Source organism: Lycorma delicatula, chromosome 7 (assembly GCF_047948215.1).
Source record: "Lycorma delicatula isolate Av1 chromosome 7, ASM4794821v1, whole genome shotgun sequence".
Taxonomy (NCBI): Eukaryota; Metazoa; Arthropoda; class Insecta; order Hemiptera; family Fulgoridae; genus Lycorma; species Lycorma delicatula.
In genome coordinates, this window is record NC_134461.1 from 82,575,593 (window position 1) to 82,719,771 (window position 144,179).

Below are 144,179 nucleotides of genomic sequence, written 5' to 3' on the forward strand. Positions count from 1 at the left end.
GAAAGTATTTCCTTTAAATTTAGATAGAAAATGTTGGGTAGTTAAAAACGGCAAAAATATTAAATAAGATAACATTAAATATGAATTTTGATAAAAATTTTTATTTTTAATCATGTGTATTATAATACATCTACAGAATAACTGTCAATCACAAATTTAAGCACTTCAAAACTAGAAAAAGAATCAAGATTTCCATTAATAAATGCATTTATTTATGTACTAATGTATACTTATAGATTTATTATATAAAAGATGCATTTTAAGATATATTGTTTGAGTAAATAATTTTTAAAACCTTATTAGCTAAGGCTGATAGTATTTACCCACTTTAAAATGAAAAAAACTTGCTTGAAATTATGTCAATATCACCTTTCTCAATTTGTTTCAATGAAGCAGTAAACAATTCTAGTCAAATTTATGAGAGAATGATGAAACTAGAAATAATTATTGAAATGTCTGCTTTCAAAATATAATGAAATCATATTTAACAATGACCAATTGTTGAACTGGGAAAAAAATAATCAAGATAACTAGAATACTATTTACTATGCTCAAATGAAATTATTGTATAATAGTGTCAAATATGATTAAATTAGTTGTGTTTTTAATTTTTTTAGCTTTCTCTCTCATTTTTATGAAATTCATTAGCATGAGTGTTGTGTGACATACCGCCTTTTGTGAAAAATTGAACAATGTAATTTCATTTATATTATTACTGATATTTCTATTTCATTGCTAATAATAGCCATATCAGTGTTGTTTGTATATTGTAAAAGTAAGAAAGACACAAGTAAGAACAAGAAACAAGAAAGTAAGAACAAGACACAATAAAAAGAGAAATTATATTATACAACTCCCTTGGTGTGGCCCTCAGTTCTCCTTAGATTAATTTATAACCAATTACAGGCGGAAGATCTTGTACGTTGTCTATAAGGACATTATTCAAACAATAGAACCTCAATATTCAAGTAATTATGGCATATAATCTAATAAATGCAGTAGAAATGATAATATGTTGTAAATATTTTTTATTAATATCTTAAGCAGACGAAGGTTTATTTATACTGTAATAATATTTATTGAATTATTTGCTTAATCAAGTGGAAAGGTGCTGTAATTATTTACCAATTCAAACAGGCATATTTTTAAAAATTTTGTCCCCTTCTGGAGTGCCTGTCCAAATTTTTTTGGGAGAACACGAATTAGACCTTAAAAACATGGTGGGAGGGTGAATAGTCTAGATGCATCATTCACCTGAATTGAATAGTCTCACTCTCTCTTTCTCTTCTTCTATTTAGCCTCTGAAACCACCGAAAGGTATTACTTCAGAGGATGATAAGTATGAATGTAAATGAAGCGTAGTCTTGTATAATCTCAAGTCAACTATTCCTGAGATATGTGTTTAATTGAAACCCAACAACTAAAGAACAATGCCGGTGTTCCACAATCTAGTATTCATATTCGCATAAAAGTTAATTGTTTTTACTAGGATTTGAACCCTACAACTCTCGACTTCAAAATCAGCTGATTTAGTCAACTAATTTAGAATTGAATAGTCTGATTCATCTTAACTGAATTACTCGGCATTAATCAATAATTAGATGTACGTGTAAGGAACCTGATAGGTCATATAAACTGATGGTTGATTCAGCCAATGTGTATCTCATAACTTCAGACCTCTGTACTGGATTATTGGTTTTAAAAATATATGTATAATTTTTGCTTCTGAGTACATGATTAACACAACCTATGGATCAAAATGTAAGTATTTACTTAAAGCCTACTTTCAGAAAACATTTAAAAAACTGACTGATGATGTGAAACATAATAAAACAAATTTAGAGTTATGGGTCAGTTTTGCAATATTGATATCACTTTGAACATAAAACAAGTTTAGATGAATCGCATCCAAACTATTAAATAATTGTTAGAAAAACTACGGTCACAAGTATTTACAAATAAAAATTTGCCTAAATGAGGAAAAAAACAGCTGAAATAGGAAGGTTGATAACCAGAAATTTTTTTTGTGATTCATAAGCAGGAGAGAAAATTGTGAGATAATAAATAAGTTTTAGAACTGATGGAAAGGAAATGTGACAAAGAAAATGACATTAGGTTATCTAATGAACTATCCTTAGAAAAGATCTTTTGAAATGGTTAAGAAAATTCTTTTCAAATTAAGATCCAAAAAGTGATCAGAGTTAACAATTTGGAAGAAAAGCATATTTTATAAATAGAGACCGGATTATTTGCGTTTGCTTATTTGCATATAAAGCCCATTCTCACTGGTTATTGGATATTTTCCTTAAAATCTAGTACATATTTTCGCTACATTTACAATATTTTTCGGTAGAGTACCTAGTTAATAAATGAAATGTTACATTGTAGCCGGCCAAACCTATTAGCTGCACGGCTCTTAGAGCGCACTTAGCAGCTACGTGTCGATGGGTTTGGTAGGATAATATTATCATGAGGTCAAATAAAACAGACTCACACAAGACAAAGATGGGCAATACCGTTCTGGCAATACGCCTCCCAGTAGGCAATTAAATTACACAAGTTATTGTTGATGCGCTCATTGCATTAGTTTAGTTTTTTATTTATTTGAGCAAGGTTTAATGTGTACTATGCCTCCTGAAAAAAAAGTGCCTCTTTGTAGATAGCTGACTATCCTGGAACATTTACATATGACAAAAATGTTTTATATTGTTGAGTTTGCGAGAAAAATATTTCGTGTACACAAAAGCTTCAAATAGACCAGCATGTCAAGACAAGTCTACATATCACAGGATTGAAAAAGAAAGGCCCATGAGAACAACTTATAAAAGCGGCAAGTAGCAGTGATTCCACTTCCAAAGGTAAACAAAAAACACTTTAGCATGTTTTTATGTGAAGCATTACTTACAAGTAATATTCCTCTTTATAAATCTTTGAAAATCTTCAAAGATTTTCTTTGAAGGTATTTGAAACCAGATCACAAACCAGCACAAAAAGACCAACATTTGTCAGCAATGGTTTTTTTCGGTAGTCATGTTTTTTGTTTATAATTACATAAAAACAAAATGTGTATTACACAATATGTCTTTCATGTATTTTATTCCCAGCATAATATTTTAGTGTCAATATCAGTGACACTAAAGAGCACTACACAGTTATACCAAAGATCTCAAAGAAAGACTAAAGGAATTAAAATATTAAAGTAAATTACATGGGGTTTAAAATTCAGAAATAGTAGTTTTGTTTAATTTTCATTGCTGACATCATAGAACCAGATTTTTAAAAGAAACAATGAATTTTTTCCCCCAGATTCAATTATTATTTAAGAATTATTACTTCTAAAATTTATGAATTACATGTGAAATTATAAGATATATATATATATAAAAGATATTTACTTAAAAGAATGCAGAGCGTGTAATGTTCGCTGTGAACATTACACATTTCCTTTTCATCAGTTCTAAAACTTATTTATTATCTCACACAATTTTCTCTCCTGCTAATGAATCACAAAAGAATTTTTCTAGTTATCAACTTTCCTATTACAGCTGTTTTTTTCCTCATTTAGGCAAATTTTTATTTTTAAATACTTGGGACCATAGTTTTTATAACAATTATCTAATAGTTTGGATGCAATTCATCTAAACTTGTTTTATGTTCAAAGTAATAAAAATCACTTCACAACAAATTTTTTTTTCAAAATCTGTTTTTTTTTTCTTTTTAGAAACTCATTATATTATGTACGATTATTTTTAATCGCACTGAAAAATCTAAATAATATTTAATGGTAGATCATATATTTTTCTGAAATACATAAAAATGTTATCATTTTTTGTACATACTGGATACTTGGAAGAAATATTAAACTACTGTGTCATTGATTTTTACAATTCCCCCATACTTAATTATTCCTCAACTAAAATAACTGAAAATAAAACGTGAAATAAAAATAAAAACAAAAAAATTGAAAAACAAAAAAAAATATATATTAAAAAAACAACACATAACAAATTACTTTTTTTTACAAATACATAATGAACACGAACTATTTTAAAGAAAAATGAATAAATTACAAAAAAAAAAAATTGCTAATCAGCACAAAATCAAATATAATGAAAATGCAATATAATATTTTATATGCTGCAATTTATGTTATTAAACACAATCGGATTAAATAATGAAGTTTTATTACATTTTTTAGTTTTTAAGAGAGAAAACCAAACTTCTTATCAGTTTTTATTACTATCACATTATTTTAAATATATTACAAATGTAAAATGAATTACTAATACAGTATTCTAAATTCTACAATACACACCTTGGATATCCCAAAATTAACGCAGCATTTAAATTGTGCGAATTTTTTTTCCGCAGGGTTGGTAGCGTTCTGCGAGGTCACAAGCTGTACTTCAACAGAACGCGGTTTGTCAACATGGGGCGCTATACGACGAAGCACCGAATGACGATCGTTAAAATTAATTAAAGATAATATTTCGCTGAGAACATGGGTAAATTAGTGACATTTTTGGTATAACGTTTCAAATAAAACAACTATGAAAAGACTACATGGAAAATTTTTAAATCGGATTCATTTTGAAGCAATAAACCTCTTACAACCGAAATACGGACGTTAAATATGGATTTTAACGAACAATTTGCAATTGCACTATTTACAAGATTCAACTAACCTAGGAACTGAAGCCAGCCAGACTGAACACTTGAAACGTCGGATATTCACCGATCGCATTTGACGCTATCGAATTTCTTTGACAAAATTCTAGATAATTTTTTTGTAGAACTACAGCTGTAGATCCAATTAGTGAAATGCGCTTTTAAGAAAATCATCGACCCAAACGCATTTCTACCTAAATGGGTATGTCAACAAGCAAAATTGACTCATTTAGAACAGAAAATTCTCGGATTATTAAAAAACGGCGTAAACATACTCAACCAGTGACAGTTTAAAGCGAATTTCATAATAGTGGAATGCGGCCGGTAAAACAGTGACTCGATAATGAACGTTCTCGTGAGATGATGATATTGGACTTTTTGTGATCTCATTTGGAAAGAATGGTTTTAGATGACATATGGTTCCAGCTGGATGGCGCGACCTACCATACGGCGCGTGTATCAATCTATTTTTGTTGTAGAAATTAATGGGCCACTCATCGCGTGCAACAGCCACCAAGAAACTCGCGTGCAAAGAAACTCAGCCACCGACATCGTGCGAACTCGTATAGGACGAGTTTTTCCTCTAGGGTTCATCAGGTCCTAAGTTTAAAGTGTAAAAGTAAGTGTAATTGCTGAATTTAAAGTAGAAATTCTTAGGGTTGGCAATGAAATACAGTTATGCAAAAAAGTGATCCAGAATTTTATCAAAAGAATTTGAAAGCGTCAAATGGATTGTGAAGGATTTTCGTGGGATATCCTATACCAATTTTAATGACAGTATTTACCTTTGCAAATAATTTCCTGACTTTGTCAACTAATAATAAAATAAAGATTGTATTCTTTTTCTGATATTAAATTCTGAGTTTATTTTGAGACACCTTTATGTATTATATAAGAAAAAATCTTTTAACATTAGTACAATTATAATAATAATAATAATAATGATTAAAAAATATATATATTAATTATAAAATTACCTATACATACATTGGAATGAGAAACATAGTCAATTAAAAGTTTCTTTTAATGAATTTTGTAAATAAATATGGAAAACACAAAATGAATATGTAAAAAAAAATCACACTCACAAATAGTATAGGAGATTATTTACAGCAGCAACCCAAAATTCTGAAAAATGACTGACTATAAAATCCTAAAAATCAGTGATGGCGAATCTGAAAATTAAAAACGGACAAAACTTTGGTCCGTTTTTAATATAATTTTTTTAAATAATTTTTTTTAAAAATCTTTTTTAATATAAATTTTTGAATTCGCTTTTTATATGTAACCTTACGAATACAATTTAAAAAATATATATTTCAGTTTTTAAGAACAATAGGTTAATAAATACTATACGGTATTACAATATCGGTCCACTGTAAGTATTTATAAAATGTATATTAAAATATACTTAGGGAATTACTTACTCTGATGTTAGAAATTAATCGTACACCAGAATGTGTGAACTCAAAAAGCTTTCACAATCTGAGGTAAAAATAAAAGTATTAATAACATTTTTATAAAAATGTTAGTACTACAGTTGTGACCAAAGACGACATCTATTGACAAAGACCATATTTTCTATTGTATGAGGCAAAGTATGAAAATTACAAAGAAATCAATAAATAAAGTAAGATCAGGTATGGTAAGGTTAGGTTAGATTAAACCGATTATATTGGACTGTAAGAGAATAATACAGTTGAAGATGATTAAAACCATATATTTGAAACCAAATGGTTAATATTAAACACATTCATTATATACATAAGCATCCCTAATTTTTAATAATCTATTATATATGAAGACACATTTTAAAATATTTTTTGAAGAATTTGTCCGGACGGTTCAGAAATCAGCCACATTTTCTGATTCACAATTTCCTGTAATTAATTTTTCAGAATGAGTTGCTGCTTCAAATCATCATCTTACTATTTTACACTTTACACACTCACAACTAAATATCTAGGTATATCGTAGAAAAAACTATTAAAATAACTTTTAGGTTCATCCCATCCTATTCTTGCTATAAACAAATTCCTTATAATATTTTGCAAAACTCGGAATATAAAAAAATATCACAAAAGCTTCTCATCTGATCCGTTATACAAAGTTTTTAAATTTTCTTTGACCAAAATTTTACAGTTTTCTTTCAAGTAGAAAAAAGAGGATGAACGTAAAAGAATAATTAATAACTTTATTCCTAGTATACAAATATTATACATATACTCAAATTAAAATATTTTAAAATTTATTCAAAAATTAATATCAGTCCATTTAGATAATATAAATAAATTGTTTTATAAATAGTGGTTGTGGAATTATGAACGAAGGAAATAGAAAAAAATTTAATTGTAGAAAATTATTTCTTTAAATTGTTAAAAAATAATATTTCATAGAATTATTAATTCTAGGAAATATTTTATAAAATTCAATTTTGCAATATCTATTAATATATAATCAAGACTTTTTTTTTAAATACGTAAAAATATATTACAAAAAATCAATATTTTTTATTTTTAAATTCAGTTCTGGTTTTATGTAAACCATTATTCTAACTTTACACATCAATTTATAAACATAAAATATTTTTAAATTAATTAATCAAAGTATAATAATATATATTAAGTATAATAAATGACAAGTAAATTTTTTTAAAGAAATTAACTCCTGTTTTTAAAGTACATAGATATCCATATTTATAACAGAATTTTTGTATGAATAAATAACTGGTATAACGAAATTAAATCGGTATTTGCTTTTAACATTTTTAGATTGAAATTTTTTTATAGATTTAAAAAACCGTGTTCTTTTAAAAGTTTACAATAAAAAATATATCTAACATAAAAAAAACAAAAAAAGAAAGAAACAAAAAGAAAGATCTTTAATAAAAAAAACCTTCCACTACCACAGATTCATAAAAAAAGTATATATATAAATATAAAAAAATATACAAGAGGTTTATTGCAATTTTTATATAAGAAAAAATACGCTAGAGAAATAACTATATGTAACATGAAAAAAAAAACAACAAATTGTTTTCAGTCTGCTTTGCAATGCATGTAAAAGAAAGTGGATATAAAAATATTTATATAAACCACTGGCAAAAGCATCGATACAAAATAAATAATATCATTTATGATGTAATATTTTTATTTATTTATTTATTCTATAAATTAATATTATTTAGTCTTGTATGGCAGTTAATAATAATAATAATAATAATAATAATAATAATAATAATAATAATAATAATAATAATAATTTAATTAAATAAATATAAGACATAATATCATCGATTCATAATATGGTGACAATGCTGGCACCACTGATCCTTACATATTTATATATATATATAATCATTGAAGTCTAGATATAATTCTTTTTAAATACCGTAACTATGCATCCGATATGGCTATAGATACACTAGGTATTTCTTGTCGAAATCTTTCCTTATATCATTGATTACTAGCAGCCGTTTCAATCTTTTTAGCCAACTCCATAATAACTTCTCTATATATCAAAGGATCCATATTACGTCCTAACATATATAATATCCACCAGTCACCCATATCGGTTTTTCTAGTGATAGCTTCGGCGATTTCAATCGGTACCATTCTATTTCTAAATCTTAATAGACGGGGTCTGATTGACGGACAAGATAAAATAAGAATTCTATAAACGACGAGCATCGTTAATAAAGTAGCAAGAATTATAAACCAAAACCAAATAAATATATATGTTTTTTCATTAACGATATTTAATGGAAGTATACAAAGCGAATCGTGTTTTTGTATCGAACCAGAAGCACCATATTTATGGAATGTACATTTAGTTACACGTGGAAATACATATACCATCGGATCGACTCTATCTTCTTGCGCTTGTTCAGAAAATGCCATTACTCTTAAACCGTAACTTAAAAATTCACCGTCAAAAAACTTATTCATAAAATATAATTGCAGGATGATATTAACGAGACATAATGCTTCACATATCCAGTAACGTATTGCGTACATGTTATGCCTCTGTAACAAAAACAGAAAAAAAAATTATTAGAACCATATTATATTAATAAAAATAGATAAAATAAAATTTACTTTTAAACCGGTAAATAATACGCAGGGCTTGGAATTACCAAAACTAATTTTAGTTATTTTATTATTAACTATTTTTACTATTCTAAAAATTTGACAAAAACTGGATAGACGTTTAGGCCCTTCGGGCCTTTGGGAGAGAGAATGACCTTCTCTCTCCCATCATGCCCCCCTGGATCTGGCCCTGTCAAAATGTAAACAGATAAAATAATATCTTCTTTTAAACCGGTAAATAGCCGGAATTACCAAAACTAATTTTAGTTATTTTATTATTCTAAAAATTCGATAAAAAACTGGATAAACGTTTTACATTTTCACAGGGCCAGATTCCGGGGGGCATGGAGGTCATGCTGTCACCCAAAGGCCCGAAGGCCTTGCAGTTTTCAAACTGCAAAGACTTAAAACATTTTACAAAGTTCTCAAAATTATATATTAGTAAATATATATTTTTTCTTAATAGGCAATTAAGAAAAGCTGACGTCAACTGCTCTAATGCATATTCATAACGACATGCAAATTGATACAAATCGCGTTATCGATCAGTATGCTAAGATGCATAATCATCGAGATGAATTTATTTTATAAATAAATTATTGTATGAAATAAAATGTGTAAAATTTTGAATTATAATGGTTTAATTATAAATATTGAAATAAATGAACAAATAAAAATCAATTTGATTTAAATCTTCATCTTATTATTTTTTATCCCATCTTATATTATTATATAATTTTGATTGTTTGCATGACAATTTTGATTAAAGTTGTAAGGATATACAGTCCGTGCTTAAAGTTAATTCAGATTCTGGATTTCCCGTGAGGGTCATTTCGAATAACACACAGCTTAATTTTTATAAACAGAAATAAAATTGAAGAAACTTAAGCACTTTTTTGATTTTGCCAAAGCCGTCCCTTTTTATTAATAATTGGTTAAATATAATACACTAATGATTGGTTAAAAGATTTTTCGTGTTTAAAAGTAGTTCAAAAAATATTATGTATCCAAAAGTGTATGAAATATTATATAACCAACTCAATTAGAAGGGAGTAGGAAAATGTGATTCCTTACCTCCAATGCCCCCCCCCCCGAAATTCAATGGAAATTAAGTTTGGATCCACCCTTGCACTTTGACCGTCATTTTAGACATCTTCCCGATAACATATCAAAAAACGAAAGATACGATTTTCCTACTTTTTAATATCCCATATGAATCTGAACTCAAAATTTTGAAATTTTATGAAAAGTGCGTACGAACGGAAATAATGATTCCAGTAATGAATCAACTAAGATGATAAAAGAGGTAACGAATTGGTTCGAAAAGTCTACAAAGATATTTTATTTTCAAAAAAGTTAGACTTTTATTTTCAATTTAGTGAATTTATAAGTACAATTTTTTTAGTTATAAATTTACAAAATAAGTTATATAAAATGATTGTCTTTAAAATGAACTGAACCAAATTAAAAATGTGAGGTTTTATTATGTTCTGGGTAGGTTCATATATTGCATCCTTTAAAATCTGAGTGGTAAAATACACAGAGAATGGATCGGCGGTGTACGCAGTACCACGTTATATTCGTTGCCATGTTGTCCAAAAAGAAAGAATTGTACCCATAATATTATACTACACATAAATAATATATACAAAATTTCTCACCCGCACGCTCTTTAATTATCCTACATTAAAGAGCAATGATTTTTTTTGGCAGAAGTGTTTTTTTTTTATTTTTAATATTTGTCTCTTATAATAAAATAATCCTTAATAACTTTCCTTTTATTTTACAAATTATTAATACATTTATTTACAAATAGACCGATCGAAATAACTCATTTAGAGGAAAAAAAATTGTTACCTGGACTTTTGTAGGTGGAAATTTTAAAGCGACTTATATAACAAAAAAAAAAAAAAAATAACAAATGCGTGAGCGGGGGTGGTGGAGATTGATTTGAGGGGGGTGTTGAAAAGGGGTGAAAAATGGTATTTTTGCGATTTCCGGTGAAAGTTGTCAAAAAAATTTGTGATTATTGAAGATAGAAAGGTATACTTTCACCAAGTTTCGTCAAAATATTAAATTATTTTTGTGGAAATGAAAAATAAAAAACGAAAAAAAAGAAAGATTTTTCTCGTAAATTTTGAGGTTATGTTAAAAAGTGACCTCTACATTTATTGGAAATTTTTTCAACCCCCCCCCCCCACCACAAATCACCCCTCTATCACCTCCGCTCAGGCATTTATTTTATTTAAATTTATTATAAGCCCCTTTACCATTTCCACATATTAAAGCCCAAGTAACAATTTTATTTTTTCTAAGTGTATTTTGGTTGGACTAATTAAACGTAGAGTAGGTACAATTTTTGATTGACATATATATATATAAATTTAGAATATGGGTGTTGTAACGGAAAAAAATGATTTGAAAGAAAGGGTTTTCCACGAAAATGGGTTAGGTTTATTGTGCAAGTGTTAGAAGAATAACATCAAAGCCTTTTTGTAGAAATATTAAATCATTATTATACTGTTTCTTCTTAAAAAGAATTCTCAGAACATAGACACACACGCGCGCACACGTGAAAATATTTCTGGTATCCATAAATTCATATCAAATCGGACTGAATGTACATAACATCGATGTACTTTACAGAAGAGTACAGATCAAGTATTTTGATGATTATTTAAGATTATAACTAATTTTGGAAAAGTTTTCTGTCTGTAATAATATAATATAAATGTAACATATAAATAATCCAATAATTATCTTAAACACGGATACTACTACTATTTGGAAAACCCTTTTTCACAATGCCCGTACGAGGGAGGCTTCTATGAAATTATTTAAGTACGTATTTATAAAAGTTTATGAAAATAAGTCGCCGGTAGGTCATAGCATAAATTTTAATAACAAGACTCGGTACCTACATTACTGCTTATAATAGCTGAATAGCATACTTGTATCTAATGGTATAACTACCTCTATCTCTTTTTATCAAATGAATTTAACAGGCGGTCATGGTCATACATAATTTATATATATATATATATATATATATATACTTTCTTGTTCTACTGATTGGAGACGTAGATGGACATAGGAGTACATGAAACTGGCGCACAGTGAAATAAACAAGTCGCTTGTCCCGTTAACTCTCCCCTCTACAACTAAGGAATGAGAAATATTTTACCATTTGTAAGTATTACACATCATAAACTTAAATTATAATATTCATCATAAGCATGTTGTCTAGTGATTAATAAAATCCTAGATAAAAAATTCAAAAAATTGTTTTTTTTTTAGAGGTCCTAATGGTTAGAAATACAACAAAAATTGTATCAGTTTCAATTACAAAATGTCTTCAAATTTTTATTTTGGAAATTCATTTTCAAGAAACAGAAACAAAATTATACTTCTGGATTTAGGTACGATTAATTCAATTTGCCGTAAAATAAACAACATAAATCAGCTTTTACTGTTTCCATTTTATTTTCCTATAAAGTGGTAATTTTATTTTCCTATAAAGTGGAAAATAAAATTACACTCAAAAACAGTCTTAAATTTTATTTAATATTTTTATTTTATTTTATTTTTTATGGTTAAATTTTATTTAAAATCTAAAACTGAACATTTGTAACAGTCGACCATGATTATCAACTTCTTTTTTTTTATTAGATGCATAGTAAAAACGTACTCTCGATTCAGTTTTGCTAAATAGACAAGATAAAAAGTATGTAAAAAAAAATAAGTAAATTAAGAAACGTAAATAAGTAATAAGCTTATTTGTCAATTAATATTTTTTATAAATTTTTTTATGTATACTTTTTCCTTAGTGTTTACTGATGATGATGATGATGATAATTTAATAATCAAAATTTTATCCTAGATTTCAAGTCAAATTTTAGTAAAACGGATTTTGAATATAATTTTTTGTTTTCCAATAAATATCAATAAATGTTCTCTATTTGTGTGCTTGTTTATATTCCAATGTTTCAAAAAAATTAATGCACAAATTTTAAGAAAAAAAACAAATCTAAGTTATTTATATATATATATATATATATATATATATATATAAACCACCTGAGTCATTTATAATCAACGTCCAGCAAAAACTACAGAAGATAAATTGATAAAAATTTCTACACACGTTCTTCTAACGCGGTATGCACACTAAGAAAGGATTTTTTGAGATTCCGAGTCTAAAGGGTTAAAATGAGGATAATATTAAATTTTACTATTTTTTCTAATTTCTCTGTAACGAATAAAGATATCAACTTGAGTTTTGTTTTGCAGTTGACCTTGTTAAGTTAGTTGCTTCTCGCGTGATGCTGTTGCAAACAAAAAAACAGATCCACAAATTTTCGCATTTATTTTTAAGATAATAAGTCTTTACCGATGATATATTAAGTGTTTCGCCCGCGCTATATGGGTACTTGGGGTTTCCCGTCATGGTCAGGGGATATTTAGCCGATCATGGCTCGTCCTTTCACTCGTCCTTTCCGTCTAGTCAGAGGACTCTGCCCCTTGAACCCCGCTGTGTTCATTAAAATCATGCTTATTAGAATAATAATGATAAATACAAATTAAAGCCTATTCAATTTATAAAAACTATCATCGTATTGTAATTTCTTCAGAGCAACAGTTTGGTAAGTACCAGATCTGAAACTTTGGTGATCTAAGATTGTGGATTTCAAAACAGTCTGCCTCCATTTTAAAAATGTTAGTTATAAGTGGTTACCCCTATCTTCGTACGGGTAAAAATGTACTTTCCCCGGTTCTTATTGTTACCCGATAAACATCACTAGGATGTTACCGTACTTCGTATGTCATTTTTAAAACATTTTTTAATTACTTTTAATTAAAAAATACTTTAATTACTATTTTTAATTACCATTTTATATTTTTTAGTCAAGTAAATGGAGTCAGGTGCAGCCAGTCGCGTTCCACATCACAGTAATAATAGCAGTGGAATGTTTTGGTTAAGCCGTCGCGCCGTACATCGTCCCAACTCTTAAAAAATCAAAATTATAAAAAACCCGAAGACAGTTTTCAAATATTATCTAAAGAGCATTTGTAAGCCAAAATCGAGGGAATATATTGTTTAGTATATTCGGAAACCGGGAAATTTTGCAATCACTGTTCAAATTTTTTTACCTTTCTTCACCACTCTCAAGATCGAATTTCGAAAAATCTAGAAATTTGTTTTTAGGTATTTACATGAAAATTACACACACCAAAAATGATGTTGACCTCCATTTCTTACCGAAAAATTAAAAAAAAAAAAAAAAACAGTAAATTTCATTGTTACTCCATTTTAACCCTTTAAACTTGGAATTTCAAAAAATCATTTCTTAGTGTGCACATATACTCTGTACACACTAAGAAATGAAGTGCATACACAAATTTTCATCAACTTTAGTAATTTTTGCTGGGCGTCGATGAATCTATTAGTCTGGAGAAATTGCTTTATAGGTACATATGTATAAACGCTTATAATTATATCTTAAAGAGCACATGTAAGAATGAATATTTATTTTGACTGTTAGAATTAACAGAATTAACATGTATTATCAATAAATAATAAAGGATTAATAAGTATAATTATAAATGCATAACTAATAATTAAGAAGCGATATAAAATAAGTTACTAGGATTTATAAAAATAAAAAATCTCGTTATGAGCAGTTCAAGTGGAAAGTTATACTTACACTGCTCATTACAATTATTTACCAAAGAAAATACACATTTAATTATAGATTTTAATTTTATATAAACGGTTCTTGAGTTTTCTTTTAGCTATTTTACCTCATTATTCGTTTAACATAGTTCATAATTTTTGATTTTTCAAATTCTATTTCATAAATAAAATGTTAATCAACAGATGACTAACTGGGCGTCATATAATTAAACAAAGTTCTGGGTCGGTTGGTTTACTTATTAAGTTTTTTTTTTTGTAGTATAACTAATTAGAAAATAAGATTCAGCTCTGTGGCACAGTACACTGACGTTATCAAAACTGTAATAATAATTAATCAGTATTTAAATAAATTATATTACGTATTACAACGATCTTCAACTTAATAAAAATAATAAAACTATTTTTTTCTGATATTAAATTCTATACGTTTATGTAATATGTTTCCATTTCTATTTATAAATAGTATAAATTATCATTGTATTTAATTAATTAATAAAAAAAGAGATAAGATAAGAAAATGAGAGTAATTAAAAAAAAAAAAAAAAAAAAAAACATTTTACATAATTACAGTATTCTGTATAACAATTTATTTAGTTAATAAATTATATTTTATAAATTTCAGAATAATTATTTTAGTGCTGTTTTCATGTCATAATTTAAGAACCACTGAAACTCATAGACCCACGAAAAATTAGCTCAACAAGCCGGAACCTGGCTATTGGGTGTTTTTTTTTTTTACATATTCAACGGGAAAATAACACCACAAGACTTCAAGTTAGCGAGGTAAACTTGATGTTATGTGGTTGTCGGCTTTGCCAGCCGAGATTTTTCCTTACCACGTAAAGCATAACCAGCTATTATTTTATCATAACTAAAAAACAAAATGAAAAGCTTTTTTAAGATTAAGCTTCAAGTGTCCCATGTGTATCATCTTATTTTGAAAATTGAACAAAAGAATTTTAAGGATAGGGATAATGACCGTCGGATAGGTGCCTCCCCATCTCCTTTGTTTTATTTCAAGTCTGTTACAGTTACTAAAGATACAATACCGACAAGGACACCATTCTGGCCTCGCCAACCCCCAATCCCTTCCTAGAAACACGTATATCTAGAAGAAAATGATGAAATTTTATGCTATTTTCTGTCGAAATTCACCAACATGCGATCGCTGCCACCTTCTCGTACGTGAATAAATTAATTTAATATTTAATTGTAAATCCTCCCTACACTCCTACATCCTAAAAACGGGGAATAAAAAGAACCCTGCCGGAAGAAAGCAGAAGAAGAATGGAGAAGAAATCCAGCAGCCGTCTGACGGGGAGAAAGAAGAGGCCAGCACTCTCCACTGTGACGCCCTTGTTAGGGCTGATAGAACTTTCAAAGATTACGGTTGCAAATATTTACAATCAAAAAACACGGAGGGAGAGGCAAAAAAAGAAAGGAGATATGAAAAAAGCAAAAAGGCCGTTCTTCCTACGATAGCGAATTCAGCCCAGCCTAGAAGAATAATTTCCACAACCTAGATTCCATATCCTTCCTTCATCTTACAACAAATGACTATTTGCGGTTGCCTGACTAGGCAACCGCCAACAGAACAAATACGACTAGAACGAATATAGAACAAATGCGACTAGACACTATATGCGACTCCTTTCACTATGCATTGGACCATCCACTAAACTAGCGTCTCATCAGGTGCATTTCTGCTAAACCGAAAAGCCTTCAGTGAGCGGAATGAAGGGGAATTGCGTCGTTAGAAGTACGCAAACGTCTTTCAAATCTCTCTAGTAAATATACTTTTCACAAACACGATCGGAACACAATCCCAAAGTCCGTCCATCTTAAAAACCAACTAAAAAATAAATGTATAATCTTCATAAAAAATTAAATACCAGCAAGATAAATAGAAAAACCCAGCAGAAAAGACTGATATCCAGGCTCTGCAATGGATAGGGAGATAAGCATTCCCGATATCCTTTTGTTCCATTCCGTACAGTTTCTTTGCCCGCGTACTTAAGTTAGAGAACTTAACAACCCTTTTAAAGCGTTCCACCCTTCTCAATTTTAAAGTAAATATAAATGAGAATATTCATCAGTTCATTTCTTAAAGTAATTTCCCGGATCTTGCTTATAACAATAAAAATGCATTACAGTTAGTAAAAGTTATAATTTCCATATTTTCCACCATATAAATAAAGGAACTGTACGGAAATGAGGTAAAGTAGTTTAGTATGAATCAGAGCATAAAAGAAAATTCTTCGCTTTTGAAAAGTTAAATTATAGATATACGAACAGATAAAATTCGGCGCTGGATCTTAAATAATTAAAGTCACAAGTTGATGTTATTATCAATTCTTTATTATATTTGAATATAATTTTGTATGTATATAATGAATGTTTAATATACTTGAAATATTAAATGAATTATTTATATATTATTTAATGTTTATTATAATATAATTATGAACTGGATCCGTTATTGAATGCGATTATACAAGAATAATGCGATTGCCATTTGTAGGCGGACTGACTGGAACTAAACAAGAGTGACGACTGAAGAATGAATAATGAAAACCACCACAAGAATGACTATAGACTTGCTTAAATAATGTTGTTGGAGCCGCTGTTTCGTCAGGAGCCGAGTGTACTGTAAATATCCGAATGAATCCGACCCAAGCCGAAAATATTTAAATTTAAAAATCCTACCTAAGTCTGAACAATAGAAAAAATAATTTAGTTTTATACAAGTGGAATAAACAGAAAGTTTATTACCGCCAGAAAAAAGCGATAAAATACAAAACTGTTTTCAAATTATAAATTTCTCATAAAATTTAATACACAAAGTAAAATAGTATAAAAATAAAGTAAATATATTACTCATAAAAGTTTAGAAAGCTCAGTTGACGCGGAGAATGGGGGGCAGATTTCTTGATCAGCTTCTTGCGGTATATTATTACCTCTAATGTATTTAGCAGTGCCAACATTAATTACTGCAGACACGCCAGATAAAACTACTGCGCATCTATGTGTATATGCTTTTTAAGCTTTGACAATCGTTGTTACATATAATGTACGGATTGCATTGCAAGTAAGTGTTGAAAAGGGACGCCAAACCAAGAAAATTTTAAAAGGTAAACCGATAAAATTACCTAAAATAATAATTCCATAATCTACAGTCTGAAAAAAATAAATGAATAACACAAATTATATATATGAAACGTCAGTATATTAGGATTCAACGCAAATATGAAAAGTAATAAAAAAAAAGAATTAAAAAAGTTAGGTATAAGTTGAACTAAAGCCAGTTATTTTTACACGGATTTGAATACTAGATCGTGGATACCGGTGTTCTTTGGTGGTTGGGTTTCAATTAACCACACATCTCAGGATGGTCGAACTACACTTCATTTACACTCATACATATCATCCTCATTCATCCTCTGAAGAATTATCTAAACGGTAGTTACCGGAGGCTAAACAGGAAAAAGAAGAAGAAGTTGAACTGATATCAAAAATCTGAAAAACTTTTCTTTAATTTCAGCAATATCATTTCGCAAAACAATGCTAATTCTGTATGATAGTTTACAGAGAAATCGTTAAAATAGGCAACTTAATGTCGCATTACATATATTAATTCAATAAATCTAAACTTACATTAAATATTTATACTAAGTTAAACGTTGCCCTTTTACTTCCTTGTACGAAGTAAAGGAAGTATTATGATCGCGAAAAATTTCAGTTTTCAGATTTCAACGGAAATATCCAATTTAACTAGTTTCGGCGTGACGTCTGTACGTACGTTTGTATCTCGAATAATTCAAAAACGATTAGCCGTAGGATGTTGAAATTTTGGATTTAGGATTGTTGTAACATCTAGTTATGCACCTACCTTTTTGATTGCAATCGACTGAACCAAAAGTGTCCAAAAAAGCTCAAAATCCAAAAAATTTGCATTTTTAATTTTTTATTAACTGCAGCAATAAGCCCTTTTTGGGACCTTTCAACGATATATCATAACTGGTACTTATTTTCATTGGTTCCAGAGTTATACCAAATAAAATTTTAATTAATGAAATCTTTGGATCTTAGTTAGGGGAACGCACATCGGTGCGTTCCCCTAATATCCCCTAATAATATGATCTTTATTGAATCAGACTTAATCTCCTGTTTTTCCCTAATAATATGATCTTTATTGAATCAGACTTCATCTCCTGTTTTTCTTTTAACTTTTTTTTTTAAATTTAAATATATTAATTTATTAATAGTTATTATCCTCTGATTGTAAAAAAACTTTTACGATGAATAATAATAATAATAATAACAAAATATGAAAAAATATCAGAAGTTATTAGTGAAATAAAATTGTATGTACTTTTAATATTTAAAAAAAAATTGTAAATGTAATTTAATAGGCGTACAAGAAAATCATGTGGTGCCCACAACAGATTTTTAGTTATATTATTTGTAATTTTCTATTAACTTAAATAAAACTTGTAGGAATTAACATTAAATTACGAATAAAAATAGCTTTTCATAATTTACGAACTGTAATTTTAACGTTGAGTGACTTCATTGTAATTTCTTTGTATTAATTCAAATAATTAGTGTTTTTAGCATATTTAAGAATAAAATAAAATTTTAGTTTCTGTTTAAGGATTACAAAAAAATTCATTACTATTCTAAGCTATTAAATTTTTCTTTAAAAAAAAATAATAAAAGTCTTTTTTTTGACTAAAACGTTATCCTACCTCAAAAAAAAACTGAATAAAAAATATATAAGTAATGACAAAATTAACGTTATTATATTACGGAGAAAATATGAATAGAAAGCTACTTTTTAATAAATTTTAGTAATGTAATGAAATTGTTTGTTTAGCAGAGAGAAAAAAATTAGGGAACGTAGTAAAAGTATCCTCGAGTTTTTGTGGTTATTATCAAGAGAGTTATTAAGATTCACAACAGAGTTATTAACACAACTAATTATGTGTATATATATAAAACTAATTCTTTTTTTTTCTGGCTACATGAATTCGCCACTAAGCTCGAAGCTTGGGCGTGGGATATGGAAATGGAACTTTTTATCAATGAAAATTTCTATGCTTGACCTGGATTAAAACCCAGGATCTCCGGATTGAAGGCCGAGACGATATCACTCCGCCACGGAGAGTTATATATTAAAAATATATAACTCAATAAGGCATAATATTAAAAACGATCATTCTCATTTAACTACTCATAAGACAAAATAAATAAATAAAATTAAAAATCAGTGTAATTTTTACAGTTATTTCAAAAGTTAACACATCGAAATTAGTTTACACGATTCCATTAATTTTTTTATTTACCAGTTACAGTTATTGAAAAATTAATTTTCGAGTCGTAATTTACATTTTGTGTCAAGGTAAACATTCTGTAGGCGGTATCACTATATATTTATCGAAGTCCATTATTTAAAACATATTAGGTTAAGATTTTTTTTCAGATAGAACCGGTTAATAGTATATCTATAGCGTAGGATTATCTCAATGTTATTTAAAATAAAAAATAATGACTAACCTTCCACAGTTATATTGTTGGTTTATTCTATATGTACTGGCGCTTTCATAGGCGCTTATGTCATATTCTCTCTGCACAGAAACAAATTGCCTTATGCACCATAAATGGTAAAAAAGAAACACATTAAGTTTGATTAATGGATGGCTTTATTGTTGGATGAGTGATGGAATTCGTTTATCGATTAATTAGGGACTGATTAATTAATAATTATATATGAGTACAGGTTCCTGAATTATTCAGAATAATACCGGGTGATTCATAAAGGACTTATAGATTCAGTTGAGGTCATATTTCATAGAAAAACACACTAAGTTTTTCACCCAATATTCACTTTGTAGTCGATTTCTTTCGAGATTGTAGCCAGGAAGTAGGGCGTTACCTCTGCAATAGCGGCGTTAATTCGAAGTCTTAGTTCAACAACATCAGTAGGAAGAGGTGGTACATAAACCCGATCTTTAATGAAACCCCACAAGAAAAAAATTTAGCGGGGTCAAAAAAAATTGGTTCTTCACAACCAATCCACCGACCTGGGAATCGAGTATAAGAAAATCTCGGACTTCAAGGCGGTAGTGAGGTGGTGCTCTGTCTCGTTGATAGTAATGACGTCTAACTGTGGAATTAGAAAATTTTGAAATATGGCCGGATAAACGATACCATTTACAGTTGCTTCCTGGAAGATGAACGGACCGTAAAGTGTTTGTTTGCTTAGGGGGAAAAAAACATTGACCTTAGGGTTATCACGAATGTGCTGCCAAGTTTCATGAGGGATTTTCGCTACCCCATATTCGGCAGTTATGGGTGTTCATCTAGCCACTGGTGAAACTTTGACTCATCACCAAAAATTACATTATCTAAAGACGTATCGTCCGCAATTCTATCCATCATTTCCACACAAAATTGCAGTCCAGCACCTTTGTCGTCATTTATCATGTGTTAAACCACTGTTAGTTTACATGGCTTTCGTAAGTGCAATAGTTTACGCAATACGCGCCAAACAGTCGTTTGTGGAATGCCAATCTCACGTGAGGCACGTCGAGTTGATTTCTTCGGACTACGTGCAAAGCTTTCTCTGAGTTATTTCACAGCAGCTTCAGGGATGCGTGAGCGTCCTGGTGATTTTGTATGTTCAACAGAATAATCTGTCTCAACGAAGGTTTGGTGCCAAGAGTAATTGCATACCTACTAGGAGGCTCCCTACCGTACTCTCTACAAAAAGTACGTTGAACTGCTGTTGTTGACTGCAAATCGTGCAACCTAACACACAGCAAGCACGTTACGCACCAGTAAATGTATCCATTTTTAACAACACTGATGACCGAATTAGGTACTAATGAACTAAGTGAGTCATAACTTGTGTTTTGCTTTGAAATGAGACCTTTACCGAATATGCAAATTATCTAAATAAATTTTTTATGTGTTTTTAAAGTTGTGAAGTCCTCTGAATTATGCCTGAAGTCATAAATTCTGCCTTTTCTTTAATACCGATCGATATTAAAGATTTATTCCTCAAAATCCGAAATAATTAAAAAAAAGATAAACAATGTAATATAGAAACTTAGTAACATAACGGTGTACTTTCAAATTAACTTCCGCTTGCTAACTACTAAATCGGATTAAAATCGAGATAAAAAATAGCTGATACATTAAAAAATACCCGCTTCTGATTGGTCAGTGGTTGAAAATAGTAAGTTTTTGATTGGTTGAACACTTATATCGTAATGAAAATTTGTTTCACAATGACCCTCATTATTATACAGGTTTCAGACACGTAATTCAGATTATTCAACGTTATATATTACAGCTGTAGAAAATATAATTTCATACATGCTACTTCGAAATAATGTACAATACTTAAGGAATTTGAAAACAAAAAACTAATATAAAAAAATGTACATATCTAAGCCGTACCCAATTTTTTTATATTAAAGAGAGGCAAAAAGGTGATGCTTACATTCAAGCAAATACCGAAATGTACTGTTATATTAACAAGAAACCTTAAGAATAAAAAGAACCATAAAATAGGAATGGTTTTGGTTAAATAGATAATTTAGAATTTTGTTACAGAAAATTAATATAGATAAACTAATAAAGTATGAAAAAAAGAAATTAAAAAAATACATGGGAAAGATTCACACAAGTATTTTATGTAATCAAAAGTTTAATGAATCATAAAGTAAAACTTTTCAAGGTCATACAATTAATTAATGAAAGGAAATATACAACGTAAAATATAAAAGGAGAGAAGATGAAATTAAGTTAAGCAAATAATTCAGAATAGCAAATGTGTTAATGATAAAAGAAAAGACAAAAAGAATAGAAAGGAATGGCTAAAAAATAACATTTGTTTTTCAAATGATATTACAGTAGAAAGAAAAACAAAACAATAGGAAAATGAATAAGAAATTAATCGTTCATATTCAGGTAGAAGAAAATTGCTCACTATCTAAAAAAACTCCCTTTCGGCACGCCGGAAGGCGGAGGGAGATTTCACCGGTGCTAAGTAGGGGGATAAAAAAGTTTCAAAAAGCCCCATCTTCTTACAATGCCAGAAAAATTTTGATCATCCCTTGCCGTAAGGGTTGATCATATCAAAACTTGTTTCAGACAAAGGTTTTAGATAATGTTTAGAGGACTAATAACCACTTTAAACCGATTCGATACTGTGCCTATTATCTCTTCCAATAAGAGAATAATCTTTGAATAACATAATAAAATTTTAATACAGGAAAATAGCTTTATGATTTGTATTATGAAACAGCTTTATCCATTTTAGACTGAAATGAGCATCAAAGTGAATTGGATAACGGACTATTGTGTGAATTTTTTATGAATTTTGGACACGGACAACAGAATTATTAGCGTTTTTTCTCAATTGAAAAATTTAGAGGTTAGTTTGGATTTCTTCGTGACCCTGAAGGGTATTAAGTGACCAAGAGTGTTGAAAACTGTGTTTAGAGATCAAAAAAAACTTTCTGCAGTACCTAAGTGAGTAAAAAACATTGTTTGACTAAGCTTTTTTGAATTTATAGGTTATACTAATATAATAGAATATTGTAAAATTTTCAAAGTCAATAGACAGGCCTAGGCCTGTCAATACGTCATAGTTCATTGAAGTAAACAAGGACTTAGTTAAATTTTCGAAGAAAATTTTATAAGACTGAAATATTTCAAAGTCCTACAGACACTCTACTAGGGGAAATCCTTTCCTTACATAACACCTACAGTTTTCATCCTATCCCAAAATTTTTTCCATATTTTTCCGAATCACAACTTTCTCCATCCGTTGACCCCCAAAAGTTTTTTAACATTTTTTCGAACACATACATTTTACCTACCTCCACAACCCCCAATTTTTTTTTTTTGGGGGGGGGGGTTGTGTTTACTGGTGGCGGCCAATTTTTTTGGGGGGTAAAGACCGAGACCCGGTTCTCTGCGTGTGGGGGGGGGACGGCATACCCGGACCTTCCCTTACGTGCGGAGGATTAGAGGCGGGCAGCAATAAGAAAAGATCCGGAACCGGGTGGGCTGATCTACCGTGCCGGACGTACAGCCGGTGGGTGGGGAGGCCCCCTTAGAGTCACAAGGACACATCCCTGGGCCGTGTATACTTGAGTGGATGTCCTGCCCAGGGATGTAGTGGGGGGAAAAAAAATAAATAAAAAAAAGAATAAAAAAGACTGAAATGAAATATTTAGTAACTACGTTACAAGGCAACCGAAGTTTACACTATTAAAAAAGTAGTTAAAAAACTATAATAATCATACTTCCTATGATTCATGGCCAAATTCTATTTACACGCATTTCAATAAAAAACTGCAATATCCATTATAGTTTCATCACATGTTTCTGTGAATGTAGAAAAATATTTTACCCTTTTCCAATTAATCTGAGTTCCTAACTTCAGTATTTTTCTGAACACTAAGACAGCCGTTTCAATTTTACAGTTGCAAATTTTTTCCTAATTCTACAAAATTTTTATTACTAACGATTTAAAAATTATTGATGAATAATAAGATTTTTTCCTATGTTTATGTTGCAATCTCTAAACTAGTGGACAATCAGCCACTCCCCTACTACCCAATGATACCAGGTTCATAAGTATGACATATAAATTAGGTCTTGTACAAATTCACGCCGACCATTCCTGAGAAGTATGGTTCTATATATCTTCATCGCATAATCCTATTATAATGAAGCATATCATTCTGAATCGATAAGATACTCTTTTAAATAATGTTCTGTTTTACCAGTTGTCTGTCTCTTGTAAAAAGGAAAGGTAACACTGATAGACAAAAAACATTTTTTTTTTATGTTTCTCTAATTGTGATACGATTTCTTGAATTGATTTTTTGCGTACATTACAGATCTGTAAATAAAATTTTTCTATCACCCCTTAGTTTTAAATAAATAATTACTCTTCAAAAAAGATTAAGGGAAAATATAGTTAAAATCTGCAAAATTTATAATTTTGCATGGCCATACCTGTGTTAGAATTATTTCGCTGATGGTTTTCTTTTAGCTTCAGGCACATCCCAAATTAATGTCAAACAGTAATCGGCTAGCATGTTAGTATACCATTTCCCTTTATAGCGGCTTTTCATCACCAAAATGTATTGGTGGAAACGTTCACCATGTTTGTCACTTAAGTCTCCGAGGTTTTCCAGGAAAAAATCCAGATGTGAGTGGAGGAAATGTATTTTCAAAGACATATTACATCCCATAGGTCTGTATGAAGTAAGAAGTTGATTAACAATATCGTGGTAATTGTCGGATTTTTGTTTGCCGAGAAAAATTTTTGCAAACGTCTTTAAATGAAGCCCAAGCTTCACTTTCTACCTTATTTACATTGAGTTAAATACATCATCTTTAACCAACTCTCTTATTTGAGGACCAACAAATATTCCTTTTCTTTAATTTTTCCTTCACGGAAATTTCAGCCTGATGTACAAAAATCCAGGACTACCTTCTTCATTGCTTTTACAAAATTTTTCATTAGTCTTAACTTGATATGGAGAGGGGTAAAAGTATTTTTTTGGGGTTCAACTAAGGACTCATGAATAATATTTTTTCCATTTGGAGCTAAGTAGTCTCGTTTCTTCCACTCTTTGGTAACATAATGTTTATCCCGAGCTCAGATGTCCCATTAGCAAAGAAAACACATGTACTTAGTATAGCCTAACTGCATGCCTAACAAAATAGCTATAACTTTCAAATCAACACATAGGTTTTTTATAATTTATTTTTACAAGAACCTCTTTCATCACATCGTATGTCTCTTTAAAATTAATACCATATGCGGTTAGTATCGAAGGATATTTGTTTCCCTTGTGCAATAAACCGAATTATTTTCATCAATAATGTACTGAGAAAGTTCTTTTTGCCGGCTTCGAAAGCCAGAAATTTTTGTATTTTTTGAAGTAAATTCCAACCTTGCAGTCTTCATCCTAACAGTTTTCTGTTGAAATTTATCACCTACTTCTTATGTTTCAATACCTACTTTACGAAGCTTCTTCGTTGTTGATGGTCTTTAGGAACAAGATCTCATGTGTCAATTGAATATTGTATGCATAAAGAGAGAAGGTCTTTTGACTAAATTCGTTGTATTGTAACCCGTGATGTTTAATTGTTATTCTTAATTGTTTATGATGTTTTAGGATTAATTATTACACTCTCCTCTATGTTTCGTGCAGAACGACCGAAACTCTCGACGAACATGTGGTATATCATCTTTGAAGGAATACATATTTTCAAATGTTTAAATCAACTCTTCACAGTTGACCGAGAGGAGGAATTTTGTCTACGTAAATTACGTAATTTTTCATTGTTTCCGCCTTACACTCCCCGTTTTTGTAATGAGTTTTTACAATAAATAGACGTTTCTCTAACGTCTAACATAGCATTTCTAATAACCTCATTACGACAGATATCAAATATGGCGGTTTAGAATTTTGTAGGTCGAAAATGGGGGGGGGGGGGTTTCAAATACCAGTTCTTATTGAGACACCTATTTGTTTGTCATTATTATTAAAGAATAAACTAAATTTAAATAGTTTTAATATTAAAATATAAAATAATTATTTACTCCCTTGAGAATTAGGGTAAAAAAATCGATTTAAATGTTCTTAAAACATTATTAATTTAAAAATATCGTTTCATAAAATTCTGCTTTGATAAGTATTTTAAAAATATGTGAAGTATACTAAATCGTTTTTTTAATTATATCGTTTTAAATAATGGAATAATAATTAATATTTAATTATGTAAAATATTTTTATATATTCCCAAGGATAAGTCTCGCACTTGTGGTAAATTAATCTAAGAAAATCTCAATTCAAAAACACACATTCTCGAATGTAAACACTTCGAGTTAAAGCAGTTATTATTATTATTATGAATCAAGTACACTTAAAATGCATTTGTTTGTATTTAAAGGTCAAAGGTGAATATATTTTACTTTATTTATCTTTAACTTCGTACAAAATTTATATTGTATTTTTTTAATCACGGAGGTATGAACGCACCAATGCTCTGCTCGAGCTAATTTTCATACTATTATGCAATATAAGCAGCAAGTTGTACAACGCCTTTCACTATCTACTTGAATTATTCGTAGAAATCAGTTAGACGTAAGTTATACATATGTATTTATATATGAATCCTGATGCAACTTTTTAAAAGATGTTTTTTTTTTAATGATTAAAGTACAACTTGTTGACCTTGTAATGACCTTGTATCCAGTAACAGTGATGCAACTCAATTTATTTTCTTTTTTTTAACTCGCATGAATCGTACACATGCAATCACGAAGTAAATTAACTTGTGATAAAAGAACACGAGATTTTTTTTTTTCTCTTTTTTGTAACTAAAGAAGTTAGCAATAACCACTAGTAATGTCTTCATTATTCTTATTCAAGCAAGATATTATTATACATATTTTTCGTTATTATTATTGTAGCGTATGAAAAATTTCATGCTTGACCGGATTCGAACCTGGAACCCACTAATGAATGACCAATAAATTGAAATTTAACAAAAAAAACAATAGGATACAGTGAGTGGAAAAGATCATTGTGGTTGAAAAAAGTCTTTTGTGGTTTTTTAACAAATTGATGAGAGTTTATGAATTCTATATATATATATATATATATATATATATATATATATATATATAAATCCTATCCATAGTTTCAACATTTTCTGTTTCTCGTCAGTACATTATAACTTAATTCATCAGCTCGTACATAATTCATATTTATTTATCGATAATAATACATTATGAACAATAGGAGCCGAATCATCCTTTACTATAGGAAGGTAATACAGATGCAACTGTTGACGCACTTATTACATCTTTATCACTTCCCTATTGTAATAAAACAGGTTGATGATAAGGCCGTTTCACTTACAATTAAATCAATAGAAAAAACATGATTTGATAAAATAAACGGTTCCGTATCATGTCATGAAGAGAGACTGTGACTATCTGATACAAAGAAGTACGGAATACATTAACATATCTTTTAATTGCAACCGATAACAGAACCTCTAACATTTAAGATTAATTGAATATGAAAGATTATTATCAGTGTCCGTATGATATGTATGATGCTTGCGATATGGAAGAAGATATATATATTACTCGATAAAAACGAGAAATTTAGTATTACTACGCTACAACATAACTGATAATTTGTTAACTGGCATTTCTACCACCACCAACTACCTGGGTCAACTAATGCTACAGATCCGTAATCTGTACCTAGAAGCTCACATAATTATAATATTAGTTAACAAACCATTTTATTATTAAAATAAAATTGAAAATTTATAATATGTTAAAGTATAAAATATGTTAGAACTTGGATAGGGCCTACTAGGCCCTAGCCAAGTGGGCATTGCCACCTTCATATCAATATAACATATAAATAATTTGCATAATAGTAAGTAAAATTAAATAAATGTAACTAAATACGAAAAAGGCAAGCCCGAAGAAGGCAGAATAGCCATTACCGGATGGTTGTGGGCGGCCAGTCGCGGAGGTCGGGCGGCGGGGGCTCTCCGGAGTCGTTGCCCGTCAATGGCCCCTCGGGGACGGTGCCTGGGATATCCCAAGGCGGCAATAAGACCGCCCGGGTGATCGCGCAGGGGCTGTGTTCATACCATACGGATTAGGTCCGGCTCATACGCGACTAGAGGGGGAGGTTTTTAGCGTGTCTAAACGTGTGGGAATCCCCGCACTTGGAGGCAGAGCGGGCCTGTGGCGGCTGGCAGAACTTTTCCTCACCTACGGAAAAAAAGGGGAGATAAATTCCCCTTCGTTAGACGGCTAAATGTTTTTGTAACTATCAAGATGTTTTTAGCTGCCTGATCACTTTATCCTGTTTAATTATGATATGGTGAGTTTTATGCTATAAAATCCAGCCAGATGACTGGACCAATCTTCACAAAAGAACCGAGAGCTACAAACATTTTACCGATGATTACTGAATGAAGCAACGTTATAGAGTAACTCGTATATAAATCGGCATTATGTCTCGCGCCACAAAGTTTCGCTGATAATGGGAGGCTAATATCGTACTTTAAGCAAATTATGGAAAAAACTATTACATTTTTTAGAAATGATAAATTCATTTCTATACATTAAATAATAATTCTTTGTGATAAAACTAATATCTTATGTTAATAGATATAAGATAAGGTAAAAGAAAATGTTCTACAAATAGAAACAGAAATAAGAGATTGTAAATCTACAAAAATAAGTATATCTTCCCTGCAATTAATTAAGAAAGGAGAGTAAAGGCACTCGCCAAAAAGGACAACTATTGAAACACTTTTTAAATCAAACAAAAGTTTTATAGATTTTTAAATTTTTAAAAGATTTAAAATAATCTATTTATTCCAGACCTATTATTACAAAAAATATAATTGATATATCTTGAATATCAATATATTTTATATATATATACACCTACACCCGTGCGCGCGCACACACACACACACACGAGCGAGTGTGCGATTAACGAAACAAACTTTTAGGATATGTTATACTGGTGAAAATAAAGAAGACAGTAAAGATATAAGGTTCAGAAACGTTTCGTTATTAAGTGTAGGCTGGCGAAAGATTTCTACGCCTTCGGTACAGCCAAGCTGTAATTTTTGAGACTCAAAGGATAAATTTTATGATTTTATATGAAATCTAATCTAAAGATTGAAAGAAACAGGTACCAGAACTGTATTTTTAGTAGTTTTCAAGATATTCGGGTAAAAGATTAAAGATATAGGTCGAAAAACACACACTTATGTTTTATGTAAAATAAATTTGGTAAATTTTTAATAAATAATAAATATTTAAAAAAAAACCCTATAGAGAATTTAAATTTGAGTAAAATGGTATGAATACGTCACAGAAACTAAACAGCTAGTTAAAGTCTGCTACATTGTGGATATATTTTGTTTGTAATAAACTTAAAAATTCTTACGTTTGTATTTAGTTTCGGTGAAATTTATTAATAGAATTTTAATAAAAATCAAATTCTCTACAAGTTTTTTAAAATTATTTTTATGTGTTCGTTGCGTATTTATTTACCACAGTTATTTTACGCCAAATATAAATTAATTTAATTTTCGACCCCAATCTTTTATCTTTTACTCCAGTTTTCTTGAAAACTACTAAAAATACAATACCGAAACCAATTCTTTTTTTTTCATTTTTTCAGCTCAGATTTCACATAAATCAACTAAATTTACCATTTAATTTTAGTCCCAAGAATTACAGACTGGCCTAATTTTACCGAAGGCGGAGAAATCAGAGCAAAATCTTTTGCCAGCCGACAATCGCTAACGAAGCATTTCTGAACCTATATTTATTTATGAATTTACTTTTTTGTTTTCACTAGTAGAACAAGGTTTGAAGGTTTTTTTAGATTATTCGTGTGTATATATATTTTTTATTATTATTAATTTTTGCCTTAAGGACAGACAGTGTTTGAACTTGAATGTTTTCTGATTATGCGATCCTAAGCTGTTTTCTCCTTCTTTTTTTCTTCCCAAAATCTCTTCATTCTTTGACTGTATTCCTGTTTCCTTTGTTCTGTCCACTTTGCTCCTGCTTTCTTCTTTTCTTTCACTTTAAATATCATGTTTCGTGTTCAAAATATTGTTTCTAATTTTTCTTCTTTCTCCCATCATTTCCCTGTTTATCCCTGCGTGTCTTACGTCCTCTTCTATTTCGTGATGCAAATTGGTTTTCCTGATTGAGCCGTTCATTATATCATTAAAAATAAATTTCCATAATTCTAACGATCCTCAATATAAAAGCAATTTTAAACATTTCTCAAACTGAAGATACTTCTATAAAAGTAAGAAAAGTATATTCGGAATATTTATAAAAAAAATAAAATAGTAGCACCACAAAATGTGGTACTACAGGAGAATGCTAAAATTCAGATGGGTGGATAAAGTGACAAATGAAGAGGTGTTGCAGCAAATTGATGAAGAAAGAAGCATTCTGAAATATATAGTTAAAAGAACAGACAGACTGGTAGACCACATATTAAGACATCCTGGAATAGTCGCTTTAATATTGGAGGGACAGGTAGAAGGAACAAATTGTGCAGGCAGGCAACGTTTGGAATATGTAAAACAAATTGTTAGGGTTGTAGAATGTAGGGGGTTATACCGAAATGAAACGACTAGCATTAGATAGGGAACCTTGGAGAGCTGCATCAAACCAGTCAAATGACTGAATTAAAAAAAAAATAGAATCGAAAGACAATCAATAGTTTTATACATATTTTTTTGTCATTAACCTAGTTTTAAACCACAATAGCAAACAGTAAAAAAATATATTAATTTAATAACTTAAGAACCCTGTTCAAAGTAGTAAGCTAAATACAAATAATCAAAGAACTACTATAAAGTTTTTTTTTCATATCTTTCAATGATATTAGGATTAATAAAGGTTGGAAATGACAAATAATATAGCGGTTTACAAAATACTGTTTATCCATTTGATAATAACTACATTTTTAAATAATCGTTCATCTGGTAAATGCTAAAGGATTTTTTTTTAATAATCGTAGCGTTTGTATAGGATATTTAAGACGATGATGACAAGCAAGTAATTTGAGAACATAAAAAATGAAAAATATAATAACAGGTAGCCGTGGTAGGGTAATACTCTTCCGGTGTACAAATTACTTCATGAATAGAAAGTAAACAAATCTATTTGAACAAATTAAAAAGAAAAAACTATTAAATTTAACACGAAAAAAAAATTATTTACTTTTATTACCAGGTGGTTAATTCCTTCTCAGTCCATTGTGCACGAACTTCCAGGGTATTATGTTTCACTAGTTTATTATTTACTTAACCACGACCGTGTTTTTTAATCAGCTCAAAATATTAAAAAAACGCAAAGTACGTCAAGTTTAACAAAGAAAAACATTCCACAAATTATCTTACTTAAAAAATCTATTCAATTTTATTACCTACTATTATCGTTATATATAAAAGAATTATAAATAAATCTACTCGATTTATTTTTTTACACAATTAAATATCTACAATCTATTCTCATGAAACAATGAATAAATGTGGTGAATATTTATAAATGGCTATAAGGAGAAAAGCTTGCAATACGAATTAACTCTTAAATTCCATTTCATTTTGGCTATCACCCTGTTGATAACTATCGACCTATGATAACGAATTTTCTTTTATGTAACGTGTGAAAAAAAACGACCATCCCGGACCTAACTCGAATCGAGAATCTCAGGAAGAAAGGTACAGAAACTACCAATCCACCACGGAAATTGCCACTTCATTTAAACGCAGTTTACATTTATTTCATACTAAAACAAATATTTACACAGTGTAATCTGTAGTTAAATACATTTAAGAAATACGTAGATATACCTGTTTAAATTATTAAACAGGTAAATATTAAATTAGATAAAATTCATCTTTCTGTTTAAAAAGTAAAATAACGTTTGCACCATAAATTTATACAAAATTTTAAGCAAAGTATTGTAATTTTTATTACGTAGTTAGTATTTATGTATCTATTGTTTGATTTCGTTAATATAAAAATAATCTATTGTTATAAATCTTTAAGGGAGATTTTAACTCTTCCTGGCTGGTTTTTTCTGGTATATTATTTAAAAATGCAATATAATTGTTTTAGCGACTCTTCGAAGAAAAGTACGAGATTATTTTCGGTGTAAGGGGGAGAGGGTGAAAATGAATTTTCCTTAAGTTTTGAGGTATGGAAAAATTCGAAAATACAATTTACTTAAAGTGTGGGTGTAGAGAGGGGGGCATGTATAAAATATTTTGGCTCGATAATCTCCAAAACAACTTGATTAATTTCATTGAAATTTAGACTTGCTATAGTAGTCTATCTGAAGTTGTGCATGTGAAAGTTTTTTGACGATTGGTTGAGTCGTTCTAGTTACGTTCGACTTAACTCACCGGGTTGGTCTAGTGGTGAACGCGTCTTCCCAAATCAGCTGATTTGGAAGTCGAGTTCCAGCGTTCAAGTCCTAGTAAAGCCAGCTATTTTTACACGGATTTGAATACTAGATCGTGGATACCGGTGTTCTTTGGTGGTTGGGTTTCAATTAACCACACATCTCCGGTATGGTTGAATTGAGAATGTACAAGACTACACTTCATTCACACTCATACATATCATCCTCATTCATCCTCTGAAGTATTATCTAAACGGTAGTTACCCGAGGCTAAACAGGAAAAAGAAAAAGTTACGTTCGACTTAAAATAAAAAAAAAACATAAGGTTATGTTGACTTGTAATATATTTTTCATACGCGCAAATGCAGCGAGTCACAGTGGTGAGGAGTTGAAACTTCATGCTTGTGTGTAGGTGATTTACTAGTTAATCGAACGTATGTAGTACGTTGTAGTCTGAAAATCAGTCCTTTCTAAGACATAGTGAAAGCGTGAGAAAAAAACTTGCGCAGTCCTGCGCAAGAGTTTTTCTTTTTTCTTTATAATGTAATACAAACCAAAAAATTAGAGCTCGAAAAAATCAATCATTAAAGTTTTTTTTAATAAGAAATAATTAATTTAAAAATTTCAAACAAAAAGTAATAAATAATACAAAATATCTGAAAGATTAAACAAAATAATTAGCCGCAATAAAAAACTAAGCGTTTTGCAATGAGATTCTTACAGTAAATGTATATAATTGATGACTTAAACTGTTAATAGTTCGTTATGATATATGACACCAGTCAACAGCTCTCCGATGAACTGACACATCATTTTCAGAATTAACCAACATCCTTTCCCAGGTTATTACGGAAAATGGGATGGTTTCCATATTCTTTTTCATTATGTCGAATAACACTGTACAATACCAATACACCAACCTACCAAAATGCAGATCATATTTAGTCTTACAAATGATAATTTTCCTCTGGTAATTATAGGGAACTCTTATAATAAATACCATTACTTTATAGAAAGGAACTGTGATTAGCGATTCCAGTACCCTAAGAACTTTTACATATTTCGCCACTGTAATAAAGAATGGGACAAACAGTGTAGAACTTAAACATTAAATCAAATCTACTATCTTAACTAAAGAAACAGACATTGAAGGTAAAAATTCGAAATTATATAATTAAAGTAAAATGTAGAAACTGGTACTAATAATACAGGTGAAAATTTTATAAATTTGTTTAATCGATCACATCATCATACAAAATAGTTTCAATTTTATATGTTACGTGGGCCGTTCGGAAAATTTTCCGCCTGACAAAGAAAACTAAGATTTTTCTGAAATATTCTTTATTTTCCAACGAGATTTTATTTTCCTTGAAAATAGATACATTCAGATTGACGACAATCCAACTTTTTAATAACCTCAGTTCAATGGTATTTATACAACTCTGTAAAAAATAAGCGGTTGTTTCAGCTTTGACTTGAAGAATCTTCGTCCAGTCTGGCACTCTAATTGCAAAAAAATTAGGGTTTGGCAAGAGGAAGTAATCGCTGGAATTCATACCAGCGAATTCGGAGCGTGTGAACATACTTCGAAGAGTAAGTCGTGGGATTTTGCAGCAACAACCCGAAACGTGTATGTGGGTGCCTTATCGGGAAAAGCCGTTTCATTTCGGTCAGATGTGGACGTTTAGCCTTCAATTAGGCAGTAGTAAAGGATAATATTCCTCGGTGATGGTTCTGTTTTTTTCCAGATAGTCTGTCAGCACCACAACATAAGAATCCCCCAAAAAATATAGTCATGACGTTTCCTACGTATGAACAGTTCTCGCTTTCTTTTTTCGTACTTTCACCTACTTCCACTTCCACTGTTTGGTCTCTGGCTTGTAGTGGTGAATCCATGTTTTATCTAGAATATAAGATGTCGAAGAAACTCAGCGGAATCGCATTTAAATAAATCTAAATACCCTTAAGAAGCATTCAGAAGAATGCGTTTTTGGTCGACTGTTAATAAACGCGACATCCATCGACGAGAAAGCTTTTTCATACCCAAAAAATCGTGTTTAATATAATGGACACGGTCTATCGAGATATGTAAGAGATTCATGTAAGCAAGTTCGCATACCTTCAGTCGGCGATCATTTAATACAGCTTTGTGGATCGATAGTAGAATTTTTTGAGCGTCTCGAGGGTTCGTTATTTTGAATGTATGTACGACAAATTTTAAATCCAGCCGCTTACTTTTTTTACCGTCGAAACAAAGGGGAAGAATACTTTAAAGTAGAATCTACTTTTTTGTGTATCCATCGAAGTTAACCTTTTAAAACAAAATACTTCAAACTTCATGAAAGTTTGAACGATAGTTTTATCCATTTTTCAGAAAATCTCAAAACTGTTTGATTTATTCGATCACCACCAACGCACGCGTGAGAAACTTTTCACCGCAGCCATCTAAAGGATCACATTTGATAAATATTATATCGTTTTTGGGCCACCTATGGGTCAAGCTATGAACTTTCCGAACGGCGGTAGTATTTAAATTTCTACTGTAGCATCACATAATCAAGAACGTCTCATAAAACAAAAAAAGAAAGGTAGTTACACTTCGATTACCTAATGAATGCTATCTATTAGAGATCCAACAAATACATACTTACGGTGACCAACCGTAAAAATTGGGACAGTCCCGATTTTTAGGGCTGTGTTCCGGCGTCCCGAAAAAAAACCAAAATGTCCCGGATTTAGCGATTTATGAAGAATGAATTATTTTATTGTCCTTGTACAAAATATGACATAAAATAGAATTGTAATATATAATCAGGAAACATAATACTTGGAAAGGATAACCTATGCGCAAGTATGAGCCATTTTATATAATAATTTTAAAAAGAGATAAATTAAAACTATTTTAATATAAATAATATGTAGGAACTATAAGTTCCTACGTAAATGTTAGAAAAAAAAAATTAATCGTTAAAAATTGAGACCAATTAAAATAAAAATTTATTATCCTAGAAAACTACAACAAATGAACAACCGCATTATGAGCAACCTACGCATTAAAACTCAATATTCTAGATTCAGTAATATGAAGAAGATACACGAATATGAAGAAAATAAAGATTTAAACAAATTAAATACGGACAAAACAAAAGATTTCGACAGAATAAAAGTGGTTAACTGCGTTGTAGGACTTGAAGAACGATGAGATAAATATCGTTTTCTTAAATGTTCGATGCTTAAATTTGTTCTCCACCTTCCAGGAACTAATGTATCAGCTGAGCGGGAATTTTTATTAACGAATAATTCTTGTTGTACGGAAAATCCTCGAATACAATTGATTGTGTAAAATTTCTTTTGATGATATAGATGAACTCCTTAGAAAACTGTATAGAATGTATTAAAGATCATGAATAAGGAACGTTTGATAGTTCTGGCCTCGCAGAACAAATATATGATAGAAGCAAAACAAAGCGTCATCTGCTGTAAACACAGAAACTTAGAGCTTCATACTAATATTTAAATATTTTTCTTCCTTTTATAATAAATTTGTCAAAAATGTTAAATTAAAATTAATTTTATTAACTTCAGTTGATTCCTTGAGTTTTTTAAAATAAGTACAAACATGGGCTTTAAATAAGTGCAACATGTACAGTTATTTTTACCTGATACTGTTATTTTATAAGAGGTACTTTTCGATAATATTTAGGTAAATTTTCCTTAGTTAGATTTTTTAGACAAACATAGTGGGTGCGGTGGGGTGGGGATATAAGGTAGGAGTGTCTCCATTTTTACTATGAAAAAGTTGGTCATCGTAAACGTACTTGAAGCGATTAACTTAAGTACTATTTATAAATAGAAACTATTTCTATCAAATATTTTGTAATTATATTGTTTTTATATGTAAAAATTTCGAATATCTATCGGAAAAAACCTATATTAATTTTATAGGTTTCACTGTTTATAAACAGTGAATTTTTTACCTATTTAAAGTCAAATATACAAATTGTACGTAAGAGTAACATATATCAATCATGACTATTTAGATTTTTAACTAAATTTATTCTAAACATTTTTAATAGTATAACTAATAACCGAATAACTTTTACGGCATTGTTTATGTATTACTTCTTAAATAATGGAAAATTTAAATAATTTTCTAAATACAAAATAAATAAAAAAATTATCAAGAGGTTATTTACAAATTTAAAATAAATATTTCTATATCAAGATCAGTTTTTATTATTTCAATCAAACGAATGCCGGGTATTATTATGTAATAATAATACCCGCGGCACACGTTAAAAGTAAATTATTTATTGAAATATCACATTTGATAGTAACGTGCGTGTGTATATGTGAGAGAACGCGCATGTGCAGTAATGCAGTACCTGTAAGTTTAAAGTCATTTTTACATCCTTGTACGAAGTAAAGGAAGTATTGTATTGGTGAAAAATTTCAGTATTCACATTTCAACGGAAATATCTATTTTGACTAGTTTCGGCGTGACGTCTGTACGCACGTGTGTATCTCGCATAACTCAAAACGATTAACCATACGATGTTGACATTTTGTATTTAGGACTGTAATAACATCTAGTTGTGCATCTCCTCTTTTGATTGCAATCCACTGAACCAAAAGTGTCCAAAATCAAAACAAATTTGAATTTTGAACTTTTTCTTAACTGCAGTACTAAGCCCTCATTGAGAGCTTTTCAACGATATATCATAAGTGATACTTATTTTCATTGGTTCCAGAATTATAGCCAAATAAAATTTTAATTAATGAAATATTTGGATCTTATAAAAGGTACATTGGTTCGAATCAGACTTCATCTCTTTTTTTAACTTTTTTTTTTAATTTTAGATATATTGATTCATTAATAATTATTAACCTGAAATTGAATGAATGAAATTAATTGAATCAGATACAACACCGATAAAAGTGTAAATTCAGTGTTGAACAGGAACATTAATTAAATCAACGTGTCATATCACATAACTGTCATCACTTAATTTACGTTGAATTTATTCATGGTATTATAACAACGGGAATGACACCGGATCATTTTTTAAATATTGTATACTTGTAACAATATATATGATATTTCAACTTTTCTTGTCATTATTTTATCTCATGTTTTCAGTTTTTTCTTTCTTTTATACCCGCAGACTCTCTTACTTATCTTTCATTTTAGCATAATACATGATTTTTTTCAACGTGTAAGATACATATATGAAAAAAAATTAAACATCATCACACGTGCTCTTAAATATGATACTACATCTATGTTTTTTCTTTTAATAAATGTTTTTTTTATTTTATATATATATAATTAAACAGTTCAAGTAAACGGTGAACAAATATTTTATTTCACTATGTAAGCAAATATAAACAACTAAATGTAATAAAAAGGGATAAATAATATTGAGCTTAAAGTATATTATAATTAAATTTTTTTTAAAATGTTCTGTACTAAGTTGTCGATCTCTGATCGATATTGCCGATCTCTGTGGCAAATTGGTAGTGTTTCGGCCTTTTATCCGGGGGTCAAGGGTTCGAATCCAAGTCAGGTATTTTTCATAAAGAATTCCGTTTTCATATTCTCACGTACAAATTTCAAAAGCTCCTACGGTGAATAAATTCATCAACAAAAAGAGTATGAAAAATTAAAAAAAAAAGTAAAATATCTCAAATTAAAACATTCCTACAGAAAAAATTCACTGTATTAGTAATGAACAAACGATTTTAGAAAAAAACTTTTAAATTACATGTATATAAAGTACCTATATATTAGTGAAACCTGGGAAATAGGAAACATAAAAAATCTTATATGGACAACACATAACTTCCTTGTACGCCTATTAAATTACATTTACAAATTTTTTTTAAAATGAAAAGTGCTAAAACATTTTATTTCATCAGAAACTTCTGATATTTTTATTTATTTTTTATTATTGAATTCTTATTTATCGTATTTTTTTTTACAATCAGAGGTTAATAATTATTAATAAATAATATATTTAAATTAAAAAAAGGCGATGAAATCTAATTCGAACCGATGTGCCTTCCTCTTCTAAGATCCAAATATTTCATTAATTAAAATTTTATTTGGCTATAACTCTGGAACAAATGAAAATAAGTACCAATTATATCGTTTAAAAGCTCTCAATGAGGGCTTATTACTGCAGTTAAGAAAAAGTCCAAAATCAAAATTTATTTTGATTTTGGGCTTTTTTGGACACTTTTGGTTCAGTCGATTGCAATAAAAAAAGGAGGTGCACAACTAGATGTTATTACAATCCTATAATCAAAATTTCAACATCCTACGGCTATTCGTTTTTTAGTTATGCGAGATAACGATTCGGTACATACGTATGTATGTACGTCACGCCGAAACTAGTCAAAATGGATTCAGAGATGGTGAAAATGAATATTTCCGTTGAAATCTGGAAACAGAAATTTTTCGTGATCACAATATTTCCTTTACTTCGTACAAGGAATTAAAAAGACTTTGCAAATGTTATAGAAGTTACATGAATTAAAAAAATGTGTTAGATTAAAGCATGAAATAAAATGTTTTAAAATGAACTGAAGAAACTAGAAGGTAATGATAGAATCTTTTAAAAAGACTTATTAAGTTGAACCACTATATATTAGTGGTTTTCACACTTTAAAAAATTATTCAACATTATCAAACTGAAGTAAAAATGGCCAGCGAACGTACATCTAAGACTGCTTTTTTCCATTTGACTGTAAATCTATATGTTCTTTGTTAAAAAAAAAACTCTTGGACAAAAGAAACTGAATCCAATTTTGGTATAGATATATAAGCGGCTTCGTTCGCGTTATATGATTTCTTGCGTTTCCCGTCGCCGCGGACAATTTTTTTTGAAATTTTATGCTTTTTAATCAAGTAACCGGACACAGAAGCAACCAGTCGCCGTCGCACAAACAGTAACAGTGGCAGTGGCTGTTGGTTGAGCCGCCGCGCCGTATCACCTCTTAGCCGTCGCACTCCTTAAAAAATCAAAATTGGAAATCAAAATTTAAGAGTATCTGCAAGCCCAAATTTAGTGAATATCCTGTTTAGTGTAGTCGGAAATGGGGAAGATCTACAAGAACTATTCAAATGTTTTTACCTTTTTTAATCCCGTTCAAAATCAGTCCCTTTTGGCACGCCGGAAGGCGGAGGTAGATTTCACCAGTGCTAAGTAGAGGATAAAAAAGATTTCCACGTTAAAGTTAAGAAAAACTTCAAATTTACTCAATACGACAATGGTTGCATGTGAAAGTAGTTTCACATGTTTAGCATACGATAAGCCCATCTTCTTACAATTCCAGCAAAATTGTTGTCATTCCTTGCCGAAAGGGTTAGTCATATCAAAAATTGTTACAGGCAAATGTTTTAGGTAATGTTTAGAGGACTAACGACCACTTTAAACCGATTCGATACTGTGCCTATAAAAGGAGGTATGATTTTATTTTTTGTCTTCGAAACCCAATATTTTCCACCCCCTGGGCCAATGGTTGGTGATATCAAAAAACGTTACTGAAATAACATTTAGAAATAACCTTATCCAATAAATAGTAGGAACTTTAAACGAATTCGATATTTTACTTAATAAGAAAGTTATAACGATATTTTGTTTTTTTTGAAAATGCCTCCCCATTTCCCCCCCCCATGGTCCGATTCTGCCCATTAACTAACTCGACCAAGATTTTGGATTGTTATATTTTACGTATCAATTTGAAAGTGATTGGCGCATAATTACGGCAGCTATCGTGTCCACAAGAAAGTGAAATGTATATATAAACTTTTGAACCGACGGTGGTTTTGGGGTCCGGGGAATGTGAAACGCGAAGATATGTTGAAATTTTCAACATATCATGGTACCCATTACAAAATGGGACCTGAAAGTCGAATCATGGTACCCATTACAACAGGTAGTTTTCTTATGAAATTACCTTAAATAGCCAAGTTTAAAAAAAGTAAAAATATATTTTAATCCTTTAAACTAGGAATTTCAAAAAAATTAAAAATAAGTTTATAAATATTTACATGAAAATTATATATAGAAAAAATCAAGTTGATATTTTCATTTGTTAGCAAGAAATTAAAAAAATATATAGTAAATTTCATTGTTAGTCCACTTTAACCCTTTAAACTCCGAATTTCAAAAACATCTTTTCTTACACTTACACCGTGAGAAGAACATGTATACAAATTTAGTTTTATATATATATATATATATATATATATAAGTAAACAAAGACTTTTTTTATTTAAAAAACTATGTCTCATTTATAGAGAAAAAATCTAGTTATTAATTTTTTTTTTTTTTTACCGAATAAAATACCTTCCATTGTTACATATATCTTCATTTAAATTTATAGACACAAATAATTGCAAAGGAATTAATTAAAACAAAAAAGGAATAAATAATAATAATAATAAAATCAGTAAAAAAATTAAAAGAAGTTTAAAAAAATATTATCTGCATCAGTAAAATAAAATTTAAGAACTGGAATACTAAGAAAAATATATATTGCACTGATCTATCCAAGGTGAAACATTGTATTTACATTTACTTACCAATTACATAATAACTACTTATGATGATTGTTAAAATTACGTCTAAATTATTAAAAAAAGAAATTTAGGAACAAAGGAAACGTTAATTAGGTCTACACAAACCGGCACGCGCAGACGTTATATGTATGATTATAAAAAAGTAAATGCCCATGGTATTGGTTAACAGTTACTTCTATTTTTGGTATCTTGATTATGCGGTTATATTTATGAATTTCATAAAAATAAAAACATTTTGTTTTTAATATATGTAAAAGTAAGTGTAGTATGAAAGTTTAATTAATTCTATTTAGTTCATCTAATTAAAATTATTTTTTTAATATACGCTAATTATTTTTTTCACATGAAAATGTAAAGAAAAAAAAATTCAACACCTGAATATATATATATATATATATATATATATTATTATTATTATTATTTTTTCTTTGTTAACTTTTTTAATAAAAAAAAACAAAAAAAAAACATTAAATTTATAGTTTATTTTATCAGTCATCTTAAAGAAAATAAATTAAGGTTTACATGAATCAAATATCTTGTTCTTGTAGTTTGTAGTAAAGAAAAGGGGGGAATACAATCTTTAAGGATTTACCAAGGTAAAAAGGAAAAGGGTTTTTTTTTGAAATGGTATATTGAAATATAATTAATTTTGCAATAAATATTTCTTTATAATAATAAAATATGATATCAAAAAACAATTTAAAAAAAAAACACCTTTACTAAATTTTATATTTTTTACCCTCAAAAAACAATAATAGAACATGTCTTAACATTAAATCACCAAAGTAAAAAAGATATAAATTTCTTTTAGTATTCATGCAATACTTAAAATTAAAAACATTCCCATCCAGACTATCAGTTTATTAATATTATTTTAAAAATCAATCATCTACGTACGTTATTCCTATACTTATCGCTTCACACATCTTTTTTTTTATTGTTATTATTTTACTTTAAAAAGGATGTTTAGTAAGTTTTTGTGTGACACAATTTGTAGAAATGATATCTTTATTTCAGGGCGTGTAACTGCAGCAGGTCTCGCGCATTAAATATATGCTAAACATGAATTTAATTTGTTAATTTGTAAACAAAAATAAACGCGTAGAAAACATTAAAAGACATCAGAGATAAGATACAAGATTCCTAAAAAATAACCTCACCCCTCTCTAATTACTTATAAAAATCATACTGCTTGATTCTCCAATGAAGGGAAATAAACTAGGTGAAATACGTACATTTATAAAATAATTTTAGCGACATTCTTTTGAAATAAATTCTTAAATAATTCAAAAACGTATAAGCTACAGTTTTTTTTTTATAAATGTAAAGAAGAAATATATATATATATAGAAACTCCAGGTTAAAGGTATTCAAAAGTAATGGCCTATATTTATAAAACCAATCATCGTAACGTCTTAAACTTAGGCTCAATTGACAGGAAATATCCCCAAAATTTGTTCTGTATACTGTCAAGGCCAGCGGAATACGCATGCGCAGGCAAGCCGATTCACAGTCCAATGCAGTCAGTAGTAGTAGATCGAAATGTTTACGTCATAACAGAAGGTACAGTGGGTGCTTTAATCTTTCTTTACTCATAACTCGAAATCAAAGTATTTCCAGACCTATGTTTATATGAACGTTTTTAATTATTTTTACCAGTAGAACATTTCCTGAAAGTTTCTTCGTAGGACACTGTATACATATATAAATATGCGCGTGTCTTATTTTTTTCCGTTAATTTATGTGGACCTATTTTTTAATTTTTTTTATTATACCACTAATTAATAAACTATAAATTGAAATAAAAAAAAATCATATTTTATATTTATTTAAAAACAAGTTATTAATAGAAACACATCACTTTACTAATTAATAATCTTTAAACAAACTTAAATTCATGCATGCATGGATTTAAACTAAAAAAAAACTTATAATGATATAAATAAATCAATAAAATTTTCATAAAGTTTTTTTTTGTTAAATTATAAAACTTTTTTTTACATTGCATTACTAATTATAGAATTAATTTCATTGGTTTAATTCTTTTTAAATATTCAGCCATGATAGATATATACTATTTATTTTAATTCATTAATATCACGTTACTTATTTTTAGTTCAAAATTACTATTCGAGAAAGCTATGAGGATTATTGGTGATTTAATAATAATAAATGAGAAAGAAACTACTTAATAAAACACCAGATTCTTTTTTTTTTTATTGAAAATGGGAAAGATTTCGTTCTAGAAGTTAAATACGGTAAATACTATAGCAATCGTTCAGCAATTTATTTATTATTTTAAGAATTATAAAGATTTGTACTCATTAAAATAATTTTATTTATGCAAAAACAGCCTCATAAAAATGCTAATTAAGCAATAAAATAAAACTGTAAACATTAAAAAGAAGATTATTAAATAACAATAAGGGAATAGGGCGTATACCTGGTAACTCCCAAAAATAAATTATGGGAAACTAGTAAGTCAATGAAACAGAACAGACGTATAACAGAAACCAAGGGAAATTATAGTTTTAAATGAAACAAATAATACGTATTTCTGTGTATAAAATTACGAGTATAATTCACTAATAAAACAATACTACTAAGGGAAAAAATAGAATAAATATGGTTAAATTAAAAAATTTTAACAGAAAGTAGAGGAAATAAAACCGAAAAACTAATTGTAAAAAAATATATTTTTCAATTATTTTCAAAATTTGTATTTTTTTTAACTCTGCAAAAAATTAAAACCAACTATTAATTTATTAAACCGTAATTAGGTACTAATTTTAAAAAAATCAAAATTTAAAGAATCCATCAATGATCCCTCCTCTCGTCTGAGAGCTGGTGACCCGATTCATATCCCGTTGGGAATTTCTCGCTATACCTCACGGTCTTCTGCCATTAGAATCAACGTGCCTAACGTTTCTCCAGTCGCCTCTTCAATTTGGTTCAGCCATCTTTTCGACGGTCTTCCGCTTGACTGCTGCCCTCGATTTTTCCCTACATGACTAGCTTCTCAGGTTTTTCGCCGGGCCTACGAACTACATGGCGGAAAAATCAGAGGATGCGCTGGAAAAACATTGTGGATAAACTCCTCACTAAACCCAGCTCCTTTATAATCGAGTTGTTCGTTCTATTTTCCGTCCATGCGACACGGACCATTCTTTTTTAAGCCCACATTTTGGATGCATCAATTCTCCTCCGGTCTTACACCACGATGGTCCAGGTCTCAACGCCGTACATGACTACTGGGAAGAATAGTATCTGAAACAGTGACAGTTTTATACTTGTCGTGATTGCCCTATCCGTCCAAATAGCTTTCAGTTTTTTAAGCGCCCCTTTTGCCAAGATAATTCTATTTCATATTTTAGCCGACGAGCCCCCATGTTTATCTATTATGGTTCCTAAATATACGAAACGTTCCTCATTATCGAAATCACACTATTGTTTTTCCGATGTTTAATTTCAGCCCTACTACCTCACTTTCTTGCTGAACCCGGTCAAGGAAGAAAGTGTATAATTAAAGAATTGAAAGAGCGTAATTTTTTTTATTTTAATTCAATGTATGGATTTACAGAAAATAAAAAAACAACTGAGTCCATATGGGAAGAAAATATTAAAAAAATTGCAAAGGTGAAAAATCTTGATCATGATAAAAAATAAGAAACGGTACGCAGATAAATGATGTGGTAAGATTACCGAGCTTAACCAAAATATCTCTGGAATGTAGAAATACTTAATATTTTTTTTAAAATAAGTTTTCCAACAATTTTTCATGAATTTTCTTACAAAATACTTGGAATATGAAAATTAAATCAGACTCTATTATCATTAAGCTATAAATATTTTTTAATAATCAGCAATTATAATGAGAAAATAAAAAATATCTTCAAAATGTCCCTTAGACAATGTAATTTTTCCATTAAAATATCTTCTCTTTAATTATATGAAAGAAAATGATTATGAACCACCAAGGAAATTTTCTTTATAACAAAAAAAACCCCATAAAATCAGTAAAAAGATACATAACAAAAATAAAAGCATTTCGAGCTTAAAACTTACTTTTTTCTTGTAAGTGAATTAAAAACTGGCTATAGACGTAAAATTAATAACTTCCTTTGAGACTGGCCGCACACACAGTATTACATAGAGCTTCATTATCCGTTAAAAAATTTAAAAATACTATAAGCTTATGAAAAACATAATTTTGTGGATGAATTAAACAAAACTTAAATTAAAATCTGCGAGAAAAATATAATTTCTGTTTATTCCTAAAACAAATTCGTTTATTTTGCGGAAATATTGAAAATATCTTTACAATTCAAATACAGTACGACCCCGCAATATCGCGGATAGAAGGATATTCTAAAAAAAAAAAAATCCAGAAATAAATAATTTGTCTACTTTTTAATAGGTACATAAAAATGCAGTGTAAGTAGTTCTATATATTTGGTAACAAATTGAACAGAATAAATAAATACGATATTATAATATTGTAGGCTAACGCGGCTAGCCAACAACGCGTATATAATAGCTATTTCAGTATGGCCGCGTTATAGGAAGATCGTACTGTTCTAATCAAATTAATATATCCTATTTCTTGGAATTTTAAAGAAAAATATTTTTGGTATGTTTAATAAAATGGAACTAGCTTTCCAGCTAACGAAAAACATATATAACTAATAGCCTTTATCATGAAACTCAAAATTTCCACACTATAAAACTGTGATAAAGCCGGAAGTACTCTATGCGGGCAAAATCCCTAAGACTGTGCAACAAAGGTTTGCTGAAAAATCTATAAAAAAAGAAAGGTAAATTATAAGAAATATTTTAGGTCCTAAATTTCAAAATAATCAGGTAAAATTAATTCCAAATAACAAACTTTAAAATAAAATTGAAAAACTGTCAGATACGATAAGGAAAATACGAATTGCATTTTATTTCAAATTAATAACAAACAATAAGATTGACTAAACATTTTTTTTATTTTTTTCCAAAGAAAAAACTAAAGACAAATGGTTCACACAAGTATGAATTCTCTTTAAGAATTTTAAAAGATGAAAATAAAAAGTTCCAAGAAGCGCCAAAACCCAAGAACAACAAAGCTGAACATTTTGAAAAACAAACGAAAGAGATATATCAGAAAGAATGAAAAGTATTGGGCAGATAGAAAAACAGAAAAAAATAAATAATCACAAATAAATAAATAAATGATCTAACGGGTTCCAAAGTGAACTATACGGAATAAAAAAAATTGGATAATCAAAAAAATAAATATAAATTAAAAACAAAATCTTTATTATTCTAGAAAAAAGACTTTTTTCTAAAAAAGAAAACGTTTTTTTTTCTAGATCTATTTTTAAGAGTAATATGCTTATAAATTGAGTTTTTGCTATGTAGAATGACATAATGCAGAGACTATTAAAAATGATAAACGTTACATTCACCCATGTAAGCATTCTAAAGATTACTCAGATCTTTAGGGCAAATATATAATACTATGTTCATTATTATAAAGTTGTGTGAAATTATTTTTCATACAAACAGCAACAAACGCATTTATTTACAAGATAAATATATCAACCAATAAATGGATTGATAAAAAAAGAAAACTCGTACGAATATAATGTATGAAAATAAAAACCGTTTATTTCGAATAAAAAAGGATTAAATATAATTATAAAAATATTTATATCAAAACTGCTATAAATAAATTTAATGATGTTTTTAGGAAAAGATAAAATAAATACAATAACGGTACAAACCATAAAACGAACTGAAAAATAAATAAAAATAATAAAAAAAAACTGCATCACGATTTTAAAGAAGAAATAAGGCAACAACAGAAGTACTATAAGTAGTAAAAAAGCGAGCGGAAGAACATTCTAGTCCTGTTTCAGTGAATGGATTGGTCTATCGTAAGTTATATTTATTGGTGCTGGAGGCGAGGGTCATCGCATAAATTATATCTGAGAAAAGGCAGGGAGGTTGGTGGTAAAGAGAGAATGCAGTCTATAGCTGTTGGTCATACTTTAAACAGTCAATATAATTTAATATAATAACAACGATCGAGAAGCTCTTGTATAACTGTCTACATGCTTACAAGGGTGGATGTTACGTTTAACATTTTTATAGTCTCTGCATCATGACATTCTTCAAAACTAAAACTCTTCATTTATAAACGTATTATTCTTAATAATAAATCACATAAATAAATATATAAAAAATTTATCATTAATTTTTCCAATTTATTTAAGAAAAATATTTCTTTGGGTAAATAAAAAAAATATATATATATTTATATAGAATGAAACGCCCAAGGAAAAAACTGCCCTCAGAAATCAAGGGAACAAAATGGAATTAACCTATCGACTAATACAATGTCTAACACAATATCTATCTTAAATACTAAATTAAGGATTTAAAAACAAAGAAGCAAATTCGTTCAGTATCATTGTATGCAAAAGAATGCTTGACAATGAGGCCTCTTAAAACGAAAATTTCACAGCAGAAATCTAAAGTTATGGCCTTTTGCCGAAAATGGTCCTTATGCCTTTACGTTCCAAGATAGTCATCGATGGGGAAATTCTGGAATAGGTGGGAAACTTCAAATATCTGGGGTATAACCTGTCCTTCGAACATGAACAAGATGTAAATGGAAAATTTGCTAAATTTAGTGCGGTTTGTGGAACGATACGCCAGACTCTAAAAGGTCACTCCGAAAGGTACTCTGAAAGGTCAGACCAGGAAGGATATCCGATTTTATAACACAATGGTAGTGAAGTGTGGATCAATAGCAAATCGGAGGATTCTCGTATACAAGCGACAGAGATGAGGTTCCTTCGGAGCGTGAAGGGTTGTAGGAAAACGAATAGTATTGTTAGGAATGAGGTCATTAAGTTAAAAACAATCAACGAAACGATCAAACAATAACGAGAATACCGGTGTTCTTTGGTGGTTAGGTTTCAATTAACCACACATCTCAGGAATGGTCGAACTGAGACTGTACAAGACTACACTTCATTCATACATATCATTCTCATTCATTCTCTGAAATAATACATTTCTGAAATAATTCCCGGAGGTTAAACAGGAAATAGAAAGAAAAGATTGCCATTGCGTGCGTGGTATTATAAGCCGGATAGAAGAAAAGATTTAGGCAGACCGAAGCGTCGATGGGCGCCAGAACAAGCTAATCAAGCCTAAACCGTGAAGAAGTGAAACCGTAAAGAAAAATAAGAAATATTCAGTCTATACAAAATGATACAATATATATAAATTCCATTCCCGCAAAATGCTTTAATATAAATCAACAGAAATAATGCACGAGAGAAATTCGGTTTTCATAGTCCACATTTTAAGGATGATTTCTCAAGAAAATTCTCCTTGTTTTATTTAGAAAGAAAAACTAAAAATGTATATTGTGATAAAGTTATGAAAGATTAAAATAAAAAAAAACATAAATAGAAAATCTGGGCTAACAAAGTAGGGAATTAAGAAAAAATTAAAAGAAATCTCAGAAAGGAAGGGGGATCTCTACGAAGAAAAAACTCGAGAACAAAATAAGAGTAGCGACAGAAGAATTCAAGAAAAAAGTCCAGCGAGAGACTAGTGGAAAGAAAGTTACGGGAAGCTAAGAAAATGGTTAAACATAGTCCGTTAGCTGAATCGAAAAATTTTGTTTTCACAGAAATCATTCGTTATTTAGTAAATAAATTTATGCAATCCAACAATATGATAATTCAGCAGTTGAAGTACATCATTTCCAAAAAAGAAAAAAAATCAACTTCAATTGTACTAACATTTCTATTCTATTCCTTTGCCACATTTCAGTCCAATGGTATAATGGCCCTTTGATAAAAATTGGATTTTTTTTTTGTCTTCAGTCATTTGACTGGTTTGAAGCAGCACTCCAAGATTCCCTATCTAGTGCTAGTCGTTTCATTTCAGTATACCCTCTACATCCCTAACAATTTGTTTTACATATTCCAAACGTGGAAATTCCAAAAATTGGATGACAGACGGAAAATTTACGAGAAATCTAGGATACTAAACAATAATATATGTATATGTACAATAATATATATATATAGATCCAATAACATCTATTCTACGAATCAATAAATATGAAATTAAAAATGATTTTAAGAAACAGAATTTACTCTGATTAACTACTTCAATAATTAAAAAAAATAAAACAGCACACATTTATGAAGAGAAAAAAAAAGAACATCTGTTGAAACAAAATTTTTTTATTTGTGAAAAGCACAGACAGATATCCTAAAACGAAAAACATCCTGTTTCTTTAACTCATTCCACATGTTCAGAAACGAAATGTAAATAAGTCTACTATAAATACCGGTTTATACTAAATGTAACAAACAAACTACAATTTTAATAGTTATCCCGTTTCAGGTCACCATTTCAGGTGTCCGGAGTTGCAAAACCATAATAATCGGCTACCATCTTGAAACAGTAAGTCAAACTTCTGTAAATTAAATCAGTAGTCTTTTTCTACAAATGATTAACGTATTATCAATGGCGTTCTGGCCTACCCATAAAAACATTTTTTTTTATAGCTGCAGGATTACAGTGATGACGTTTAGTCATCACTGATCGACTAAGTCGATCATTCTTACCGATTGACATGGCTAGATACACCAAATATCGATTAAAATATCGAGCCATTCAATTGGCTGGTTTCGTACCAGTTGGTTTTACATTAATTTCGTGATATCGGTAACCAGGCCAACCAATTCTATAACTAATAATAATTTAAGTTGAAAAAACATTTTTTTATTTTTAAATTTTAAAACCTTTTCGCCAAAATAAATGTAAATATATAAGTAATTGGTAAAGAATACGGAAGATTTCTTAAATTTCTTTCGGTTCCTTCTTTTCTTGCCCAAGTTGTTTGTAAGATAAAAATAAGGCGGAGTTAAAAATAAATTAAACAGGTTATAAAAAATTACACTGCATTAATAATAAAGAAATAATGTTAATTTTTAAAACATGGCATTAGCTATTTGTTTAATAAGAATTAGCGAGGGATATATCAAAGACTTAGGTGTGTTATTGCAATGACAGCAAATCTCCCTAGCTTAATTTCAGTTTAATTAGACTTTAGTGCAGTACTGTGGTTGGTACTTACTGTCCTTTGGTTGGTATAATTGCAATACAGTGGTTGGTATTTATTGTACGGTACTTAACGTTGAACATTAGTTGAATAACTTGGTACTTATTCCATCAAGAATAATCCGAAAAAAGACGATAAAATAAAAACCATACCAAACTAGAAATTAAAAAAATTATTAAATAGAAATAAAAAACACTCTCATCGCTGTAAATAATAAACCAAAAACATGTGTTCTAAACGTTCGGACAAAGAATATAAGAATATTTCTTTCGATATGAATAAAAAACAAAATTAAAATAAAAGAAAAAAAATCGACTTACGTAGAATATCTTAGCATGAGGGTATAATAAACTCAATTCTACTAAAATTACATTCTTGTTATAAGTAACATGTGATTTAACGGAAAAAATAAACACGTGTGGTTTAAGCGCAGTAGACCATAGTAAATACTTCTGCAGCTGTTACAAAGTAACAATAACGTTAATATAAACTGTTTATAATGGTTATATAACATTGTCACGGACAAAAAGAAATAATAAACTGGTTTCATTTACATAAAGTAAATATTTGTAACCTATCATAATTACAACTTCCTTTAACAGTTTTAGACCAACAAAGTAATATACATATTATTCCTTGAGTTTTGCTTTCAAGAACAATACAATGTGAAATAGTTCTGTGATGATAAATTAAAAAAAAAAACGCTGATAGATTTCCTGGATGCTCTAAATCGAACAACAAAACAGGCTATTGATGTTATAGCGAAACCTTTCTGGAATTTAAAGTAAAGCTTAAAGTTTAAACTTTCCTTACGATAGTATTTGAAATTATTATCATCCTTACGACCTCAACGGTATTTTCTAATCTATTTACAATTGAGTCATCATTCAGTTGACTGAATCCACCAGGTTACAGTAGTGAACTCGTCATCGCAAATCAGCTGATTTCGAAGTCGAGAGTTCTAAGGTTCAAATCCTATTAAAGGTAATTACTTTAATACTAGATTTGAATACTAGATCGTGGATACCGGTATTCTTTGGTGGTGGTTGGGTTCCAATTAAACATACATCTGGAGACTGCAGAAGACTAAATTTCATTTACATTCATACATATCATCCTCAGCAATCCTCATCTTCAGTAACACCTTACAGTGGTTCCAGAGCTAAACAGAACAAGGGAGAGTCAGTTGACTGGTTTGATGATATTTTCTATTTCGTGCTAATATTTTAACCTCAACATATTAAAATCCTGCTTTTTTAATTATCTCTTTCATATCTCTTTCATTCTAATCTTTATCTTTCTCTGTAGTAGAGCTTATCTTTTATTACAAAAGATAGTTAAGAGCTAGGATAAAAATAGGCTCTTTTTTAGTAAAGATGCTCAAAAAATTTGCTAAAGATAGCTGGAAGATTCTTGGCTATCATTTTTTTTATACTCCTTAACAGATGAAGATTTAAGTGAATAGTTAGCAAGGTGATGAACAGATTACAAAATTATAATAAAAATCATGTAAAAATAATTGTAAAAGGTTGTTTAATATATATGTCGTAGGCGAATTGAAAAATCAGGCTTATTGCAATGCGCCCGACAATTGGAAATTATAAATATAATCTAACCAAACTTAACCTACGCTCGCTAGTTAGGTTGGCGAGCGAAGGTTAAATCTGTTTCGATTATATTTATAATTATAAGCAACTAGCATCCCCGTCGCGGCTTCGCCCGCTCTATATGGTTACATATGATTGTTTGTCGACCAATATTTTGTCGTTTTCGACAAATATGAACCAAATCGGACCATAAATACAATTTTTTTTAAATATTTCTACTCCAGGAGCACCTAGCCGGTCCTAACTAATTCAGAAACCTTCGCAGGTGTGCGAACTACGACGCACCAAAGTTTCATCCCAACCGGGATGAATGGTATAGGAACGCATACGGGTCAAAGAAACAAAGGAACATTAATTTTTATATACATAAATAGGCTACAAACAAACATATTTATAATCTGTATTTTTGTAAATTTTATGACAATAATTAGTTTTATATTAACTAGGATTTGCATAACTAATTAATTACATTTTTATGTAATGTGGTAATTAATAAAACGATTTGACGGATTTAATTTTCTTATCTAAGTACTTAAAGAATAGTTATATTAATTCTTTATTTTTATTGTTGTCATTTCAACACCTGTCATTCATTGTATTAGTTTGCTCTTTTATTTTAATAGACCTATTAAGAAAAATAAATGTTTTGTTAAATTTCATTGCATTTTAATAGATCATTAATTATATATAACTTCATTTTCATCATACTTATTACATATTTCGAACTTATCTCAGTCGTAATTGTTTCTTTTTTATTCCTCTTTCCGATATCTCTTTCTTTCTTTAAAACTAACTTTTTCCCGCCTATTTTGTAACTATATATATATATATATATATATATATATATATATATATCATACGCAACTTGAAAAGTCAGGCTTATTGAAATGCGCCCGGCTAATTAGAAAATGAAATGTAATTAATATATTTGTATTATCTATATATATAAAAATGAATGTTTGTTTGTTTATCTTGTATGTGTTCCAGATCATTCATCCAATTGCGATGAAACTTTGGTGAGTTGTGCGCACGTCCACGAAGGTCTCAGAATTAGTTTGTACCCGCTAGGTGGCGTTGGGGTCGAAATATTTAAAAAATTGTATTGATGGTCCGATTTGGCTCATATTCAGAATGCATATTACTTATGTGAAAAGAAAATTTTTTGCAAAAACGATACCCGCTACCTGGTGCCGGTGTCGAGATATTTATGAAACAAATAAATTTTCTTCTTTATATATATATAGAAGATAGAAGATTATCAGTGCGGACAAGATAATACTACAAAATTTTACATTTCTTAAATTCGACCGGAAGATCTTGCAAACAAAAAATTACCTAAGCAAAAAGAAAAACCTGAAGATCTCGTACGTAAAAGTATTTAAGCTCTGATACTTTTTCTTAAGTGGTCAGAAAAGGCTGTGAAAAACTGCATTAGTGAATAAAGTGTAAAAAATAAATAATAAAAGTGTTTAACAAACTTGCATACGGTTGTGTAATTAAGATAATAAGATTTTATTATAAGTTTGTGAGTTGTGCGCATGCCCGAAAAGGTTTCTGAATTAGTTTGGACACGCTAGGTGGCGCTGGGGTAGAAATATTTTGAAAAATTGTATTTATGGTCCGATTTGGCTTATATTTGTCGAAACGATATTTGACAAAATATTGGTCGACAACAATTATATGTCACCACATAGCGAGGGCGAAGCTACGAAGAGGATGTCAGTACGTAATAAACGAAGGAAATAATTCCACGTAGTTTTAGATAGTTCAATTTTAACTTAAAAATTTTTTTTTTTTACTTTAATAATAAAAAACAATCTATAAGGTAAAAAAAAAAAAAAAACTAATTTGTATGCAGGATATATATTAAGTAACTGCAATTAAATTATTTGCTATAACTTCTTTTTTTCTTTTAATAGATCCGGTTTTTAATGCAAATCATAAAATAAACATCAGAAATACATGACACTAAACAAATAAAAATTATATATAAACATGTGCAGGTGCAAAACTGGAAATACCACACTTAAATATATTTAGCCTTGTATTTTAAAAAAAAGTCTCTTACAGTAGCCGATACTTTAAAATTGTAATTAAAAATACAACAGTTATAAATACAGAGTGTCCCATATAAAACGCAACCCAACCTTATATTGGTAGGTATTGAAATAATAAAAAGGCATGTGTAAATGTAATTTTTATTATTACCATCCATTACCTTACATTTACAGTATATGTTGGAAGTGGCCGCCATCTTCTTGAATACAAGCTTTAATTCTTTTTACAGCGTTTCTTCTAACTTTTTTCAAAGCTTTTGTGGCTGGATATTTAATACAGCTTGTTCAATATTGACTTTCAATTGTTCAAGTGTTCGTGGTTTGTTGCTGTAGGCTTTTTCTTTGAGGTAGCCCGTAGAAAAAAATCCGCCGATATGAAATCTGGAGATCTTGGTGGCCACAAGCCTCGACCGATAACACGATTACCAAAGAATTCCTCAACGAAATCAGAAGTTGAACCTGCGTAGTGCGATGTCGCACCGTCGTGTTGTAGCCAGCAGTGTCTGTCTTCTTCTTCCAAGAGTGCAATGAACTGAAATAAAATATCCTGATATCGTTCTGCATTAATGGTGTACTCGAAAAAAATAGGACCGATTATTTTCTGCGATATCGCGCACCACACGCCCAACTTCTGCGGGTGTAATTGTTTTTCGTGATAAACGTGGGGATTTTCAGCACTCCAAATTCTACAGTTTTGGCTGTTTATGTAGCCATCCAAATGAAACCGTGCTTAATCTGTGAAAAATAACGAATCCATAACTTTAATTCCCTCATGCAGAAATCGACGGAACCGTTGACAATATTGTAGCCGTTTTTCTTTGTCGGGCTCAAGAAGTTGATGAACCGTTTGAATGCGATAAGGTCGTAGTTGTAATTGTTTGGTCGCCCAATGAACAGTTGATTTAGACAAATTAATTTCAGCAGACAAATGTCTGATCGATTTATTTGGCGAGGCGAGTAATCGGTCTTTGATTTCAGCGACTGTATCTGTATTCAACACTGACGCAGATCTTTTGTGTTCCTTGTTATTAACAGAACCGGTCTCTCTAAATTTTGCAACTAACCTTAATACTGATGTTTTGTTAGGAGCTGGTTTATTTGGGTACTTATGGCGAAACAAATCTTGCACTGCAACCACTGATTTCGTACTGAAGTACGACTCAACAATGAAACACGTTCATCTAGCGAAAACACCATCTTGTCTCTAGCAATACACTGAACGTTATGATTGCATTGTTGTTACTATCGGTAGTGTTCTACTGCGTCGCCGCGATCTTCAGATGTTGGACGAGTCCATTTCAGTAACGAGTAGGGGAGTAAACTTGACTTTTGAAATTTCATGGATGAGTGATTGATGGGTTGCGTTTCATATGGGACACACTGTATTTAAATTAGGCGGAAAAATTGTCATTATAATCTGTACCTACAAAAATAAGATGCTCTGAACTCATAATTAATCCCCAGCTAAAACTACTGAAAATATCTTGATGAAAATTTGTATACTCATTCTTCTTATGGTATAAGTGATTAAGAAAAGAGTTCTGAAATTCCAATTTTAAAGGGTTAAAATTGAGTAACATTAAATTTTACTGTTTTTAAATTTCTCGCTTTCAAATTAAGACGTCGTCTTGACTTTTTGTATGTATAATATTCATGTGAATATCTAAAAACCGATTTCTAGATTTTTCGAAATTCGACCTTGAAAGGGGTGAAGACAGGTATACAAATTTTGAAGAATTATAACAAATTTTCTTCATTTCAGACTATAAAGGAGATATTCAGTCGACTTGGGCTTACAAATACTCTTCAGATACCTCAAAACCATTTTTTTTTAACCGCGATATTTTTAAGGGGAGTGACGGTGTATAGCGCAGCGGCTCAACCAACATAGCCACCGCCATTCTTACTGAATATGGACGCGACGGCTGCACCTGCCTCCGGTTACTAGCGAAGTACGATCACCTGCTAGTCATGTTTGTCGGGTAACCCTAAGCACCGTGTGAAATACATCTTCTACCCGTCTATCGTACGGGTAACCAGCTGTAACAGTTACTTTTTAAGAGGCCGACTACTTTGAAACCCGCATTCTTCAGATCACTCAAAGGTTCGAGTTCTATACTGACCATACTGCTGTTCTGAAGAAATTACACTACACTGATATTTATTAATTACAATAAAACTTTTATTTATCATTATTATTCTTATAGTATGTGTTTAATGAATACAGGATGTCCAAAAGTCAGAGGGAGGAGCAAGTGAAGCGAGCCCTGACCGACTAGTCGATTGTAATTTACTTTAAATAACAGTGTTACTAAAAAGAAGTAGGGTAAATGTTAAATTTTTTCTTAATAAAATATCTTAAATTTATTAGTTTCATTACACTATTTAATAGTTCTTCTTTATGGCTATTACGTATATAAAACATCTGAAATAAAATATCAGTAAGAGTTGATTTCTCTGAGAGAAAATGATTCATTCACTAATGATTCACTATATACGGCAAATGACTGTGCTGATCAATGTGAAATTGTACATCAGTGTACTTGGTTTCGAATTAAAATGTTACTGATATATAACAATACATTCAATAACGAAAACTAGGTGACTAAGAAATATGTTTTTTCAGTTTAATAATGTTTTGATTATTATAAATTTATTACGTTTGTAGATTTTTGTATTTTTAGATTCCGTTGCGTTAGTAAATAATTGATTTATATAAAATTTCCTTATTGGAATTGATATATTTCTGTGCATTTCCAAAATCTATAAAGTAATTTAAAAAGATTTCTTTTATGTATATTGTTCACATATGTGAGTGAACGCACGTCTAGTTTGTACAATGTATATCTAGTGTAGCCACTTTAATTCAATTTATGTAAACGTCTGGGTTATTTGTTATCATTTGTGTAGTTTTGTTAGTATGTAGTATAATCTACTTTATATGTTATGTTTTAAAAACAGTATATTAAATTTCTTTCCTGTAAATTTTGCATTTTTTTTTTTAATTTGGGTTGATATATGATACGTTTTTATGTATGTGTGTATATATATATTTTTTTTTACTAAGGATTTTTATCTCTATTTTTATTGATAGATGTAAAATGAGGTAACGATACGATTAATGGAAAATTTATTTACCAAAGGGGCCGTTCATAAACTTCGTCACACTAAATATTTTAATTTTGACCCCCTCAACTCGTTTTGTTATAAACATTACAGAAAGAAATTCCCTTCCCATAGATTACAAAACTTTTCCGACACCCATCGTAAAATTACAATTAAAAAATCTTTTAAACAAAAATTAATTAAAACAACAATTTATTTGTCACTTTTAAATGATATTTAAGCATGAAGTAGCAGCCGGTCAGGGCTCTGCCCCCTGGATCCACGATGCGTTCGTATCCTCATGTTTGTGAGAAAATTATTAAGTACTTTACAGATATTCATTAAAGAATAAAAGATTAATAATTTTACTTAATTTCTGTTGCCTTAGTGACAGATATATATTATACATCGTTCGCATCCAGAAAAATGGTGCTTCTGTACTTATTTATTTTTATAAAATTTCAAAAAAAATATGTGTACAATAATCTTTTTTTATTAAAATGTAAAAAATAATAAGTATAATAAATGTTAATGTACAACGTACTGTTTATAGTTATCATTACATTTATTATACAGTTGTTAGTTCAATTTTTTCCGCTAGATATTAGCGCTTCATTCAAAATAAAAATATGAGCACATACAACAAACCAACGCACTGTTTTTTTTATTGGAAAGATTTAATCTAATTTTAAAAGAGTTTTTACGTGTTGCATGTAAAATAAAATAACAATTAATGACTATTAATTAAATATATATCTGAATGAATTCAATTCATACATTTCCTACTTTTTTTATTAATTTCAGACGGTACCTTAAATAACGGATTGATGGTAGATTATTTAATTTTTTTTCAGGCTAACTTTCATCACAGACTCTACACATAACCCATTCTTAATAACTTGGAATGTTTAATTAAACGAGTTCAGAAACTCCAATGTGATCATAGCACGCTTGAAGGTAGCAAATCTTTAACTGCCTAATTTAAAATTATACCGAAGTTTAAGTTGTCATCATTCTTTACGGTAACAGATTTCCTAATTTAACTTGAAATTCTTAAAAATACATAAGTCTTATATACTGATAGCATTTGTATGTTTAAAATTTAAATTGGAAATATTGTCACAGTTCTAACTCTGGGTAACTTGCAACCACGAGAAAATGGCTAACCGGCTATGAGATGAAATCGCTATTTGATAAATAATAATTAATTTACAGCCTATGACTTAAAAAAAAATTGATGTGGACACCAGATGACTTTCTTGTACAGCTGTTTAATTATGTATACAGATTTAAAAAAATGAAAAGTACTTAAAATTTTATTTCATAAAGAACTTCTGATATTTTTTAATAATTTTTTTTATGCTATTATTGAATTATTTATTAGCGTAAATTTTTTTTACAGTCGGTGGTTACAAATAATTATTAAGAAATCAATATATTTAAATAAAAAATAAGCTAAAAAAACTGTTAAAAAAGGATGAAGTCTCCTATCCCCTTTTCAGGGGGAAAGGAACATTTAGATGAAGTGTGCCTTCCCCTTTTAAGATCCAAATATTTCATTAATTACGACTTCATTTGGGTATAACTCTGGAACCAATGGAAATAAGTACCTTTTACGATATATCGCTGAAAAGGGCTTATTACTGCAGATAAGAAAAAGTGAAAAATCCAATTTTTTTTTTGGATTTTGGGCTGTTTTGAACACTTTTGGTTCAGTCAATTGCTATCAAAAGGAGAGGTGCTCAACTAGATGTTAGAACAGTCCTAACTCCAAAATTCCAACATTCTATCTACGGTTAATTTTTTTTGAGTTATGCGAGATACGTACGTACATACATACATACAGACGTCACGCCGAAACTAGTCAAAATGGATTTAGGGATGGTCAATATGGATATTTCCACTGAAATTTGAAAACCAAATTTTTTCGCGCTCATAATACTTCCTTTCCTTAGTACAAGGAAGTAAAAAATGGGTTTCCACTTATCAAAGGGATGGAAGAATTTAAACAAAATTTTGGACTGAATATTTTTTAAGTCTGCTACTGTAAAGACAGAGAAATATATTTTTGAATTAGACAACGATTTCTTTTTTAATCTCAGCACAGAAGTTTAAGCAGAATCTTGTTAAAAGCCGGAATATGGAAATGGAATTTTTTGTAGCATATAAAAAATGTCATGCCTGACCGGAATTCGAACCCGGGAATTGAATACTTTACACCGGTATCTATTGAGCTATAATTAATAATCTATACACATACAGACATAAAATTTCGACGTTTGAAAAGTATGCATGTAAAAAAAAAAAAAAACAACAGATGAGTCGAATTTTACGAATATATTATTCTAATAATAGAGTTTACCGAAGAGTGATATAATATTTACCACGCTTAATGGGCGTGTACGCGTGCGAACGCCTACATTTAAATAACGTGTTGTTTCAGGTGTGTGCTGAATCATTGTTACTGAAATCAAACAGAATTTTTATTGATACATGTCGTAACTACACGTGGTTTAAATATTAAATTACGCTTAAGAGGCGGTAAACTGCATGTAATATCATGCGTACACTTTCTTTCTCTTTTTTATATACGCATATGAGTATATTCATTAGCAAATACGAGTAAAGTATAAATCCGAACGTATAGACACGTTAATTATATGTTTAAAAAAAAACCAACGTAAGTAATAATAAAAGAAAATATCTCTTATGCGATGAGTTATAGTAAAACAAAAGTCGCACATATTACAATTTTATCTTAAATAAAGTGCCGGTATCCGGCACTTTACCGCGTATTGATGTAGATAGATCTTACTCCGTTCTGAAATTTTGTCTTTAGTTCCTGGTAGTACTCTATTAAAAAAAAATAAATAATAATAAAAGCAAGGACGTTAAATTATTACTACTTAATTGTTTTATAGCTTTCTGAATTGGAGCTTGTTTTTATTTTTTCTATTTTTTTTTTTTTTAATGTTATCTAATATTTTTATAGACTGTAAATAACTCTTCTTTCACTATCTTAACTCGACCTTCTCACAATATTATAAAATTCAACAAATAGAGATTTACAACGTAAATTTTAACAATATTTTATGATGGAATCTTGTTGGACCGGTTTAATAAATTTAGTGCTAAAAGGAATATTACAGGATTAAAAAATTATAAAAGAAGATAAAAATTTGATTAAATAAAACAAATAAATCAAGGATGTATAATAGTCTAGGTGATACGTTGTTAGAGCAGAATTAAAAGGAGTCAAGAGTACATTAAACTGGTCGAATGGTTGATAACGGATAAATGTTACCGATTTTTTCCCAAGTTTATACTATAAAATAATATCTGAACATCAGAGTAGTGGATATACATTTGCTTTTTAGTGCGGAATTTCAACAGGCCTTGAATTATTACTGGTTAAACTTTACTGTTTAACTTATTTCTTTTTCTGGCCATCACCCACGTTTTGTTTTTGGATTCTAATTAACAAAACAACAGGACCTAAAATGTATATCATCTAAATATACACTGCCATTACGCGAACAACGGATTAGAATTTATGAACGAATCAGAGTAGATAAAATTGCCCAAAATATCTCTTACTGGAGACTTCTAAATGGTCATATAACTAAAAAAAAAAAAAAAAAAATTATCTAATTTTTCTGAAATAGATTACAGTGAGAATAATTTATAAAAGGAGATTCATGTCGATATTTTGATTAATGATTATTAAAAAAAAACTGGTAGTTGTAGATGTAGGTAAAAAAAATAATAAATTTCTCTTATAAATAAATATCTGTACCAGCTGGAGAGCATATACAGTGACTCACGATGAATTGTAAAAAACTTTCAGGATAAGTTAAAATAAAGAAGAAAGTTCATATAAACATAGGTTCGGAAACGCTTCGTTTGCGAGTGACGGCTGGCGAAAAGTTTCCAAATGGAGTTCTGCGCATTCAATAAAATTAAGTCAGAGTGCAATGCTTGAAATCCAAATCAAGGGGTAAATTTAATGGTTTTAATAGTAAATAAGTCGCAGAATAGTATTATTAGTAATTTTTGAGAAATTTGGAGTAATAGACAAAAGATTGGGGGTCGAAAAACACATAATTTCATGTTTGGCGCACAATTATTTTGTTACGTGTATAATAAACACATAAAAGTCTTAAGCAAAACGTCTGGAAAAATTGAGCCGAGCACAATGATATGAATAAAGTCCATAGAATCTGAATACAAACCTAAGAGAATTTCGAAGTTTATTAAAACCAAAACATATCAAAATGTGGTTGTAAATATAGTTCTGGGTTCTACAAATGCAGTTCTGGAGCCTATTTTTTTAAACTTTTCCTGCCAGATTTCATTATAAACTACTAAATTTAACAATTCCATGAATTACAGTCTGGCTTAATTTTACTGAAGGCGTAGAAATTAGGGCAAAAGTTTCGCCAGCTGACACTCGCTATCAAAGTATTTACGAACCTAGTTTTCTTGTTTATTTTCAATAGTTTATTATTTCATGAAAATTTCTTTCTTTCTTTGTGAATTACTCTGTATTATTTACTGTTATCTGTATAAAAAAATGCATTGTTTTATACAGAAAGCAGTACATAATTTGTTACTTCAACAGTGTCTATCCTAATCTTTCTTAAGTATTGTAACCCGGTAATGAATATCTCTGATAATATTTGTTATTTTTATTATCGGTAATCTAACAATAACCATGCAATATTCTGCTACGACATTAACGTTTTCCCTTAATTTTAATGGATCCGCAGATTATCACAATAGCGATTTAAAATGATAATCATTTATATCAAAAGGATATTTTAGGAAACTTGTAATGGCAGCACTGCTTTTTAGTATTCCATTATACTTTTTAATACGTATGGTAAAAGTAGAATTGGGAAAGCTTTCACGCTATTCAGACAGTATTATATAATTGTTATCTGCTGTTTTAAAATAATATTTAAACATTTTTTAATTAATATAAATAAAAAGAATTTAAGTGAGATTACGTTTTACTTAATTAAGTAGTTTTACGCTGTTAAAAAGAGGAAAAATATCATAAATTGAGAAATTTAATACACTTATTTTATCACGTACACACCTATTCAACAAAAATGACTAAAAAAATTAACAGGAAATTATATTATCTTCTCGTCGTTATTATAACATTTAAATTACTAAAATTGAATCTGTCATCTAATTTATGTTAAAAAAAACTCTAATTAAAAAACTGATAAAAGATAGAGTTATTAATTTAATGGTTAAAAACTTAATAATTATAAAAACAATTTATTTTTCTGATTATTAATAAACAATAATTCTGAGACACAAAATACTTAAATAGAATATCTTAAATAAAAAATATAGAACTTGTTTTTAATTTTAGGTAAACAATTAAACAACTGACACAGTTATCTGCACATTAAAAATAAACAATTATTTCAATACATTCCAGAGATGGATTAGGTTATTTGGTTGGTTATAAAGTATATAGCTGTTCTAGGCGGCTCTTTATGGAAAATCATGTTTTTGCTGTAGCACGTACAAACAAATAAATTAGTCAAAAGAAAAAATTGTTAATAATATGCTACCCACATCCTGGGATTTCACCCAATCGCTGAAGAAATTGTAGGCGGTAGGATACCAATCTTTAGAAGTGTTATTTTTAGCTATCCTCTGATTGGGTTTTATTTTCCCGGCGAATATAGATAGAATAGCTATATTAAAGGGGAAAGTATGGTGATAATTTCAAAAATAGGGTAACGGGTTTTTTTAATCTTTACGTTTTATTGTCAAGTCGTTTATCTAGACCAAAAAAAAACACTATGTGTGTCTGTGTGCTTATAGATGTACGTATGTATGGTGCACTGTTTTTGTTCTTATAACTAAAGGTATTGACCAAACTGATTTTCTTTAAATTTGACTAATATTTCTGTATATTGATCGTATTAATTTTTTTTCAAAATTTATTCAGATGGTGGGGGGATATTGCGAAAAAACTAATTTCGAATTTCTTAAAGGTATTTTAAAGAAAACTTTATTAAAATAAATTTTTACGTGTAGTCCATATACAAATAGTCCAAAAAAGTGTTTTTCAAAAAATAACTTCTACCTCTTAAAAATATATGTTTTTTGTTCTTTTACTCTATCTGTGTTCGATTTAAATATTTTTCAGCAAATTTTTGAAAGTTTATACTGCATATAGCTATCAAGAAATGTCTACAAATGTTTTTATATTACAAGCCCAAACAGACCTAAAATGCAGAAAATATTTAAAAAATTTTTTTTCATTTTTAGCCATTATTGAAGGAGGTTTTAAATTTAGAGAAAACTTTACTTAAGCTAATTTTTTAAGCTTAATCTATATATAAATATTTTTTTTAAATATTTGTTAAAATTTATTTCACACCTTTAAAAAATATATATATTCTGCTTTTTGCTTTATGGCTCTAACTCTTTTAATTTTTATTATTAATAACAGGGAAAATTATGTAATACTTTGCCAGCTTTTTTTTGCTCCGTATTATTCCTTTTCAACGTTCATCACTTTTATTTTTTTATAATCACGTTAAAACCACAAAGGAGTATAATGTATTTAGTGTGTATGTTTGTATGTGTTTGTTTCACCGTAGCCGCTCAACGGCTGAACCGACTTAAATTTATGAACTCACGTTGGAATCCTTACATTACCGGAGTGTCATAGAGTATATATATACAAAAATGAATGTTTGTTTTTCCAGTATGCGTTCCTAGACCATTCATCCGATTGCGATGAAACTTTGGTGAGTTTTGCGCACGTCCGCGAAGATTTGTGGATTAGTTTGGACCCGCTAGGTTGCGCTGGGGTCGAGATATTTCGAAAAATTGTATTTATGGTCCGACTTGACTCATATTCAGAATGCATATTAGTTACGTGGAAAAAATTTTTTTTTGTAAAAACTATACCCGCTAGGTGGCGCCGGTGTCGAGATATATACGAAACAAACAAATACACAAACAGACTTTCTTCTTCCATACAAATGAAAGGCAATATTCGTATGTGTGTATAAACTACAAAACTATTGGACTGATTTACGCGCGGGTTTCTTCAAAATGGTCCGTGTTGTCCGGAGAAGGTTTAAAGCTCTTCGATCTGACCATTAGAAAGAAAGTTAGGGCTATTTTGAACCAACTAATGTGTTAAGAGAGTAGTTTGAATTAAATCCGATAGGTAGTGCTGTTCTCAACCCACCGGGTTGGTCTAGTGGTTAACGCGTCTTCCTAAATCAGCTGATTTGGAAGTCGAGAGTTACAGCGTTCAAGTCCTAGTAAAGCCGGTTATTTTTACACGGATTTGAATACTAGATCGTGGATACCGGTGTTCTTTAGTGGTTGGGTTTCAATTAACCACACATCTCAGGAATGGTCGAACTGAGCATGTACAAGACTACACTTCATTTACACTCACACATATCATCCTCATTCATCCTCTGAAGAATTATCTAAACGGTAGTTACCGGAGGCTAAACAGGAAAAAGAAAGAAAGGTTCTTTCTTGTTCTGTTTATCTGTTCTCACAATTGGATTTATTTATATTCTGACTTTTAAGAGAAAGGTTAAATTTTGTGAACTTCCGTAATGCTTTGTAAGTTTCTTAATGTTCAGTAATAATTGTGATGATTTTGTAGCTATATCAAAATTTAAATTGTGTTCATTTAATCTATATATACTCAAATCTAGCAATAGCCAAGCACTGCCGGATCTGCTAGTGTGTATATATATATATATATATATATATATATATATATGTAGCAAAAACTTCAATGAATTGAATTAATGAACTGTGAGCCTGTATCACTGTGTGAGCTGGGTTTGAACTGAAAATCCAATGGGGGAGCCGATCAAACTTTCTTTAGTTTGTTTAATTTTTTAATAATAATAATAATATTACAATAAAATTTAATAATAAATAATCAATGCCAGGAAAGTTCAACAAATTTTTTGTCAGCTTTTTTTAACGAGGAATTTTTTTTTTATAAAAATTTTCATGTATCTCATTTATGGTAGAACTTATACGATGTGATTTATACTTAAAACTTAAAGTACGACGAGAGAATTGACCAGTTATTGGTAGTTTTTTATTATAAAATTTTATTACACCTCAAATTGGAATTATAGAAACAACGAAATATATAAACGTAACAAATGTATTTTTTATGTATTATAGGAATTAAGCGAAAGTTAAATGTTTTTAATTTATAAAACAATAATACAACACTTTAAACATTAACTATTTACAGGAATATGTAATTTTATTATCGGAATCTTCTCTTAATGATTTATTAAAGACAGTTTTATTATTATTTCTGGAACTAAAACCAGATAAAATCTACTGTAAAAAGTAATCGATGGATATGAATGGAATTATGTAGAAAACTAATAAAAAATAATAGACATATCTTTACAAACATCCCAATTTATCTAAACATAAAACAAAATATTTATGTTGTAATAAAAAAAAGTATATAAGAGATAATAAAATAAATAAATAGTTGTTCATATCGATGCTTTAATTATATTTCCCATTTTTAGGTATTAGATAATATAAAATAAAATATTCCGGTTGACTCCAAATACAGCGCATAAAAATACTTTGGTGTTTTGTTTAACAATACACACTAAAAAATAAACAAGTATTACATTTAGAAAATAAAATGTTGTAACATTTATTTCCATAATTTATATGAAAAAATATAAAAATTGTAATAATATTACAAAAAACGTGAACTTAAAAATATAATTAAATTCGTTATAAAACACTAGTTTTTAAAACTAACGAATCATGTGATGTAATGTCATGCTGCGAACTTTATGCAAACTTTTGTTTGTGAGTTTATCACATAATGAAATATTTAATTAAAGGGATATTCAGATTAAAATAGACTAAAGAAAAGTGAACAAAATTTTAATTACCTAAGAAGAATTTTCTGTAATTGAATAATGTTAAGCTAAATTTTTATATGTTTTTCAGAATTTTTACACATTAGAAAGCTGAAAAGTTTTTTCCTATTTTTTCCACGTTTAGTCAAGAGGTCTGGAATGAAGGGTTTGACGAAAATTATACTTTATTTTTAAAATTTAATTTGAATTTTATTTTTAAGTTAAAAAGCTTAAATTTCGTAATTGGTTTGAAGGATCATAACTTCTTTTTTTTAAGTTACAATTGTCGGGTACAGTTAGCCAAAGTTATATTCAGTATCATAATGTTTGTTTAGAATAAAGATTCTGATGCCTCTGACTTTGTTAATAACTAACATGTTGAGCATCATCACTGTTAATAATGATTGGTTTATAATGTACTTTGGAAACGGCGGGAACTGAAGATTAGGGAAGGCCACGAAAAGTAAATTTCCTCTATTTTCAACTCTAAGTGTAACCATACCTGATCAATACGTCACTTTCTCCCACATTCCTCCTTATATACACGACAGTTATTCAGGTATAACTTGAAGAATGATTTAGTTTTGTTTTAATGAATAATATTTATAAAGCTTAAAGTATATGTTTTTTTTTTAAGTTTGTACTGATGTTTACGCAATTTTAAAGCTAGGTTTCATCTTTTTTATTATAGAAAACTACTTTCGAGTAAATTGTAATGTTACAATAAAAGTTGAAGGTTATTTGATAAACGATTTTGAAATAAATTCTAATATTTTAGTTTTAAAAAAACAGTATAAACCCATAAAATTACTGACTACATTAAAATTAGTTTGCTGATATATTTATTTCTTTCCAATAAAAAAGAATGGTGTGTGGGTTTTTTCGTTTGTTGTATGTGCTCACATTTTTATTTTAGCTGTGACTGGCGCAGAGCGGCCCGTTGGTGGCGGCAGCGCACAGCGCATGAACGATTCTTCGCTCGAACGATTTATACTTCTTGAACTATTCATTCGTTCGAAAGATTTCTACTTTTTGATACGAATAATTGATCTAAAATGTGTTAAAAAATCACAACTCAAAAAATAGCTAAAAATGTTCAGGATTTTGAAGCTTTTCGTTATAAAAGTATTTGTAATTGTTAGTACGCTAAATTCATAAACGTAATTTAGTTACAATTGGTATAAACATTTAACAAAATTATTTGTAATGAAACATAAACCATGTAAAAGTTTCGCGGCGGACCTTACGTCCGCATTTTTCCTGGTATAAATAAAAACAAATATTTATCCCACCGGGCGGAACTAGTGGTAAACGAGTCGTTGCAAGTCATTTGTTTAACAACAGATTTTTGAAGTCTAAAGTTCTATGATTCAAATCCTACAAAAATTTAGTTACTTTTATACGAATCTGAGTACTAGACAATGAATACCGGTATACTTTGGTGGTTGGGGTTCAATTAACCACCATCTCAGGAATGGTCGGCCTGAGTATGGACAAGACTACACCTCATTTATATCATACCATATCATCTTCATCTCTTTGAGCCATGAGGGATTGCTTATTTTTCACTAGTTCAACAACGTACACGTTAGGAATAAAAACAAAATATTAAGTTTATGCATAAAGGCCTATTATATATAGTGGTATTATTTGTTTATTATATGATACTTAGCGATATGATTTTTTTTGTGATAGCTAATGTTTTTAGTTAGAAGATTACAATATTGTTGTTATATATACACCAAACGTAAACCACATTCCTTCCAAGTATACAGAGCATACGGTCGTCGGTAATATTGTTAAAACTAAACTATAATTATTTCTTTGAATCGAATGCGGTGGACAGGGTGAACAACATGTTTTTACAAAAAGCAATCGCTAATACAAATTAAATATAAAATTCAGTTTTGTATTAACTTTTACAGTCCGGTAAAGAAATGGTATATTAAATATAGGTTTGCCCGCTGAAATTTTAATTTTTTTCGCCGTTAAATTTTTTTTTTTTCTATAACAATTCATTGTACGTTAAAGATTAATGATACAGTACGGCCGGAAAGAGAAAAATACAGTTCTGTTTTCGGATATTTAACTTCATTATTTTCATTAATCATACAGTACTCAGTTTTACTAATTCTTCGGCTGAGTTAGTTATTTATTTTTATTAATAAAAACAAGGGAAAAGATTATAAAGTAGAAATATTTTTTAAAATTTATTTTTATTTTTAAAGAAAACATTAAAATTAATAAATACAAACGCTATTTAAACAAGCTAATAATAATAATATGATAATAATAACCACTGAAAATTAAATAATACCAATAATCTTTTAACAAATTATTACAATAATAATAATAAAAATAATAAAAGAAATATGTCCTTGTGGAATGTAGTAGTTATGTTTTAAAGTTTTTTCTTCGAAAGGATTTTAGCGTTTATTATTTTTAATTACATAGAACATTACTTAAAAAACCACCGGCAATACATTTAGTGTTGTTCAAAATAAATGAAACAATAAAATACACTTCACACGTTAAGTTATCTTTATGTTAAAACAGAAGAACGCAATTAGCACATAGAAATGATGCAAGTAGTTTTTTTATTAACCCAACAAAATGTAATTACGCAGTAGTCCAGACATATTAAAATAAGGATGTCATAAAAAAAATTTATTACACATGAAAAAATTACGTAATGAAAATATCAGAATAAAAAGTTTATAAATATTTTTTACTTAATGATCCAAATTTGATTCCCAGGGCTGAATTGACATTTGTTTTAAAGAAAAAAAAAGTACCAGAATTCCGGTGGGGGATCCCTTCGAGGTCCCCTTATTTGAGGCATGGAGAGTAATTAAAAGACAGGGTCTCCGCTATCTGGGTGGAACCCCCTTGAGTTCTGCCATGGTAGTTTGAGGCGAAGGCAGCCCCCTTCCAGAGAAGTTTATGCTTACTTGCGGGTCCGACTCTTTTTAGGATAAACGAGAAATAGAAAAAAAGAAAAGAATTGACATTTGTTTTATTAAATATAATCTCAAATAAATATTTGCTTATCTTAAAGTATAATAATATGAAAATAAATTATTTTAGCAACAATAAGCCAATTCCCCGATTAGTTGGAGCTTGAAGTATATGATAAATACCAAGCCTGAGCAGGATCGAAACCAAAACCTTCTGGATGAAAGGCAGAGACGGTACTACTTTGCCATGGAGGTCCGCTGATAAAAGATCATAAAAGCAGCCCTACTTAAACCTTTAAACAATAATAAATGTATAAAAAATAATAATTTGAATATTAAGTATTCTTCTTTCCTTCTTAGGATAAAATATTTCCTTAAATTTTATCTTTAAGTCTGCTTTTCTTGGAAAACTAAGAAAAGTAAACTTTAATACAGTATAGATTAATAGTACCAGTCTTTCCTTATCATATTATTTTATATAGAGAAAATGCAGTCAAGGAAGATAAGAGGATAATTCCCAAACAGAAAGCAAAATAAAAATTACAAATAAAGATTACAAGTTAGAATATTTACAGTTGGTGTTTGGTCTCACCTCTTGTACAATATAAAAGCTGACAACAAAGTTGTAATACTTTACTGGCATTCATTATTTATTCTTAAACAGAGGAAAAGTAATGATATATGAAAATAAACCAAAAAAGTATTAAAAAATTAAAAAAATCAATATTTTCAACTTTGATCGACTCTCCCACCCCAAATATTGCCTCCTAAAGTATTATTTTTTTGGGTCACTTGTACTACTACTACTACGCCAAGGAAGACATAAAAAAAATTCGGTTAAAAAAATACGAAATAAATAAAAAAAAGCTTTTTTCAATTATTGGGTAAAAGGGAATTTCTGGGGAAACTTGTGTAAAAAAAAAAAAAAGAAAAAAGAATACTAATGTAAGCCTGCATGTACTAAGCTTAATAAAGTGTGTTTATGTTCGCAAAGGTTTGAGAAAATTGACCCCAAAAGAAACCTCACTCTCTGGAGACAGTGACCTGAAAATATTACCAACAAATTGTCTGATACACGAGTCAGTACAAAACTGCATCAAAATCGATTTTTTCAGTCAAAAGTTATTAAGTTTCAAACATGCCAACAAACGTACGTACGAACATTACCCCCACATTTTTTTTGGGTTCCTGGGTCATGAAATGTCGAGAAATGCAAAAAAAACCATATCCCATTTTTTGACTAAATACTTTACTTTTCCTTCTTGTAGTATAGTTCTAGAGGTATGATGCCAGGAATATATATAAATATATAATTTGAATAGTTTAACTTAGAAGAATGAAATCTAGCAAAAATGTTCCTTCCTTGAAACGATCTATTTTTCGGTATGAAACCACCATCACACCTCCCCAACTACCAAATGGGAACACCTCAAGCATTTTAAAGGGTAGGGTGGTAACATATATTTTAAAGGGAATTGAAAAACAAGTAAATTTGACTTTAAAACTTCACGCAACAACAATAACCAAAGTGATACCCATTTAATATTTTTCACAGCTGATTTCAAACTTAGCCTACGTAACACCCGAAATAATGGTCGAACACAAACAAATAGATTTTGTAAAGGTAGGAGCATTTGCTAAATTTAGTATTTTTATTATTTTTTTTAAAGTTAATGTCTGAACAGGTAAGAGATATTAAGATAACTTTTGAAATTATTTGAAAAAATATTTAACGTTCGCCCTTTTGGTTATGGTTGTTGTATCCCGAATTTTTTTCATTAAAATATTTTTGAATGATCTTCAGAATAATTCCCACCACACTACGCTTTTTATTTATATTTGTTTAAATGTTTCATATTGAGGCCTCCTGGGTGTCAAGGTATGGATGGTTTCCAACCGAAAATAGTTCGTTTTCTGATTGTAGGATTAGTTAAATTTTATTATTTTCCCGACTATAACGATACATGCTGCTACAACAATAACGGGAAAGAATACAGATCGGTAAAAAAAATAAAAAAATACTCTTTTTTAAGTTTTGTGCCTTCTCTTTTTTTCCTGTTTAGTCTCCGGTAATTACCGATCAGGTAATACTTCAGAAGATGAATGAGGATGATATGTATGAGTGCAAATGAATTGTAGTCTTATACATTCTCAGTTTGACCATTCCTGAGATGTGTGGTTAATTGAAACCCAACCACCAAAGAACACCGGTATCCACTTTCTAGTATTCAAATTCGTGTAAAAATAACTGACTTTACTAGGACGCGTTCATCACTAGACCAACCCGGTGGGTCAAGTTGTGTGCCTTAAGGAGACAGAAAAATAACCGTAATTAACAGAAATATATATAAATTGTAAATAATCTCCCAAAAAATTGTTTATTCCAATGTTCCAAGTCCAAAAAATTTATTTTTGTCAGACGGAAGTTAGTGCGAATATGTATGTTGGCCTGTATTTGGTCTTATAACTCTGGACCCCGATCGATTTTCTTTAAACTTGGTCGATAGGCTCTACTTTCGGGAGGGGGAAGAATAAATTTAATTTTTACAAAAATTGAAAAAGGGGTGAGGTATGTTTTGGCCGAAATAAAATTTCAAATTTACTGGGGCAGTTAGCAAAAATGTTCTTACAAAATATGAAGTTTTTTAATCTAGATTACAAATTACGAAAAAAGTTAATTTAATATTCACCCCTTCCTAAAATATATAGTCATTTTAGGATATAACTAAAAAAATATGTATTTTTTTTAGCTATCTTGCTACTAAAAAGGAGTTTGTGGAAGTTTTTTTTTTACTTCTATATTTTCTATATAAAACAGTATAAAAACGTTTTGCCCATCCCACTCCAATGGTTTGTGGTAACAAAAAAAAATGTTTAATTTTAAAAAAGTTATATAATTTTAAATCTATCTCGCAAGTTATCCACTGCATAAAATTTAAAATTCTTAATTTTTTTATAGTCCTTTCTCTTTAGTATTTCTTTTAAAAAAATTTAGCAAAACATTTTCACCCCCTTCCTAGAAAATTATAATTTTATTAAGAATTACAGGTATAACTGCATTTTTTCAATAATTTTAAAAAGTTAATTTTTTTAATTTATTATCACCGCTAATCAATTAATTTTATCTGAATGCTATTCCTTGAGTATGGGAGTCCCCTAAAATGAAAAAAAATTTCCATTATTTAAAATGTTTAATACTCAATACATACATTATTAAAATAGTTTTGTAAATTCATAATTTTGATTATTGTTATCATTAAAAATGAATTATCTTATCATAAAGATACAAATAGAACTTAAAATGATTGAAAAATGAATTCCACAACTTGATCGGCGAAGCGGGAAAAGTTGTGGAATTCAGACAAAAAACACAGACAAAAAAGCCGCAATCCATTGCCGGCTTTTTTGTCTGTGTTTAACGGTTGAAAATTTATTTGTTTTTATACATAGATGTCTGTCGAAGTTTTATCAAATGCAAAATTGACATTTTAATTCAGGTATATTTTATCTATCTAATTGAAAATTATGAAAAATCAAGCAAAGGAAGGAGAAACTTATAAATAAATTTAACTGAATGATAATTCTTATACCACTAATTTATGATTATCGATTAATAGTAAATGAACTAATAGATGATTTACTATATTCAGTTTCTATCATTTAATATAAAATTTATACTTTTCAAAATCCATTTAAAATATAAATATTTCATATTTATTAATTTATGAGAAGGACATAAGTGAAGGAATTACGCAAATAAACTACGAATGTACGTTAGTAGAACTTTTATTAGTAAAACAATAATAACTATTATTTAATTAGTATAGGAATTTCCCGTATAATAAACATTTTCGTAATGGAATATATAAGCTTATTCTTTGAAATTTAAATACAACCACTTCAACAAAAGTAACTAGAAACCAATTATAAGCACATATGTATACTAATTAAAAAATATGCAAATTTAGTGAAATTAGTTCTGATATTAATTAGTATGAATCTGATAGTGAAACTATAATAATAAGTGAACACAGCTTGACGTATTTTCACATGGTATACGCGATACAGTAAAATGTATTAACAAAAAAAAAGAAATATTAATTTGTTCTCGGAGCAAATTATATTATAAATAATTTGATATACTGTTGTAGGAACAACTTTTAAACTACTCTTATTTTTAAAAGCAAGGAATACGTCATTTAATTAAACCGAGGAAATGAAAAAACTGTGCCAGGATATCTAATATATATTATTTGATACAACAATAAGAAATATGTAAAATTCGTAGAACATAATACCTTCGAGTAAACCTAAATATGATCTACTAGCATCTATTTATCATTTCATTTATTTTTGTAATTTTTTTAAATATATAAAATAAACAAAAAACAGCTTTGCTAAAGAGTAACTGAAATGAGTTTGAAAACAAGATATAAATTTTAAAAAATCACGACTGGTGAAAAAAAAATTGCTCTTTTTGTTCTGGTTTGGTTCCATCGTAATTTTGTATGATTTTTAATTATACTAGCAAATACTCCGTTTGAATTTTTAAAATCGGATGAACGATTGCAGAGATATAAGAGCACCCAACTACAACCATCAAAACAGCACCCCGTTTGTTTCCAGTTGATGACGATCTCCTCATCACTCTAGCCTCACACGCAGTCCCCACGGTAAGCCCATTATTATGAAATAGAAATCATTAACGTAAATTTAATTCTGTTATTTTTGTAACATTATTTATTCGATTGATTCAAATCATTCAGTTCAAACCCAGCTGACACAGTGATAGAGGCTCACAGCTTACAGTTCATTAATTCAATTCATTCAAGTTTGTGCTTCAACCGGCAAATCTCAATACTATTGGGAATCGTGTAATAAGAAAAACTTAATATTAGAGTTAAAAAAACATTAATTAAATGTTAAGTTAATTTAAATTAAAAAAATAAAACTAGATCGTCTTTTTTTTGTTAAACTATCAAATGAGCTAGATATTGAGATACTATTGGTGTGTACACACGAGTATATGAATATAACAAACAATTAGTAATTAAATAATCAACACTACAAAAGGAGTACTTTAATTTATGTATTTTTTTTTTTGTCTTTATTCATTTGACTGGTTTGATGCAGCTCTCCAAGATTCCCTATCTAGTGCTAGTCGTTTCACTTCAGTATACCCGCTACATCCTACATCCCTAACAATTTGTTTTACATATTCCAAACGTGGCCTGCCTACACAATTTTTCCCTTCTACCTGTCCTTCCAATATTAAAGCGACTATTCCAGGATGCCTTAGTATGTGGCCTATAAGTCTATCTCTTCTTATTTTTCCAAATGCTTCTTTCTTCATCTATTTGCCGCAATACCTCTTCATTTTGTCACTTTATCCACCCATCTGATTTTTAACATTTTCCTACAGCACCACATTTCAAAAGCTTCTAATCTTTTCTTCTCAGATACTCCGATTGTCCAAATTTCACTTCCTTATAAAGCGACACTCCAAAATTTATGTATGGAGTACTTTAATTTGAAGTAGGAGTACTTTAATGGAAAGTCGAAAGTGTAATGTTATTTTTAAAACCCGATTAAACTACTCAACTTTTCAATTTTTACTTCTTTGTACGAAGTAAAGGAAGTATTATAATCGCGCAAAATTTTGGTTTTCAGATTTCAACGGAAATATCCATTTTGACCATCCCTAAATCCATTTTGATGTATGTATGTACGTATGTATCTCGCATAACTCAAAAATAATTAGCCGTAGAATGTTGAAATTTTGGATTTAGGACTGTTGTAACATCTACTTGAGCACATACCCTTTTGATTCCAATCGACTGGACCACAAGTGTCCAAAAAAAAGCCCAAAATCCAAAACATTTGGATTTTTTACTTTTTCTTAACTGCAGTAGCAAACTCTCACTGAGGGATTTCAACTATATATCACAAGTAGTACTTACTTTCATTGGTTCCAGAGTTATAGCGAAATAAAATTTGAATTAATGAAATATTTGTATCTTACAAGGGCACAGCGGTTCGAATCCCACTTCATTCCCAATTTTTTTAAGCTTTTTATTTTTTTAATTTAAATATATTGATTTATTAATAATTATGAACCTCTATTGAAGAAAATAAAATATGGAAAAAATTCATTAGTTATTAGTGAAATAGAATTTTATGTACGTTTCATTTTAATTCAAAGAGTTTAACAGAGGTTAATAATTATTAATAATCAATATATTTAAATGAAAACAAAAAGTTCAAATAAATATTTGTATATGAAGTCGGATTCCAACCGATATGTGCACGATTACGGATCCAACACGTTCTCACTTACACCACATAACTACATGAGCGACGTGAAACAAAATTAATATAAAAATTAATATCAAATGCTGATACGGACACCACAAAAAATGTGATGCCTTGTAGTGTCTATCGCAATGCAATTGTATAACTCTCCACTTTATTAAAGAATTGGAGGATCGCATCTCACTTTCAAATTAAATAAATTATATGTAATTATATTATAATTGTAATTATAATATATTATATATGTAATTATATATACAAACGTATATGTAATTTAATAGGCGTACAAGGAAGTCATGTGGTGTCCACATCAGATTTTTACGCTGGTTTTCCAAGATTTTATTAATTATACTGTGTACTTAAACTAACTTTTTTTGTCTTATGGAATTTTTTAAAACAATTCTTCATGTCTTTAGTAATTAGTTTAAAAAAAAAAAATTTATTTCATAAACAAAGGAAGAAATACGTTTTTGTAAACATTTCGTTAATACGTTTTTAATTTAATTTATTATAATTAATTTATATTTTCTCTTGTTAATTGTTTAAACTATTTATTTCTTGTTTTTTTTTTTTTTTTTTTTTTTTTTACAATAGTTGCACAGTATTTACCGAAATATTTTTCTTTTTAAAATACAATTAAAAGATTTTCTTTTACTAAAATAATAATACTTTCCGAATAACTTTTAAATACTAATAAGATTTCTTAAACAACCCTAAGAATTTTCTGTTTTCCATTTAACGTAAAAATATGTACTAAAATAATTTGTAAAAACCTTTTGAAATTATTTTTATATTTAATATCTTCATGCACCTTATTATTATCTAATGTGTTTATACTTTAAATAATTGATATGGACATTAATCACATCTATTTCTTTTTTTTATATAAATTAATTCAAGATCGAAGCTTTGAAGCCTGTTAAATGATAAAATGGAAATGAAAAATTGTAGTGTTTGAAAAATGCTTTGCCTGAAAGGCATATGAACCCGAGACCCATGGATGAAAGGCCGAGACGCTACCACTCCGCTACAGAGACCCGCTAAAATTTTTATCTTAAATAAATTGAAATTACAATCTTAACATTTTTTATCTTATATAATCAATTGTACATATTCTTAACGTGAACTATATTATGTTATGTACCTATCTGAATACTAAAATAATTATTTATTTACCGACATTGATTGATTTGTAACAATTAAAATAAACGGTAGATGACCACTTCGATTTTAAGATTTTAATTATGATTTTTGTAAAATAGTTGAGTTCTATTTTATTTATAATCTACATTTAGATTTAAAGGTAATCTTTTCCTAGAATAGAATTTAAGTTAAATTACAGTTCAGATATTTTGGTTAGATATATCATAAGCCGACTGTCCTACAGATAATAATTTTAATTAAATCAAAACGAATAAATTATATTTATAATTGTTTAAACAAAACCAGTTTATAAGTAACTGAATTTTAACAATTTTTTTTTTTGTCGAAGATTTTGAACCAATAATTTAAACAGATATCAAAAGGAGATAATACTAGACATTAACAAAAAAAAATCGATCATATCCCGATGATCAAGGTCATATTTGGGTAATTTAATATTAAATAATATTTGAGAAATTTAATTTTGAACAGATCTGAAAAAAACAGAAATCTTGTGATAGTGTTCAAATAACAAAACAAAGTTTTTTTCATACAAAGAAATTTTTACATACAAACATAATCTAAGATTTGGAAATCAAACTTTACTCTTCTAAGAATTATTTTTCATTTATAAAAAATTCTTTTGTTTGTCCTGCAAGAAAATTTAATCACCTCCAGACATAACTTCATTGTGAAACTATTTTTTAAGACTATTACTAAATGATTTCTACTGAATTAACTTTTAACTGGTACAAGGAAAACATAAACTTTTCTAACTTTAAAAACAAGTCATAAAGTTATTATTTTTTTTAAACAAGCTATAGCCAACCTCCGTGGTGCAAGTGGTAGGCGTCTCGGCCTTTCATCCGGAGGTCCCGGGTTCAAATCACGGTCAAGCATGGAAATTTCACATGCTACCTGTAATTCATCTCATCCTCTTTAGTAATATAGTAATAAGTTGGTCCCGGAGGTTAAAAAAAAAAGAACAAGCTATAAATGATTCATTTCAACAGAAATTTCATGAGTTATACTAAAATAATATATCTTCGTAAAAAATAAAAGATTTTACCTTTCTTTTAAAAAGCACACAATGTTAGGATTGTTCAAAGCGTACAATTGTACAAATGTTTACGAGAAAATATATTCAATAATGCAAATTTTTGATAGCTTTTTTTTCTTAACCTATTACTTACAAAGGAATCTTTTTTTTTATATTCCATTACTAAAATAAAAAACAAGGATTCATTTCTGTCATTTAATATTTTTTACTTTCCCGGCTATAGCAATGTATGCTACTGCAGCAACAACGGGTAAGTAATATAGATCGGTAAACAAATCTTAAAAAAAATCTTATTTTTTAAGTTTTGTGCCTTAAGGAGGCAACTTTAAAAATAAATTGTAAGTAGTCTGTGAAAAAAGTTTTTAATCCAATGCTTCCAAGTCCAAAAAATCAATTATTGTCAGCCGTTTGTGGGTATGTACGCATGAATTTTGGTTTATATTTTGTCTTATAACTCTGGACCCCGTTGAGCGATTTTCTTTAAATTTGGTACAGGTACTACCTTCGAGGAGAAAGAATGTATTACATTTCAACAAAAATTGGAAAGATGAATGGGGAATATTTCGGCCGAAATAAAAATTTACTGGGACACTTTAGCAAAACAATTTTCTTACAAAAGTTAAAGTTTTTTTAATCAAGATCACAAATTACGAAACTTTTTAATTTAATACTCATCCCTCCCCCCAAAAAAGGATATATATACGAGTATATATATATTTTTTAAGCTTTATCTTGCTTCAGAAAAGGAATTAATGGCAGTTTCTTTGCATCTACATCTTTTACATAAATAAGCCTTCACCACTATAACAGTTTTTTACCCATCCACTCCTACGGTCTGGAGTAAAAAAAATTGTTCAATTCATGCCGGATTTTTACTATTAAGTACTTCATTATAGGGAAAATATCATTTCAAAAATCAATTTGCTCAAACATGTATTTCATGTTTAGGTAAATGCTAAAAAAAAGAGTTTCATGCACTGGTCTAGTGTATTAAACAACATTAAATAATCTGAACCACATCTATTTCTACTATTTCCAATGCATCTGTTAGGGATCTACCTTTCACTGAAAGTAAACAAGTCAGCTATCGAAAATATTACCACCGAAAAAAGACGCTATAAAATACAAATTTTTTCCTGTTTAATTTTGCTCAGCCAACAATAAAGTTTTCAAAATAATATTTCTCAATGTTCAATAAGTAATATGGTAAAAGTATCGTTCAGATAGAACAAACAATTTCTGAGATTAAGCATACGTACAGACATTCTGATTTAAAGAAAAAAGATTTAAAAAGTTTTCGGAATAATTAATTATTAATTCAACTTTTTTACATTCAAACAGTCTCAAATAAAGATTTAAGTGTCAGATACGTTCTTCTCTGTAACGTAATCTTACACTCTTTTCTAACAGATGTCCAAAGATTCTTAGTAATTTTAATGGACATTTTTTTCCTGAGAATTTCTTATCCCATTCAGTTATTATGAAAACATGAATATGAACGTCCACATAAGTACGTGATATATATGTTATACCGCTACTTCTCCCACCACTCTCATCATATCACCAATAATTTTTTTGTATCTCTTCATTTCTAAAAAATGAATTAAAATCTATAAAAGTTTAATGTGTTAAAACAAATTAAACTTTTGTTCAAAATTATTATATGCACCTCCACTCCTCTCCTTTCATGTCTCTTAGCAGTTAATCAGCTCAATACATATGTCGGCATATCTAAATGGATTCCCAAGGGCCCCTTTCTTTAAAAAAAAAATCCTAGTATTATACATTAATACTAAATGTAGTTAGATAGATTTTCAATTTTGAAAATTAAAGTTTTAAAAAAATTGATATTTTAAGTAAGGGTCCCCCATTAATCCGCCTTGTGTTTCGGGGTTTAAAAGTTTATTTACTGGAATAATTATTTAATTCAATAATCTGCCTCGATTTGGTGGAACAATGTAAAAAATATTATAGTTTGGTAAAATAAATATTCTTACCGTGATGTCCCCTTGTACAATGGGGGGTCGAAAGTCTAGACTAAAGCTGAGATATATTCTAGACAGATTTCACATTTTTTTGGTCAACGAATTTTCCAGATATGAGACAAACACTGTTTAGAAATAATGTTGATAATCCCCCTCTAAATCCGATTGACTTAAAACTTTAGAATTTTAAATACAGAGGAACCCCTGAATAACTAGATCGCTTATAAAGAGCAAAATTCCGGGATTTGTTTTCTATATCATTAATGAAAAATTAACTTACTTTTAGGGAGGTATCGACGCATCATAAAGTTTGTTATTACGAGCATTCTCATTTTTTTAAATACTATTCCGTTGCGTTGAGAATATTTGGTTGCTATTTAACGCAACGGAAATTCCAATTCTTCATTTACAAAACATACATTTACGATTTATACGTAAAGATTGTGACATTTTATCTTAGCCTTGTTCAGGTCAGGTCTGAAGGATGAACAAAAGGTTTTTAACAGGACGTTGTACAGTAAAAGTACAAGTTCCATTGCAGTATTACAACGGCTGGTAATTATTTTAATTACTTAGGTTTTTCTGTTTGCAAAATTCCAAGAAAGAATGGGACCAAACAATGACCCGTCAAAACCGCCCAAACAGGTTCATCGAGCTCTATAGAGCATATTTTAAACGATTTAAGTGAAAGTCTGAAGAGGGACGTGGTTAAAGATAAATTTTACCTTTCCGTCCGCCCCCCCCCGCACATCAGGGTAATTCAGTAGTCATAATTTTCAGTTTAAAAATACAGTACTGTACCATAGAATAAGTCTGTAACTTAATAAGTACTTTCATTCTAATAAAGCTCAATTTTTTGTCGATCACAGTACAAAAAGATAAAAAAATAATTTTTTTTTGCTCCAAAACCACTTCCATTTCTTTGATATTTACTATCGTATTATATTTCTTTGATAATTAGTATCGGCTTCTTAAGTAAAACCATAAGTAAATCTTTTGATAATAAGCAGATGATATGGCGTTCTTAAGGAATTCGTTTAGTAAATTAATCCATAATAAAAGTTGCTTACTAGCAATGTTGTTAAAGTTCATTAGTGATAGAAAATAAATTGTTAATAAAAACAAATAAGTAATCAAGCGACAACGAGTCTGATAGACACATAACAATATATAAATTGACACGAACAAAACAACTTGCTGCTGTAAACAAAATAATAAAGAAATAAACAAAAATAACATCAATAGACTTGGCGTTACTAACTGCAAACTGTCATTACTTTCTTTTTCCTGTTTAGCCTCCGGTAACTACCGTTTAGATAATACTTCAGAGGATAACAGGATGATATGTATGAGTGTAAATGAAGTGTGTAGTCTTGTACATTCTCAGTTTGACCATACCTGAGATGTGTGGTTAATTGAAATCCATCCACCAAAGAACACCAGTATCCACGATCTAGTATTCAAGTCCGTGTAAAAATAGCTGGCTTTACTAGGACTTGAACGCTGCAACTCTCCACTTCCAAATCAGCTGGTTTGGGAAGACGCGATCACCACTAGACCAACCCGGTGGGTAAACTGTCATTACTATTCTCCTTAAGTGAAACGCATAGGACGTTTTAATCTTCAGATATCCCAGCTTATCAAGCAGATTTAACGCTACGTGGTTGACGTGATACTCTAGACGTTATTCGAATTTAACACTGTACTGTATCAGGACTGTTAGAAGCTAACCGACGTCCTTGGAAGCTTTGTCATGATGCAACAACCAGTTTTTTTTGTTTTTTTTTTATGGCTGGTCTCATGCGGGCAACTCTTCTCCTCAGTCTTTCAAGAATTTCTCGGTAAACATATTGATCTACAGTCTATAGTCTACAGTAGGCAAAATCTCCTTATGCTCAATGCCATTACTATCGAAGAAAAAATCAGCATGGTTTTGATTTGATTCATGATACTGCATCATGATAATGACCTTGTCACACTGCACTCTCAATGAGTTTTTGGCAAAGTAAAATTTTCCTGTAGTTCCTCAACCACCTTATTCACCTAACTTGAGTCCCTGCGACTTCATCTTGTTCCAGACTTTAAAAAATATCACCTCAAAGGACAACATTTTGAACAAAAGAAAACATAAAAAAAAAATGTAACCGACCATCTGAAGGATATTCCGGTTTCTGAGTTCCAACACTGCTATGAAAAATAGGAAAACCGTTTGAAGCGTAACGTGGCTTACCAAGGGAACTATTTCGAAAAGTGATACAGTCCATGTATAAAATTATTTACAGACTTTACTTTATTAATTTATTACTTAATTACTTAACTAATTTATTTACAAAATAAATTTACTTAATTACTTTATTTAATTTATTACTTTATTTACAGACTTCGTATATCTTCCAGAAATTTCTATAACTATTTGTGTTTTTTTGGACTACGGAAGTCTTGAAAGGTTGGGATTTGAAAAACTCCCGAAACCCAAAACTTTTACCGATCGCTATACTTTATGTGTATATTTATGCTGTTACAACAGCAATAGAGATATAGCTGAAAACGTAAAAATTCGAGTAATGAGCGAATTTGACGATTGTGAATAGCATAATTGCAAAAATTGCAAATAATAATTTTGAATGTAGAAAAACATTCAAAATAATATCTAGTAATCACATTTAACATATGAATAAAATATGAAATGCAATTACCTATAAAAATAGTAAAAAAGTTATTTTATTTTGTACAAAACCACAACGCAATTTAAAATAAATTTTTATAATGATTATATTATCTGCATTAAAAAAGTCTACTAAGAAACTCAACAGAAGCACAGTAGTCAAATTACTATAATTAAAATAATTACCACAACTTTTATTTTTTTTTTTATTATTATTATCACTACTTAATATATATTCAGATTAACATATAATTTTCACTCTTGCTATACGTAATAACACTAATAAACAAAATAAGTAAAGAAAAGAAAAAATATGTCAGACGAAACAAATTTATACTAATTTAACAGAACAATGTTGTCACACCGGTAAAACAAGATAATTTCTTTAAAATCTTTGTTATCATTTTGTTTTTTGTTTCTATTTTATTTGGAAACAGCCGAAAATTACTCCTAATTTAATTATTATTATAATTATTATACACACTGTACAAAAAAATACATACATATAAAAACACATTTAAGTACGCAAAACAATATTTGTTGTACAAACAGAAATAATTATTGTTATTAGAACGTAAAATCTCAATATTAAGCGTTATTTAAATGTAAACTAGTAGTGAACGTACATGAACAGTTAGTTAGTACTTCAAACAATTTATATTTTACCTTTTATAATAATTTCTTCCAGTCAGCCAGCTTAAGTATTAAAAAAATAATAATTTTACACAGCTCAATTTAATTTACAAACAGAGGGAATGTCATTGATTTATAAGCGTTTTACAATAATTTTTTACAGTACAAGGAAGTATTGTGATCGCGAAAAATTTCGGTTTTCAGATTTCAACGGAAATATCCATTTTGACTATCCCTGAATCCATTTTGACTAATCTCAGCTCATATGTACGTATATGCGTTTGTATCTCGGATAACTCAAAAACGATTAACCGTAGAATGTTGAAATTTTGGATTTAGGACTGTTGTAACATCTAGTTGTGCACCTCCCCTTTTGATTGCAATCGACTGGACCAAAAGTGTCCAAAAAAAAACTAAATCTGAAAAATTTGAATTTTGGGCTTTTTCTTAACTGCAGCCCTCATTGAGAGCTCTTCAACGACATATCAAAGTGGTACTTATTTTTATTGGTTCTAGAGTTATAGCCAAATAAAATTTTAATTAATGAAATATTTGGATCTTACAAGGAGAAAACACATCGGTTCAAATCCGACTTCATCTCCTTTTTTTAATTTAAATATATTAATTTATTAATAATTATTAACCTCCGATTGTAAAAAAAATTACAATAAATAATAATTCAATAATAACAAGAAAAAAATAAAGAATAAAGAAAAAATATCAGAAGTTACTAATAAAATAAAATTTTATGTACTTTTCATTTTTTTAAATGTGTATATGTATGTAATTTAATAGGCGTACAAGGAAGTCATGCGGTGTCCACATCAGATTTTGTTTTAATTCACCATATCCGAGCTAAATATTTATCGTAAAAAATAACGCATCACATTTGGGATAATTCAAATATTACATAAACACTGTAGAAGTGATGTGGAGTGTTTTGTCTATTGCTTACTTTTTCTGATAAAGGGTGAAGAAGGCTATTTAAATGTTTATATTAAGATAAAACAAAGAAATCAAAATAGGAAAAAAAATTACCAATAAATATTTTGTATGTATCCCCAAATAATAATATAAATTGTTTGATTATGAATGCCTAGTACTATTCGTTAAAGTTTGGAAAGCTAAGTTGACGCTTTCAATGCGAGTATGCTGTCCTTACTTTTATCATCCATCCGCTTTAATGATATGAAAAATACTGATTATAAAACGTGGAAACGAAGAACGCAAAATTAACGAATATGAGTGAAACAAACCGATCGGCTTCTTGTTACCTAAAACATCCTGTTGCAGTAAACAATATCTCCTACACTACACTATTAGCAGTGCCAACCCTATTTAGACATCCGGTTTTAAGGCATAATGAAATAAAAATAATAAATATAAAAATCTTACGTAAAAAAAAAAGTGATCAGTATTTGTTTATATTTGCTTATGACGAAGAGGAGGAAGGGTTAAAAACACTAAAAAAAGAAGTGACATATATAATTTCATAATTTTTTTTCTATGTTTTCTGTTGAAAAAAGAAATATCATACCATCAGAACTTTAAAAAAATGAACGATGAACCATTTTGATAGTGAACTACTACGCATCTAAACTGTTTATGCTTTTTTTAAACTTTGACGAGTAATAATTAGGTTATATCAATTCAGGAAAAATTCTAGAAATATTCCAGGAATAATGTAGCAATTTTGATATATTTGAATATAGTCAAATCTAAAGTTAATACGACTTCGTGAAAATGAAATTGCATCTGATTTTTTTTAAATATTTAATTTGATAACTATTACTATTAATTAATTATTAACACACAACGTATTTAGATCAGTTGATAGATTTAAAAATCTAAATGCCAGTAAAATATACAGCCCCCTAACAAAATAAAGTTTACGTAATAGTTAAATGGCCCGTTTAAAATAACACTTTATACTTTCATAACTATTTATATTTTTATTTATAGGTCGCATCTAGAAAACGAAAAAATTAGCTTTGTTACAATAAATGGTTGGTACTAGTTAAGTAGAATTGATACAGTTTTACTTATTGATGAATAAAGTTCAATCAACAGCAATGAAATGGAATTGTTTAGTTGAATAGGAAGTGAAACGTATAAATTTAGAATTCATTAGAAATGATCAATGAATGGACGAATGAAAAAAGTAAAATACTACGTTTTAACTATTCTTTGCTCATGATGAATCAATCGCGAAGAAAAACTTTAAACTATGTTGGAAAATAGTAGTTTACTGTTCAGCAGCTTAAATCTGTTAGAAATAACTCTCTTATGGTGTTGGATTAAAATACAAGTGTTAATTATTATTAATAAGAAAAACCTTCTTTCCTATATATATATATATATATACGAATTATTAACTCTTAAGAAAGAATCTGCATATACCTATAATTATAAAACAAGTCGTGAGCGATTCATAATCAACGCCCAGTAAAAACTACTTAAGATAAATTGATGAAAATCTGTACACACGTTCTTCTTACTGTGTAAGTGCTCAGTACAATAGGATTTCTTGAAATTCCGAGTTTAAAGAATTAAAATGGAATAAAAATTATTTAATTTCTCGGCAATAAATAAAGATATAAACTTGATTTTTGGTCATGTAATCTTCATATCTAAAAAAGAATTTCTTGATTTTTCGAAATTCAGTTTTTAAAAGGAGTGAAAAGAAAGGTAAAAAAATTTGAACAATGATTGCAAATTTTCCACATTTCCGACTATACTAAACGAGCACTAGATTTGGGTTTGAAAATAAATACTCCAGATAAATATCTAAAAACCATTTTCGGTTATTTTGAATTCAATTTTTTAAGGGGTGGGAAGTGTACTGCGCGGCATTTTCTTCAATGTGATCTGTTCTTCGGCGGCTTTTAAATCTGTTAGAATTCGGAGATCGTCTCTTTTTTCTGTTTAGTCTCCGGAACCACCGTAAGGTATTACTTCAGAGAATGACTATGATATATATGAATGTAAATGTATTGTTGTACTACCTCAAGTCGACCATTCCTGATATGTGTAGTTAATTGAAACCCAATCATCAAAGAACACCGGTATTCACGATCTAGTGTTCAAAACCGTATAAAAGTAACTGCCTTTGAATCTTGGATTTGAATCTTAGAACTCTCGACTTTGAAATCAGCTGATTTACGATGACGAGTTCACCACTAGACCAACCACTGGGTTGGTTATCGGAGATCGTCTACATCCCAACCCCGTAGGGGAAGATACCTTGTGACGATTCCGGTCGCCACACCCTCTCTTCGCCTTGAGGGGCTTTACCGGAGGTCGTCTTTAGACCCTCTAACTGATTACATCTCACAGTCATCAATCAGGCCTCAGCCAGGAAGCCACCGATGCAAATGCCTCGGCACATATTTACATTACTTAAAATTATTATCTCAGATCGGACATTGTCTGAAAATTCCAAGCAATCTATTGTGAGGCCTTTGCCTTCGGGGCTTAATCTAACTTGTTCAATTTTATTTTCTTGCACTGTTTTAGCAATTCCTTAATTACCTTTTTCTTTAATTAAAAAAAAATACTGCTTTCTTTTTCAAAGTTTTCTGTTAAAACGAAGGGATATTACACCATGATAATTTGAAAAAAAAATGAAGGACGAATTATATTTATGAAATACAGGATTAGGCAATAAACATCCAACAATGGGGCTAGAACGGAACGAGATATAGGAAAACTCTCAGTTTTATATATATATATATATATATATATATATATTTTTTTTTTTTTTTTCCTTACGGATGGATCAACGTATTCTCAGCTGGTTCTATTACATCTACATAAAAAAGCAACTTGTATTACTACATAATATGAGCTTATTAACGCAAAATTCTGGCAGATTATGAAACCAATGGGTACCAAGTTTATTGGCGTGGTCTTGAAAGTCTTTTTTTTTCTTTAAATATCCCATTCTCTTTTATTTAATCCCTATTTCTCACGATTGATTGTAGGTATCTAGTAAATTGACTAGAACCATGCCACGAATTTGAGAATTTGCGGAGAAACTAAGCCCTTCACATTTGGGAAGTTTAGTGACTCTACAAATGAAAATTTTACGAGATACAATTTCCTGTCCGATAGATTGAGAGATGCAAAATTTTAACTTTTTCCTATTTGGATTCTAATGTATTTGTTACATCCTAAATATTGAATTATAATTATTTTATATCTTACAGTTTATTTTTCTCTACTGTTTTTAATTCTTATTTCTACATTCCTCAACAACCAGATTAAATGAATCTGAATATTTTTATAGATACAGACTGATATCTGGATTCTACTCTGGATAAATATTTATCGGGTAAATCTGGGCTACTTAGTTCTTTCTAATTCATACATTTATACCAAAAATACAAAAAAAAGCAAAAAGAGATGTCTATAGTTGTCGATGAAATCGTTCTTAATTATTCATAATTTGCTAAACCGATATAAATTAATAATGTCATAAATGACAGGGCTATATTTATAAAGACGTTGAATATTGTTTAATTTAATAGTAAATGAACGTAAAATTTACAAGGTAAAAACTGTAAAAGATAAAAAATCTTAATTAAGCATTTAGAATATGAAAAATACGTTAACCTTTAACTATTACGAAAGAAAACAGAGGAAAAATATGAAACCAGTTGAAATAATCCATCGTTTCCCCTCCCCAATCCCGTTAACGACTACGACAATTCAAAATTATTTTAATATATACAAAATTAGTTACTATTCATGTAAGACGACTAAAGAATATATTAATCGTAAATTGTTACGTCTGTCATTCATAATGAAATACTTTGAGGGTTTCATACACACTAAACATATATAAAGAGAACCCTATTCTTACCAATTAAATATTTTTAAAAGAGAATAAGCAGTCACAATCATATAATTAAACTAACTGAACAGCTTCCTTATCAATACTGTATTCTTCCGTCGTAGGGGAAATAATCTACGCCGTAATATAAAAATAATATTAAGGCAGTATGAATGAACAGATGGTAGGCTAGATTGTTGGTTTAAATGTTTTAAAATCTACGCTTTCTACGGCAATTGCATAAAATAGTAATTAACAACTTTTTTTTTCAATATTTAGTTTTATTTTTACTCTAAACTTTTAGTATTTGGTTTATACGGTGCTTGGCTTTAAGTATTACTTTTATACTACTGTTGATTCTTAAATTTCATAAATAAAATGTTTATTTGTCAATCAATGATGTTTATTTATTTCTTTGTTTTTGTTTTGTTTACTTTTTTACATATTTTTTATACATATTTCCTTAGTCTACTACTGATAGTGATATTTTAACAATCGAAATGGCAAAGTAAGTTCAGATTTCAAATTAGTTTTTCTTTGTAAACCGTCTTTGCAGGAGTTTAAAATAGTATTATAAAAAAATACAAGTATAAAAAGTCTATTAAAATCATGAGAAACATTTTTGACAAATATAGCATTTAAAGTTAATAAATTTAATTTTAAATAAGCAATTCAATTTTTTCTAAGAAATCATTTTTTTAATGGAGAATCACAACTGAATCATAGAAAAAAAAGTATTTTTTATAGATGCTAATGTAAATAAAAAACCTGCAACGATCTTTCTTAGTAACCCTGCTAAACTTTCTTAGTATTTTCATACAGGTCTTTCTTATTTCCATAATTAATGTAAAATAATTTTAATAACTTTCTGGAATTAAGTAATAAAAAAAAAATTGAACTTTTTCCCTTTTAGTATGATTTATTTGTGGTTTTTTTCCCCAAAGTTTTCTGTAAACAAAAATGCTTAAAATGAGAGCATATATTATTTTACAGCATCTATTTTTGTGTAATAACATTATGAGTCGCCCTTTAGTAATGGGTAAGTAACATTTATAAAAACTTTATTAACAATTGTTGAGAAAGTCTTTGGAAAACTTTCTCAAAAAAAAACAAAATCAAATTGTTTAAATTCTATGTTTAAATTATAAAAAAAAAAATCTTAATTGAAAATTAAGATTTTTCCAAATTTAAAATTTAAAATTAAATTCTTTAAAGCCAAATAAATTCTTAAAGTTGGAGGTTGGTTATTGAAATCCCAGAAGGTTTAAATTTTACATAAGAATATATATATTTTTATCTTTTATAAAATCAAATAAGGGGGCAAGTATTGTTTAAAAAAAAAAAAGTTATAAAAATTATAAAAAAAGAAGAGGGCGAACTGAAAAATAAAATAAATGATAATTTTACAAATTCGATTCCAAGAAATAAAATCTTTTAACAAAAATGTATAAAATTCAAATTTAAAAAATAATATATTAAATTTTTATTTAAATTTCAAAATTTTGAAAGTAATGCTAAGTAAAAGAACTAACAATAACCATCAATTCGGGGTTAAAATTTTTAAATAAATTGAAAAGCATTATTTTTCTTTTTTTTTAATAATTTATTTTAAGTCGCTGTTATAATCTATAAAAAGTGTACGTTCCAATTTAAATCTTTTAAAAAATGTGGGTAGGCTTTCAAAAAAAAACCTGGTGAGGTCAATTCCGTCTGCCGTTATCCGACTCTTTTTTCAAACCGGTCATTTGCGTCCCTGTTACTGCTAACAATAAGAACGGATCAACGCCCGTACCAAATCTGCTTCTTATACTTATAACTTTTTCGGGATTTATTCCTCATTTAGTTTTCTTTAGACTTATTAAATTGGGTTGATATTTTGAAAAATTTCCAGGCTGGTACATGTATCAAATTAAGAAGCAAAGAAAATATAAACGGATAGAAGAAAAAGAAATGTATCTTCGGGAACAAATGAATAATTTGTAAATTTTTTGATAAATTCACCAGAAAAACCTCTTCTCGAATACAATATGTAGAGGCTATCTACGTATAATTTTTACCAAACATAGAAGAATGACATAATTATTAAACGCTGCTAGACAAACAGCAGCAAAAAAATAAATAAAAATTGTACAGAAAATTGACAAAAACATTTTAAGTGGCTAGACAAAACATATTCTGTAGCTCCTTGCAAAGGATATTTACAGCTGATTATCACTAATAAGCGAGAAATATGTTGTTGCTTTTAACTAGGACATTACAATCACAAATGATTAGAGGAAGATACGCTAGTATCCGTATTTATTATGTTCAATTTTTCGGAATAGCAAGGTATAATTTCCTACGAGGGACGGAGTTTACCGGTAAAATTAATAATGTGAGACACAGTTGATCAGGATTTTTTCAAGGCTAATGTAACTGACTGACGTCAAAAAAACCAACCCTATGAAAAGCACGTAAAATACGAAAAGACTAGAAACTTGATGAAATCTAGATTAATAACGTAACCCACCAGTGATGAGCGCGTCTTCGCAAATCAGCAGATTTGGAAGTCGAGAGTTCCAGCGTTCAGTGCCTAGTAAAGGTAGTTGCTTTTATACGGATTTGAATACTAGATCGTGGATACCGGTGTTCTTTGGTGGTTGAGTTTCAATTAACTACACATCTCAGAAATGGTCGACCTGAGATTGTACACGACCACACTTCACTCATACATGGCATCTTCATTGATCCTCTGAAGTAAGTAATACCTGACAGTGGTAATTCCTAGAGAATAAACAGGAAAAAGGAAGGAAGATTAGTAACGTAAAAGTATTACTAAAGTGAAAGCTTTTTGGAATGCGGCAAAATATTATTTTACTTAACTTTTCAAATTTTTTTTTTTAAATTCTGTAATTGCCGCATTTAGCAGTTTTTTTGTTGAAATTGTTAAAATTGATTAAATTTAAATTATCAGCAGTTTTTATGAGCACAAATAATTTCGTATTTGTCTTCTTTTTTTTAATTACTTCCTGTATTAAAATACATCGGTTTTACGATAATTTAGAATTAATTTTTACCACTTGATTTTATCAAGGAAGAGATTGACATAATTAAGTAAATGAAAGTTAGAACAATTTGCTATTCATAAATGTAATCACCAGGGAAACACAATCCGTAACAACGAAATTTTAAACAAAATTAAAATACATAATTATTATTTCTATACTATGAACAGATACATAATGACATACGGAAATTACTGCAGACATAATTATACTATTATTAAGTATTCATCAACTACACGAGCACAGATAAAATAAATATAGTTTAACGAACTTAGAAATAACAAATTTTTCATTAATAGAAAGATAGTAACATATAACAAATAATACAATCTTAATTTAATAAGTCAAATAAAACGAGTTTTAATCATTTAAATAATAAATATATTTTACACTAATTTCTAACTAATTATTACGACGACAAGATAAACAGAAAAGTAATTAACCTATCAAAAAATCTAGATATCTAAACAAATTATCACATAATAAGAGCAAATAAAATTATGACGTGTCATAATTATTTACTGTAATAGAATTGTATATTTATTAAAAAAGTATCGTTTTTGACAAAACGATACTGATATCAAAAAATGTAAGACATTAGATTTCTGTTATCAAATCTGTTATTAATTTAGAATTTTCTTTAAAAAAAAAATATATATATGTTAAATATATGTAATAGACAATAGATTTACAATAATATATAATAAAAAAAATTTAAGCGTTCCATATACTAAGCAAAAAAAAAAATTTGTTACAAAAATCTTACCGGCCCGATATCATTTACACCACATCATTTATACATACCACATTTACAGAAATAATACAATTCTCATGATTATTCGTTGTTTAATAAATGAAATCGAGCCGGTAACATATTTTTCTTTTTTTTCTTGCGATATGTAACGATTAAACATTGTTTATTATCTATTATTATATATCTATTGTCTATTATTTATATTTAACATGTATTTTTTTAAAAGAAAATTCTAAATTAATAACAGATTTTGATAACAGAAATGTAGTGTCTTACCTTTTTTTTTTATATCAGTATCGTTTTGTTAAAAAACAATTTTATTTATATTACAGAAATTTATGTTTTTTGAGCGGAAGAAATGATATCTACGAGACTCTTACTGTACGGTTTACAATTTCATTGTAATTTTTTTGGACATCGCTGCGTTTTGTTAGATTATTCTTTTTATATTTTTTATGAATTACTGATTTTTATCTTATGGATTTATTATTAAAATTTATTGCCTTTCTAGAAAAATCAAACTGAATTTCACGACCAATTTTTTTTGTTAATAATCATATTATACTTCATATTATACTTTTCCTTTTTTAATAAAACTAGTATAATTACCTTTACGAATCGAAGATCCGTGATGTAATATTACACTTATTATTTTGTTAAATGTAACCCACGATTTTTATCGTTAAATTCGATTTTACCAATCAAATTTATTTCTGTTTTATTTAATCCTAATTTTTAATGAAACTAGTATGATCTCTTGTAAACTGATACTTTTATTTTTTTTTTAAAGAAGTGATGGGAATTAAAAATTTTTTTCATCTTCAGTACTTTCATTTACTTAAGAGCATTTACTGTATAAAAACTGTATAATCTTTTAAACTGTATTATTTCAAGTACATTATCAAGGTTTTTGTACGCTACCTAGTACTATCAAGTACTGCTCTCTAGCGGCGTAATTCGTAAAGGTACATTAAAAAATGAATAAAATGACATATTCGAGTTACGCGGTTCATCATATGGAAAAAAAAATTGTCTAACAAAATTCAATGTATTTTTTGAAAGTATTCTTTATTATAAATCTAATTGAACTGAAATATAATGTTATCACCCTTATTTTTTCCCCATTATCATTTCACTGTTAGGTTAGGTCATGTTTAGAACTGTAAACGTAGTTGGTTGACTTCGTCGCCTCTTATTTAACTTTTCTTTAAAACAAAAATATTTTTGGGTGATGAATACTGGTAAATTTGTTGGATAAGATAAAAATGGAAATAACAAAAGAATATAAATAAATTGTATAAATTTATTTATTATTTATTTATTTATTTATTTACTGTAAAGATAGGCTGATGAAAATATCCTTAACCAACTGAGTCTCGAACCGGGAACCTCCAGATGAAAGAGAGAGACGTTATTACCATTCCGTCACGGAGATATTAACTGCCTTCACAATATTCTATCATAAATTGAAACCTGTATAATAATTTTTTTTTATTCATATTTTTAAGTTTTTTAAAATATATTTTGAGAGAAAAAAATGATTGACATTTTATTATTAAAAGAATATAAACCAGAAATGAGGATTCATTACTTTTATTATTAAAGGAATGGTCTTAATTGGTAATAACAGAACACCGTATTTATCCAATTAATATATAAGTTTTTTTAAATTATATTTTGAGAGAAATAAATGACTGAATTTTTTTATTATTAAAAGAAATTAAACCAGAAAGAGAGAGTTCACTATTTTTATTATTTAAGGAATGGTTTTAATTGGTAATAAATATCGTATTTATACAATTATAATATGGGTGTAATTTTTTCTAAAAAGATTGTAAAACTTAAATATGTGTATTATACAAATATTATGCTTACATTCATTTTTATTTTCTCAAATTCTTGGAACAGAGAATGAAAAATAAAACTTTAAGATACTTGCACTATTTAAGAATGGTTAAAAGATACTGTCGTAATTTATATTTACAAGAAAAATCTACGAATATAACTTTTTTTTTAAATATTTATTTTCCTGATCGAAATAGTTATAATACTTTAAAAACAAAATTATCAGAAACTAGAAAAATATTGCTTCAAAAATACCCAAATTGGATAAATAAAATAAAGAATTATCAATTATTAAGCAATTAAGAGCTAATAGTTTAAAAATATCTTTTTACTTTCGGTCGCATGGTTCTGGGTGGAAGTAGGGTGATAATGAATTTGCTTTTCGTTGAATACCAAAATACCTCTATTACGAAAATACCGTTCACTTAAATTACGGAATCCTTATACAGAATATTCCACGAAGAAATGGAAAAACTTTGAGGACGTATTTTACTAGTGAAAATAATATAAAATATTCATATAAAAATAGGTCTGGGAACGCTTTGTTTTAGAGTTACGGCTAACGAAAGATTTCAAGCGAATTTCATCTCTTCTAATAGAAAAAAGCCCTACTGTAATTTTTGGGACCCAAATTAAGGAGTAAGGTTGGTGGTTTTTTAAGTAATTTGAGCTTGGAAGTAGGAAAAAACAGGTGCCAGACCTTTAACTCCAGCAGGTTTTAAGATATCAGACGTAAAACACAAAATTCGATGTCTAAAAAATACGAATTTTTTTAGGTTTGTAGAAACAATAGCTTTGTTAAGTGACTAATATTGCGGAAAGTTTAGTAACAAAACTTGTAGAGAATATAATTCTAAGAAAATGAATGTAAATACAGCCAAAAATAAAGTAAATAATAACTTTCAATAATCGGTTTTTTATTGAAGCAAAACAGAAGAAAAATATATAGAAAATCGTATGATTCTTTCTGTGCTTAATTAAAATTCTTTTTAAACGTTCTTCGGAGTATTAGTATTTATGAACGAAAGCGTCATTCCAACGTGTTTTCTGTTAAATGCCATGTAAATCAACGTGTTATGATGAAAATCGTGTGATTCAGCATATTCAGCGTAGCCTAGGCACTAGTACAAGGTGAATTTCATGTCGTACTTGGTTTTCTTTCCGCATTCTACGGAAAGAAAATCGTTATCCTTTCCACCTGCAGGATGTTCAAAATTTAGGCCAACAGATTACCCTCAACGGATAAAATTCTTTCATTGGCTTTTATGGAACGCTAATAAGTTTAATTCAATTTATTTACTGATGAAGTCACTTTTACGAGAAACGGAGTCTTCAATTCTAAAAGTAGTCATTTATGGAGAAATGTATTGTCAGCCATCTATGGCCTATGTATAAAGTTATATAACTCGAAAATCTCCAAAACTACCATATCAATTTCATTGCAATTTAGATATCCTCTCTCTTCTTTTCCTGTTTAGCCTCCGGTAACTACCGTTTAGATAATACTTCAGAGGATGAATGAGGATGATTATGTATGAGTGTAAATGAAGTGTAGTCTTGTACATTCTCAGTTCGACCATTCCTGAGATGTGTGGTTAATTGAAACCCAACCACCAAAGAACACCGGTATCCACGATCTAGTATTCAAATCCGTGTAAAAATAACTGGCTTTACTAGGACTTAGAATTTAGATATCCTGTTGTAGTGTATCTGAGGTTGTACATGTGATAATCTCATGAAGATTGGTTGAGTCATTCTTTAGTTACGCTCTATTTATGGTCGAGAATATTTGAACGGAACTTGTTAGAAGCGTGGTGCGTGGTTCGTTATAATGCTGCAAGACGAAACGTGGAAATAAAATGAAATAACGAAAAATTGGTCTTCTTGCTCAGATCTGCGCAATGTTTTTTTACAGCATTTCATAAGTAGGTAAAAGGAAAAATTCTGACTGACTTTTATTTTGTTTCCTTTTGAAAAAAATATTAACTCATTTAATCTAAAATTTTACAAAAAAAACTTCGATCCATAAAAAAATTGTTACACATAAAAAAAAGTACTAAAATAAAAAATAAAAACAATATTGCTAAATAAAAAAAACAAAAAAACAATAGTTTGTTTTTTATGGAAGAATGATAAAACGCTTTCGCGTTTTCATCGCCCGAAACTAACATAATACAATATTACAAAGGAAACATTTCCATAATTATTAAATCGCTGAATGCAGATGCAACACAATAGAAACATATTCAATATCATGAATGTTAGCTCCTAATTTAAATTTCCGATGCAATGCCGTATATGACGCTAACAGACATCGCAGAAAAAGAAACTTCAACGTTCTAACTTACAGCTATATCATAACGCAACAAGCTTTGTTCTTAATTTCTGAAGTAAATTTTTTTAATGTTGTTATGAAGCTAATTATTAATCTTCAAACGAATTAGCAAAAATATATAACACAACTAGTATAAGGCCAACACACACAGATGTTTTGGGTCGAAGCGTTTATCGATTCTGTTTATAATTACAGCTGTTCTGCGATGGCGATTTTTGACAGAATTTATGGGTGGAAGATAACTGCCAGAGGCAGTTTTTGTTTTTAATACTTCAGTTAATTTCTTTACATTGTACTTTTTATTATTTCTTTATACATAGTTTTAATTACATTTCAAGATTTTTTTTGTTAATTTACTTAAATTAAAATTATTGGAAGAACAGAAAATTCAACGTAGAACAATTAATTGGTGAAGATATTTTTATTAATCATGAGTAATTCGTGAAAAGCTATGTTGAAATCCGAATAAATTCATTCTTAGTTTTACCTGATTTTAGAAAAAAATTATCCTTATAATAATAAGGAAATTATATTACAGTAGTTTCCTTATAAAAATGACTTTTTGATCTTTCACTGGTCTATATATCTACGATTGAGTGTCCCCAAATTCGTTATTTTTTCCTTCTTTTCCAACGATAATATAGTAATGATGATGATAACAACGATTTTCGCAGAATTATATATTTTTCTTGAACTTCAATCCACGTCTTGTACTAAGGACGAGTAACCAGCTCTAACTACTATTTTCAAGATGACGGCCGACTATTCTAAAACCCGTATACTTTATAGATCAGTTATTCCGTTAGTCACCTATGTTGACCAAACTATTGCTCTAAAGAAATTACAATATACTGATAATTTTTATAAATTAAAAAGACTGTTTCTTATCAGTACTATTCTTATTAACATAATGGTAATGAACACATTGGGGGTCCATGGGACGAAGCCCCCTCTCTCTTTTTTTGTTTAGCCTTCGGAACTACGTAAGGTAAAACTTCAGAGGATGAATGAGGATGATATGTATGAGTGTAAGCGAAGTGTAGACTTGTACAGCCTCAGGTCGACCATTTCTGAGATGTGTGATTAATTGAAACCCAACCAACAACACCGGTATCCACGATCTAGTACTCAAATCCGTATAAAAGTAACTAACTGCCTTTACTAGGATTTGAATCTTAGAACTCTCGACTTCGAAATATGCTGATTTAAAATGACGAGTTCATCATTAATATAGTCTTACTGTATTAACAATAAAGTAATTACATTTTACATGGGCACCGGTCTTAACTGGTAGATGAAATTCAAGGAGATACTTTCATTTTATATTGATGATTTTTTCGAACCCGTGGAGGATTACCTACCGGTTAACCAACCCGGTAGATAGAACGGAGCCTCCTGGCTAGACGGGAAGTAGACCAGCTGGTGAACGATAATAATGTGTAACCTATCGTGATATTTATTTACAATAAGTCTGTTGCAATTAGTATTTACTTAAGTAAAAAAAAAAATCAGAATTAAAAAATGAAATGGATTAAGCAAATATAAATGAATGAACAACTCTAACATCCGTTACCAATTAACTGACTGATGTTCTGTCGTTTAATTAATTGATTGATTGACCAAGTGATAAACTGATGACTAAATTACTTTATAAACAAATTAATTGATTGAAACATGATAATTACTTTATTGTTAATAAATAGGTTTATTCCTTATTAAATATTAAAATAAAATATTTTTTTATGAATGACAAGTAATTACAGTAATATACTAACAGTGACAAGTAATACATTAGCAACTACAGTGGATACCGGTGTACTTTGGTGGGTGGTTAGGGTTCAATTAACAACACACCTAAGCTATCGTCGGTCTGATTATGTACAAGACTACACCTCATTTACATACCATACTTATCTAATAGGGTCATGAAGTTGCTTATTATTTACAAGTTGAAAAGATTACAACATATAGTCGAAGGCCTGTATGTTGTGTAAATACACTGATGGAAATGTCTGCGAAGGCATTTGCATCGGTGGTATTCTGACAAACGCCAAACTGATGACTGTGTTACCAGGTTTAGAATGTCTAAATGATGATCTCCGGTAAAGCCCAACAGGGCTAGGAACGGAAGGAGTGGTGTGGCGAACGGAATGGCGGGTGTCTTCTCCTACGGGGCCTGGATATCCATTTGTTATTTTTATTAACCGTAAGCTACCACGATCAGCTACATGAAAAACTCACATTTGGACAAAAAAGAAATAACTGAATACTAAATTTCATCAAATGTATTGAATTCTAAATAGAAACTAAAAGTTTTTTTCTGAAAAACGAGTGTTTATTCCGATTTCCGATTCTAGTTCTGTAATCATTACCTCTAAACCAATCTGAACATACGAGTGTCATCTTGTTATGAGGAACTTCGGAAAAATCCAACATAAATGTATTATAACGTTTTTCATCCAAAGTTTTATAGACCATAACACATTCACCGCGGTAAATTACAATTCAAGATTCAATACGCATCCAAATATTTTGGCATTGGCAATAAGCAACCAAATGTTCTATTGCATTTTTGAGCAACAGTGACGAGACTCGACATTTACGTCGTACATCCAACTGACCTTTATTAAAATTCCAAACTTTTAAGAATAAAATGCACATAAAGGAACTGATTTCAGTTGGGCTTTTTTCGTTAAAAGATATTATGATCAATCACCTCATCTATTCATTGTTCCGAGACAAGAAATAATACATATCTAACTATGTTAACAAAAGATTAGTAACAATAAAAGAAAATAACGTTATTTCATATACAGTACATGAACAGCTGTATTATAGACTCTTTCAACCCGTCTCTACTTGTAATCATATGACTGTTGATTTAACTGGCAGTTAAGAAGTTATTAGTTCACATTTCCCGCAAGAAATGTCAAAATTTGATCGTGTTGTAACTGTGTTAAAAAATAATTCGTAACTTACTACAATAATAATAAACTATAATTTTTAAAGTTTCATATCTAATTTTCATGTATTTTCTCAGACGGAAACCTATAAAAAATATACAGAGCGTTCGGAAAGTCGCTGAACAATATGTTTTAGAATTATATGGAGCATTTTATTCGGCGTTAATTTGGTTGCCCTGTAGGTTCGTTGGGCGTTAACCCACCGGGTTGGTCTAATGGTTAACGCGTCTTCCCAAATCAGCTGATTTGGAAGTCGAGAGTTACAGCGTTCAATTCCTAGTAAAGCCAGTTATTTTTACACGGATTTGAATACTAGATCGTAGATATCGGTGTTCTTTGGTGGTTGGGTTTCAATTAACCACACATTTCAGGAATGGTCGAACTGAGAATGTACAAGACTACACTTCATTTACACTCATACATATCATCCTCATTCATCCTCTGAAGAATTATCTAAACGGTAGTTACCGGAGGCTAAACAGGAAAAAGAAAGGTTCGTTGGGCGTTGTTCAGTAATAAACCAAGACGTCAGATGTCGAGTTCTGACTGAACGTGCTTCGTTTCATTTATCTGAATCAATATTTGCGAGAAATGTAATGGTTCTTTCGATAGAGGAACGGAGTTTTCTTGTTGAATACGTCCTTTGTGAAGGTGACTGATTAAGTGTAGTACAAATTTTCTGAAAAGTTTCCACATACTCCAGTTCCTCACCGCAATACAGTTCGAAAAATTTCAGACAAGGTCTGTTGAAGACGCTGATCGAAATGGAAGATCACCTAAACTAAACGAACGGAAGTTGCTTGATATTTTGGATGCTATGACCGAAAGTCCAACAAAGTCATTGCATAAGGTAGCACAACAGCAAGATATCGGACTTGCTATCTCACATAAAACTGTAAGAAAAGATCTGAAACTTTTCCCTACAAAGTACGTGTATTCAAGAACTGAAACCTACAGATAATGCCAAAATACTAAATTATTGAAAACGATTTAAACGTTTTATTGACCAAAATTCCATAGGTATCCTCGGCCCGATCTGTTCCCAGAAGATAGCGAAACAAACAATATAACGCAAAAAATCACGGACAATTGACGAACTAAAAACGCAATAACGGCATACGTACGAGACATTCCAGTATATCAGTTGGCTCAGTTGTTTGAAAACAAAATGAAACGTGTGCAGTGTTGTATTGATGTTGGAGGAGGTCAGTTTCAAACCTTTTATAAAATAATCCAGTTATTGTATTATCTGTTTCTATAAAATAATGAAATAAAAACACAAACTAATAAATAATTAAGAAAGTTTCGTCATTGCACTTCCATAGTTCTACTGCACAGAAACTTTCCGAAAGCGCTGTATATACGAGTATAGGTGGATTGTAATTAATCTTATTTTGTATAACGGTAAAAAAAGTTTAAAAAAACTTAAATTACGGATTAGGAAAAAACATAGCAAAATCCTCAATTTTGTTTCAAATTGTTATACACCTAGCATAGATTAAGCAATTAAAATGAAAATCGATTAATAAATATTTCATAAAAATGGATACAAACACGTTCTGGAATTTTTATGGCACAAAAAAAGAAACACGAACTTAACTTCGGACTATTTTTATTCGATTTTGTTAAAGTCATATTTGGGTAAAAATATCTTTCCTAACTAAAATAACTATTAATTGGAAAAAAAAAATCGAAATATAACCGGAAAACGATTATATTAGGCGATAACCTTGAAGAAATATTAATTAGTTAATAGGTAGTTAAAAAGACATTTTTAGATTTCTATTACTTTTCCTCGCGGATGTATAATTGAATTAAATTAAACATCAAGTGGATAGACGATGGAGTAAACTAAAATTTCCACGGGGGTATTTTTATCTTTCTCCTCACTCCCTCACTCTCTCTCTACCGCTCTCAAACCCTCTCCCTTTCTCTCCGACAAACCTTTCTTAAGTTCCGTGAATCGACAGATCTCAATCCCCTTTACAAACATTTATGGACACCTATTATTCTTATACGTATATTCGGCGTTCACATGCTGTTTTTAAACATCGACTCCTCTGAAAGGCTCCGTAAAGTTTCAATCGAAATTTCTCAAAAGACGACACTCCCCCCCCCACTATTTTTTATGGAGAACCCCGAATTAGGTCTCGAAACCCGGAGAGCGAATAGTCTGGATTCTATTCACCCAAAATAAATAGGTAAATTACTCGGCATTAAAACAAAAATTATTAAAATTTATGATACTTAGAATATAGTTCAATTTGGTAATGTATTCAAGCCGCAGATGTTGTGGTTGGTTCAGAAACCATTAGTTCTGAGCCTAATGGGTTCTGAATTTTACGTCGCGTAAAATTAGAAATAAAATCATATTGCAACACCACCCCTCAACACCATTATGGTAACTTTAATTTTCCATTAATTTTTCCAACTAATGATTATTTTTAGTGTAATTATTAAACGGTTAATTAACCTTCAAACTTATCCAGGCTTCTTTTAGATTTACCAGTAAAAATCATTAATTACAGAAGAACAATGAAAATTCCGCAAAGGTCGCTTCTGTACTGATAACATTTTTATAATGCAGCAGTTAATTGAAAAGAAACTAGAAACCCATTTGATATTCGCGGATTTGGTAAAGATAAAAGCGTTATTCAAATCCACGAATGTCAATTCGGTTTCTACTCGAAATTCTGTTGTCTACATTGTCAAAGGACAATGTAGACAGAACAAAATTATGGGAAGAAATGAAGACGATAGGAATAACACATCTTATCTTCTTATTCATAGTGTGTACAGGGGAGGCGATTGAAGATTGTTGATGACAGAAGAGATATTAATGTGAATAGAAGGGTTAGACAAGGCTGCAGTTTGTCGCCGATACTTTTTATAGGTGAATCAGAAAACGAACTCCAGTTGCTTGCATAAAAATTTACTAAGATAGCTGAAAACATAATTGTAAAGTTCCCACCACGAGAAAACCAAAGTCATGGTTTCTTTTGGCGACGAACCTCTTCGATCTAAGTCATAAGCGGTCAGATTTTGAAACAAATGACACATTTTATTTATTGAAGATGTGACAATTCTTATTTAAAAAGTAATGATATAGATAAATTTGTGGAACGGTTATAAGAAATTAAAAACATAAAGTTGGCATTAATACCATTATAAAGTTTTATAAAACATTAGCATTGCCTACTCTTCTTTATGGGAATGAAAGCTGGATGATATAAAAAAAAAGAATAATAAACTCAGACAGCTGAAATAAAATTTTTAAGGACAGTGAAGGGTTGGAACTAGGTTGGTTAGATTCAGAAATGAGAGAATGAATTCAGGATGTAAATGAACAGCACAGAGATAACTAGCTGATTCATGTTCAGAGAATGGAATATAATACGGTACCTAACATGCACTGGACTGTATCTCAAGAGAAAGCCGAAAGATTGGAAGACCGAGGTTACGATGGGTGGAACAAATCTAGAACCTAATCCTTGACGAAAGATGGTGATAATGAATTTATCGACAAAGAAGTAATTATTTTAAACATTCTTGAAAATGTTTTCGTGAGTCCATGAAAAAAAAATCAAAATTTGTTAAATATATAAAAATAAAAGTTTATTTTATATGTGTATTAAAGTAATCCTGTTGTTTTAAAATTTCTAAAAATATGGCAGGAAGAGTTTTCAAACTCACAACTTAATCCATCCCCCTTAAGATTCCTTCTTATATACATCACACTTGAATTGATATATTGTCTCATAATACAGAGAAGCGCCTAATTATATACAAAGTTATTATAATGCTTAAGGCGATACATAGGGAAAAAATTTCAGGATTTCTGCTCGAATTAATAAAACACTGAACAGGTTTAGTAACTTACAAGCTCATTATTATTAATACAATGACTGTCTGAATCGTCAATGTTAACCGCTGTACATCCTACTTAGTCCAATAAAACAGACACCTATCAACTGTTTTAAAATAAATTTAAATTAAATTTTTGGTTATAAATTACAAAAGAAAAACGAAAAAAGGCCAAAATTCTCAAATCAATCTTATCAAAACATTTTATATATATATATTCAAATTTTGTAATGTTAAATAATACAAATTAGAAAAAAAATTACGAACTAAGTGACAGATAAATTATATACATAATATACTATTTATTTATATAATAATGAATATCTGTGAATTATAAAAAAATAAAAATAAAAATATAAAATTCGTGACACAGGCACGAGCAATCCTCACGACTGAAAGAATATAAAAAGAAATAGGTACAACCTTTACTACTTCTACTACTATTACTACTACTAGATTTTATAGTAATACATACAACGCTATTGTACGGGTAAGGTATCATAGACATCTGTGCGCGCGCGAGCACACACATACATTTCATATACATACACAAAAGCAACAAGTCAGACAGGCTGAAGACTGCCTGCCTGCTTTCAACCGTCTATCTCAACAAGTAAAAAATAAAAAAATGCATAATAAAAAAAATTCAAACAAACAAAAAACCTCACTCGCGCTCACTGACTGAGACTTGAACTGTACATAACAACAACAAACCATGTTTCATTACAAATAATAAATTATAAACATCAACAAGTATATATAATTTATAAATATATACAGGTAAACTGGTCGCAACTATTTCATTTAAATTTTAAATGGACAACTCTTTAGATAACAAAAATAAGTTTGGTTAATTTGTATTTTATATATATATATATATATATATAAAGTAAAAAACAAATCATATCGTTCAAAATGTAAATGTAAATAATAATAAATTTTGAATAGCACAAGCAAAAACTCAGTTTAAAAAAGAAGAAAGTTCTATATAAAAAAATCTTTAAATTTCATTTCATAAAAAATCAATCAATTTTTGAAAAAAATATATATATAAGGAATTGAAGCTAAATTATTAATACGCTTCAAAACATTGAAGAATTGGATAAGTATTACTTTTTATAAATTTGTTTTTTATTTTTTTATAAAAATAATTTTCTCTATTAAATTTATTATAAAAAATTATATTTTATTTTTATAAAAAATAAGGGTAAACCAAAAAACCCACGAATGCACATATGAAAAAACCGTTCGTTTGCATGAAACGCAAAAGCCGAAAGATATGTTATTGATGAAAATTAGAAAAGGAATATCAAAAGATCTAATGAAACAACTAACAAACGTGACCTAAGTTTCCCTGGAATGAGGGGACATGAACTAAGGGGAACAACAAGCAAGATCATCGTCGATATATTACATCGGTTCCAAAACAACTTCTCGAGGTGTAGTATCACAGAGGCGGCGTGCTTTACGAAAAATGTTAAAATGCATTAATATTTGGGTTTACGTGGTATCCAAGAAAAGATAAAACGCTTCAGTTCTAGGAATGAATTACGCCTAAACAATCACATAAACTAGTTATCCATTAACCTCTTGGACAACGGTTAAGTACTAATCCTTAATGACTGCAATCGATTTATGATAATTTCAGATACCTATGATAATGACTATATGATGATTATCTAATGTATGATGTATTTATGTGATTTTTATGTTAATACACCCTGTTGAATGTGCTATTTCTATTTACTCTTCTCCGTTTATGTTTTTTCGTTTACTTGTATTTCATTTTTACTTCCTTGTACGAAGTAAAGGAAATAATGTAATCGCGAATAATTTCAGTTCTCAGATTTTAACGGAAATATCCATTTTGACCACCCCTGAATCAATTTTGATTAATTTCAGCGTGACGTGTATACGTAGATATGTACGTACCTCGCAACTCAAAAACGATTAGCCGTAGAATGTTCAAATTTTGTATTTAGGGCTGAATAATAATTAACCTTTTCGGTTAATAATTAACCTTTTTTCATGTTTTCTTTTAGTGAAAGAAAACTTGAAAAAAAAATCACAAGTTATTAGTGAAATAAAATTTTATGTACTTGTCATTTTAATTCAACAATTTTTACAGTGGTTAATAATTATTAATAAATCAATATATCTGAATTAAATAAAATAAAATATATATATATATATATTTTATAGTCTGATTCGAACCGATGTGTGCTTGGTTACGGATCCGACACGTTTCACTTACACCACATAACTACTTGAGTGAAACAAAATTATAAACTAATATAAAATGCTGATACGGACAACACAAAAAAATATGATGCAATACCACATTACATCACATTGTGGTGGACACCACTTCCACCACATTTAAACAGTAATAAAGGGGCTTATATTCTATCCTAATATTTCAAGTAAGATTGTTGAATTAATAATTCTATAAATATTTGATGTTAATAACTAATATTTTAGCAATTGTGTAACTGTCCACTTTATTAAAGAATTGGGGGATCGTATCTCACTTTTAAATGAAATTCAGCAAAAGATATGTATATGTAAATTAATAGGCGTACAAGCACGTCATGTGGGGTCCACACCAGATTTTTTCTTTCTTCATCTCTTTCTTCCTTCTTTCTTTTTTTGATTCCTTTTCGTTGTTTGGCCTGTATTGCCATTCCACTTTACAGTTTATAAATTCTAGTCACAAGTTTTGATTATTGTGGAGTTTCGATGGGAAAACCCTATCAAGTGTTTTGTACGATCATATTTACCTAAGTTTTCTATACGATGTAACAGACTGTAAATAAAATTTCGAAACAAATCGCAATATTTGTCTTTCTTTACACTTATTATCTTTATGACCTTTTTCCTTTTTAGCCTCCGGAAATCACAGTCACATATTACTTCAGAGGATGAATGAGAATGATATGTACGAGTGTAAGTGAAGTGTAGTCTTGTACAGTCTCAGGTCGACCATTTCTAAGATGTGTGATTAATTGAAACCCAACCACGAAACAACACCGGTATTCACGATCTAGAATTCAGATCCTTATAAAAGTAACTGCCTTTACTAGGATTTGAACGTTCGAATTCTCGACTTCGAAATCAGCTGATTTGCGAAGACGCGATCACCACTAGACCAATCCGGTAGGTCTTCAAGATTATTTACCTAAAACTTAACTAAACCTAATTTCTCAACTCATGGTTCACCAGTCTAGTTCACACCTAATCGAAATTCTTTTTTGTTATTAATATTACGACATCGTCAATTATTTTTTAATATTATTCTGTTAACATTTAAAACGCCTCTACCCTTTTCTTTTTGTTTAATTCCCTACGATCCGTGATTCACTATCACAAAGCGCTATACTGTGCTACAAAGTGCTGACTAGTACAGACATTTTTAAGTGTTTTTTTCTAATTCGTAGTACAATTTGGTACTACAAGACTTGTTTTTTTTTTGCATAAACCTCTTCTTGTTTGTGCAGTCTGTTTTATATAACTACAATCCTTATTCCATCCTTCGAAATTAATTTTACAACATAAATAATAAAATTCTCCCACTAGTGGTGTATTTTGTTCACCTGTAATTATTTTTTGTACAAATTAAAAAAATTTGATGTGGATACCACATCAAATAGGCGTACCTTGTACGCCTATTAAATTAATATACACATTTTTTCTACACTTCATTTAAACTTATTTCACTTGAAAGTGAGATTCGATCTTCCAATTCTTTAATAAAGTGGACAGTTAACAATTGCTAAAATACTAGTTATTAACATCAAATATTTATAGAATTATTAATTCAACAATCTTACCTGAAATATTAGGATAGAGTAATGCCCCTTTACTACTCTTTAAATAAATGTATGTTTTATATCTGTTTTTTTTTTTTAATTGTTATGATGTAACCTTCATCAAAATGAAAACAAAACGAATAACCAGATGTTTCAGCAAATTTGATGTGGACACCACATGACTTACTTGTACGCCTATTAAATTACATATACACATTTTTTTTTAAAACGAAAAGAACATAATATTTTATTTCATTAATAACTTCTGATATTTTTTCATTTTTTTTTTTTTTTATTGATATTGAAAATTATTATTTATTATAAAGATTTTTATAATCAGAGGCTAATAAATCAATATATTTAAATTAAAAAAAAAAAAGTTAAAAAAAAGGAGATGAAGTCTGAATCGAACCGATGTGTCCCAGATTCCCCTAAAAGAAAAAATATGAGATATAGTAAGAAGTTTAAAATTAAATAAAAGAACACGCGGAATGGATCGATGAATCAAATCAAAAGATTGATAAAAAGAAAAAATTAATAATATTGAGTAATTAATTATAAAATTTAGGAATTATAATAAAGAAAAATATCAACATTATGTATGATCGTAAATTTTACAAATTTGTAGGCAATCGTATATATTAAATAACATTAAATTACGATTCTTTTCATTATACTTTCTTTACGTTTGGATTTTAGTATAGAAATAAGACGCACCATTTCAATTTTAACTCAATTCCTCAATTTTGTTCGGTCTATGATTTACTCTTTGGTTCTAATCTTTCTTTCTTGATGATTTGTCCACAGGATAAAGCTTGTTCGCAGGATACTGATATGGAATTTTGTAGCGTTATGAAATGCCATGCCTGGCCGGGATTCGAATCCGGGACCTCTGGATGAAAGGCAGAGAATACAATTAATAATATATCATAAACTGGCGAACCTACATGTAACGCAGCGAATAAGGTATGCGCTGTTAACAGATTTTTAACTAAATATATTACTAAATACCAAATCTACGACTCATTTAATAACTATAATTTTTCAATGAACTATTAAACGTTTATGTGAATAATTTATATGAGTATTTTAATTTATTAGAATAAGAATATTTTCCCTGACTTTAACTGCAAAAACGCGGTGAACGGGTGATTGGCTGAAATTTTAATACCTAAACAACTGTAACGTAGTTTTCTTACTTAATGACCTTATTTCTTTTCAAGTTTGTGAAGTAATATTTATGTAGATTTTCATTTGTGATAGAAAGAAAGTACATGTAAATATTAAATACAAAGATGCCAAGATTAAAAAAAAATTATTAGGGATAAAATCTATTTTATCCCTATTAAATTAATCTTTTGGTCTTTTATGTCCTTTTTATGCTCAGATTTTTCTTGGGGTTTGTCGAGAATCTTTAAATTCCTTCTTCTGTAACACGACTTAGTAATGCCAACATCACATAATATAAATGAATTTTTTTATACCAGATATGCAGGTTTATAAATACTCCATAGTGTTACTTAACTTCGATTTTCATTCGTCGAACAGTGTATTAAAAAAGGTTAAGGCCGGTAACTCGTTAACCCGTCAATTCAATAATTTTTTTTAACATAACACCTTATTTGTAAGTCGATAAAAGGGAGAAAAAGGTGCCTTTATATTTTTATGTTGTCTAATATTAATAAATAATAAACGTAAAACGAAATCAATTAAATGTCTGTGTAATAAAATAGAAAAAAACCAGTTCTGCATTATTTAGTTTATAAGTAAAAAAACCATTCTCTAGCATTTTAATCTTAAATATCTCTTACAATCTTTTTTTTAAAGTAAACGAAAAAAGGTTTTTTCATTAAAATCTAAATAAAAAATGTTCTACATGTAATTTACATATTTTAAAATAAAAATAAAAGTCTATGAAACAGTTTTTTTAGGCATTAATCCTAAAGGGGTCAACAGTTTTTAATTAAACTTTCACGTTAATTTATTTTTGAACCTGATTAACAATTAGGGTTCCATTTCGATTCAAAAATATGCCGGGAGCGCTTTTTACTCTGCCAAAAAAAAAGGTTTTTAGTAAATTTCTGGTGTTAATGTTATTTTAACAAAAAAATGAATACTCTTGTTTCAATTTTGAATAATTTTTTTCTAAATATATATTTAAATGATAAATCATCTTCAAAGGTGACACTGATTACCGAAATATATATAAAAGAACATGTCATGATTGACTAACAATCAACGGCGAGCAAGACCTACTGAAAATAAATTTATGGAAATTTGTGTATGTATATACGCTTTTCTTATAATGTAAATATACATTAAGAAAGGAGTTTTTGAAATTCCGTATTTAGAGAATTAAAACGGGGTAACAATGAAATTTACTATTTTTACATCCTTGTGTGAAGTAAAGGAAGTCTTGTGATCGCGAAAAATTTCGGTTTCAGATATCAACGGAAATATCAATTTTGACCAACCGTGAATCCATTTTGACTAGTTTCGGCGTGACGTCTGTAGGTGCGTACGTATGTATTAAAAACGATTATCTGTAGGATGTTGAAATTTTGTATTTAGGACTGTTGTATGTGCACCTCCTCTTTTGATTGCAATCAACTGGACCAAAAGTTTTCAAAAAAGCCCAAAATCTAAACAATTTGGATTTTAGACCTTTTTCTTAACTGAAGTAATAAGTCCTCATTGAGAGCTTTTGAACGATATATTATATGCGGTATTTATTTTCATTAGTCACAGAGTTATAGTCAAATAAAATTTGAATTAATGAAATATTTGGATCTTACAGGGGGAAGGCACATCGATTCGAATCAGACTTCATCTAATTTTTTTTATGTTTAAATATATTGATGTGTTCATAATTTAAATCGAAAAATCAATTTCGATTTTTTCAGAGGCATACATTGCGTATAAATTAATTTTTATAATAATCCAAAACTTTTTTCAAAAACTCAACCTCCCCTCTTAAAACTGAAATACATGTTTGTATTTTTTGCTTTATCTCCTCCCTTCGGATTCAGTGTTACATTTTTTTTGTTGATTTTATGTAATTTTATGGCTATCAAAAATATCTATCATTTTCCCAAATTATCTTCCCTGGACTTTAACACTTAAAGATTCTTTTTTTTTTTTAATTTTTACGTTCTTGTTTAGCCTTTATTGGAGGGGCAGTTAGAATTAGAGAAAACTCTACAAGAAAATTTGACAACTTTTATATGAATATTTTTAGGAAATTAAAAAAAAGATTTATTCCCCCACCTCTAAAAATATAATTCTGTTTTTTTTGGTATCTAAAATCTTTTAATTTTTATTATTTAAAAAAAAGTTATTTTTCTTTATCATTTTAAGGGCAATTCAAATTTACGTAGTTTTGGCCCCTATAATATATGACGGACCCAGGATGAAAAACAATTTTTTTCATTACTATTATAAAAGTTATACTTTACCTTTTCAATATTTTTAAACAATTCTTTTTTAAATTAATTGTTTCTTTGTTAATGATCGACTTCTTTATCAAATTTTTTTTTACTAAATTGTCCCCATAAGGTAAACGGAGCCCCCAAAATTTAATTTTTTTTTATTTGAAATTTATAAAATATGAAGCATAAATCTTTTTTATAATTATTCCTGATGTTACTTAACATAAATTTATATAATAGAAACAGAGATCAATCGCGGACTGTTAATCTACCAAAGTTTCTTTATTTTAATTCTCTATTAAATCCTTTTTTCTGAGAAAAGACGGAAAGGCTTATGCGGGTGCTTTACGGCCGGATGTTCTTCCTGGCGACAAATTAAAAGATCGAGTTAAATATGGAAAGTATAACGTGTGAAAAATGCCGTACCTAACAAGAATTCTTACTATTAGTAAATTACAATCGTAAATGATTTTACTTAATTAACGCGGGAACATAATACAACAGACAAGATTTCTAATCTCAGAAACTATTAAAAATGATATACATGCAAGTTGTTCGTATTCTAAATAAACCAGTACGTACCTTAAGCAATTTATTAAATCTTACGTAATTTCTTAACATGTTTTATTACTTCATATAAGATTTAATAAACTGCACTATTATTCATATTTCCCTCCCTCCTCACTCATTTTCTCTTTTTTCTTTCTTTCTCTCAATCACTCTTTCTGATTACATAAAATTACATAAGTCTAACAATACTTATTATTTCGAAAAATTATTAGTTAATAATAATTATTATAAGAAGATAACAAAACCGGTGGAGTGAATACATGTTATCACAAATTTACATCGCGTAATGAATGATAAAACAATTAACTAAATAAATTAAAAGTATTTCCTTTTAATGTTAACTAATGTTGATAACAAATAATTTTGGCACAAAAAAAAGGACAGGATATTTAATAAGAGTAATACAATTAGTTATTACTATAATATATTAATACACATACTCAGAAAAGAGCTAGCTGAATATCATCTCTAGCAATACATCTGTTAAAGTCCAAGGTCATCAATTTTTTTGTGTAATCTTTAACGTTTAAAATACAATTTTATGATGAACTTGTTTAAAATCTATTCAACCGGTTAAAAAAAGTTATCATTGATTAAAAATAAAAATAATACAAATCTTATATTAAAGAATAATAAATGAAAAAAAATAAAAAAATATATATATATATATATAGTATAACCAATAAATGAGACTTAATGAAACGATTACAGTTACTCCTCCTTTAAAAAAAAAATAATAACAAAAATGTTTATATCTAGGATGAATCTTAAAAAAAAAATCGTACGATTCCTCTGGAAAAAAATGTACGCTGGAAGGGTGATTGTAAAAGCGTAGATATTGTATATACTTCCTACTGAATATTACTCCAAAAATGACATATCTGTAAATATTTAATGAATATAAATTAATAAGAAAAAAAATTACATGATAAAATAAGTTTAATTAATAAAATAAATTCCTATAAATCTGTAGTTGTAATAAAACATGGGTGTTTAAAAGATATCAAAATAATTTTCTTAAAAATAACAATAATAAATATTGTTAACCTAAGTTGTTTTTTCATACCACGAAAAAATCATGCAAAACTCAATTTTCGATTAGTAAACGCAAACAACGTTACACGTTTATTCAACAAATGATTATTAGTTTAAATAATAATTTGTTTTTAATTTAATAAAAAAAAAGACAAGAAGCTATACATACAGATTTATTTACTTGAAAAAATAAATAAATAAAACTAACCTTAATATGACGTAACAAATAGTCGATCAGAACTTTCTTCTTTTTGTTTTTCTCTTTCTCATGACAAATGCCGATATTAAGTCCCATTACAAGTGATCTCATAAGTCCACCTTCCCAAGCATCCCACATCCATTTCGGTGTGTAACATAAAAGTGCTTGAAAAAATAAAGCGAAACAAACCCATTGGTAATAAGAATAATATTTTTTTGCATCTTCGTCGTTAAAATCGTTAGCGATACCCGGATGTGCGACCGCGACACCGACTTGTCGTTGAAATGCATCGGGCATCGTGTATGTTGATGTTATCCAACAATATGTATTTATCGGATTCGTTGGTAAACCGTTTACAATACATTGTATCGGTGTACCGACGAATTGAGTAGCTGTTATGATCATGGAACATGCCGACAGTAAAACGGTCGTAAACACATTATGTAAACGAAATATAGCATTGTCTATCGTTACTTCTTGCCACTTCAAGTAATCTTTTAAACTTCCTAACAATTTCAACATTGTTTATCGCTAATTATTATTTATTTTTAAATATATGTAAATATAAAACGACGAATAACCTCACTCGATACTTTAAATCACAACAATCACACACAGAATTTTTAAAACACTGTCATAAAAACACAAGAAGAAATAGTCATAGTTTAATTTTATAAATATTTGTAGTAAACTAAAAACTTTTTAACAGAACAGTTTGAGATTTGAAACTAGCGTTTGAGTTCGTACGTTCGTTCGGAGCTGTCCTGTAAAAACCCAAACCACCACTTTTGCCTCGAGGGGTTATAATTCTATCTCGCTTTAACTTTAATCTATCCGGCTATCTTTTTCTATCTTCTTCTTCAGAAGACCAGTTTCCCCACCCCTTTGTTCTTTATTACCAGTAGGGAACAGAACGCAACATAACACGACTACAATAACAAAACAGATCTTTCTCTACAGCTGCAGTATTCACTATTTTACCGATACTACTGGAGAGAGCGTGGCGCGCGTTTACACTGTTGTGGACTGTAGTAAAAGAAGGAGGGGAACACAACACGGTTTCATCTTCCCCTCTATTCCGAACTATACATTCACTTCCCCTACTACAACCACCCGTTTTTACTCCGTATATCCCCTCTTACTATATACTCTCGCATCAGGGTCCCTTTTTATTCTTATTTTCATCATCCACTCGTTACAAGGAAGAACAAAACTGTATTACTGTATTTTTTTTTATTATCGCTATAACATTACTTTTTAAATCTTTTAAATAAATTTAGATCTTTTTGTTTTGTTTTCATCTCTCTTTTATTCCTTTTAAAAATATTTCTTGCAAGTAAAATCAATACAATAATTCGTAACATTACGACAAATTTTAATATCTAAAATAGGTAATTTATGACAAAATTACGAGTAATTTTTTAATATGGTTGATATTGTCAAAAATTATTATATCCAAATAAAATTATATATTTTATTTTTTATTATTATTTAAAAACAAAATGTTATCAATTTAATTTATCGTAATTTTGTCGCTTTATTACTAATAAAAAAAGATAAGGTTTTTTGATGAAATAATCAAAAAGATTACTCAATAACTGGAGATAAATTGGAGATGATGAAGACGAACCAGAAATCAAAAGCATTTTTACACAAGATGCAAAAACGGATTTTTTTAATAAAATAGCCTAATTACATAAAATAGCGGTATTTTATGAAGACATTCATTATTTTGACTACCTCTATTTTGTTTATCAAGCTTTCTATATTGTTAATGATGTAACACTACAAAAACGAAAAAAGTAATGGTGTGCCTAAAAAATGTATTTTGATGTACCTTACATCAAAAAGGTAAGGTAAGGTTTTTTATGGTATTAAATTATGTTTTCACTGAAAGTAATGATGTTCACTACAGTGCAATCCCTTTGGTTAACAGAATGAAGCTGTTGCTTGTTGAACTGATTCATTTTGTTGGAAATGTAATATAGTATATTCATCTCAGTAAAGAAGGCATTTGGAAACATCTTTACTACATATTTTTATTAATAAGCCTGGCATGAGTTACTTGTTATTGAGAAAAGCTTTAATATTTTCGGGAATGATTTGGTTCTCATCAAGTTGTACAATCATTCGGTTATAGGAAATAACATTTTTTTAAAAACAACTTAACGGGCTATTGTTCATTATTAACGGATATGTGAATTTCATTCAAGCATTATCAGTAATCACTATCTGTATATAATGTATGTAAAATTAATTCTTATTTATTAAAGTGCTCCAAACACTCATCTTTTTCTTAATACTTTAAGTTTTCATAAAACAAAATTATAATAAATTACCATTTTCATTAGCGTATTCGCGTATTACTGAACCGATATAGACGAAATACCCAGAAGCAGTTTATTTAATTCTTTTATAGAGCTGTACAATAAATTTTGTTAAAACTAAAACACGTACTCATAGGGATCGACTCGTTTATCTCAATAAATAATTTTCTTTCCTTGTTCACTCTAAAAAAAAAAAAAAAACAATTACTCTTTTAAAATTTATTATTTTCAGGGAACATTCGATGAATATGCAAACTGAGCGCTCTGAACCCTACATTATCGAAATATTTTTTAATATTTAAATTTTCAGGATTAGTTAACAAAAATATTTTTTTTTTTACATTTTTATTGCAAAGATGGTTGTTATTTGTCTATAATACACTACCCCCTTACATAAATTAAAATTTTATGAAAGATATAAATTTTTTTCTGGAAACAAAAAATAATAAGTTATAATAATTTTTAAAATATTATAAGAAAGAAACTGGATTTTAAAAAAATTAATCTTCTTTTTTATCACTTTTTACCAAGCTCCACCAAGAGAAAATATGAAGTGTTAAGATTGTACCTTTGTTTTTATCCCTATTTTCCAGAATAACTCCACCGATTTTTACCAACGCTAAAAACGTAAAAGAAGTATCACACCCGGTATTTGACCCGTATGTTGTACTTTTTAACCGACTTTAGTAATAGGTGGGGGCTCTTAATTCGAACCTTATGGTTTTATATATACAGCCGTTAAACCAGCCCAAAATTTTACATGAATTATTTCATTATGTTACTGTATTTACAAGTCTGCCCCAATTAAAAGGTTGCCCCGAATAACCTCTTACTTACCGTAATTCTTACTGGAATTAAGTATATATATTTATTTATTTGTATTTATACTAGTCGGTCAGGATTCGCTTCACTCGCTCGACCGTCTAGCTAGGGGGTTCTGCTCCCTGGACACCCATGGTCCAGGCGAGTCCCAGAGTCAACCCAGGAGCCTCCAGAAGTAACGGGGCCAACTCGGGGCTGCAGAGTCCACTTTCTCGTCCGGTCATGTGGCTCCGCAAAGCTTGCTTAGCTTGCTATTTAACCATTAGACCCCCAGCATTATTCGTTACCATCATCGTTGTGAGAATAATACTCATAAATAACAATTAAGATATTCAGGCTTTACAGAGACCTGAATAGACACTAAATTACAAAAGACAGAATAGCAGTAACTACAGTAAAAAAGTACATAGACCTTTGACGAGGAAAATCTCCACAACCTACATCTGTCGCCATGGTGACAGAAGTATAATAATGAAGTAAAAGAATTAATTTTTTTTCTTTAATGAATATCTTTAATTCACAACGTCACCCCCAAGGGGTTAGGGCTCGATCTATGGGCTTCAATCTTCTCTGGGATAACACGAATGTATCCGGCAAATTTGAAAGGGATTGGTCGATTTATTCTCGCAAGATGCTGAAATAAACAGACAAACCTTCGTCTTTATATATAACAGGATATGTCTTATTCTTTACCAAGTAGAGAGATTTCATTGATTTCTTTTTATATTATGAAAGAAAATCCTCTCTCGTAGTCATAATATGATTTTTTTTTTAATTAAGTGAAGTATTTTTTTATACGACAAATTATTTTTTCTGTATAGCCAATTAGCTTAGAGGTAATGTTTAATTCTAAATCATTCTGATATTCAAAATATTTTTTTCCAGAATTTTGAGAAAATTAATTCATAAAGTTAGAGTAAAAAAAACAATTTTTTTTGCCCTGAGATGTTTTGGAAATCAGAAATTCGTAATTGATAAAACTTTCTGCATCTATTAATTTGCATTTCTTTTATTTTTTGAATAAGTTTTTGATTTTTACTTTGCTTTTGAACGGGGGTTATTTTCATGAAGAGTTTATAGTAATCTTACCCATTTTTCTTTACCCAAAAATTTAAAAAATATTGTACGATAAACTTTTTAAAAAAAACTCTAAAGAATTCCTATAAAGATGAAAGAATAATAATTTGTTATTAATTCAGTTCTTCTTTAAATTTTGTTTTTGAAGTCGGCGCTAAATTAAAGGAAAATCAGTAGCTTTGTTTTTTTGTTTTTAAACTGAAAATTGAAAAACACAGACCGTTATTTTCAATTAAGTTCAGTATAAACTGAATCGCTGAATTAAGAACTAAAATTAATAGCGAATTAAAATTGTACAATTTATTATTTTCGTAATATTATAAGTTTCATTGTTTTAAAAAATATAAAAAAACGTAAATAAGAAATTAATGACGTAGACAACGTTACCCATATGTCGATATGTGACATATGATATTGACAATCGATATAGATGATATCTCTCGATAAATTCAACGTTAAATTTAGTAAAAGAAGTTTAGGTTATATATTTAAGTTTAGGTTATATATTTATACTTTTTTTTTCAATGTATCTCTTTTAAACGGTCTTTATCATATAGAACTAATCATTCCCGGAACAAATAATAATAAATTGTAAAATTTTCAGCGAATCGGTTAAATAGGTTTTGAGTTATTAAGGCACACACAAAACGAAGATTATCTTTTATTTATTTTTTAAAAGAATAATGTTTTACGGTCATTTAACGAGAATGAATGAAGAAAACATTTTAACTTCATTTATAATAACAAAACGTAAAAACAATTGTCTTCCGTAGATAATAAAGGAATTCCAAGACATAAGAATAAGAGATAAAAAAGTTCTAAGACAGGGAAATTTTCATGAAAAAAGTAAATAAGTTAAAAAGATTTAATATGGGTCAAGAGGGAAGAGAAAACAACAAGAGAACCACGGTACACAGAGAAAGATGTAAGAAAATAATGACTGGTGGATGCTGAAGAAGATTTAAGCCTCAAAGGAAAATATTGTCATATTTTATTATGATATTATCATATACATATATGACATTATATCATATGATATATTTTCAAATTTTCATGTCATATTCCAAAAAAATTTCATTATTAAAATAAAAATACCAATATTAGTATAAAAATAGAAAAAATAAATAAAATTTCATTTATAATATAAAAATTGTATAAAACAGATTTATTTCTGTAACGTAAATAAACTAGAAAATACAAAGTAAATATGTATCTTTTTCGAATTCCCACGCCAAAAAAAAGCAATTAATTTTTTAACCAATCGACCAAATATCGATGTATTTTTAATATCCAATAAGAATTAGGTGGGAATATACATGCTTTAAAATAAAAAAATTCAATTTAAAGAAATGAAAGAAAAATTTATTATAGGGGAATTAATAACAACAAAATAACTAATAATAACAACAAAACTAAACAAAAAATAAATATTAAAACAATAAATATTTCAAAACGTAATCAAACAAATTAGAACATTTCATTATTCTCATCACAGCAAAAATTAATATATATTAGACCATTGATTCCCAAAGTGGTCCAAGTGGACCCCCAGGGGTCCACGGGAGACTCGACGGGGATCTACGTTGGCGTGACAAAAAAATGGGGGTTCACAATTCGTAAGCGGGAGTCCACGAAAATTCATCTGGTTTCGATAGTGAATTTTTAAATAATAAATTCAGTAATTATTGCAATTATTTATTATTTAAATAATCAAAATATTACTATTAATTATTAGTCGAGGTTAGCGAGCGAAGCGAGGCTAATTTAAGCTTGGTTAATATAAGCAATAATGCTTATATTTTTAATATGTAAAATATGTTAATAAGGAGAATGTTTAAAATGACCGGTGTAAAATAGCGTGTTAGTGTGTTATTGGGTTATTTCTCCAACCTGGTTATTGTTAATATCAATATTTCCTGATATTTTGAGTTATTTCTTGCTATTTTTCAAACATACATATTTCCATCTAATTCTTATCGGATATTAAAAATACATCGATATTTGGCCCGTTGGTTAAAAAATAAGTGTTTTTTTGTGGAGGAATTCCAAAAAAAAATCCATAATAATTTTAAAGTAATATTTTGAGATTAAAATGTAGTAAAGAATAGAAAAGAATTTAAATTGCATCAAAACAGTCAAATAGTTAATCAGAGAATATAAAAAGGTAGCAAAAGGTATAAATAAGGTATACTTTATTCAGTAGATAAAAAAACTGCACCTTTTTATCTACTGGATAGCACATTTATAAATTTTACTTATTTTCTTTTTTAAGTTAATAGTAGAGTCTTCGATAAACAATATCCGGTACTGCATATCCATCTACAATTAATATGGTGAAATCTCGATCAAGTATAAGTTATCAGAGAGAGATAAATACCATCATCTTCGGGGCTGTAGTTAGCTTATAAATATTATGCCTTATATTCTAATATGATTATACATTGTTATAGTACTGCAGTAGTTTAATCATACGTTTTTATAAACTGTTTTGGAAAATGGATAATAATATCAGGATATTGAAAATAATAGTAATTTATTTATTTGTTTGTTTTCAATACATAATATACAATTATTACTTTATCAGCGTTTATTTAAAAAAAAAAAAAAACTAGCCTAGATGCATTTTAAAATAAAAGTTCCGATAAAACCTCTGTAATAAAATTTCTCGTATAAAAAATATTCAAAGCGTAAATATTTTTGATATGGCAAAAAGAAACAAGGTTGAAAAAAAAGTTCGTGTAATTGTTTAAAAACAATCTAATTAGAAATTTTTTATGATTTTTTTTTTTTTATAAACTTATGTGAAATTTTTCAGTCAAAGTGATCAAACTCTGTAACAAAAATTTGAAGTGCGGTTAATAGGAATACTAAATGTGATGTGATGTATAAAGTATATATAAATACAGGTAAAATATATATAAGTGTAAATTTTTTCCTGTCATTATTTTATTAAATATATATTGTCAATCATACATAAAAAAATGAATCTTTATTCTAAATTTAATCTATATAACAGAGTACAAAACAAAATAATAATTGTAATTTTCTTTTGTATTGTTTTATTGCCTATTATTTTTTCTTCTATTTATATATATTTTTTTAAACATAAAAATATGAAAATAATAATCCAAAATATTATTTTATGGTTAAAGAAAGAAAAAAATTGAAGAAAACATTTGAAAATCTAATGATACTCCTTCAACTATTATCGGCCGTTAAGATTCTGCCATTAGAAATCATATGATTTTGTTTCCTCTATTTTTATTTAGTATTTCTACAGATAAAATGACGTAATTGTTGTAACACTTTACAAAATTGTTTATTATTTTTCAATGTTTTTTTAAAAAATTATATATACATATATATAAGGGTCGTCCGATCCCCGACGCGTTTTTTATCTCTTATGTTAGAATATAAATATTTTACAGATATGCATGCATTAAAGAAAAAAAAAATTTTTAGTCATTTTAATTCATTACATTTCTGTCACCATGGCAACAGAAGTAAAAGAATATTTGTTTCTTAATGAATATCTTTAATTTAACCCCGAAGGAAGTTAGGGCCTCGATCCACGGCTTGAACAATTCCCTAGGATGACATGAATGTATGCTGAAAATTTGGAAACAAAATCGGTCGGTTGTTTCTCGCATGATGCAAACAGACACACTTTCCCATGTATATATATATATATATATATATATATATATATATATATATATATATATATATATATATATATTTTATTATTTATTAATAGATAATAGTTTGTAAAAATAATATTCAAAGTATTAACATCTACAAACTATTTTATAATAAGAAATTTGGCAGATTTTTATAAATGGGACAGTGACATTAAAATGAAACACTCAGTACAGCAATTGAAACAATTTAATAGGTTGCTTGTACAATATAGTATATTTAAATTTATTCAACCACAAGGTGACCATTAGTAAAATTAGGGTCTCGGCCTTTCATCCGGAGGACCCGGGTTCGAATCCTGGCCACGCATGGCATTTTCACACACGATACAAATCATTCATCTCATCCTCTGAAGTAATACCTAACGGTAGACCCAGAGGTTAAACACACAAAAAAAAGGTTGGTAAAGGTTAGCTAAAGAAGTTCGTTAAATATATTCATTTACGTCTTCGGACCGCTTATACATTGTCTAATAGCCAAATTACTTTCCTGAAATTCAATTTTTTTAAAATATTTATTGCTGAATTTTGAAATCTCATCTTTAATGGTAGCAATGTTTAGATGTATATGAATGATTTTATTTGTTATTTACCACAATGCTTGAGTAATTATTTGCTGAAGTATATATATATATATATATATATATATATATATATATTTCGCTACTATTTAAAGAGACATCTTTTTCGTTTGTTCCTGATAATCATGAAAACTGCTGAACCAACCATCACAAAATTTGAACTGTAGCTTTCTTATGACTCTGGGAATATTTGCCACAGTTAAAACCTCAAAACCTAAGACCTAACCTTAATACCAAACTTAATATCAAACAAAAAAAACTTATAAATAAATAACCTAGAACTTATTTTACTAAATTTGTTATTGTCTATATTGATCACTTTCTACTTCAATATCGACTTCTTCACAGTTATGCGATTTACTAAATTTAATTCATTGTTTATAAGAGATAAAACTGTATTATTATCATAATATAAGTAAAACAGTTTAGTTTGATAAAAACATCCAAGGAAATGACAATACATTTAACAACTGAAAAATTATTATTCATCCAAAGCAATTATTTCATCCTGTAAGTTATGAATAACGATAATTTTGAGAACTACAGCCCACGCATAATTACTAAGAAAACTATTTCTCAATTTTTGAACTTCTGTACGCATGTAGCGCGGGCGAAACCGCAACGCGATTCATGTGGTGTTCTGCCTGTTGGCATGTCCCTGGCACCACTGTTAACAGACTGTGCCTGGCAGCCTCTTCCTTCATGTCTATAGAGAAGATCTTTACTATATTAACTTTTTGTAAAATTTGATTGATTTACCAGAAGTTTATAAAAAATTCTACAAATAAACGTTAATGAAGTAAAAAAAAAAAATGTAAAATTATTACTTTTCAGTTCTTGTCTCATTTTCACTTTTTGAAATTAGCACCAAATTAAAAACAAACAGCTACTAATTAATTATATTTTTATAATTGGCTTTGACTTTAAAAATTTGAAATTTAAAAAATAACTTTAAAAAGTGTTAATTTTTACTTTTTAATGCATTTTTAAAAAAATAAGTTTTATTAATCTTTAAATTAATTAAAATTTTATTTTAAATTGAAAAGGTAAGAAACCCACATCTTGATAAGACAAGTAATATAGAAAAACGATGTAAAGAAACTACTATCGAAGGGAAAGATAGAATAAGGAACATTTAATAGCAGGAATGATTTTTACGTTTTGTAGAATCATACCGCTAGAGCTATGCTGCAAGAAGGAAAGTTAGTACGGTAGTCAGTAAAAAAATTGGGCTTAAGTTTTTTTTTTGCATTTATCGACGTTTCATGACCTAGGAATCCCAATAAACAAATATTCGTACGTACTTACGTATGTACGTATGTTGACATGTTTGAATCTTAATTACGTTTGATTGAATATATCGATTTTGATGAAATTTTGTACAGAGATTCGTCCATATTGGGAAATTTGTTGATCAAATTTTAGGATTAATATCTTCAGGAGGTGGGGGGGTTTTTGTGGGTCTTTTTTTAAAAGTATTGCAAATATAACCCACTTTATATTAAGTTCAGTATATGTGTGTATGCTTATATTATTATTTTTTAATAAATTTTTGCATCAAAATTTTCCCCTTCCTCAGAAATCCAAAAAAAGCTTTCTTTTTATAAATTGCATATTTTTTAACCGAATTTTTTTTAATGTCTTCATAGGCATACTGGTAGCGCAAAAAAAAAATACAATAAACAAATCTCAATAATCTCTGGAAGAAATAATGGGAGTGGGAGATCCAATCAAAGTTAAAAAATATCGATTTTTTTTAATTTGTTAAAACTTTTTTTGTTTATTTAAACTTTTAATTTTCTAAAAAGTTTAAATAATAAAATTTTAGTAATAATATTACAATAAAATTTCATCATAATTCACCCCCCCCCCCCCAAAAAAAAAACACCAGAAATCCTAGGTCACTTTTTATTGGTTATACATTTTTAGTTTCTTCCTTTTAACATAGTAAAGGAAGAAATGAGAAAGCAGGAAGAAATTTAAAACAATACCATTTTTGTTTAATTTTTAAAACTTTTTTTGGTTTATTTAAACTTATAATGATGGTTTTACAATTAAAATTCATCATAAATTACCCCCTCCACATCAGCACCAAAAAGAAATGTTAAGTTACTTTTTTCATACAAATAAGAATTTTCTCCAATAGTTATTTTAATATTTTAGAAATTACTTACTTTATTTTTTAATACAACATTATTTGTTACGATAACAGAAAAGCTGTAAAGGGTTACATAACTTTCCCAGCTTTTCTCTTGACAGGCTTTTATTTGAAATATGCCCTAGGGTTTTTAAGTAATTCTTAATTAAACAATATTTAAAGTGTAATCATGAAAAATATTAAAATATTCAGTAAAATAATTTGTTCTCCCTTTATCCGCATGGCATTTTACCTTGAAAATTATTAAAAGTATAATTAGAAAATAATCAAAATTGTCAATAAATAGAATGTCGAGTCTTTTTTTTTGAACCCCTCTTGATCAAATAAATTCTTATCATCAAAATTATACTGTATTTAGCAATATTTATATAATACTAAAAAACCAAATATTTGTAAAAAAAAAATTAAGTCCCATTTGACCATCTTTCTTAACAACTACCTCATATAACATTTTTAATAACAGCCACATTTTGAAAAATGATAAATTATCATAAATAATAAAAAATAATTTTTTTTTTTAATTTTTATGTCACGTCCCTTGGGAGCCTCTTTTTTTATGAAGTTCCCATGGTCTACATTAATATTAGATACAGTTTGACGTTCAACCATGAAAATTAAAAATAAAAAAAAAGATATTTTAATTACCCCATTCAGCCACGTTGTTATGCAATTGTTTTATGCAACTTAAAAGTTTATTTTTTTGGAATAATCATTTACTTAAATATTTTCACTCAATTTGGTTCAAAAGAACTAAAAATAAAATAGTTTACAAAAAATTATAATGTGGGTACTTTGATGCCGTGTTGTTTTTTACTTCCTTGTACGAAGTAAAAGAAGAACTGTTACCGCGAAAAATTTCGGTATTCAGATTTCAACGAAAATATCCACTTTGACCATCCTTGAATCAATTTTGATTAGTTTCGGTGTGAGGTCTGTACGTACGTACGTGTCTCGCATAACTCCAAAGCGATTAACCGTAGGATGTTGAAATTTTTGATTTAGGACTGTTGTAACATCTAATTGTGCACCTCCCCTTTTGATTGCAATCAACTGAACCAAAAGTGCCCAAAAAAGCCCAAAATAAAAAAAAATTGAATTTTGTTTTTCAACTATAAGTGGTACTTATTTTGAATGGCTCCAGAGTTATAGCCAAACGAAATTTTAATTAATGAGATATTTGGATCTTATAAGGGGAAAGCACATCGGTTCGAATCAGACTTCATCTCCTTTTTTTAATTTAAATATATTGATCTATTAATAATTATTTAACTCTGATTATAACAAAAATTACAATAAATAATAATTTAATAATAACAATTTTTAAAAAAAATATGAAAAATATCAAAAGTTATTAATGAAATAAAATTTTATGTAGTTTTCATTTAAAAAAAATGTGTATATGTAATTTAATAGGCGTACAAGTACGTCATGTGGTGTCCACATCAGATCTTGTGAAACATCTAATTATTCATTTTTGTTTTCATTTTTTGATGGTTACATCATAATAATTAAAAAAAAAAACAATATTAGATAGATATAAGACATACATTTATTCAAACAGTAATAAAGAGACTTTTACTCTATCCTAATATTTCAGGGATGATTGTTAAAATAATTGGTATAAATATTGATGTTAATAATTAATAATTTAACAACTGTGTAACTGTCCACTTTATTAAAGATTGGAGGATCGTATCTCACTTTCAAATGAAATAAATTTAAATGAAGTGCAGCAAAAAATGTGTATATGTAATTTAATTATTCGTCCAAGAAAATCATGTGGTGTCCACATCAGATTTTTGGAGTCTAAAGTCAAGTCGAAGTTGAGATACTCGTAAATATAGCAAAATTTATACGTTTTTGGATAATTAGTTTTCGAGATATGAGGAAAAAACATTTTGTAAATAACACTTAATACTCCCCACCACTAAATCAAAGTGACTTTAACCTAAGAAATTTTAAACAAATTAATAATTAGTACAACTGTCATCGTATTAGATCAATCGATTCTACGACCGCACTATATAAAAAGTAAAAAATAAAAAATGACGAAATTATCTTTTCTCCTTTTTTAATTTTGTCCAAAATTTAATGACATTAATGTCTCATATATTTTTTGAGTCATTTTCGAAGCTTTTGTATTGAGTCAGTCCGGAGATACTAATTAAAATACAGGCCAACTTACATATATGTGTTCCTAAGTACATAGATCTTCCGAATATTTCTGTAACGTTTTGTACTAAGGGAGGGGTCTTAAAATATTGAAATTTTTACAAAATTTCAGTACCTAAACTTTTGACCGATAGTTATACGTTTCCTTTATAATTAATGCTGCTTTAGCAGTAGTAAATATATAGTAAAAATAGCAAACAGTGTACAAAAGAATTGTTATTTACATAAAAGAAAAAAAAATTATTAATAAATTCATAGAGATAATAAAAATAAATATATATAATACCCATTAGAATATTCTAAACATTCCCATTTATGATTAGATAAAAAGGGAACGGCCCCCACTGATGTAATTCAGTAACAAGACTTTTCATCAATGAAATTTACAGATTGATTTGGTCTTCAGCATTCAGATGTGTACTGAAAAAAATTCTATTTCCTCCAAAAATTACAAAAATAATTAACCTCAGATTAGTACAAACGTCCTTCAAAAACTCTCTCATCGATCCTTGCTATTGTATACGTAAATTTCCGATTTAATCTTACTACTACGTAAAAAGACGTCTTTTTCGTTTGTTTCTGGTAACCGCGAAAACTACTGAACCGATCATTATTAAATTTTAACTGTTGCTTTCTTATGACTTCCGAAATGTTTGCCATAGTTCAAACCTAACCAAATGTCAGTACTATAAATAACACTAATAAAAAAATCTTATGTGGACACCACATGACTTCCTTGTACGCCTATTAAATTACATATAGACATTTCTTTTTTGAAATGAACAGTACATAAGAATTTTATTTCATTAATAACTTCTGATATTTTTTTATTTTTTTTTTAATGTTATTATTGAATTATTATTTATCGTAATTTTTTTTTACAATCAGAGGTTAATAATTATTAATAAATCAATGTATTTAAATTAAAAAAAGTTGGATTTGAATCGATGTGCCTTTCTCTTGTAACACCCAGATATCTCATTAATTAAAATTTTATTTGGCCATAACTCTGGAACCAATGAAAAAAATACCACTTATGATATATCGTTGAAAAGCGCTCAATAAGGGCTTATTACTGAAGTTAAGAAAAATGTCATTCAAATTTTCTGGGATTTTGGGCTTTTTTGGACACTTTTGGTTCAGTCGATTGCATCAAAAGGGAAGGTGCACGAGTAGATGTTACAACAGTCCTAAATCCATAATCTCAAGATCCTACGGCTAATCGTTTTTAAGTTATGCAAGATATGTACATACGTACAGACGTCACGCCGAAACTAGTCAAAATAGAATCAGGGATGGTCAAAATGGATATTTCCGTTAAAATCTCGTAACCGAAATTTTTCGTCATTACATTATTTCCTACACTTCGTACAAGGAAATAAAAGAAGTGTAAATAAACATCCTTTAATTTCTAACTAAATTTGATCTCGTTGTCTATATCAATAGATATTGTCTATATCGATCACTGTATATGTCAATATTGACTTCTTCAGAGAGTTATCTGATTTATACTAAATCTAATGTCATTTTCTATAAAAGATCTGTGAAGGATTTTGTATTATTACCGTAATATACGTAAAAATAAATAAGTTTGATAATAAAATTAAAGGGAATGACGACCATTTTACATATTTAACTACTGGAAAGTTGTTATTCATCTAAATTAATTTATTTAATACAGTAAGTTGTGAATAGGGAAAACTCTGAGATTAACAGCCCATACATAATAATTATACATAATAATTTTTTAAGTTCTATATGCACATAGCGTAGTTAAAAAAAACTTTACTACTAAGCTAGTTAAATTATAAATTAAACCTGTGTATTACAATAATATAATATTAAAATATTACATTTATTTATAATGTGGTTAATTCAAAAACCATTCTAAAGAATAAAAAAAAAAATGTTTAAAATTAACGATTAATCTACAAACCTAACGCCTTTTTTCATTGTATTATTTAAAAAAAGGTGACTGAATTCAAAAAGGAAATTTAACAATTAAATTATATAGAAACGTAATCATTGTAACATAATGTAACATCTGTTTTTATATATATAAAATACTATATATTGTACGTGATCAGCAGGGCGTAAATATTGAAGGCCTATTACGGGCGGCTGCATATGTGACTAGGGGAGACAACGAATTACGAATGTAACAAAAAATTGATGATGTAACTTTCAAATTTCTTGCCGTTTACGATGAGTGTATATTCATATTTTTAATTATTTATGTAGAACGACTCTGTGATGCTAATCAGTTCTTAGAACAGATGTTTATGTCACCAATGAAAACGGTTGACACCCGATCAGTTTACTCACTCATCCTTGGCTTTTGTTTTCCTTGTCGTTACTTTCTTCCTTGAGGCGATACCGGACTTTCCAAGGACTAACTTAAACGAGTTGTCTGTTCTCATTTAGTGTCTTATACTCTTTAAGAATTTAACGTATGATTCAGAGAATACATAATATTTGAAATAAATTTCTTTTTAAATTTTAAAATACGTAATTTATGATAATTTATTTTTATTTATTTTTTTTTTTAGCTGATAAACAGTATTTCTGCTTTAAACTGTTCATGTTAGTGTAGTTTTATTTTAATTGTTCGTAGTCAATGACTTTATAATGTTTTAATATACGCCTCGTTTAACTCGACGATGAATAAACTTTTATATAATAATAATAATAATAATACTCTTGGAATCATAATTTTTATTAAAAAAATAATAATAAAAAATTAAAATTGTTCATTCATATCTTTTGTGTTATGTATATATCTTCATTATTAAATTAACAAATATTCAAAAAATGTAATAAAATAGGAGATAAAATTTTTTAAAAATCCCTTTCGGCGCGCCGGAAGGCGGAGGTAGATTTCACCAGTGCTAAATAGGTGATAAAAAAGATTTCCAACTTAATGTTAAGAAAAACTTCAAATTTGCTCAATACAACAATGGTTGTATGTAAGAAAAAGTTTCACATATTGAGCATACAAGCCCCGTATGTCATAAATCATACATCATATCAAAAATTGTTTCAGACAAAAGTTTTAGGTAACGTTTAGAGGATTAACGACCACTTTAAACCGAATCGATACTATGCCTATTAAGGGAGGTATGATTTATTTTTGTCTTCGAAACCCCATTTATTCAACTCCCTGGGCTAATGGTTGGCGATATTAAAAAACTTTACTTAGATAAGTTTTAGGCCCTTATCCAAAGAATAATTAATTAAGGAACAATTTGAAAGTGATTGGTGCAAAATTACGGCAGTTATCGTGTCCACAAAAAAGTGAAATATATATACATACATAAACGTTTGAGCTGACGGTGGTTTTGGTGTCTGGGGGATGTGAAACGCAAAGACATGTCGAAATTTTCCGGAAGTCGAATCGTGGTGGCCATTACAATAGGTAGCATTCTTATGAAATCTACTAAAACCTCTTCAAGTAGTTTTTTTATAAAGCCATCAGAAGTAATTTTATTTAGAAGTAATCAGTTTAATAAACCATCACTACAACGAAATTAATCTGATAAAATAAAGAATAGCATATATTCTTTATTAACAATAAAATCTCCAAATAAAAATAATATATATATAAATGAAAAAAAATAAAGATCTTAGAGTCTTATCGTTCCTCATAAAAAATTAAGCTTCTAAGCTTAAACTTTAAAAAATATATATATAAATTATATTTCTCGACAAACCATTCATTCCAGATTTGAATTAAAAGACTAATTATTATACTACCTTAGCACAGTCAAATTACTGCGGCTATTTAAAATCATTAAGCAGAATAATTCCAATGAATGTTTGGAAAATGTGTTTGGATAATTCCAATGAATTATAGATCCTAATTGATTGCCCACCGGGCTGTTCTAGTGATTAACTCGTCATCGAAAATCAGCTGATTTCGAAGTCGAGAGTTCTAAGGTTCAAATCCTAGTAAAGGTAGTTAGTTACTTTTATACGGATTTGAATGCTAGATCGTGGATACCGGTGTTCTTCGGTGGTTGAGTTTCAATTAACCACACATCTCAGGAACGGTCAACCTGAGACTGTGCAAGACTACATTTCATATACATTCATAGATATCATCCTCTAAAGTAATACCTCACGATGGTTCCGGAGGCTAAATAGAAAAAAGAGAGAGATCCTAATTGAGGGTAAGTTTGACTAATACCAAAAGTGTTCTTACTGTAATTATTTATTTTTCTGTTTTAGGCTCCGAATCCAGCGTAAGGTATTACTTCAGAGGATAAATGAGGATGATATGTGTGAATGTAAAAGAAATTTAGTCTTGTATAGTCTCATATCGACCATTCCTGAAGTGTGTTATTAATTGAAACCCAACCACCAAAGATCACCGATATCCACGAAATAGTATTCAAATCCGTATAAAAGTAACTGCCTTTACTAGGACTTAAACCTTAGAACTCTCGACTTCGAAATCAGCTGATTTGAGATGACGAGTTCATCACTAATACACTCTTACTGTATTAGCCGTAACGTAATTACATTTTACAGGGACACTTGACTTCACTGGTTAATGAGTTTCAAAGAAGATACTTTCATTTTATCTTGATGTTTTTTCAAATTATTTTTTGAAAAAAGATATCACAGGGGAAAACAATATAAAACATGTTTATACAAAATTTTTAATTTATTAAGTTCTTTTTAAATAGTTCTCAAAATTGCGGTATTGAGTTCCTTGTCTAATTACGAAGGCGTATTCTATAAATAATTACTGTAAAATTAGCTTGGTAATTATTCAATAATACTTTGGAAATTTACGTCGTACACAAGTTGTAGACAGGCTTATTTATAAATGGATAATTCATGGGAATTATATCATGTAATGTATCATCTCACATATTTTTTTTTTTTTTTTTTTTTTGAGGGATGAGACTTTTTGGAAAAAAGATAATAAATACCATAATGATATTATAAAAACTGTATTCAATAAACGGCTTTCAACGATCACACAAAACTGATATATTATGATCTTTTTCCATTCTCTGAAAATACACAGAAGTAACTCGAAGACATATTTGGTTTAAAAGTTAAGTAGTATTAATGTACTAAAAAAAGGTACGTTACTGTACACAAAAAGATAACAGTTGTAATAATGATTACACTTAAAGATGAATTTAAGCGTAAAAATATTAAGTATCTAATGTGTAACCACTGATTGGAAATTATGTATGATATCATGAATGAAAGAAATACCGAATGTTTTTGACTTGGCCATGAAAAAATCCCCTCCATTGAACTTCACCAATCCCCCTTACAAAGATAATAGTAAATGTTATTTTTGAAAAGGAAAATTCTGTGAAAAAATTGTTACAACTATATCGTTCCACCTAAGATCTAGGAACCTACAAGTAAACCTTCATTATTGTATTACAAATACAGAAACAGGGGAAGAGCTAACAGTTCGAGGAAAAACAGGACATTGCTTCGTGAGAATTAATTTATTGATTTTTTTACTTTCATAAAAAGTGAAACTGTTTTTGTAATCCTTTAGTACACGTGTAAACTCTTTCATTACAAATCAAGATTTATAAAAATTATACAACCCAAGTAGGAAAAATCAAACTGGTGAACAATAGACGCTGTTTATTTCAATTCAAACCGCAGAACTAAATTTATTTAAAACGAATCAAGTGGAGTTCTTTTACTTTAAACTCCGGGACTATCGTTAAGTATTGCTTCAGATAATGTGATCAATGACAATTTTTGTAACGTGTGAAAATTCCATGCCTGGCCGGGATTCGAACCCGGGACCTCCAGATGAAAGGCCGAGCGCTAACAGTCGCGCCACGGAGGTCGGCCAAGTGGACTTAATAAAATGAAAAGTGCTTGAAATAAGGAGTAGTATTTTCATTTACTTGGAAAGCTAGTCTTTATTCATCTATGTTTATGTTTATCCATTCAAAATAATCCCAGTAAGATACTTTTAATTATTTTTCGGAATGCAATTCCAGTAAAGCCTCAATTTGCTTAGAGATATTTGTTTAGTGTTTTTACACAGTTAAAAGTAGTCACAAAACATTGTTCTTTTATATTCATTTTTATTTTCTGAAAAAGAAAGAAGTTACTTGAGAGCATATTTTTTTAAAAAATATTATTTTTAGTCGTGTCAACAATTAAAGTCATTAGCGATTTTATCAGTGTAATTTAACTGTACGGATAAACGTCTCGTCTTAAACAGACTCAGGCCGACCATTCCTGAGACGTGTGGGTTTAATTGAAACCTAACCATCAAAGAACACTGGTATCCACGATCTAGTATTCAAATCGGAGTAAAAGCAACTATATTTATTAAGATTTGAACCTGAGTGCTTTCGACTTCGAAATCATCTGCTTTACGACGACGAGGTTTAAGACTAGACCAACCCGCTGGGTTAATAGAGCATGTATTATAAATACAGTTTTTGGAATATCATTAAGATGTTATTCTTTTTCCAAAAATTCCCACTCCCCAAAAAAATAAATAAAGTGGGAGATGGTACGATATTATGATGTAATTTCCATGAATCGTCTATTCATAAATCCGCCTGTCTTTAACTTCATGAAAAAGGTCTAAATTTTCAAAGTAGTATTATATAACTTATAAGTGGTATTACAGTAATTATTTATAGAACACACCTTCTGATAATTATCAAAGGCACACAATACCACAAAATTTGAGAAAAAAACAGTAAAATGAAATCTAGGACTTGATTAAAAATGACATTGATCGATCTTAGCTCAATTGGAGCGTCTATTGGGCATTGTTTATATGTCGCTGCATAAGACCAAATTTGCCTCCACTGATGTAGAGCATTATTCTATAATTAGTAACATATTTATTCGTAATTTTTTTAACTATATTAACGATTTAATTTTTGGTAAAAAGTGAAAAATTATAAAAAATATTTTATTAATGTCTGTTTTACAAACTATACAGTTAAATGAACATTGTTTGTCGTATGAATTATTAATTTTTACAACAATTTACCAGTTGGTAATATGATGATTTATCAAAATTTTTCTTACCTTATTCATCACTTTTTTTTTTATTGATTATTGATGTCGTTGGTTATCCAATTGTGTCAATTGATTTACAACGATCTTGAAGCGTTTCTACTATTCGTTATAAACCTGTTTCAGTATTTACCTCTTTACGCCACTTAGTCATGAGTTAGGTTAAATATACTTTTCTTAACATTTTTACTTCAATTATTTCAAGAAAAATGTCAGTAATGGAATGAAATTGCATAGGTTAAGAGAAAATTTATTAAGGAATAAAATCTACCCTCAATTTTTTACTACTATTATGAAGTAATTTATTAAGCTTAAAATTAATCGATATATTTATATTGAGCAAAGTATACTAAGAATTTTATCTTCATTTATAATATCATTTTGTTTAAGGTATATAATTAGCTTATTGTATAAACAACGCATCGATAAAATTTCGGTTATTACCCTTGTTTACATTTAAATGGAACTTTATACTTTAATAGATAATAAAGAGTTGTCACACAAATAAAAATTATATGGCAGATATATATTGTATTTTAGTTGTATAATTTTTGTGTAGGTATAAACTCAAAATTTAGGTTAATTATTTTAATTTTTAATTTTAATTTTCACAGCCAAAATTGTAATTTATTTAATTGCTTGAGAGTTTTAGTTGGCTATTTTTAAATTAAAAAAAAAATTTATTTATATATATATAGTGTCTCACGAAGGAGCGAAGAAACTTTCAGGACATGTTCTACTGGTGAAAATAATGAAAAAAGTTCATATAAGCATAGATATCGAAACTCTCAGTTTTCGAGTTTAATGAAAGATTTCGCCTGGATTTCAGTTCTTCTAATAAAAAAGCTCTACTGTAATTTTTGGGAAAAAAATTAAGAAGTAAAGTAGGTATTTTCTTACGAAATTTGAGTTGGGAAATAGGATGAAACAGGTTCCAGAACTATAACCCCAGTAGTTTTTAAGATAGCTGATGTAAAACACAAAATTCGGTGTCGAAAAACAAGTTTTTTTTAGGTTTGTAGTATAATAACTTTGTTAAATGACTTATAAATACGGAAGATTGAGTAGCAAAACTTGTAGAGAATTTAATTCTGAGAAAATTGATGTTAATAAAGCCAATAAAAAGAGAATAAAAACATTTAAAAATTTTATTGAAGCAAAACAGACGAAAAATAGACAGGAAATCCTATTATTCTTTCTGTACCTAATAAATATTATTCTTCATATAGCAAAATAAAAAATTAAAATACATGAAATAATGAAAAATAACAGAATAACAAAACTCAGTTACAGTAATTGTTCGAAATTCCCTTTTTCATAATGTATGAGCATTCTGCCCGAGGTAAAATATCTCCAGTGGCTTTTTTCAATATTTTTCACCAGTAGAACACGTCCTGAAAGTTTATCTTTTTCTACATGGGACCACTGTATATATATATATATATATATATATATATACTGATTCCAGATTGCACGTTAATCTCTCATGAGATGATTCTATAGCCAAAAATAACAAAAAAGTTCATATAAACATAGGTTAGAAAACGGTTCGTTACCGAGTTTCGGCTCGCGAAACATATAACCCTGTTCTCTGCTCTCTCTGTGAAATTAAACCGTACTAAAATTCTTAAGATACAAAACGAGGAGTAAATTTTGGGTTTTCTTATGGTTTTAATCTACAAAAATTTAATAAAAGTGGTCCCAGACCTCTACCTCAGTTACGGTTTAAGAAAATGGAGGAAACACAAAAAACTTCTTTCAGAAAATACAATTTTTTACATTTGGAATAAAATAACTTTGTTAATCTAACAATAAAAAAATAAAAATTTCTAGTTAGCTTTGTAGAAAATTTTATTCTGAAACTATTAACTCTGAAAATATTCTGACGTTATGTAAATAACGTCAATTGAAATTAAATACAAATTTGAGAAGTTCAACTTTCATTGGAAATAAAACATGCAAACTGGATCGAAAAAGTGATACGATTTTAAACAGAACAATTCTCATACAAATGCTAAAAATTATACAAATAAATATGAAAAATATCCTTCTAAAACATGTTAAAAATTTTATTTTTTCATAGTTTTGCAATAACAGCTGATCAACAATTAAGTTTAGTGTGTAGAATTTGAATATTCATTTGATCGGTGTTTCTGCTGTTATTTGGTCAGTCATTCATAATGGGTAAAACCATAAATTTGTTTTCATTTGGAAAGTTAACGTATGGTAAAGTAAATAAAAATGGATTGGCTACTTTGCGTAATTACCGAGAAAATTATCCAAATCGAAGGTACCTGATCGTAAAACATTTGAGGTTTTGGACAGGCGATTTCGAGAAACGGGTATGCTTAAATTCCAACGAATCGATGCTGGTCGTGAATGTTTCGTGTGAATTGCCAACGATGAATAACGAATAATGTAACAAACTTTCAGGATATGTTCTACCGGTGAAAATAAAGAAAAAAGTTCATATAAACATAGGTTCGGAAAACCGCTTCGTTAGGAAGTGTCGGTTGGAGAAAATTCACCGTGATTTCTGCGCCGTGGGTAAAATTAAGTCAGATTAATTCTTGGAATCCAAATCAAAGGGTTAATTTAATTATTTTATATGAAATTTGACCTAAAAAATTAAATAATAAATAGGTCTCAGAGCTGTATATTTAGTAGTTTTCGGATGAAATCTTGGGTAAAAAATAAAAGGTTTGGTCGAAAAACACAGTATTTTACGTTTGACGTAAAGTAACTTTTTTGTTAAATGGGTAATAAAAACAGAAAGGTATTTAAAAAAAACTTGTAGAGAATTAGGTTATACTAATTTAAAAATTCATCTTAAATAAATTAATGGGCAGATCTTTTAAATATTTCGTTAATTTATTAACAATATCAACGGAATCACAATATGTCTGTTTCTCGTAAATTGAAGAACTGTATTATTTTAAATGATAAAAAAAGAGTTCTGTCTGTTTTGATAAGAAGTGGATATTATTGTTATGTTACTTTTTAAGAATAAGTGACTATTCCTTTTAGCAAAGATTTCATATTCATAAATATGAACACAAGGATAAGTTAACATTTTTAATTTTCTAAATATCGGTCTACATGATTCATATTTATAGAATCAAAATTACGATACGATCTGGCATCCCATTTCTACAATTTGAAAATTTGTATGATTTTTCGAGGGAACCCCCAAGAGATTATATTATATTGGATACATATGCAGGCATAATAAATATTTAAGAATTATAACAAGTCTAACATTTTATTACGACGAAACAAAGCAAACCCTTGTTATTTGTTTCGTATTGGTTGAATATTATTATTAACTCGTAGATTAATTTACACCGTTTAATTTAATTATGATGTTGGTGTCAGAAATACTGATTAATCTATTTACATTATTATTGTTTTTTTTTATAAATAGAAATAAAAATTTAAAAAATTGATATAGACATCACATGACTTCCTTGTACGCCTATTAAATTACATATACACATTTTTTGCTGCACTTTATTTAAATTTATCTCATTTGAAATTAATATATGATCCTCCAATTCTTTAATAAAGTGGACAGTTACACAATTGCTGAAATATATTTATACGATTATTCATTCAACAATCTTACATGATATATTAGGATAGAGTAGAAGTCCCTTTATTACTCGTAATATTAGATCAGTATTATTCGTGTCTTCGTGAGTTGCTAATTAACAAAAGTTTCAGATTTCTGTTGTGTTGTATAAATAAAAGTTAATAATAATTAAAATATTCCGTTTCGTAAACTCCTGTATACTGGTTACAAATGTTAATTACGACCTTAAGACTAACAAGCATATTATAAAAGGGCTTACTAGAAAAGAAGTGATTTTCTCTTGTCTTTGACTGAATGTCGAAGATTCTGTTACTTAGGACGGAACCCAAGGATGTCAGGGTATATTTTATCCATTTATTGCATAGAACCTGGACATCAATCCCTTGGTATTGGCTCTTTCTATTTATCTGGCTAGTATTTAATTTTTAATTGCATGTATATATATATTTATTTACTTTTAATTTAAGATGGATGGAGTTTGGGACTGCGTTCCTATTCTTTGTAGATGGTACTTTTAAAGTATTATATACGGGCATTTATTTGAGAGATTAGCAAGATATTTGCGTCTTTTTCCCGAAGCGATTTCCCTTAGTCGTCCACTGAAGGCCTTTATATGCAGGGCCTTTTGAATTAGCAGGACCCCTAACGGAGCCCTAGTTTTTGTGAAGAGAGCGAACTCCCTTCATGGAAGGAGGGTGGTTGTAGCCGGTTGCCTGGAAAATGAAGGATGGATAGGAATCTAGGATAGGGAATATCTGTGGAGAATCTTCATCATCTTCTTCTTCTTCCCCATGTCTGGGCTGGTCTGAATTCGCTGTCGAGCGAATGTCTTCTTGCTTATTTCGTGTCTCTGTAACACATGAATAGTCCAAGTTTATCGAGATTAAATTGATATTTATCCAACAAAATATTACTCAGCACAAAAAATGAATGTAGTATAATTTATCGAGAAATATTATCTAACGAATCTTAAATACACATCATGTAATTTTCGTTGAAATTAATACAACAATTTTCGGAACAGCATAATACACGTGTGGAAGTATAGTACAGTAATTTAATTGGGATGGTATAGTTTTACAGTGAAAAGAACATTTTATTTAAAACTATTATAATATTGTATTAATGATAATAATAATAGTAGTAGTAATAATAATAATATAGGTTTTTAAATATTAATTCAAAGATAGTATTGTTTAGGTACAATAAATTTCTTTGTCGTTGGTTGAGAGAACCGCTTCTCGTATTGTGTTAGGACCAATTTCCTTCTCCAGTTTGTCGTCAAAGCGCTACGTAGGGATTGTGTTGCTCCCTTAACGGTAGATGAATATAATACTACGCATGAGTTAAGCTATTGTCTAAAAAAGGGTACTGACAAAAAGGTGATGCAATTTTTATTTGTAATGTGTTCATATATAAATATTTGTTTCTATTGTTTTATTTATGTTTAAATTAAAGATATCGGTTTCTATATATATATATATATATATCGATATTAATAAATCGGTTTCTATATGATACATTCATACATCATAATAGTTTTAAGTTATTAATCATTAAGCTAATAAGAGTGGTGTTCAAGTAAGACTTCACTATTGTAATGTTGGATTATTTTTTAGAACATAAAATATAAAAAATATACATATATATACGGTTTTACTATAGCAAGAAAAATTAAATGAATAAAGCAAATTATTATAAAACAAGAAAAATAATCTTTAAAAACACTTAATCCGATCAGATTTCATAATATGAGCTATCATTAATTATGAATTATATTAAAGGGAAAAGTATGGTGATCATGTCAAAAATGGGGTACTGATTGTATTACAAATCTTTACGTTTTAGGGTCCAACTAGATAAACTAAATCAACTAAATAAAAAAAAAAAAAAAACAAGTATGTATGTGAGTATTATGAGTGTCAGTCTACTTTTGGTCTTATATGTCAGGATTGACGTAACCGATTTTCTTCAAATTTGGCTCAAATATTACTACATAATATAGGGTCATTGGTTGTATTATATTTTACTTCCTTGTACGAACTAAAGAAAGTATTGTGATCGCGAAAAATTTTGGTATTCAGATTACAACGGAAATATCCATTTTGACCATCCCTGAATCCTGAATTTTGACTAGTTTCGGTGTGATGTCTGTACGTATGTACTCGTATCTCGCATAACGCAAAAACAATTAGCCGTAGTATGTTGAAATTTTGGTTTTGGGACTGTTGTAACATCTAGTTGTGCATCTCCCTTTTTGATTGCAATCGACTGAACCAAAAGTGTCCAAAAAAGCCCAAAATCCAAAAAGATTTGGATTTTAGATTTTTTCTTAAATGCAATAATAAGCCGTCATTAAGAGTTTTGCAACGATATATCATAAGCGGTAATTATTTTCATTGGTTCCAGAGTTATAGCCAAATATTTTTTATAATGAAATATTTGGATCTTAAAAGGGGAAGGCACATCGGTTCGAATCAGACTTCACCTCCTTTTCTTTTTTGTAACCTTTTTTTAATTTAGATGTATTTATTTATTAATAATTAACAAAAAATAAATAAATATCTAAAGTTATTAATGAAATAAAATTTTATGTACTATTAATTTAAAAAAAAAGAAGTATATATGTAATTTAATAGGCGTAAAAGGAAGTCATGTAGTGTCCCCATCAGATTTTTGAAGTTATGCTTCTTTTGGAGCGTTAGAAGAAACTGACCAGAGTGCATTTTCAGCAAGTTACAAAAGTTGCGCGCGCCGATGTAACACACCATGAAGATTTGCACAGGCCCAAGTGATCAGTTTGCACGCACATGCATGTAGTATCTAATTCAGTCAGTCGTTCAATGCAATTACGTGATTATCACGTGTTGCAAACACAATAGATATTGAGTCGTAATAAATATATAATCATACACGGATTTCTGAAGACGGATATTTTAAACTGTGAATATAGTTATTCATATTCATAAACTTTATATTGCAGCTTATATATATTTATTTTTTTTAAAATTGTGTATCAAGATTTGAGGATATATTTATGCAATTATTATTTTTTTATGAGTAAAATTATATTTTTTAATGTCACAGAAAATAGCACACATCAGATAAATTCATGATTTTGCATAAATAATTTTAAATTCACCAAAAACAAAATTTTTGATAAAATACATTATTATAAAATAAAATTATTTGTATCATATTTTTCATATCATAAACCACTGATAACCCTCGTGTCTATTCAATCGTCATCCGAAGAATTAATGGAATTAAACTAAACTAATCGAAATAATTCGATGAACTTTGTTTTATATGACAACGAATACATCAATACTTTTAAACTATAAAATAAATATTACTTAATTTAAGTGTTATTTATTCAAACTTTTATTCATAGCATTTAATGTCGTCAATCGAACTTTTGACTCAGTTCAAATTTTTTAATGCGTAAAAAAAGTATTTTTTTATTCACGCCAAAGAAGTATAACTACTTCTTGTGCGTACATAGTACACAGAAGCTTTTTTCCTATATTCGTTATGGATGGAAGGATATCGCAAAAAATATAATTTCGATTTTCTTCAGAAGCATTTTAGAAAAAAACTGTATTAACAAATTCTTTATCTAAATGCATATATAAATAATTCAAAAAAACCTTTTTTTTTTCAAAAAATCAACCCCTACCTCTTGAAATTGAAATATATGTTTTTGTTCTTTAGATCTAGTTTCCTTCGGTTTAAATATTTTTCAAACATTTTTGAAAGACTTTACTTCATTATGTAGAGCTACCAAAAAATCTTTACAATTTTTTTTAAATTGTAGCCCCAGACCTAAAATGTAAAAAATGTTTTTTGAACATTTTCTTTTTCTTTTTTTGCGTTTTGAATGGGATGTTAGATTTAGAAAAAACTTTACTTAAAAAATTTTTGTTAAGTTTAACCTATGTATGAATATTTTTAGAAAACTTTTGTTATTTTTTTTGTTAGGGATCACTTCTTTATAAATAAATATCTCCTAAATTTTCCGGATAGAACAAGGATGTTTCTAGAAAAAAGATTCTTATATTCCAAATTTAGGAATTTTGATGCTAAAAAAACTTAATTTGGTAATCATTATAATCAATAAAAGAAGCCCTTTTTATTCTTTGCCTTCCCAGATTTTAAAAAATTCGGAAAATCCTTTTTAGTTTTTTCAATTTTAATTTTTATAAATAAATTAATTTTGATGTATATTAGCTTTTTTTTTTTTTAATTTGTAATATAGAATTATTACAAAGTATTATTGTATAATATTAAATAAATATTTACAAAGTACTTTAAAATATAAATGTAGAGTACAATTACCGTTGATGACGAACCCGGGAAAGTCATGCAGTAATTTGCCAGATTTAAAAAAAATATTTGATTTAATATTTTTATATAATTAGGTATTTGATGAAATTAAATATACATATTACATTAAAAAACTGGAATATAAATAAATAAATATTCCTAAATGTATCAGTATATTGCAGGTAAAAATTCGTTGACTATACATAAACGCCCGAAATGGCCGCTACAAAAAAGTGGGCGACTGCATTTTGGTGAATAATATATTAAAAATCTGATCTTTTCTTTTATTGATCATTCAGACAACGACTGGTTTGATGCGGTTCTCCATTCCGTTCTGATCTTTACTATTCTTTTATATTCATTATAATAAGTATACCCTATGTCCTCAATTATCTGTTTTATAAATTCCAATTTTTATCTCACTTTACCCTTTTATCAATTAACACATATTTCTATTGCCACATTTTCTTTTTGTAGTCGGAGGAAAAAGCTCTGCCAACCGCCGTCCACCCACACAAATGGCAGTTTCGGGCTCTTACCGACTAAAAACCTTCCCCCACAGCAACACGCGAGGACCGGACCAATTAAAAATCGTAACTCAGTGTCTGGTATGACTTACAGGATCTCAGAAGAAAGAAAAAGATGATTCCAGAATAAAATGGTGGATGATAGAATCCCAAGAGAATCAACATGAAACGCTCATCCACGGTCGCGAATGAATGCCCCCTCCCGCTCATAGGCTGGCCCTTCACTTCGCGCTTGTCAAACTCCCTTCGATGATGATCACCGCCATGACTCGAAAAGCATGATCACCTGACAAAAGGTTGCAACGGCTGAAGAGGAGTCTCCGACTTGACGGAGAAGGCTCTAAAATCGTTAAATCTGTTGGTTGTGCTTTTGTGGTTGGCAATAGAACGTACATGTTCTGGCCTTCCCTGAATCGTCAGTACTTTTGTTATGGAGCTATATGCTATTTATAAGACCTTAAATATAATTAGCCCTGCATTTCAACATGTACTTGTCTGATTAGATTCGATGAGTGCCTTATAGGCGATTAGTGACATGTAAGCCAGACATCCTACGGACTGTGAGATTCAGTGTGTTATTTTTCAAAAGACTCAAGTACTACAACTATGAGCTTCTGCTGGATACCCAGCCATATTGGAATTTCAGGCAATGAGCGCGCTGATACTGCGACAAAAGAGACTTGTTTCCAGCCTTCTTTCACTAACCGCGTTGTTTCAAGCGATCTTGTTTGTTTTCTGAAGAGGGTGGTTCATGATGAGTGGCAAAGTGAATAGAATGCTACACTATCAACAATAAACTTCGTCCAATTAAGAACATTGTTTCACCGTGGAGCTCCTCATTCAGGAATAAGAGAAGGGTATTATTTGGCGCTTACGAATAGGGCACACTAGGCTCACTCATGGATATCTGATGATTCAAACAGATGCACCCTTTGTGCTCGCTGCGATTGCCAACTAACTGTGGGCCACATCCTTGTGAATTGTATTTGTTATGCTGCATTGCGTCCCAAGTTTAAACTAGGGACTGACATGCAAAGTACGTTAGAGAACAATGTAATGATGTTATCGAATGTTTTGCGATTTGTAAATATCTTAATTGAAAGATTTGGTTATTCATCCGGTCTTTATCGTCTGTTTATAGCGTTTGACGTATGGAGGATTTTAATTTTGTGTTTCTAAGTTACTTTTTTAATGTTTTATTCATTGTGGGTTTATTCGCTTTTAACGTATGACATGGGTGGACTTTTTCCATCTACGCTGTATTTTTAATGCACTGTTGTTTAGTTTTTAATTGTGCGGTTTAATGTTTATATAATTACTATATAAATATCGTATTTTGGTGCTGATGACGATACTTCGTTGTGCGCCCAAGAAAAAGCTTTTAACTTCCGTACTTTTTTGAAAATTTCCCAGCCTACAATTTCTGGTTCTCTTATTCTGATCTCTTATAAATCCTTTCCTATTTCTAGGAGCCAATTGTTTTTATTTTTGATCAAAGTAGCTGAAAATCTTCTTTGTCAATTTTTCTTCATTCATTCATTTTTTAATTGTGACAATTATGTTTTTAAATTTTCTTATTGATAAATTTTCTTATTTGATGTTAAAACATTTTTATTGTTTTTAAATTTTGGGCATAATATTTTATTTAGAATTTTTCAAAATATTAGCCCAAATAATATTGTCTTCCTTGATTATTTAACATTAAAATTTCTGTCGATTTTAAAACTGCATATGTACATATTTTATAACCGTTTCGCCTTGTAAGAAATCGATTTTTTATTATAAAAATCTTTGGCTAATTAGAAAACGATTTCCATTTTATTTTATTTTATTTAAACACATTTTGTCTAATCAGTTTTTCTGTATTATTTTGTGTAGATATTTAATTTTTTCCAGGACATTAATTTTCAAAAATTTTATTTCTATTTCTCTTCGGTGTTGTTTTAGATTTGTCATTATTTTCGTTTTTTAAAATGAAATTTGGAATCCATTTCTTTCGGTAATTTCGTTAAAAATTTCGATTTGTTTTTTGCCTGTGTTTAGGTCATTAGTCAACATCGCTAGTCATCTATAAAAGCAAAACAATTCTATTAATATTTCTTTGTGTTTTTTATATTGATTCTTCTGATTAGAAATTTTATGTTTTCTATTTCTTTTTGCCAATCAAAAATTATTTTATCTAAAATACAATAATTAGATAGAATGGGGAGTGATCATAGTCTTGTTTCAATTTTTTTTAAATTTTGAAATTTCTCCAAAGAATTTTACTTTTGAAAATATGTTTGTTAAGGTCTGTTTAAATTTATGTTTGTATAATTTAATCCCAAATTTTTAAAATATCAAATACTGAACTTTTATCTACTCAGATTATGATTTTCTGAAATCGAATAAAATTAAGAAATATTTTCTGTTTTTTAGCATTTTATATCGTAAGCGGATTTTAAACTAGAAAATTGTTATGAGCAAGATCATCCTTCCTAAAACTGCAATATTCACAAGTTATTTGTGCACAAAATCTTCTATTCTGTTTTAAATAATTAATTTATGAAATAATTTTTTAAGTTATCGGAAATTATGAAGTTCCATTTTAATTAATTTACATTTTAATTAACATAAATTTTATTAATTTATTTTGTATATTATAAATGAATTTATTAAATTTATATTAATAAATAAATACATATTTATTTTTTAAAATAAATTTTAATAATACATAAAATTCTATGTTTGTTTACTATTTGTTTTTTCCGAATAATCCAATTTAAGGTACGTTTTTCTCTCATACCTCATCATTCTAGCCTCACACGCAATCCCCACATGAAGACTATTATTGTTAAACTGAAATTTTTTAAAATTTATTTAATGTTATTTTACTTAACGTAAATTTATTTTTTTTATTTTTGTAATATTATTCATTCGATTGATTCAAATCATTCAGTTCAGCCGGCCTCCGTGGCGCGAGTGATAGTGACTCGGCCTTTCATCTGGAGGTCCCGGGTTCGAAGCCCGGTCAGGCGTGGCATTTTCACATACGCTACAAATCATTCATTCATCTCATCCTCTGAAGCAATACCTTACGGTGGACACGGAGGTTAAACAAAAAAAAAATCATTCACTTCCAAACCCAGCTCACACACTGACTCCACTTCATTCCTTCCACTTCAGAGAGAGAGATTCCACTTCATTAATTCAATGCATTAAAGTTTGTGCTCCAGCTGGTAAATCTTCATAATTATATATATTTTTTTTTTTTCGAGATGAAATATATCTAAAAACCTTCTCAGTTACGCCAAGAAACATGGGTATAAATTTGGTTGCTACTGATCGGGTAGTTTTTTGTTTATCCCAAACAAACAAAAATTTTCTTCCTCTTTATAACAGTATATACGTATATACAGCAAAAAAACGTATAAAACGCAAAAAAAACGTATATACTCGTATATGCAGCAAAAAAAAAGAATTTTCTCTTTTAATTTTATGCAGTGATTAAACTTCCAATCTACATCAGTTTGACGTAGTATAATATCATTAATATTAAACAAAAGGTTAGGGACAATAACCTTTGAAAGACAGGGTTACTTTAGTAATACGTAACATTGTTTTGTCACATAATATATAGAAAATAAATAATTTAAAAGTCGAATAGCTTAAGATTAAAACAATAAAATGATAATAAATTTTTTTTAAAGAAAAATAACTAACAAAATAACACACTTTAGAAGCGCGACAGAAAAACAAAGTGAATAAAAGGGGAGGCAATGGTATCGGATTAGACAAGGCTAGTAGTCGACGTGTTGAACCTCTTTGGTGGCTAAAGCTATGATTTGTTATGCCCTTGATCAGAGGTCGTTTCTGTATTTTCTATAGACTTCAGTCTGCCACTTTTATTATAAAACGGTAAAAAAAAGAAATCTTATGAAAGGTGAGAAAACCCTGAACACATTTATTTATGCTTTCAAAATACATTATTCAGTGATAATATTATACGGTTTGTTTTTTTTTCTACTAATAGAATAGTAATAAATTAAGAGAAGAGAAACAAAAAAAAAAATCAGAGAAAAAAAAACAATATGTTTCAATTTTCAAAGGTTAATATTCTTTTGTTGATAAACTTCGGTTTTTAAACGGTCATTTGTGTACATTAAATTTTTTAATATGTAATTATCAAAGCTGCCAGTGTTACATAACCATCAGAGAAATAAAAATAAAAGAAATATATTATAATCTATTTACAAAGTTCGTTATATTCATTTAAAAAAAAAAGAAAAGAAATCCCTAAAAACAGGAACAGAAAATTTTATGGTATAATTAGGAAGGACAGTTAGGATTTGTTTTTTTTTTTATTTATTTATTTTTATATTTTATTGTATTAATTTCCATTATTAAGAAAACAACCTTAAATTCTATCCGTTCTGCGCTTTTTCTATTATTCTTTAATGAGAAAAATCTCCAACTACATTTCAAGGATCTTCCTAGGACACCAGAGATCGAGTCAAGAGGAGTTTTTTTTTTTTACTATTAATATACAAGTATAGATATTTC

The 144,179-nt window shown here is 29.0% G+C and overlaps 1 protein-coding gene across 1 annotated transcript; it reads right to left on the reverse strand.

Annotated features, from left to right (window-relative positions):
* Positions 1 to 3,961: 3,961 nt before the first annotated feature.
* On the reverse strand, positions 3,962 to 112,364 carry ogre (optic ganglion reduced). The gene is made up of 2 exons (XM_075371690.1): positions 111,335 to 112,364; positions 3,962 to 8,693 (listed from the first exon to the last, which is right to left on the reverse strand). Exons 1-2 carry the CDS (start codon positions 111,845 to 111,847, stop codon positions 8,124 to 8,126), a joined length of 1,083 nt encoding a protein of 360 aa, XP_075227805.1. The 5' UTR covers positions 111,848 to 112,364; the 3' UTR covers positions 3,962 to 8,123.
* Positions 112,365 to 144,179: the final 31,815 nt, after the last annotated feature.

Coding starts and splice junctions, on each gene's coding strand:
- ogre (XM_075371690.1), bottom strand. CDS start 111,847: ATGTTGAAATTGTTAGGAAGTTTAAAAGATTACTTGAAGTGGCAAGAA. Junction 8,694..111,334: donor ATTTGTTACGTCATATTAAG/GTTAGTTTTATT, acceptor TTTTTGTTACAG/AGGCATAACATGTACGCAAT.